The 144,179-nt window shown below is 37.4% G+C and overlaps 1 protein-coding gene across 3 annotated transcripts; it reads right to left on the reverse strand.

Moving 5' to 3' along the window:
* Positions 1 to 6,572: 6,572 nt before the first annotated feature.
* On the reverse strand, positions 6,573 to 118,457 carry ZBBX (zinc finger B-box domain containing). 3 transcript variants are annotated; one of them, XM_043996218.1, is made up of 20 exons: positions 118,356 to 118,457; positions 112,012 to 112,145; positions 106,998 to 107,111; positions 102,624 to 102,714; positions 98,409 to 98,457; positions 94,972 to 95,081; positions 87,840 to 87,935; positions 62,185 to 62,340; positions 59,831 to 60,011; positions 57,420 to 57,540; positions 53,557 to 53,693; positions 52,409 to 52,506; positions 51,020 to 51,099; positions 49,110 to 49,282; positions 45,179 to 45,465; positions 36,879 to 37,038; positions 35,048 to 35,164; positions 25,400 to 25,657; positions 8,149 to 8,287; positions 6,573 to 6,839 (listed from the first exon to the last, which is right to left on the reverse strand). In XM_043996218.1, the coding sequence occupies exons 2-20, from the start codon at positions 112,077 to 112,079 to the stop codon at positions 6,737 to 6,739; spliced, it is 2,538 nt and encodes an 845-aa protein (XP_043852153.1). In that variant the 5' UTR covers positions 112,080 to 112,145; positions 118,356 to 118,457; the 3' UTR covers positions 6,573 to 6,736. The 3 variants fall into 3 exon arrangements, with proteins under 3 accessions (XP_043852153.1, XP_043852152.1, XP_043852154.1); XM_043996217.1 differs by having other exon boundaries at positions 118,258 to 118,358; XM_043996219.1 differs by lacking the exons at positions 53,557 to 53,693; positions 57,420 to 57,540 and having other exon boundaries at positions 118,258 to 118,358.
* Positions 118,458 to 144,179: the final 25,722 nt, after the last annotated feature.

Consider the following 144,179-nt stretch of genomic DNA (forward strand, 5'->3'; position numbering starts at 1 on the left):
ATTTGTACACATATATAGTATCTAGAACAGAAATTAGAAAATGACAGCATTCAAAAAATGTACCTTAACATATGCATACTGAAAAAAAATATTGAGCAAATAAGATTTTTTAATAAGAAAAATTAGAGGAGACATTATCATAGTCTCTCAAAGAACACTTTTCAACTGTAGTATTTTTTTTTTTGCAGGGCAATGAGGGTTAAGTGACTTGCCCAGGGTCACACAGCTAGTATGTGTCAAGTGTCTGAGGCCGTATTTGAACTCAGGACCTCCTGATAACAAGGCCAATGCTTTATCCACTGCACCACCTTGCTTCCCCAACTGCACTATTCTTAATGTAATTATTAAATACCATAAACTTCTGTTAAATAGGCTCTTAAAGTCGTTTATGCCATAAACCCCTATTCTAATCTGGTATGGCCAGTAGGACTTTTTCTCAGAATAATTATTTTAAATACATAAAACATATGGGATTACAAAGGAACCTAATTATACTAAAATAGTTGTCAAAATATTTTTTTTAAATTCATGAAATTTGGGGCAGTTAGGTGGCACAGTGGATACAGCACCCACCCTGGATTCAGGAGGACCTGAGTTCAAATCTGGCCTCAGACATTTGACACCTACTAGCTATGTGACCCTGGGCAAGTCACGTAACCCTATTTGCCTCAGTTTCCTCATCTGTAAAATGAGCTGGACAAGGAAATGGCAAACTATTCTAGTATTTCGGTCAAGAAAACCCCAAATGGGGTCAAAAAGTGTGGGGCACAACTGCACGACATCATTGTCACATAGTTCTTCATTGGGGCAGAAGGGAATAAGATGTTGACCTGATGTTCATGTCAAACTCAATGACAATTTGGTTATTTTACATAATGGATAAAATTTAAGGTCTGTGGGAGAAAAGGGTGGGGGTAGTATTCATTTATTTTTAGTCCTTGTAGCCCCAATGCCTTATATGAATTAGGTTCTTAATAAAATATTTTTTAGTTGAACTGTGGACATTTCAAGGACAGGAAAAATTGCACTTGTCAAAATAGGACTGTTCAAATCTTCAACCTGGTACTTCTTGGACGACTCTGCCTGTTTTCTCTTTTCCTTAACTATAAAAGGCATTTGCATGAAAAGAGGAGGATCATTATTTCTTCAGAGTTCATCTGCTCCTGCTGGTTATTCCCCAGCTCTAGTCATAATCCTGTTTGCAACATCATAATCATTTACACAGCAAACAATCAGGATGTGTCACAAACAAAGAATTATAACTTGAGATGGGGGAGGGGGTGATGAACTGCAGGAGCAGATGAACTCTATGGAAATAAAGATTGCTTCCAAGCAAATGTGACTAGCAATAAATATGTGAGAGATAGAGAATGAGACGGACAGAGACAAAGGGGAAAAGGCAACAAAATAGAATGTTCTATAATAATTTTTTTAATCATTCCACAAAAATCAAGTGTTTAATATGTGCCTAGGCACTGTGCCTAGTCTTAGGAATGGATATATAAAAATGAAGCAATTTCTGCCCTTAAGGACATAGACCCTATTTGATGGAAACATCTATGTCTTAATAAATGCAAAATATGTGCTGAGTCAAGGGGAAGTTATTTCTAGTTGCGGGGGGATACCAGGAGCTGGAGTGGTTGGGGAGATGTTTCATGTAAGGATGACACACTTAAGCTTTATAGGGAGCTAAGGATCCTAAGAGTCAGAAGGGAGGAAGAAGAGCATTCTATTCAGAGAAAGTCTGGACAAAGGCATGGAGACAGGAAATACAATGCAATGCATAGTTAACAGAAAGGAGGAGCTGAGGAATGTTTCATAAATCTAGTGGAAAAAAAGGCTTGAAAGGCTTGAAACAGATGGGCTTGTATTTTATCACAGAGGTAACAGGGAAGTAATGGAGTTTTGATTTAATTTTTTTAAAGTTAGTGTGATATGATCACCAAATAGACCTGTGCTTTGGGAATATCATTTTTGGCAGCTTAGTGGAAGCTGAATTGGAGAGAGGGACTTGAGGTAAGGAATGGAATGAGGAGGCTGTTGCAATGATAGAGGTGAGAGGTGATGGCATGTTCGGATGAGGGCATCTGATGGATGCGTGAGTCAAATGAAAGGGGCAGAAATGAGAAATGTCATAAAGATAGAATCTAGAAATTTGGCAAATGGGGCATCTAGGTGGCACAGTGGATAGAGCACCGGCCCTGGATTCAGGAAGACCTGAGTTCAAATCTGGCCTCAGACACTAGCTGTGTGACCCTGGGCAAGTCAACCCCCAATCGCAGAAGAAGAAGAAGAAGAAGAAGAAGAAGAAGAAGAAGAAGAAGAAGAAGAAGAAGAAGAAGAAGAAGAAGAAGAAGAAGAAGAAGAAGAAGAAGAAGAAGAAGAAGAAGAAGAAGAAGAAGAAGAAGAAGAAGAAGAAGAAGAAAAGTTTGGCAAATGATTTGCTATGATGAGTGAGGAAAATGAATTTCTGATGGGTAGTTAGAAGTGTGGTGATGCAGATACAGGGAAATTAAGTGAAGGGAGAGGTTTGGAGGAAAGATAATGAGTTGGACATGTTAAATTTTAGATGCCTACAGCACATCATGTTGGAAATGCCCAATAGACATTTGGTGATATGAGATGAGCTCAGAGTGAGTCATGCTGGATATCTAGATCTGAGAAATGATAATGGAATACAAGGGGGTGATAATGATGTCACCAAAGGACAGAGATTGTCAAGAGAAAAGAGAACCCAGGATAGGGCCAAGAGGATTACAACTAGAGAGTCCATTTTTTGTTTGTTGTTGTTTATTTTCCAAAATTTCCAGGGAATTTAATATAGAAAATTCCTTTACATATTACATACTATCTACATCCAAATTCCAAGCAAGTATGGAAGCAAAAGTTACCTAGTAACTGCTTCAAAAGCAATGGCACAGTAGTCACAGAAGCCAGTACAATAGAAAGCCTCTGGATTCTCACAATCTAAGGTTCTTTGATGAAATCATCATCCTTGACTTCCACAGCAATTGATACTACTGAGTAACTTCTCCTCCCTAGGTTTCTATGACCCTTTCTTCAATATCCACCTACCTGTCTGACTTCTTGTTTGACTGAAAATATCTACCTTTGTGTGTGGGGGGGAGGGGTAATGGGGGTTAAGTGACTTGCCCAGGGTCACACAGCTAGTAAGTGTCAAGTGTCTGAGGCCGGATTTGAACTCAGGTCCTCCTGAATCCAGGGCCAGTTCTTTATCCACTGCGCCACCTAGCTGCCCCTTATACTCTCTCTCTTGGTGAACAGGTTCCCATGGGTAGAATTATCACCTTTTTGCCCAGATGTATATGTCCAGCCTTTGTCTGTCTCCTGAGCTACTCATGCATCATCAACTGCCGTTTGGGTATCTTGTGGGCCTCTGAAACTTGACATGCCCAAATAGAACGCATAAACTTCCTACCCCCACCCAACCTTCTCTTCTTCTGAACTTGCTACTAATGGGGACACCAACAACTTTCCAGTTACCCAGCCTCAATGTCACTGTTATCTCTAACTCCTCATTTCCACTTTACCCCATGATCCCTCCATTTTCAAATAATAAGGTTTCTACCTTTACAATAACTCTTGTATATGTTCCCTTTTCTTCACTCCACAGTCACAAATGTAGTATACGTTCTCATTACATTTTACCTATATTATTGTAATAGTCTTCTAATTGGTCTCCCTGCCTCAATTCTCTCTGCACACCAATCCACCTCCATTTATCAGCCAATATTATTTTGGAAAGTATAGAAATCTACTACTCAATAAGCTCCAATGTCTCCCCATTACATCTGATGTCAGATAGATAGATAGATAGATAGATAGATAGATAGATAGATAGATAGATAGATAATGTGTGTATGTATCTGTTTATTTCCATTTGCCTCTTTATCTATTTACTTATTTATTCATTCATTTACTCATTTATTTATTTATTGTTTATTCATTCATTCATTTGTTGGTTTATTTATTTAATCGTATGTTTGGAATTTAAAAATCTCCATACCCTGTCCATTTCCTACCTTAAAATTCTTTTGCACATACTCTCTTTGATCTAGCTCTACTGGCCTACTTCCTATTCCTCAGATATAATATTCCATCTCCTATCTCCAGGTCTTAGAATGGCTGTTTCCATACCTGGAGTATGTCCTCCTTCCTCAACTCTACCTCTTACTTTGCCTGACTTCCTTCAAGACTTGGTTCAAATCCCATTTTTTAGTCTCTTCCTTTCTGAGACAGGACACTCCATTTTTTAGTTTATAAGAATTTAATTATCAGTTGTAGAATACAAAATATGTGCTACTATATATCATATAATTATCAGTGACTTTGAATAAATGCATAGGAGCTGTGCTTATCAAATTTTGAAATAGTTCAATTCATGAATATAACTTAAGTATTTTAAAAAAACTTTATGGCTCAAGGAGGGAGTAACATACACACAAAATTGGGAGGAGTAATCTATCTAACTCTACAAGAAAGTAGGAGGGGAAGCAGATAATGAGGGAAGGGTGAAAGAAGGGAAAGCAGAGCAGGGGAGGAGAGAGTCAGAAGCAAAACAGGTTTGAGGAGGAATAGGGTAAAAGAAGATAGAAAATAGAGTAAATATCATGGGAAGGGAATAGGATGGAGGGAAACAGTTATGATTGATTATAATGGCAAAATGTATGGTACCTATTTTGCTGGGCTATTGTGAAGAAAATCCTTTGTCAAGTTTAAGGTACTATATAAAAGTTATGATGAACAGGATGCTATCAGAAAAGCCTGGAAAGACCTACATGAACTGAAGCAAAGTGCAATGTACTGTATACAAAAGAATAGCAATAGTGTAAGATGATCTGCTGGGAAGCACGTGATTATTTTCAGAAAATCAATGATCCAATATAACTCTGAAGGACTTATGAAAATTTCAGTCCATCTACAGAGAAAGAACTGATGGTATCTGAAAATAGATTGAAGCATATTTTTTGACAGTTCCTTAATCTGAAGTCTTGTTTTTATCTGTTTTCTCTCACAACCTAGCTAATGTGGAGATGTTTTCCATGACTACTCATGTATAACTTATATAGAATTGCTTGAGTTCTTGGGGGTGGGGGTGGGAAGGCAGGGAGGAAGAGAAGTTGTAACACAAAGTTTTAAAAAATTGATGTCAAAATTTGTTTTTACATGTAATTTGGAAAATAAAATTCTGAACAGAAAAAAGCACTTTACAAAATGTCATTGTTATAAGTGTCAAGTACTATGTTAGAGGGAATTTAAATACCAAAATTGATGAACATTTGCTGTGACAAATGAGAACAATCTGAAAGTACTTTGTTAAGTACACAGCACTGTAGAAATGTATTAAGGGTAAGGGAATGTGTGCCATATGCCCATCTCAAGATGAAAAATAAATTTAAATAGCTTTGGGCAAAGCATAGATCTATAGGACTTATGGAGGTCTATTTATAAACTGACATATAATATTAATGATTATTCAGTGGATCTGGCCATTCAAAAAACTATAAATACACCAAATTGTACTATCATTTAGTCCATACTCTTATATTGTTCTCACAAAAAAAATATTAAAAGAAACTTAGTTAAGTGCTCTAAAATCTAAGGAAGATAAATCTTCAGCATCCCTCTAACCCATCAGTTTAGCAACTCTATTAAAAAGAAAATAAAAGGAAACACATTAGTCTGGCATAACCTGATCTTGATGGAACCATATTGGAGCTGTGTGATCACTGCTTACTTTTCTAGAGCTTAACTGTTCCTTTAATAATACTCTCAAGTATTTCTTTTAGAAATTGAAGCCAAGATCATTATCTTATTCTTTGCAGATTTGAATTTTTACCACGTAAAAAATATCAGGACAAAAAATTTAAAGTGCTATGTATCATGTGAACTTCAAAGCAATGTTTTGGGGTCTTCTTTGTTCCCCTAACAGTGAGAATAAGCACTGAATTTGGAGCCAGATGACCCAGACTTTAATTTCAGTTCTATTACTTTCTACTGTATGATCACATTCCATGACCTCAGCCTCCTTAGTTATAAGATTAGGGGTTTGTACTAGAAGCCTCATATAACAACAAATCAAAGATCTCTCTAAAACTACAAGAACTCCTAAAAAAGCCAAGTCAATTTTTTTATCAATAGAAAGACATAGGTCAAAGTACTTTTAGACATTAGCTTCTCTTCATTAACAATGAATTCAACTGAATTGAAGTTGGCGAAGTGCTGTGCTTGAGTCAAATCAGTCTCTTCTGAAGTGACAATGTCACTCAATGCTTAAAAATGTCTTTCAGCAATAAATTATTTATTGAAATATTCCCTTCTGTTTTGACATACTATAGTTTCCTTGGGCACTCAACTTATAACCATTTTTTTTTCTCTAATCTAGGTCTTGTTAATGAGTACTGAGAAATATGGTCTATTTGGACACATTTCTTTGCAAAAATTTAAAGTGCTATGTCGATGTGCCATTATTGCCACTACTACTATTCCTAGTGATCTTTCATCATTCAAAAGAAATATATCTTAAACTTATAACAATTTCAGCAATTTTTATTAGTAGGCAGGCTTCGAAATGAGACAGCAATAATCCATTGTTTTATTAGCTAATACCAGTATTTAGGTTCATTTGGTTAAATCTTGTCTCATATTTGCTTTAATCTGTGAGTGAACACACAAGTCAAAAATAAGGACATTCTGATCAGTCACTTCGTCTTGGTCAGTGGAGGGCAACGACTTGTAGCCTTTCCAGAGAGTTCTCTTCTTCTTCATCTATGCTGCTTTCTGATGATGATAGCAGACCATGAACTTCAGCATCCAAGCTGGGGGATTCAAAGCACATCAAAAATCAACACACAGAAGAGAAAATCTGGGTGTGAAGGGGCTTTGAGGATCAGCACAACACACAATTAGTAGAGGGCATGGAGCTGGTCTTGGATCACTGGGAGTTTCTACTGTTAGCTAAGAGCTTTCAGAAGGAATGTACTTGGAGGATTCTTGTTTCATCAAGGAAACTGACTCCATCCATGCAGATCATCAACTCCTCTGGAACATATAGACTTATGAGTCTTGGGGAAGCTCAGTGACTTCCCTCTGGTCACACAGGTAGGATATATCAGAGAGAGGGCTTTACAGAAGGTCTCCCTCACTTCTAAGACCTATTCTCTATCCAGTTTCATACTGCCATTCATGGTACACACACAACCTAATATGTTGTATAGTAAGCTACCTTGGGTGAAGAAGTTATTCATGAGCATTCTGAAAAATTCAGAGTCCCTATCTACTGGTGCCTATCCTTGAACTGGTATCTTTAGTCTACTTGATGAATTGTTATAGTAGTGACACTATGGGCAGTGGGTAGGTGGTGCAGTGCATAGAGTGCCAGGCCTGAAATCAAGATTTGTCTTCCTGGCTTCAATTCTGGCCTCAGATGTTTACTAGCTGTGTGAACCTGGACAAGACACTGAACAATGTCTACCTCATCTGTGAAGCAAGCTGAAGAAGAAAATAGCAAATCACTCTAGTATCTCTGCCAAGAAAACCCCAAATGGGGTCATATAGTGTCAGCCATACTGAAATGACTGGAAAACAAATTAAAATTCAAATCTCTGAACACATTAGCTTCAACTTTCAAATGGAGAAGCTCACTGCAGTTGGAAATAATCACAATTATTAATATAACTTAGATATAATTATTTTTATTACTTAGATATAATTATATTGATCATAGAGAAAACAGTACTGAAGAGCTTGGGATATACGAGGGTAATTTATCAAATAGTTAACCATATTTACATATATATTACTTTTGGTCAATGCAGGGAGATTCCTAGAGAGTTCCCCCTTCAACACTTTCCTCTTGTTCTAGTATATTAGGTGTGTCACAGAACCATTTACCTCTCTGAATTAAAATAGTGCAATATAATTTTATAAAATGTGACATAGCACAACTTCAAGAATTGTTAGCTGTTTTTTTCTAAATGTACCCTAGTGTAATTAGCCAGTGACCTCAACTATATTACAAATAATAGCCATAGGCAGTACACATTTATAGGCTATGTATTTCATTATGTAGCTCAGGAAAGGAATTTGGCATGTCAACAATTTTATCATGCTCCATTTGTTACTTACCTTGAAATGTCAAGTCTACTGGAGTCCCTTAGTCCTGGTGTCTTTGGAACATCTGTCATGGTGTTACTTATCTTCTCTGAATATCTGCTGATGCTTGATAACTTTTCATAGTTTAAGCTGTAAAGTCTTTCTGGAGCATCTGAAATATTTTATTTGAGACATTGTTACTCTTCTAAAAAAGACTGAGCATGTTGTGCTGAAAATTTGCCTAGAATTGTAAAGAGTGTGGTATATCGGTTCTTGTATATAACTATCCATTCTCTGCACCAAAGAGCAATAAGGAGGTCAGTGATACAAACCTGTAAAATGGCGAGTGATCAAAAAATCAGCTTGTGGATACTTTTATCATTACATTTGGGAAGGATTGTTTCAGAGTCATAAAATTCACCAAGTTTAATGGAAAATGATAACGCTTGTCAATGAAGCTCAAATGTTATTACATTGCTCTGTAATGACCCTATATTCAACTCTTCCTAGCTGTCCTCTTCATAATTAGAAATTATAGCAACTGTACCTAGATTCCCTAATTAACACTGGACTAGATGACCTCTAAAATCCATTTCGACCCTAATATCAATGATTTTAAACAAAGTGCTTCCTTAGCCAAGCTGCCCTTTCTAGTTAAGGTGCCTTGTTCTATAGTTCAAATATTTTCCTTGGGATTCAAGAGGCAATTAAAATTCTGAGTTTTAAAGGATTGAACCTCAATTGTCCTTTGCTTTCAGAGTCTGTTGGCCATAAATCAATGAAAGACTGAACACCTGTGTGGTGATATCAAGAAATTAAACAATCCAGAAGAAATCACAGTGAAAAAAGCAAGTCCAAAATAAAATGTCATCAATAATCATCATAATTAAAACTGAAATTCATATTCCACTTTAAGGCTTGAAAAGCACTTTACATATATCATCTCCTTTGATCTTAACAATGACCTTGAGAGGTAAGTATCATCTTCACTTTGCTAAGTCAATGGTCAATAGAGATAACCATATGTAGGAAATAGGATCTGTTGTACTTCCACGTGAAGTTTAGATAAACTTACTATTTTATAGATGTAGATCTTCCTTCCAACTTTGAAAAAAGCAGCTTATCAGTACCTTCTTAACCTATGGAATTCTCATCCTAATCCTTCCATAAATGCTCCATAGAACACCTAGCTGACTACCCAATGGCCTTCACATAGGTGTCATTTAATGTTGCAGAAATGTCATGTGCACTTTGTCCCTCTGAAATCTCTCCCTCTCACTGCATGATTGACTCTTCTAGTTTCTGTCCATACATGTTCATACTAGCTGCAGTCGTGACAAAGGGGCTACATGTGAGCCCTGTTTACTGACATGGGTGAGGCCACTTTAGAATAACCTCCCTTTTTGTATAAATGGAAAGCCACTTCTACTCCCTGTGTTTTGGTTTGTCTCTACCCCAGCCAATGCCAAAAATCAAAAAGACAGACAAACAGTCCTGCCCTGAATCACTAAGGATTATAACAGACCGGCAAAATAGGACGCTGTTTCCCCTTCTCTTAGAACATAGTAAATTAAGTCCAAGACCAGATGGGGTGTGAACCCAGCATGAAGATATGTTTTCTATGGATAGTAAGGATCCATGGGAAATGACTTCTGTTCAGAAGTCCATTTGTCCCCAAGAGAACTTCACCTCTCTCTGGGCTCCTTTACTTGCTAGCTTGTAACCCTGAATAATATGAAACTTTTTACTGACTCAATCCCTAGATTTTAAGCATTGTCTTCTTTCCACAGCAGTTCTGTTAGTGATTCCTAAGCATGGAGGATTGAGGAGAAATTGCTTCTTCCATTCCCCTCCTCTTTTTTTTCTTTTCTTCTTCCTTCCTTCCTTCCTTCCTTCCTTCCTTCCTTCCTTCCTTCCTTCCTTCCTTCCTTCCTTCCTTCCTTCCTTCCTTCCTTCCTTCTTTCTTTCTTTCTTTCTTTCTTTCTTTCTTTCTTTCTTTCTTTCTTTCTTTCTTTCTTTCTTTCTTTCTGTTGCAGGGCAATGAGGATTAAGTGACTTGCCCAGGGTCACACGGCTAGCAAGTGTCAAGCATCTGAGGCTGGACCTGGACTCAGGTCCTCCTGAACATAGGGTCAGTGCTTTATCCACTGTGCCACCTAGCTGCCCCACTATTCTCCTCTCAATGTCATATTTGAGGCAAGAGAGCTAATTCTTTTTTTTTTTTATCTGACATTATCATCACCCTAGCACAGGCCCTTATTACGTCACACCTGGACTGCTACAATAACCTGTAGTTGGGTCGGCCTGCCTCCGGTCCCTCCCCACACCAGCCTATCCTCCACTCAGCTGACAAAGTGATCTTCCTCAAGTGCAGGTTTGACCATATCACTCACCCCCACCAATCACCTAAGTTCTACTGGCTCCACATTAGCTCCAAGAAAAAACATAAAATCTTGTGTTTGGATTTTAAAGCCCATCAACCCGGCCTACTTTTACCTTTCCTATCTTAAACTTGCTCCCTCCTCCATGATCTGCAATGCAAAGACATTGGCACGCTTGCTGTTCCTTGCACATAAGACACTTCATAAATTTTCACTGGCTTTCCTCCATGTCTCTCCCTCCTTATCTACACTTCCTGCCTCCCCTGATTTCCTTTAAGTCTCAACTGAAATACTACCTTTCCCAAGAAGCCTTCCTGGTCCCTCCTATTGCTAGTGCCTTCTCTCTGTACTGATCTCCAATCTATCCCATCTCTATTTTGTTTGAACATAGCTGTTTGCTAGTTATTTCCCCCATTATAATGTGAGCTCCTTGAGATGGGGGATTGTTTTGCCTTTCTTTATGTCTCTAACACTAAGCACAGTGCCTGGCACATAGTATATGCTTAGTAAATTGATTGTTTGACATCTCCAGATAGGGAATGTGTGTGTGCACACATTTTAGGTTTAAGGGTGATAGAAATTTTCTATTGAGAGAATGAATGGGTTTATTATTTGTCTATTCCCAGTTCCCACCCACCCAAATTGTGTATTTCTGGCTTTATGTTAGTCTACAAATTTCTTTCTTTTTGGCTCAGCTGAGTTTCCTGACTCTATGGCATTTGAACTCCCTTGGAAATGTGGGTGTAAGCTAATAGCTTCTCATTGCTTTCCCCATGTGTCTTAATCTGTTTGAGGAAGTTGCAGTAAGGAAGGATCACCAGTATCTCTATGATTTAAATATCCCTAGATATTCAGTTGATATGATAGGGCAATGAAGAAGTAAAAAACATTTCTAGATGGGAATCTTTATCTTTTTCTAAGATGTTTAAGTGCATGAGAATGTGGGAAAATACTTGGTTTGATTGGTGTCCCTGAATTGAATTGTTGCCCTAGCTGGGCAGTGACTTTTCTCCTCCTGGCTTGCTTAACCTGGAGGAGGAAGTATGTTGTTGTGCCTGCTTGTGTTGGTGACACTTGTAAATGTCACTTCATTTAGCAGCAGTGTCTAAGTCTCTTTTAAACAAAATCAAGGCTTTTCAGTAAAGATATTCTAAGCTTCCTAACTACCTGTATATTAAGCTTAAGTAATGGTGATTGTCATATTTGCAAAGGTGCTCTGACTATATGTCCTCACCCCAGACAGGCTGGGGTGCCTGCTTTCATTGATGTTATCAGGACTCTCCATCAACCTGGTGCCTCAGCCTGACCCATCTGGGGTGATAGCAATGCAACCAAAGGGATTCTGGGCCTAATTCCCAAGTAGCTATTAATCTTTCATTTCCATTTTGAATTTGCCCATTTGCTGTGAAAAGGGTAAGAAACCAGAAGAATGGGGTAAAGGACAGGTTTTTCCTCTTTGTCCATTCTTCTTAAATATTTTTGCCATGAAAAATATTCCAGGAGGATTGCCTGTTCTAGGAGAAGGGGAAAATAACCTCTCTCCCTCAAGCAAATTAAATATTTGAAGTTAAGTTTACAAATATAATCAAATTTTGACGACTTTACATAGATTATATGTCCTAATTTTCTTATCATGTAAGGTTTAATATATATAAGAGAAAAAAAAGAAGTTTGAATATCTGTAATTCATTTCTGGATACTCTCTTATGTCACTTGACCATCAGAGAAGGATGAATCATTTCTCTACTTACACCTATGTAATAGACACATATCTACAGTGTTCCTACAGACTGGCAAAGTATTTTATTTTCAAAGTAGAACTGTGAACTCTTTTTAATTGTGCTAAAACAATTCCTAAACAGAAGACAGTAACTGTCACTTATTTTGTTATGATCAAGTGATTATTAGAAGCAAGTAAATCCAATTTATTCTCCCTCATTTTGGGGATGCTAGGATTTGTATGTTGAAGCTAACATTTCCCTAAAATGACAGAGATGTATTTCATTTCTAAAGAAAAAAAAATCATTGTATTTTGGGTCCTAAAAATGTATGTATTGTAGTGTGATATTTCAAATGTCCTTGAAAAAAAGTTCTATTTGGAAAGTTTTGTTTTGTTTCTTTAAAAATATCATACTGAATGTGCCTTAGATTTTGAATGCTATAGAGAGAAATGTTATTCAGTCATTTAGTCATTAGTCCTTTAGCTTTCTAGGCAAAGATTCTTCAATGGTTTGCCATTTCCTTCTCCAGTGGATTAGGCAAACAGAGGTTAAAGTGATTTGCCCAGAGTCACACGGCTAGTATGTATGAGGTTGGATTGGAACTCAGGTCTTCCTGACTCTAGGACCAGCACTCTATTCACTAAGCCACCTAGCTGTCTCCATAAAGAGAAATATTAAAGCTAAATTTTTGAAATTGGGAACTATGTAGGGTTAAATTAATTTGAGACTCTAATAATATTTTAAAATGCAGTTCATATCAAACAACAGAATAGGAAAATTTGGAATCCTGCCACTGTAAAAAGCCCTTCTGGATTTAGAATAAAATAACAGAAGGAAAATACACACCTAATTTTGAAAAGACAACAGTTTTTAGACTTAAGACTTTAGCCTCATTGAATATCTATACCAGATGTCTTCTAACTTTTAAGATACTGTCACAATATGTTAACATTTTGTTCTGAATTACTGAAAAGTCTTTTTTCTTTAATTAGAAACCTATGTTTTTTATGACAATCATAGAACTCTCAGAGCCCTCAGGTATCAAAACACAAGCCCTTCCCCTTGAGAATGTTTTATTAAAATGGTGTCAGACCTTGAGTTGTTAACTATATTAGTGAGAAAGTTTACAAAATAAAAGAATAAATGTTTTGGAAATGTCTCCCTACATTGTTAAAAGGATAAAAGTCCCTACAAAATCAGAGACATTAAGCCATTCTGGCCAACATAAATGAGTTCACTGCTGACCTAAAAAAAGTCCAATCATTTCTCTGTTTACTCTCATGTATTTTTTTTTGGTAAAATTTCACATCATAATCTTATTTTTGTGAATCTTAATTTCTACCAGTGATGTTGGCTTTGAACCACATTGTGAATGGGATGTTACATGTCATATGAATACACCTGGACCTAGCAGTACAAAAAGAAAAGGAGTTCAATACCTCATATAAACTCTGTGAGTATAAGACATGCTTTCCATGCTATATAACCACCTCCCCTTTGCTCCCTTCATTATTTTGCATCTCTCTGAACAGGGAAGCATCCCAGATGTGAAATCATGGATCTGGTGATTATATCCCTTGAGGAACATGTAGTTAGGCATCACGAATTGGTTGTTCTAAATCGTTTTTTGTCTTAATCTAAGATCAAACAGAGATGAAAAAATTTTGCATCAACTTGCCTAGTGAAAGGCCAGTCTGCAATTTCCAGAGCCACATGACAACACTGCAATACTATTGGTATTAAAAGATGGGCTTATGCAGCAGGAAGTAGCATATGTTCACTGAAAGTGTTGCACATGTTCCCAGATTTCTTGATCTGTTGCAAAATCCTCCTCTTCAATGAAGGCAGGCAAGCTGATTTCCTGTTTGCAGCAGTAGTTCTGGACAGATGCACATTACTGACTCAACAGGTTACCTATTTAGCTGCATGCCATACTTTTGGGCAATGCTCATTCTTTAGTCATTCGGCTCTTTCTCTAAGCATTCTGAAACTTGGAAAAGTGTGGGCCCCCAAATGAGGAATGCGACCACTGAAAATACCTCCTTGTGAGACCATGGGCAAGTCGGCTAATCTATCTGAAGTTCCCTTATCTACAAAATGCAGATGATTACTGCAGCACCTATTTCACATGGTAACAAAATCACAAATGTTCAGAGCTGGAAAGGATATGAGCTATGACTTAGTGTCACCCATACCTGTGCAAGAGTTCCCTTTATAACAAAGGTGTCAAACACACCGACTAGGGTCCAGGGCACCAGGATCAGATTAAAACATAATTGGAAAGTAGTAAACAAAATAAATAAAAATACAACAGACCACAGCATGTGGTTTTCTAGGTCAATATGCAGCCTTTAGTGGCCCCCATTTTGGGGGGGGTTTAACACTACTAGTGTATAATTTATCAGGCCTAAAGACCCCTCGTGAGGGGGAATCTACTACTGTTGCTGCTGCTGCTGCTGCTGCTGCTACTACCACCACTACCACCACCACTACCACCACCACCCTCCCCTTCTACCTGGGGCTAGCAGTAGTTTTTAGGAAGTTTTTTTTAATGTCTTCAATCCTCAATTTATCTGTTTGTACCTTTTACCCATTGTTCCAAATTCTTCCCAGTGAAGCCAAGGTGGAGAGAAGGAGTAAATTCCTTTTCTTCCATATGGAACCATTGAAATAAATGGAAAGTTATCATATTCCCTTAAATATTCCAAAAACTAAATATTACCAGATATTTCAACTGATTGAGGCCCCTTATTATCCTATTTGCTCTTTTTAGATGCACTCCAGTTCATTGATATTGTTCCTAAGTTTTCAAGAAGAGGTGGTATGCCACTCTTGGGAGAGCTCAGGCAGCAGACATGAGAGTTCCTTGGAAAATGAAATCTCACAAAACAAAGATATAAATATAATTTCAAAAGACATAGACAGACAGACAGAAACAAACAGAGACAGAGAGGGAAGAGAGATTTCATGTGGACTATAAAACATATCCACTATCAAGGAAAATTATTAGCTCAATAATGAAAGTATAAAAAAGCAAATCTAATGCATGTTTATAGCTCTTAGGCATATGCACCATCAGATGAAATGCCTACATCACTGCAAATGTACAGTTATCAAAAATGCCACCAATAAGTGAATATACAATCTTTAACAGTAATCATAAAAATATGAGAAACTCATTCATTCATGAAAAGAAGACAGTGATGAATTAAACATTTATACCTGCACTAGGCTCACTAGAACCTGTATGAACACAAGGCCACAGGTTTCCCAACTCCTAGTGGGGAGAAAAGAAAAAAATGGAAAAATAAAGGAAAGAAACAAACCACCAGTTATCCATCTGCCTCCATCAGAGTATTACATTCTCTACCTCTGATTGCAGTAAAAGGTGAGTAGCCTCCACATACTCCACTACTCCATCTTACAGAAGGGACAGTCAACAGAATGAAAAAGGCGAGAGCAGAGGTAAGAGGGAGTCATTGCTCTGACAACAAGAAGAGTCCAACTGAAGACACAAAAGGCCTATGAAAATTCTAGTCATACTTAGCCACACGTTCCTAGTCAGAGACTTTTCAAGGTCCCTTTCCCCTTTCAAGGACCCAACCTTGTTACCTATCTCCTGCCATCCCTCCAGACTGAGGAAGAAGTGCCACCTTCTAGGGAAAGGCTGTATCTTAACCTCTGCCAACAGAGGAGTCAGTTTTCAATCTAAAGGATCCACTAGTGGTCATAACAAAAAGCCACCTCTTCAGTCTACCTTGAATGACTTAGGAACACATTCGAATAACGGTGACCATACATATTCATGATAAAAAGATACTTCCCCCCATTGCCAAAACACTGGGGGCTACCCCTGTGCCTTCTAGAGTCAAGTGAAGGAGGGGACACTCCTGCCCACAGACATCTGGGTCAGTGACCAGCTATGATGCAGCCATGATGAGAGGCCAGAGGAGGCCTTGTTCCCATTCCCTTTCTAAAAGGAGGAATCCAGAACTCAACAAACTATTTTGGGGGCAGCCTGACTTAGGGGAGAGTACAATTGAACAATGGTCTCTCGAATCCAGGACACTGTTGCCCCCCCCTCGGGACAATGAGGGTTAAGAGACTTGCCCAGGGTCACACAGCTAGTAAGTGTCAAGTGCCTGAAGTCATATTGGAACTCAGGTCCTCCTGGCTCCAGGGCTGGTGCTTTATCCACTGAGCCATCCAGCTGCCCCCCACTGTCACTCTTACTGGGGCCTAAGTCTGACTGCTTTTAAGAGATCAGAGGAAGCAAGGAAGATGAGGTGCTTTGTAAGTCCTGAAAGCCTGGGTCAGTGTCAGCTCTCAGCTGCAAACGACTGCTCCCTTGGGAGGGGCCTCTTCTACTTCAGGATGATGCTCATTAGAATCACCTTGCTTTTGTGAACTATGCTATGCCTCTCTCTCATTTCTGGCTGCTGGTCTTAGTTCTCTCCCAGCCCAAAAGAGCAAATTTAACCCTTATTTTCTTTTAACCTCAAACACGTTCAGACAGCTATTTTGTCCATCCATCCTCTGTTTTCTTTCAGAAGAAAAATGCCTAATTCTCTCACTGAGGCCACAACATGTCCTCTAGGCCCTCGGCCTGGCCCATCTGGGTGGCACTATTGACAGGTGTCCTTTCAAAAGTCTAGAAAAGAACCCAATCCTGAATAATGGCTCTGATGATAGCTCAGGACAAAGAGCAGAGCAATCCTAGCAGATGTCAATGTAATCACACTAATCTAGAGAGTATCTTTTTTTTTTTTTTTTTTTTGCAGGGCAATGGGGGTTAAGTGACTTGCCCAGGGTCACACAGCTAGTAAGTGTCAAGTGTCTAAGGCCGGATTTGAACTCAGGTCCTCCTGATTCCAGGGCTGGTGCTTTATCCCCTGTGCCACCTAGCTGCCCATCTAGAGAGAATCTTAAAGGTTTGCAAAGCATTCTGCATATCTCGTTTCAGCCTCATTGTAACCATGCCGAGTAATATTCTTTTTTTTCAAATAAGCAAACTGATGTTGTCAGTTTTAGTGACTTGCCTAGGGTCACACAGCCTGGGAAGTGGACCTAGGGCTTCCTGACTTGCTGCTAGCCCCCAAACCTCCCAATTTTATGTTGTCCTGTAAAAAGGAAACTGCTGATTTAGCTCTAAAAAAGGTAATTAATCCACAGACACCAACATTTTTATGTCAGCATAATTTGCAAGTTTCCTCCAGTCAATGACAGTTTAGCTTAGACAGAAAATAAGAACTGTTTGAGGATAGGTGAAAACCAAAGTGTGTTGCTTAGCAAGTAGACACAACTCAGGGTCATGGAGCATATTAGAAAGAACACTGTGGGGCTAGAAGACCGAAGTCTGTGTTCCAGACCAGACATTTGCTATTTGTGTCATCCTATTAGAGTATCTTAATGTTTCTGAGATGATGCCCCTACTGCCTGGCCCTCCCAAGGTTGCAGTAAGGAGGTTCAAATTACCTTCTAATCACAATAGACCTAATAGTTTTCTATTACCTCTAGGATAAACTAGAAAGTCTTCTTCTTAACTTTAAAAAGTCCTTTAAGGCCAGGCTCCACGGTCTGCCTTCCCAGACTTCATGGTCTGCCTTCTCAGACTTATTGTCTCTTAGTTCCTTCCTCACTCTTCAATGCCACCATATTCACCTTCTGTCTCTTCTTAACACATAATAAATCCTGGCTCTGTGGCCTTGTGTTGGCCATTGGTCCCACTCGCCCCTCACTTCTGCTTCAAAGATTCCCTCATTCTTCACTTCTTCCATGGGAAGCTTGTCCTGACCTCCCAAATGCATGTGCCCTCCCTCTTTTCCTCCTTCATTAGTTTGTGTTTATCTTGCATGTATACCATGCCTCTTCTGCCTAATCCACCTTATTTACCACCTTCAGTATTTTCACTTACTTGCATAGCACAACATATATGGAGTTGGGACATGATGATGGTGTAGTAGAAGAGTAGATCATGATGGAGAAGGTGGACAATTAGCTCCACTTCATACCCATCCATGACTTCTTGCCTGGGAACCATTGAAAATTATTTGTCTCCCTGTTTCTCTTCTCTGTTTTCAAATGTAGGTCTCTCTGCTCCTCTCTCTCTCCTTTGCTTTCTTCTTACTCCTTCTATTTTCTCCCTTTCTTTTTTTTTTTTTTTACAAATCTTGTCTCCTTCCCTTAATTGGCTATAATAGTGAATTATATGGACTACTTCTGCTCAACCTGAGGTAGTGTTCAGAGTTCATATTGATTGGTCAGTTCAGCCAAAATTGGATCAATGTACATTGACTCTGACAAAGTGGTGTCATTTTGGTCCTCTTTGAGAATGAAAGACACCAACCAATCAACCAACCAACTAACCAATAATAGGGAATGATTATAGTGCAAGGAAAAGAAGACTTGAAATCAAAGAACATGGGCTCAAGTCTTGTTCCATTTAACCATGAAACCCTGAGTAGTGACTCAACCTTTCTATCACTTTGAAATTGGGCATAATCATCTCCTCTATGCCTTCCTGGAAGAATGGTTGTAAAGGTCAAAGTAGTTGTTTGTAAATACTTTGTAAAGTTGAAAGTTCTATAAACCATCTAGTATTTGCTGTTGTACTGTTTCACTTTTCCTGTTTTTAATTTCCAAGAGAGTTAAGCATAGTTGACATTTCTTAATTTTTAGGGATGCATTTAAACCAAATTAAGTTTTCTTCTTTTAATGTCAAAGGATACAGAGGAAGTTCTCAAGTGTGCTAGGAAGCTCATTAATAGCAGCATGAATGAGAAGATATAAAGGACTTACTAATGCCACAGTTTGATACACATACACACACACACACACACACACACACACACACACAAATGAAAACTACAACCACAGTGATCCCAGAACCTGAAAGATCTCCTACCCATAATCTTGGGAAAAATCCAAAAGGTGCATGTCAGTAAAAAGACAAGGTTGTACAAAGGGACATGGACAAAGCCAGCCCCTTTTTTCAACTCCAAGGACATTCCCCTTGTGGAATGCAAACTCTTTGAGGACAGGGACCTTCTGGCTTTTCTCTTTTAAAAACTTTCACTCCATAGCCTTCTAGAGCAAAAAGAGTCATCCACTCTGGTCATTGAAGTGTTTGACTAACTTAGTAGAATGGCCATTTAAATTTTTATATATTGCTTATGATTAATATTAACTTATGAAATAGAATTCAATCCCTGATGAAAATATGGTTTTAATGCTTTATTTCCTAAACAAAATAGCTAAATTTATCTATATTCATGAATTTTCTATTCATTTTATTATAGAAAAAATACTTTCCTCCATTTATTTAGCTCATTTAACTATATGGTAACCTTTTACAGGCTTTCATTCTCAATAGGGGTTTACAGCCCCTATCAATATCTCCTTGGCTTCAAACAGAGTCTCTGAAATTGAAAAACACAATCGGTTTAAGGGGAAAAAAACTATTTTTTTCTGCATAATTAACAAAAAGGGGAATCCTTGAAAGTATATGGTTTGTAATGTTCAGTGTATTATGCTCCCTTCAACGCTCTGAATCTCTCCAGGTCATGATGACAGAAGAGAACTGATGACTTTAGGCATCTTTCAGTAAAAGGAAAGTTGTTCTTCTTGGGATGTCCTTTCCCCCGATCTCCTCTATGCATAGAAAGGCTAATACAGCTCATTTCTAAACTTCCTAATGTGTAGGTTGGGGCAGTGAAGAAAAGGCAGAGGAGGGAAGGGAGACAACAGTGAGGTGTGTTTACAGAGCACTCTTCTGGGTGGTTCCTTGCCTATCTGTGGGAAGTGCCTGCAGTTGTGTGTGCACCTGAATACTTGTGTGCATTGTGTATGTGTGCATGAATAATGCATGCTTGTATGCATCGTGTGCATGTTTGTCATGATAATGGAGAATCCACTCCAGGCTGCAGCTTTTCTTCAGCCTGGGTCTCTTTGAAATGACACTTTTAAAGGAGCCTTATTCCCTTAGACAAGAGGGGAGGGGAAGGATGGTGGCATTTAATATCCAGACGCTACAGCATTCCTTCTCTGATCTCCTGAGTCTGGCTTTTTCATATGAGATCCACATGGGGAGGAAGAAGATTTAGCCTAGGGCTAACAGAAAATGAGACGATAAAAGCTGCTGACAGAAATGTTCTCCATGAAAGAGAAATGGGTTTATGTTGGCACAGGAAAGTTACATATTTGGTCTACCTCCAAGGAGGAATTATTATGGGAAAATGTGTCCGATCCAATCTGCTATGGACCAGAAACTGGGACTTTGAATTACTATCATAAAAAAGGAGGTGAGGAGAGGGAACCAAATCATTCAAGGGGTCATGAACCTGGAAGTAATCTTTGAGAGTCCAACTTTTTCATTTTACAAATTAAGGAAACCGATGCCCAGAGATGTTAAACTGACTTGCTCAAGGTATCCCAAAAACATTGTCTTCTTCAAGGATACTGTATAGATACACACACATACACATAAGTACATACACACATGTATATATGTACAAATACATGTATGTACCTATATACACAATCATATAGGACACTACCTATACATACATGTATGTCTATATATGCATGTGAGTAAAAATCTTTGCTATTATCTAGACAAAGCCCTGGCTTTCAGACCAAGATCAATGAATGGATTTGGAGGGGCTTGTTTTTAGACTGACTTAGCACAGCCTCAAACCTAAGGACAGCCTCCAGAGAAGGTTATCAGCCCTGGTGAACTTTCCCCAGGTTTCTAATAAATAACAAACACACTGATTAGATGCAGAGCAATGAGCGGCCTTTCTTGCTTGTCTTTGTTGGGGGTTCTGTTGTTCGTGAGCTCTGGCAGTCCATAACTGGGACTTTCTTGAGTACATTTGTTGCTCTATGTGCATGCACAATAATTTGGCTGTTTAACCGAATTCATGTGTGAATTACAAGTGCAATTAATAAATGGAACTTAGACTCTAAAAAAAATAGCTGTCACCAAAAAGTCTTGGCATAGGAAAGTACAACTCCTTTGAAAACTCCTGAATTTCATGAATCCAGGCAATAAATGAACTTATCGAATATTAAGTTCCCTGAAGACAGGGTATGTGAGTAATTCTCAGAGCCTAGGATGGTTGTCTGGATATAGTAAGAGATTTATTACATGTTTATTAAATAGAATTGACTTCAAAGTACCTATATTTCACAAGGTTACTGTCAGGAAAGCATTAAGTAAACCTAAGAATGGGGATATAAATATAGGCTGTTAATGATTTAATAGGGAACTTACCAAGTTCCCAAGCAGAAAATTGATAGCTGTACATTACCATAAACAATGCTGGTGAAGGATAACTTAGAAGGCAGAGATAGTCATCTATTTCTTCAGGACCATTATCCTCATTATTGAGGACTGCATGGACATGTGAAAAGAATATTCTGATCATTCCCTAATTAATGGATTGCAAAAAGAGGCCCTTTTCTAGCTTGGCATATCATATTTTTCCATACATACGTACATAGGTATTTCCTATGCACACCAGATGGTTTTTCCTTTGTATAATATTTACCACCTGGCCTCTGAGATGCTGATTACTACAAAAATTGCTTTTAGAGTGTTTTAATATGGGAATTTATTTAACATTAGGGGACTGTGAACTTGAACTATCAGGTAAGTGGAGGTACACAGACTCAAGAAGCAAGGGGCTTGGGGGCTTCTTCTGTATATGCAGATTGCTTCTAAGCATTATAGGGTATAGTAAAGGATATTCAAACTTCATAGGAAAAGAAAAAACTTCCCCTGGGCTCCTTTTTGTTTAATTGCTTTGTTACAGAACAGGAATGTGTTTATACATACATATATACATACACACACATATACACATATATGTGTGTGTGTGTGTGTATGGTTTACTGGACTGTATTCATGAACTTTGGGAAAGCAGAATGCCCTAAGTTCAAATACTCAAAATAAATAGTGCAATACACAAGCAAATGCATGCCAGCATAGGCTTCCCTAAAAGGTAAAGAAGGTAATAACATGATCATCACAGCATTAAAGCTTGAAGGGACCTCAGAGATCATCTAAGCCAATGTATCCTTACCAAGGATGCTCATCATGGCACTACCAACAAACTGATATTCATCCATAGCTCCAGGACATCTGAGCTAAGGGAACCAATCACTTCCATACCTTTTGGGGACAATTTTAATTGTTGGGAATGTTCTGTTTAGATGGAAGTAACATATACCTTTCTGAAATGGCTACCAATGTTCTTAATTCTGCCCTCTTATGCCAAAAGGAAAAGGTGTGACCTCTTTTCCATGAGAAATGGAAGAAATTTGGTTCAGCCCCTACCCTGAAGGGGCTTACAATCCAGTCAGGAGAGACAATGTATACAGTATACAGGTATATGTAAAAAATAGATAGAAGAGAATTGTATGGGGGATGATAGAAGTTGAAAAGATCAGGAAAGGCTTCATTTAGAAAATGGCTGCTTGAGGTGAGTCTTTAAGGAAAGGAGGGATTCTAAAAGGTAGAAGTGCAGTGGGAATGTATTTCAGGCAAGAGGGACAACAATATAAAGGTACTGATAATAGGCTATGGTGGACCACATCTGAGGAATAGGAAGGAGGTCAGTTTGGACAGACCATAGCTGATAGGTGGAGGAATGTGTGATAAGGATGGAAAGGTTGTTTGGTGGAGAGGGACTTAAATAACAGAGGAGGTTACTGTTGCACAGAAAAGGAAGAGGAAACCAACAGTTAATTGAAAAGGAGAGTGATTTGGGGTATACTTATGCTTTTAGGAAGATGACTTTGGCAGTCTTGTGGCAGATGGATAAGAATGGAGGAGATGGCTGAGGCTGTCCAAATGCAACAGGACATTACTTCAGTAGTCGAGGCAAGAGTTGATTAGGGGCTGAACTTGTATGGCTGGCTCTCTCAGTGGAAAGGAGATGGACTCAAGAGATGTTATGACAATAGAAATGACAAGATGTGGCGATGCGTTTGGATATGTCTTGAGAGGAAGAAGGAAGAGTCAAGGGTTATACTAAGGGGGAGAAGCTGGGAGTTGGAAAGGTTTGCAATAGCCTCAGAAGTAAGGAGGAAGTTTAAGAAAAGAGGTGGATTGGTGTAAAGAACAATAAATTCTGTTTAGCCATGTTGAACTTGGTATACCTTTGGGGCATCCAGTTCAAAAGGAAGAATATAGGAAGTATATAATGCACAGCTAGAATTCAGGAAAAAGGCTAAGAATGGATATAGAAATTTAGGAGTCATCAGTATAGAAAGAGTAAAGGAACTGATGAGGCCACTAAGAGTGGAGAGGGAGAAAAGAAGAGGGCCTAGGTCAGAGCTACATGTGGCACATTCTTCACATCCTTCAGGAAACATTTTTGAATGTTCTTCACCTTCAGAATGTTATGCCTAGGGGCAGCTAGGTGGTGAATTGGATAAAGCACCAGCCCTAGATTGAGGAGGACCTGAGTTCAAATTTGGCCTCAGACACTTGACACTTACTAGCTGTGTGACCCTGGGCAAGTCACTTAACCTTCATTGCCCAGGAAACAACAACAAAAAAAAAACAAGCAAAAAAACCACATAATGTTATGCCTAAAACATGGGAACTAGGACTGAATACATAACCTATATTCTCTAACCAGGGCAGAGTCCAGAGACCCTTCAAACTACTCAGTTACCTTTTCTGTGATACCATGTCTCTTTTAATGTATTCTACAATTACACTATGTTTTTATTACTATTAACTCACATTGATCTTGCAGGATCCAACTTTTTTTAGATGAACTCCCATATAACTATATCTTTCCCACATTATACTTATGAATTTAACTTCTGGAGCCCAAGAATATTATGTTAAATTTATTTTTATTAAACTTTATCTCATTAGAAATGACATTCTAATCTCTTGAATTCTTATTGGGTCCTACCATTTAGGATGCTAGTTATCCCTCCTAAATTTTTCATCTGAGAGTCTCATAAACATGTGATTTATTCTTTCAAATAATTCATAAAAAATGTTGAATAGCACAAGGGCAGGGAGAGATCCTTGGTTCTTTCTCTTTAAAAGATCTTATTCCAAGTTAACACTGGCTCACTGATAACTGGTCTTTTGGTCTTAACATTTAAGCAGTTCAAAATCTCTGTGTCCTCGAGTCCCTACTTTTCCACCCTTGTCATAAGAAAAGCTTGAGACTCTGTCCAATGCTATCCTGAAGTTTTGATAAAATACATTGTAAGTATTCCCTGTCAAAGGAGAAAATAATCTGTAGATGGCATGTCAAGAAAATAAGGTCTAGCTGGCTTGATAGAGTCACTGCGCTCTTGGCAAAGTCCACTTCCTTTTCTGGATATTGATAAACCATTCCTTCGTCAAGTCCTTTAATTCTGCCAGGAGATTAAGTCAAAATTACTGATCTATACATTCAAACTATTCCCTTCTCTTCCCCCCTTTTAAGGTCCATAAGCCTTAAGGTTTATTAAATAGTGAAATCATGGTTTCTCCTACATCAATCAGAAGAGAGTAGCTTAACACAATCCTTTCACTTCATAGTTCATTCTGATGGCATCTTCCTTATGGGGTATAAATGGCAGCTCTATTACTTCCCAACATAGTTCAAAATTACCTCTCTAGTCATATAGGAAAGTAACAGATAGAAGAGCCATATAATCAGGTGATTTAAGTGTTTTAGGACATTAACAGGACTCCCTACCCTGCTGAATGTCAGAAGGATATAATCATACAGAATGTAATATAATATTTGTTTTAAAAAAATATAATAGTTACCTGCAAGAGTTTTGCAGATTGGCCCTCTTCCCTTTTTAGAATGATAAACTGTAGAGGATTATGGGAAGGGAAAGAATATTTTCTCATTTTTCCATCAAAGGAGTGGATTTCAGTGCAATTCTTTCACTATGCACTATGTGGACTATGCAGATTCAGTGATGGCACAGTTCAATTATCAGCTTTTGTGTCAATAGCACAAGAAGGGAAACTCTGTTACTACTTTTATATCTCCTACTACCACCAAGAGCTTAGAAGAATTCTTCAGAGAGAAGAACAAATTTGGCTGGTGGCTCAAAATGTAGAAAGGCCAAAGGAAGAATTTCCCCCCATCTTGGAGGAAGGTTGAAATCAGAATGAATGCACTTTATAATCTTAAAAAGAATTCAAATTACCTGAGAGATTTTTTAATGTATTTAATTCTCTTTCCAAATTCTCTAAGGTTTGATGATCAGCAGCATCTTCAAGGAATGGTTCATCTTGGTCAGTTACATCAAGGTATTCAATTTCTGAAATTTCTGAAGTAGCTCTGGATATTGGCCGAGAAGCTGCACTTCTTGGTCTTTGGTGCAGAGATGTATAGCTTCGAGAACCATTAAGAATCGTTTTACATATTGGTATGTTTGCTGATGATGGTCTCTTGGAAATGTACCCTAAAATGCAATGCGAAGAATTTGAGTGTTATTGCTATTATTATTATCAATAAACTTCAGAGGATGCAAATAAATAAATGTACAATGTGTCTAAGCAATCGACAACAATTAAATTTGGACAATAGAGTTCACCAGACAATCACCTCTTAATGACCAACTTGTGGCTTACTACAGTACATATTTCATGTGGATTCTTCCTATCATGAAGCAGACTTCTAGCCTATATATTTTTTCCTCGTTGTTAGATCGTATGAGTTCACAGAAATCAAACATTTTACTGTGTTATTTTTTAATATGAGTTAATTTTAAAAAATTCTCACACTTCTCCAGCAAAAAATACTGTCTTGGACAATTACTTGGGATCTTAAATGCTCAAGCAGAGGAATAAAAACTGTGACACCTGTTGCCAAACTACAATTCTTCCCCCCATATTTCTCATGCAACAACCACTTATCTACATTTGGAAAGGCTCATTGGCTGTTGGTCTCAGGGTGATTAATCTTCAGACCAAAGCTCATCTGTGATAGTCAGGCAGTGGGGAGATCTACCAGCATTGGTAGCAGTCACCCCCATTCATCTCAGCTGGTTGCCAGATTGTTGGGCTTAGATGAGATGGAAGTCAACAACTCCATTCCTTATGATAAAGAACTATCACTACACCTTACTATCTACCCTGCCACTGTGCCTGCAACTGCCCATCATTGTCATCTGATTATGTAACATGAAGTTCCCTGGACTTGATCATCTAGCCCACTGCTGAACTCTCACAATCTCTGGGCCTCTCCACTGGCCTCCACCTGAACTTTCCTCAATGTGCCATTTCTCCTAATTGGAGAGTGAGGTCCTTGAGAGCAGGGACTATCTGACTTTTTCTGTTTGTGTCCCTGTTGCTTAGCACAGTGCTTGGTACATGTTGTTGTTGCTGTCCAGTCATTTTCAGTCATGCCTGACTCTTTGTGACCCCATCTGGGGTTTTCTCAGCAAAGATACCAGAGTGGTTTGCCATTCCCTTCGCCAGCTCATTTGACAGATGAGGAAACTGAGGTAAACAGAGTTCAGTGACTTGCCCAGGGTCACAAAGCTGATAAAGGTCTGAACCCAGCTTTGAGTTCAGGCCCTCTTTACTGCAGCCCCAGCTCTCTATCCACTCTATCACCTAGCTGCTCCATATAGTCACTGCCCAAAGAAGAATGGACAAGGAGTAATCATATACACAATGAATGATTTGAATGACTTCCAAGGAGTCCTAATTCTGATGATGTTTCAGAACTTGGTTTTCAAAACAATGTTTATGAAGATGCAGTTGTATATATAAGGTATTTTGCAAAATTTAAATGTCAGCTATTATTTTCCTATTAGTAAATGAGACAAGTCTTTCTGGAGGTGGCATCAATATTTATACTAACAGAGAACACTTACTGAACCTAACTGGAAAGCAAATCCTTGTCATATTGAAATATTATTTGAATTGTCAGAGTTTGGTAAAGGTTAGAACTTCCTTGGTCATTTGTAAAGAACTTAGAACGTTCTTGAAATATACCTAAATTCTAGTTAATAAACAATTAAAAGGGAAAAATAGTAAAGAAAAATTCTCAACTGGGAATAGGTTATAGATCTTTCTTCTTTGTATGAACTCAGAAATATATTTCCAGAGAAATTTCACTTAATATTGTTATTTTTGATATGGAGTTTAATATAGAGTTAATTTGCAATGAAGAAAAAAACAAAGAAAAAAATTGGACATGGAATTATCATAATATTTCTGGAGTCATTAATTATTGGGTTAAAAAAAGAAGGAATCAGTCTGAATGGTTCATGATATCAAAAAAGGAAATATTACCATCTAGTGGCTAAGATTTGAAAAGCAGATGATCAACCAAAAGTGTACAAATGTCTCTGAAAAGACATGGAAAACTAGATCTGTGTTGGCTTTACCATTGTCGGCGGCTCATGTCAAAAAATCAAGGTTAGAAGTCAAATGGTATCTCCTCGTGCTTTAGTATGAATCACTGTGTCTAAAATAAGCACCCCTGAAGGTAAGACTTCCAAGCCAAGTTCTGCAGGCAAAGCATTTCAGAAACCAGGGTCACCTCCAAACCCGAATAAAGCACTAGAGGAAGACTTCAGTGAAATCTAATAGAATCAGGATAAGAAAGTATAAATAATAATAACAGGAAATCATACATAAGATCAGTGTTAATTTAAAAAATATATTTATCACTTAACACCGGAACTGAAGAAATTTGGCAACACACCAAAACAGCAAGAAATGAGTATATTAATAGCAAAGACCTGTTTTGGCCATGGATTACAAAAATGGGCAACTACTTTCACAGCAAGCTAGACTCCATTTACCAGTATTCATTATGGGTCAAGTACTGAGAATATTAACCCAAGAGAAAGACAAAAATATTAAACAATAAGTACAGACTTAAAAAGGAACAAAAAAGAGCTGTGGGACATGTATTAATGCTAATTCAGCCAAAACTATAATTAATCTTAATCTTAATTAATACTTAATCTGAGGTTAAGTATGTCAGTAACCTGGAAAAGTTTGTTACAGGGATTGAGGAAAATTTTCCTGTGTATTAATACAAAACACTATGAAGGAAATTTCCGGTTCAGATGTTGTATGACAACTAACAAGATCATGAGAAATAGAACTACAAGCTATGCTATACCCTGATTCTTGTGCATTATATCACTGAGCATAATCATTTTGCTAAATAATAGGAAAACCTCAATCTCAACTGAATGAATGGAATATACAATACTCTCTAACTGAAAACTCATCATGATGATAAAAATGTATTAATGCTACTAATATGGATGTTAAGTGTACTCGTTTCATATTTGCCAATTAAAGAGCATGAGGTTGCAGAACATACACTGGGCTTAGAGTCTAGACATCTGGGGTCAAGTGGGATAAAGTTTGGTGTAGCAGAGAGAGCACTAGACTTGGAGTCAGGAAGACCTGAGTACAAATCCTGCCTCAGACACTAGAGGCAAGTACAGATGATAGCAGGACAGAATTCAGATTTCTGGTACTATGTTATACAGGATCAATCCATTCACAGCTGTGTGACTCTGGACATGTCACAGCCTCTCAGTATTGAGGGGGTTTGGGAGTAGATGTCCTCTAGGAATCAAATGAGATAATATTTGTAAAGTGCTTCATGCAGCTTAGCATATGATAGATTTTTCATAAATATCTATGTTCTTCCTTTTCCTAAGGTCCCTCCCAACTCTAAATATATGATCCCATAATGTCTTAGCTAATATTCTTGTGATATAATAAGGGGATTTTCTTGAAAATATTTAATTAGCTTAACTAGTATGTAGAGTAGATTAAGAAAATGAGATATATAATGAAAAAATATTATTAGTTTGTGTGGTGTGGATAGTAGATGAAGAAAATAGAATACACAATGATTAAAATTCGTTTTCTAGAGTCAAATGACTCAAGAGGTACTTTTCTAAATGATTTAGGAGGGGGACAAAGATTTAAACTGGAAGCTGATGTAAGTCAGAATGCTTTGTTTCTTAATTTGAACCCATCATTTCATGTGAAATGGATACTCCTTGGTGGAGAGACTCCTTCTGCAGGTGCAGAACTTCAAAGCATTTCTGATTCAGTGTTAGAGATTTCCTTGAAAAAGGGGCAAGCCAAATAAATTCTTTTCTGGGTGCTTACAAATGTGAGACAACAATATATATTCAGAAGACTATGGAGAAAAAAATTAAAGTAAAGCAGTCAGGGAAGAGAGCAAAAGGCCCCAGTAGATCTGCCAGACAATTATCACTCAGAGATGGTAAATTCTGACATGGAATTTTATATTTAGTTTATATTAAATTATGTTTACATTTGACAAATACTCCACTTTATCAAGTCATCACTTTGATTCAGTTTATTAGATAGTACATGTATTCTGGAGTCTCATGATACAAAAATGCAATATATGGGAGGTTGGATTTATGACTAGATATACAAAATGTTCTTTTATAAAGAATAATTATATAATAGAGTTTTACCTCTAATGCAGTTATGAGTATGGATAGGTTCCAGTGTATTAATGATTGAGAAGTATGCTCTTGTAGGTCTATCTAACATTAATTTGGTTTGAACATGAACCGAAGGGTCTAAGGTTACCAACTGGAGAAATACAAAGTAGAGATCATTGCAACAGAACAATCTTTTTGATGGGCAGAGGCCCTCAAGTCAATCATGTCCCCCAATGTGTATGTGATGATTCATAAGAGGCTAGGAGTTGGTCAGCACAATATCAGCCACATATGCAGAAAACAACTCAGAGCTTCCAAGAGTAAGTCAGTGGAGGGGCAGCTAAGTGGCACAGTGGATAAGGCACCGGCCCTGGATTCAGAAGGACCCGAGTTCAAATCTGGCCTCAGACACTTGACACTTACTAGCTGTGTGACCCTGGGCAAGTCACTTAACCCCAATTGCCTCACCAAAAAAAAGAGTAAGTCAATGGCATCATCTTCAGAAATAAAAGACAACACAATGGCACACCAACATTGCAGCTACTTTCGTGTGAAGGGTTCTCAATGGTTACCATACAAAGACAGCTGTGCTTTTGAAGTTCTTGCGTCTATCTTATTTTTAATTTCTTCTTCTTCATCGTCAGGGTGCCTGCTATTCTTTATAACTAAAATCACTGTCCCTGTCTATGGTACTCCTCCCTTCTGATCTGCTGTTTCTGCTCTGCTTCAAGCTTAGACATGTAAAAGTCACAACTGTGAGGATCAAAGCTAAAGTAAGAATAAGGAAATATTGAGTGAGCGCCTCACTGGTTGCCCTCGAGACAGAGGTACAATCATAGTCAATCAGCGTTTATTAAGAGCTTACTATGATCTAGGTACTGTGCTAAGAGATGGGATTACAATGAAAGGAAAACAACTGCCAACAGCAGGAACAGAATTCCTGGTTTAAAGAAACTCAGACTCTAATGGGGGAGACAACATGCAAACCACTATGTACAAGTAAGCAAGTTAAACTGAGGCTGATCTCAGAGGGAAGGCTCTAAGATCAAAGAGACACAGCTAAGATTTCTTGCAGAAGGGAAGGAGGTGCCTGAGACTTGAAGGGAACTCAGAGAGAGAATTTTCCTGAACAAAAAGGAGGCAATGTCACTGGATTACCAAGTACTCTGCACGCTAGTGACACTGACCTCCATGCTGTTCTTCACAAGTACAGATAAAGTGAGGAAAAATAAGGTCCAAGGAAGTTAAGGCATTTCACAAGGAATTTAGTAGCAGAACTGGAACCACATCTCAGATTTCCTGTCTCCTATCAAACAAGTGCTCAACCTAACTCAGTAATAAAATTTGATTCCACAAATCTGTATTAATCACATGGTATATGCAAGGCATCATTGTATATGAAATGCAAAAAAAGAGAGACAAAACTCCTCAAGTAGTTTACACCTAATCCCAGAGAATTATAGTATGTAAAAAAATGAGTATAATAGAGAGTGGAATTTTGTATTAAAATAAAGGGGAAAAGGATGAAAATTTCAAGATGGAGACCATCACATTCAACTATAGGTAAGAGGAAATGTTCCACAGAGGAAATGGAGTCTGAGTTGGGTTTTAAAGAAAAAGACCCAATTGAAGAGGCAGAAATAGCAGAGTGTGTTCCAAGCCTGGAGAATGGTGTGTAAAGGCACTGACTTAGAGTGTAAGATAAATCTGGGTAAGAACTAGTTGTCACATTTTACTACAAAACAGACTGCATAAAGGAGAGAATGCAATGGTAAGATATGGATGCTGTTTGGGGAAGGCAAGGTATTTGGGGCAATGGAGCCTGTATTTTGCCCACAGCATTATCATTCAGTTATGTGTATTTGTTTTCAAGCAACGAGCAGAGTTGAACTTGTATATTGGGGATATTATCTTGTTTGAAGGAAAAATTGAAAAAAGGCAACAGTGGAGGCATAGAAACAAGTTACTACTGCCATTAAAGTAGTCCAGGAGAAAGGCAGTGATGAATTACCATTGCAGCTATGGGAGTAGATGAAATCACCAAAGGAGAGAAAGCTGAGAGAAAAATCGCTAGCTGAGGGCAGAAGTTTGATGGGTTGGGAAGAATACGAGCCAGTAAAGGAGACTGAGCAGGTCTCAGGAGAATGAAGAATCATCAATGTCCCCAAATTCAAAGGATGGTTGAGGACCCAGAAAGAGGATGTTGCCAAGAGAATATAATGTTTCAAAGTAGAAGAACATTGAAAAGAAGCCACTAGATTGGGCAAGTAAGAGGACAGTGACTGCTATTTCAGAAAGTATGAAGTCAAAATTCATACTTCTAAAAGCTAAGAATTGTGCAAGGCATAAAGAAGTGGAAGACTTTAAACTATTCTTTCTAGAAATTTAGCAGTGAAAGGAAAGAGAGATAGAGAATAATATTCTAAAGAAATAGCTTTCAGGATATGAAGACTTGAATGTGAGTGTAAATTGTAATTAGGTGGGATGGGGAGGTAAAGAGGAGAGAGAGTAAGAGAGAGATTAAAGGCCAGAGAGCAATTTCTTTATGGATCAAGAAACTGGCTTGAAAAGGCAAGAAGTCACTTTCATCCTCTGAAAGTAAAGCTAATATGGATAGCATAGGTGAGGACACAGACGTCCTAAGGTGGAGAGGACAGGAGATGAAGGCAGTCACAGGAATAATCTTAATTTTTTCAGTAAAGCAATCTGCTGACACACAATGTAATCAGCTGACAGGCCTGAGTAAAGAGTTGAGAAATTCTGTCTCATCAGCTACAAGGGGAAGTGATATGATAGATTTGGAAATTAATAAGAGGAATGCTTTGTACCAGTGAGACCCAACTGAGATTGAGAAAAAAGATTTATAATAAGTCTAGTCAGCACAGTTGCTTGGCATTCTCCATAAGAACTCTATTACGAAGGAGAAGGAGTCTTAATGTAGATGATATGAGAGGATGAGGAGGGAGGAAGGGGAAAAGAATAACCACGTTTACAGATTAACAAGAAAGAAAAGTCAAGCCAAGTGAGTATAGGAGTCAGTCCTTAAGTGTGAATGGCCTGCTGAAATGGTTACCATAAAGAAAAGGCTATGAAGAAATTTAATCCAAAAGTAACCAGATATTGGGATGAGCCATAACAGCAGATTCAAAAGGAATAAGGCAGTTGGAGAGGACAAACGTCAGAAGATAATGATCAGAAAGAGGAATTTCAGAGTTCAGAATTTTGGAGACTGAATTAAGATGCTGGCAGTGCCTAAGGTATGACTAACCTATAGGTGGCTGAGGTAGGATGGAGAGGGAGAACATGGGACTTAAAGAAATTAATCAACTAGAAAGCCATTGTGTTATAAGGGTTGTCAATGTGAATATACTGAAGTCACCAAGCATAATGTTAGGGTCTAGGATAAAAGAGAAGACTTAGAATCAAATACAGATCTCATTGAGGAAGAGAGAAAATGACCTATAGGACAATAAGAGGGAACTGAAAAGGATATGCAATGGTGCAAACTTCAAGAGGAGAGGGTGCTTCATTCTGGTAACAGTGTGGAGATTCATAAATACACTTAGGCTTGCTCTGGGAATGAGACTAAAAGAAGCAGTCAGCATCAAAGAGGTAGCCTAGAAAATGCTGGCCCACAATTACAGAGTTTCATCATATGGGATATATTTCAGTATGAGTATAGATTTATGAGTGTTTTTAAAAAATGAATGCAATAGTCTTTCATGGAAATTTTATTTTTTTACCTGAAAAGGATACCACATAAATAAAAGGAGAATTATCATAAAATGAAAGTACATAAAGGCATTACTCTGAATTAATTAAATCATTGACCAAATCAGAAATAACAAATTTCAATAAGGTTGATGCTAAAGTTAGTCAGTCTTTGCTTGCCATATGCCCTATTAAATACTAAAATATGTAACAATTTTAAAAGTGTGGCTTAAATTAGAACCAATCAATGGCTTATATGGGATCAGCATTGGGCTAAAGAAAGGTTATTGGAAATAATAGAGAACAAAAAGCAAATTAAATTAAATCTAATTATTAATATAAAAACAAAACAAAGTTATAATCAAAGTTTTTAACTATAAAAATAAATAATATAAAAATGATAAAACAAGTCTTATTTCAATGCAATATCAAAAAATAATCTAAATCCTGATTTAAGTAGTTATTGCAATGAGTAGATATTTACTAAGTGCTCACCCAATGACCTGTAATAAACACTTACAAAATTTAAGGAATAGTAAACATTCACAAGTTTAAAAAAGATTCAAAACTATTCTCTCATTATATTTTAGTTGTTGTGGGTCTATTTTTTTTTGTTTTATTTTGTTTCCAATACTGTAAATATAAGAATTTCCAACTAAGAAAAGTTCATATGGTCAGTGAACAGAAAAGATCAGGGCTACTGGAAAGATTGTTTACAAAAGGCATATTTAAGTAATATTTCCACACTTTATTCAGAGATAGCTAATTCTTGCTTTAATTTAAAAAACAAATATAAAACATCCTAACACAAAGCAATGAACAGTAAGAACAAAATTCTCACTTGATCCATCTATCCCTGCTATCTAGCATCCTATAACTAACTCTCTTCCTTTCCGTGGTCAAATTCCTTGAGAAAACTGTTCTCAATAAACTATAGTGGTTCCTTATTATGCACAGGATCAAACATAAAGTATTCAATTTGACTTTTAAAACCCTTTGTAACCTGACCCTTCCTCGCTTCCTGATCTTCTTATACATAACTCACTTCCTCACACTCTGCACGCTAGTGACACTGACCTCCATGCTGTTCTTCACAAATGATACTCCATCTCTTCATTGTGCATTTTCACTCATGCCTGGAATTCTCTCTGTCCTCCCCATATACCCTGGCTTCCCTAAGTTTCTTTCAATCTCAGATAAGATCCCATCTTCTACAAGAAGCCTTTCTTTATCCCCTTAGTGCTAGTGCCTTCCTTCTGAGAATCCAATTTGTTTGCCTATTGTCTTCCCCATTAGTATCTAAGGAATTTGAAGGCAGGGACTCTTTTGCCCTTTCTTTATATCTATGGAACTTAACACAGTACCTGACACATAGTTGGTATATAATAATAAATTTTGTTGGGGCAGCTGGGTGGCACAGTGGATAGAGCATCGGCCCTGGAGTCAGGAGTACCTGAGTTCAAATCCAGCCTCAGACACTTAACACTTACTAGTTCTTTGACCTTGGCAAGTCACTTAACCCCAATTGCCTCACTAATAAATAAATAAATAAAAATAAATTTTGTTGACTTGACTTGAATAATTCTAAAATAGGCAAAAGAAAAGTTTCCATATACAAATCATTCAACCCTATTTCAACACCAATAGATACCATTTATATCTTAGGAAAATCCTTACCCCTTTTAGGTTGTAGCACACCTGATACTTTTTTCTGGTTATTCCAAACAACATCCTGAACTATTGAATCATCAGCATGTTCACTTAAACTACTCTCATATATCCACTGTTGATTTCCTGAAACCAAAAAGGACAAAAAAAGAATTCTAACATTAAACATAGAAAAAAGTCCATTCTTTTGATATTTACTCTGAGTTGTACTTTAAATGCAATATGTACCATTGACTTAGCTGTAATTTTTTGGGGGGGGTGGGGGGCAGGGCAATGAGGGTTAATTGACTTGCCCAGGGTCGAAGAGCTAGTGTCAAGTGTCTGAGGCCAGATTAGAACTGTAACAATTGGAATGACGCCACCTGCTGGAGACTTACTGTAGAAAAGCTCTGCCATGAAGTGAAGGTCTTTGAGGGCAAGACCATGTGTCTTTTCTTTGGCATCAGGAAGTGACATTGGCTTGTGGGAGGAAGAAGGGGTAGCCTGGCGCTCTGACTCTGGCTCTTTCCTGTGGACGCTGGTGGAGAGCGGAGCTAGAAATGCGCTCTCCCTTTAATAGATAGATGAAAATGTAGGCCTTTCTCTCTCTCTTTACCAAATTCTTATTCTTAATAAATGCTTAAAAGCCTAGCTCTTGCTAAAGCTTATAATTTATTGGCAACTACTCATTAGATATTTTAGACAGTTTAGCTAGAATTTTAGCCTTAACAGAACTCAGGTCCTCCTGTATCCAGGGCCAGTGCTTTATCTACTGCACCACCTAGCTGCCCCTTGTAAACAAATTTTAATAGCTGAAATTATTATTTGCTTAAACATAAAATGACACAAGTATATACTAATAAGAAAAATTAAAATAATATTTTACACAGTAGGTGCTCCTTAAATATTTGCTGAATTAAAATGGAGAATAAAAAGGTGATTGTTAAAAAGTCATTTAATATTTTAGAAATTATTGGTGATAAGCATTTCAAAGATAGGTATATATGTGTGTGTATATATATATATATATATATCAAGGTAGTTGTATAGATAGTATAATAGTAGTGTAATAGATAAAAGGGTAGTATAATAGATAACAGATGAAGACATATATCCATATTCTTAGTACATGGAAAATTCAATATGCAAACTGCATATGGATGTATCTGAATCAAAACTTTTACATTGTAGCTTATAACGGCACATCTTAAATCATGGCAGAGAGGTAGGGGGCAGGCAGGACAGAATAGTTTATACATTGCTGTATAAGGTCAGAGTATCTTGATTTAATTGTTTTTCTTTGTCACAAGGGAGGACTCAATCTGGGGGAGAGGAGGGAAATGGCTATCATGTAAAGACAAAAGCCGGCAACATGTTTTATGTCATTCTGTGTTGTTTTTAAAGAGAACCTGTAAAAGTTTCTCAAGTTTCAGAGATTCTTAAACTCATTTTTGGAGGTCACCTGAGGAAAGTGGAGTCTTTGGTTCATTAATCAAATTAATTAATATAAAACTTTTCTCTTTTTAAGACCCGTGAAATAATACTGCATGAAAATACTCTGAGATTCCAATGTTTCTGTTAATTTACAAATAAAATAGGCCCTGAGTTAAAATGTTCCTTTTACTTTTCTCACAGAAAAATTACCCATATTCAATGAACATATGAATCATCCCATAGTTCTTTGCATAAAAATATTTTTAAATTTTGACAGGCAAATAGAAAAGAATGACTTTATTCATTGCCCAATGCTACCATAGTCTCTTTAATAGGGAAACTGTGTTAAGGGTGGGGGGAGGGATAACAAATGATATAAAACTTATAATATTCAAATGCAAACTGATTTGACATACTCCAACCTTACCTGTGAGTGTAATCCTGCTATTGGAAGGGCTGATCCCTGATCTCATTGCCAGGTTTAATCCGAACCTTTCCTTAAAAGGGTTTTTACCAAAGACAAAGAATTTCTCAAGTCCTTGATATTGTTCAGTGATGGGTTTGCTTCTGAGAGCAATTTTTTGTAACTGGAAAACAAAACATTTAACTAAACTAAATTGGACTCTTATCAACATGAAGAGATAGATGTGAATCAGAAATCATAAAAAAGGCATAATCCATTAATAACAATTATTTGGGAATAACCATGAGATAACCCAACCTTATCTGTATGGGGATATGAAGAGTTCAGAGAAAAGAATATCCAATTATTTTCTTTTTTTTCCTCTTATGTCTTTTTTCCCTAACCAATTACCCAGGAATTGTGGGAAATTACCTACAGGTTATATACGCCTACTCAGAAAAGTATTTTGTAGATTTTCTAAGATTACTAGTAAGGACAGAGCTTCTCCTGCAGCTATTGTTCTGCTTAGTTTCAACTCCCTGGAAAAAGATGCCCTTCCCAATGTTGAGTTTATCACTTCTAATTTCATCACCATGCCTCTCACTCAAGGCTCTGATTGGAGAGCTGGAGGGTGGAGTATCAAACTCCTCCCAATGCCTTCCTTTATAGAGAGCAGAAGCTAGACCCAGCTCTTTCCATTCTGCATATGCCATGCCTGCTTTCAACTCCATGGAACAAGATAACCCTTCCCCTCCCCAGGGACTCTCTGGTCTCTTCTCCTCCCCTTTCCTGCCTCATTTTGTATGTTGTCTCCCCCTGATCATTAGATAGTAAGCACCTTAATGGAGGGGATCCCCATCCATTGAGGAATGACTGGACAAATTGTGGTATGTGATTGTGATGGAATAATATTGTGCTATAAGAAATTATAAGCAAGATGCTCTCAGAAAAACCTGGAAAAGCTTAAGGTGCAAAGTGAAATGCATTGTGTACAAAGTAACAGCAATCTTGTAAGATGATCAGCTGTGAATAACTTAGCTATTCTCAGCAATACAATGATCCAAGAGAGTTCTGAAGAACTTAATGATGAAAAATGGTATCCATCCCAGGAGAAAGAACTGATGGTGTCTGAATACAGATTGAAGCAGACTTTTTAAACATTATTTTCTTGAGGGGTTTTTTGTCTATGTTTTCTTTCACAACATGATTAATATGGAAATGTTTTTTGCATGAATACACATGTATAGCCTATACAGAATTGCTTACCTTTTCAATGGAGGTGGGGAGGAAGGAAAGGAGAGAATTTGGAATTCAAAGTTTTAAAAACAAATGGTAAGGGGGTGGCTAGGTGGCACAATGGATAAAGCACCAGACCTGGATTCAGGAGTACCTGAGTTCAAATCCGGCCTCAGACACTTGACACTTACTAGCTGTGTGAGCCTGGGCAAGTCATTTAACCCCCATTGCCCCGCAAAAAAAAAAAAAAAGGTAAAATTGGTTTTGCATGTAACTGGGGGGAAGATAAAATACTAAACATAGATTATAAACTCCTTGAAAGCTGAGACTTTCTTTTTAGTAACTGTATCAGCAGGCCTTAGTATAGTGCTTGGTACATAGCAGGCACTTAACATGTTCATTGGACTGAATTGGATTGGATTATTACCACATATACATGAGATAAAAGTGAAAGGAATGTGAGGCATGAAGCAAATGTTCTTGGATATTAGGATTAATTCCTTTATGCTATAATTAAGGATCTAGTATATGTAAAGCACTGTTCACACAGTGTATGAGAATACAGTGACAGCTAACCCACTTCCAGAGGCAGTTACGTGGCACAGTGGATAGAGCACTGGCACTGAAGTTGGGAGGACCAGAGTTTAAATTTGATCTCAGACACTTACTAGCTGTGTGATTCTGGGCAAATCACTTAAGCCCAATTGCCTTAAACATCCAGGGCCATCTCTAGTCATCCTGATGTATATCTTGTGACTGGACCCAGATGGTTCTGGAGGAGAGAGTGAGTCTGGTGACTTTGCACAGCCCTTTCTCACTTAGATCCAATTTACTGCAAGTCATAAGACCACCCTGATATCACAACAACAACCCATTTTCAAGAAGAAGAGAAGAGAGGACAGGTGGGCAATTAACTATGATGCAAAGATCCAGGTTTTATGCTCTGAGAAATTTGAGGGAGAAGACTGGGGAGGGTCTAAGAAGGCTTCCTGGAGAAGATGGTTCCTGAGGTTGGCCTTGAGGGCAGAGAGGGACTTTAGCAGCCATTCTAAACATGGTGCTAAGCCTCATCAAAAGCACAGATACAAGAGACTAAAATGGTAGATAAAAGAATGGGGGCTTTGGTCTTTAACAAACACTTGAAAATAATCTTTAGGGGGAAGCTAGGTGGCACAGTGGATAAATTACTGGCCTTGGATTCAGGAGGACCTGAGTTCAAATGTGATCTGACCTCAGACACTTGACACTTACTAGCTGTGTGACCCTAGGCAAGTCACTTAACCCTCATTACCTCACTAAAAAAAAGAATCTTTAGAGGAAAATTAACAAAAAGATAAAGTAATCTCTAATTTTAAAAGTCAATGTTCAAATTTAAAAATGTATGATCATCCAGAGGCTGAAAAAATTCAATTTTAGCCACATTCGCTACCTGTAGTTTTAATCACATTCACTACCTGTAGTTTGAAAGGAAAGTTTTAATTGCGTTTTGATTACACTCTTAGACAAACATTTCTCACTACATTTTTCTCCCCATTGGCCTCAGGATTATTTATTTATTAACTGGTGACTAAATTCCACTGGCAGATGGCAATGCAAAAGCTAAACAAAACCCACTATGGCAGCACTTTGTCAACCTAATTAGGTCTTATGTAAATTTACTGCTTGTGCCAACCACTGAAGGCTTCAGTTTAAGCATGTCCAATGTTCATAGCTCACTCAGAGTCCAAATGGAAAAAATCACTGGTTCTGTACAAAGGTTCATTTTCAAAAATGGTTGCCTCTTAAAATATCACTCTTATTTCTAGAAAAATGTAAAATAAAGATACACATTAACAAAAGATGTTTGAGGCTTTTCATAGATGCAGTCTTGCTCTTACCTAAAAATAATTTATTCCAAACAAGTTTAGAACTTCAGAAATCAAAGTTTCAAATAACCTTAAGAGTCCATAAAAATGATGTCAGGATTTAGTGAATTTAATTAGTAGTTACTTAATAATTACAGCTTTAATGGTCTATATCCTATAATATATGTAATCAGAAATTCAGAGGGACTTGAGAGGTCATTAACCATGATACCAATGATTCTTCCCTTCCTTCCTCTTCTTTCCTTTCAAGTCCAATCATTCATCTGTGCACTATGAGTGCAAAAGTAATACAAAAGCAAAATTAATAAAATACCATTCTGAAGGATGTTCAGTAGGGCCTTTGTCCATACTAGACTTTTATTGTAGATGAAGCTCATGAAACTTAGAAATATTTTAGTCTCCAAATACCTTTGTCTCCATCAAATATAAAGCCATGATTAAGAGACTTGCTGAAATCCCAAAGTCAAAGATGAATTGGAAGGACTTTATTAAAGCAATTAACACCTGCAGAAGAATTCATGTGAGGCATACAAAATTCAACTCTAGCCCTTTATTTTAGCTCACTGTGAATCTTTATGTTTCAAGTATGATCCTTAAAAATAATATATTGTTGGGTTTCATAGTGAATAAGCATTTATCTTTAACTTTTTCTAATACTGTATACCGATACCACCTCTCCTTCAAAATAGTAGCTTTCAAATCTTCTGTGATATTTATAGTACCTTTGTACTTGACCGTTTTTTTTCTTTAAGCTGCCTACTATATTTCTATTCGACCTTGAACTTCTGGATTCTGGTTATGCCATTTGATGGAACCTTTTACTTTGGAGTTTCTTTTAGCATATAGTTGATGGATTATTTCCATTTTTACTTTGACCTCTTGTTTTAATAGATGAAAGGAAATTTTCATTTATAATATTTTGAAATATTATATGAAAGGGTTTTTTAATGTTTTCAGATAATCAGATCAGACTCCAATGATCACTTGTGGGCCTGTATTTCAGGCCATTTCTCTGTTTTGTTTTCTTTTTATAAAGATACTTGAAATTTTAATATTTTGTTTTTGTTCTAATATTCCATCTTGTATCATGGAATCATTTATTTCTGTTTGGACCATTCTAATTTTCAGAAAATCCATTTTTCAGGAAAGGTTTGCCACCTTTTACTTAAAGCTTTTAATTCTCCTGTTTCCTTCTTGGCAGGACTATCTTCTCATTTATACTCTCTGGCTTCATGTTCTAGGTACTTTATTGTTCAAGACATTTTCTTCTCTTAGACTCTGCTTCTAGCTATGGACTTATTTTCTTTTGGTTTTCCACTTAAATAATTCTTGGTTGGCCCATAATATTTTTTCATATTGTTTAGCACCTTCCTTTATTGATTAACATCAAGTGAGGCAGAAAATAGAGAGATATACACTCATCAATGGTGTTTGCCATCACTGTAATAGAGAATATCCTATCTGTAGTCTACATGGTAGAACAATTCCTTACAGATACTGTGTTCCTCCAGATCTTCCTAGATGGGAATGGCATTGTAATGACTTTATCAAGATATGAAAGGACTTTCTCAATGAGACCCACCATTACTTAGCCTAATAATCCACATATGACAAACTAAAAGGATGCAAAAAAGCTTTGACATTTAGGTGGACGCCAACACATTCTAGCTAGCTAGCTAGCTAATCTATCTATGACAGGCATTAAAGATGGAGTTGATCTGGTCGAGAGTTGAAAAGAAGAAAACAGGCTGGATTTCATTTGGAAAATCATGCAAAACTTTTTATTTATTCCAAGCTACAATTTACTTTTTGTCATATCAATGTTCTTCCAGTGATGCTATGTAGTTGCCAATCTTAGAATAATCTAGAGTGCATCAAAATTGCCCAGAAAGCAATAGAGAGATAGTCATGATGAACTAAGTAAGCTGTAGCACATTTCAAATGGTGAATTAAGTGTGAGAAGTGGTTTAAAGGATTGCTATTCAGGAAATTATCAGAAAGGAGGATGGCTTGTCATTTAGTGGAAATGACCAAAAACATATGGGCAGTCCAAATACTATATCATTACCTGTGAAAAGTAAAAAGACTTAGAGCAGAACAACTAACTCATGGATGGAGTGTTCTTTGGAGGGTCTGTGGAAGAACATGAATAAGAATATCACCCAGGATGAAAAGGAAAAAGAAGAGGAATAGGTATATATGGTTTATAATCTGCCCTATGGAAGGAGATATTTACATCAATGCAGCCATTGACCCAATGATGGATAGAAGCCAATTTAGCTTTAGTCAATAATTTAGAACCCTCAGCAAGAGTAGAAAGAGTGCTGAGTGTGGAGTTAGAAGACCTGGATTAAAATCTTTCCTCCACTACTGACTCTGTGGATGATTTTAGGCAAGTCTTATTACTTCTCTTCTTCTCTCTCAGGCTTAGCCTCCCAACCCTTAAAATGATTGGGGTTGACCTGTTCCCTTTGAGGTTCCCCTTCCTGCTCAGAATCTAATTCTAATTCTGTTCTGTGATAGTATAATCCTGTCGTGGAGTCTCCCTGGCTTAAGGACACATAGGACATGGATGGCCAATGCTGGAGGGAGTTGGTGATGGAGGCTAGAAGCCCATTATAATCAGGCTTCAGGCTATTCATGCACAATGCTCCTTCTCATGTATTAGACACTCCCACCCCTACACCTTGTACAGGCTTTCTTTCCCCTGTGTCTAAAATATTCTTATTCCTCGTGTCGATCTCTTGGAACCTTTAGTTTCTTTGAGGTTCAGATCAAGTACATTTTTCCAGAGGCCTTTCCTGATAACCCTCAGTTGGTAGTGCCCCTCGTATTATTTGCAGTTCCTTTTGGATAGATACTACCCTGATTTGTTTGTGTTCAGTATAACCCTCACTGTACAGTATGAGTTCCTTGAGAGTACGACCTGGAGTGTTCTTGTCCTTGTACTCCTAATGCCTAGCACAGTACCTAGCACATGACAGGTTCTCAATGAATGCTTTTTCAATTAAAGTATGGATATTTATCAGGCAGCATCAAATGAGCAGAACTGGGAAAAGAAAAATGGTGAAAATAGTAAATGTCATATTACTAATGTATTGTTTACTGATACTTCACCTACTTATCTCTACAGCTACATTGAAAATTAACTAAAATAGAGCACCGGCCCTGGAGTCAGGAGTACCTGAGTTCAAATCCGGCCTCAGACACTTAACACACACTTACAAGCTGTGTGACCCTGGGCAAGTCACTTAACCCCAATTGCCTCACTAAAAAAAAAAAAAAAGTTAACTAAAAGCAGGAAACATTACTTATACTTCTGCATCTCCCTGAGTATCTGGTAAAAATTAAATCTAGAGCTAAAAGAGACTCTAAAGATCATTGGTACAACCCCCCCCCATATGAAGAAAATAAGGCTCAAAGGGATTCATTGATTTTCCCAAAGTCACATCAGGAGCAAGTGACGGAGCTGGGTTTTGAACCCAAATCCTTTGATACCAAATTCAACATTCTTTCTACTCTACCATGGATAACATATTTCCATAAATTAATTTATTCAGCAAGTAGCTGATTTTCTGCTACTTATAGCATCTCCACTTTTATAATGAATGATTAAAAATGCATCTCTTTTTCCTGAAACAATATCATAGAAGTTTAAGGCTGTTACCTAGATTAAGCACAGATGAAATAAGTGGAACCGAGAAAATAATTACTAAGACATGCAAAATAAAAGAACAGTAACTACAAGGAAGCTGAACCCTGCATAACGGTAATGACCAACTTTAGCCCAAAGAAGAAAAATGAAAAATTCACCTTCTTCCCTCTTTGCACTGGTGGGAGAAAATAGAGAAGATGGAGAGGAAGCATTTATACAGCACCTAATATGTGCTAAACACTGTGGGAAGCACTTTACAAACACTAGTTTTTATTTCATTTGATCATCACAACAACTCTGTGAGGTAAGTATTGCTGTTATCTGCATTTTACAGTTCAGGAAACTGAAGGCAGATAGAGGTTGGGGTCACACAGTGAGTGTCTGAGGCCAGATTTGAACTCAGGTCTTCATGACTCCAAGCCCATGGCTTTATCCAGTACACCACCTAACTGCCTCATTGCTATTGGGCCCCATATAATGTTGGTTATCCAATATAATGTTAGATGTGATTGAAGTTATTAGTTTTGCTCAATTTATTCTCATTCTTTTTTTAAGCTTTGTCATGAAGGATACCTCTCTAGATAGAAAAGGGGGAAAGTATGTATTGATAAATGAAGGTAATATAAAAATTAAAGATAATTTTAAATGAATTGATGTTATTCAAAGTCAAATATAACAATAATACATCTTACATTCTTTGATTTTTATATTAACTTATTCACTATGCCAACTTGTAAACTAGCTATAGCAATTTTAAGCATATGCATGATAATGGATGATAACCAATACTTTGTGAGTCATTTTTTTCTGCTAGAATGTCTTATTCAATCACTGTTTTCCTCTCCCCTTCAAAAAAAAAAAAACAACTTATGATTTTCTGTGTTACCCTGGGCAAATCACTTAACCTTCATTGCCTCACAAAAAAAAAAAAACAAACAAAAAAAACTTATGGTTTTTTCATTTATTTCCTTGTTCCACTGAAAAATTTATTTTTTGCCATGATTAGATAATGCATTTGTGTTCCTACTTAAACCTGCATGGGCCACAGATTCAAATGCAACATATCATATCATATCATATCATATCATATCATATCATATCATATCATATATCATATCATATCTAATATATAACATAATATAATATACGCATATATAAATATGTATATTATTAAATTTATGTATACAAAATATATGTATATATCTCTTTATAACAAGTAACTTATTGAGTAACAACTAGATAAAGGGCTTTTTGTACTGAATTATTATTCACAATACTGAATTTTATCATTCAGAATGCATAATACATTATAACAATGTATTAGTTATCATTTTCTGATAGAGACCTTCTTGCCCTGGTGGTTATCAGTGTAACAGGATCTGACTTTTAATTCTTTATCACTCACTCCCAGATGAGTTAGTTACTAAGCTGCTATTAGATCAAAATGCTGTCTCTCTATAATAAATATTAATCCTCTCTCTATCAATGTGAAATTCACTGGTCAAATTACAGAGTATAATTAGATTGAGAGAACGATTTTAAATCATTAAAAAAACCTATTGCTTTACCTTTGAAGACTTCATAGATCTAGGTCCCTGTGAGTTACTGTTTTCATGAAGATTGTTCCCTTCCAGGAAATCTTTGCGATTGTGTCTTAATCTTTCACCATGGGAGTCCCCTGAATCCACATTACAGTGGTAAGGGGTCCTTTGATGTGAAGAATAGATTTTCTCATCAGGTTTTTTATTTTCCAATAAAAAGCTTTTCTTTTTTGTTACATTTTTTTCAATAGAAACAGTTGACACATTTTCTGTTATTGGAGGAGAATCTGAAGTGGAGCTTCTTGATAATGAAACTACAATAAAAAGAAACAAGAGATCATTTGTCCATATTCTTTGAAAGTTAAATAGGGCATGCATCTATAAATAAACATTCTATAATGGACTTTTTTGGGGGGTGGGGCAATGAAGGTTAAATGTCACACAGCTAATAAATGTCAAGTGTCTGAGGCCATATTTGAACTCAGGTCCTCCTGAATCCAGGGCCTGTGCTTTATCCACTTATAATGGACTTTTATCAAACTATTTAAAAGTGTTTTGGTGTGAATGTATTGTGGCATGTATTCCAAATGTGAGACATGTGTAGACACATCTCTTTAAAGATCATGTTAATATAACAGATAAAATGCACCCAGAAGGGAATTGGGAAATCAGGAGCCCTTGACTCTAGCCCAATTTCTGACATCAACTACTTAAAAAACAAGGGGAGGCTATGCTTCTCTGTATGTACTTCCTTATCTACACAGCATGACGGGTGTGGTTTAGGTCATTTCTAAGTTCCCTTTTTCCATTTTAATATCCTAAGTATGGAAAATTCGATCTGAATTTTCCTTATGACTGATTCAGCCAGATAATTTTTCCCCTACTCAACCTTTATGAGAGTACTATTAATGAACAGCAAAACTGAAGCAATTTGAGTTTTACTCTTCTATAACTGCCCATTGACAAAAGGCAGCCAACAGGCCAGACAACAAAAGGGGAAAGACTGGAGTAAAGCCACAAGGTTCAGTGAGTGGGCAAAACCGCCTCTAGGCAACCCAAGTTAAGTAAACAAATACAAAGTCGGAAGCCCCAAAGAATTACCACTGCATTTGGTTTCAGCATTCTTAGTACATTTTTGGGGAAAATAAAATTCTTTCTGATGGCCTTTTTGTGTGTGTGTGTGTGGGGGGGGTTTCTTGGCAATGAAATGATCGAATTTCTCTGATCTGAATGGAACATTCAGATGACTGTCAATTACACTAAAAGTGTCATAACTTGGAAGTCACTAAGATGCCTGTAAATAGTGGCAAGTCACTTAACCCTCATTGCTCCGCAAAAAAAAAAAAAAAAAAGACAAGTTAAAATTAGGCCACAATTTAAGTTCAAAAAAGGGATGGCCAAGTGTCTATGTTATTAATAATAGAGTTCTCTCCATGAAAGAAACTTTACTGAGGGTAATCAGATTTATAAAACTCTTGGGAGGTTATACTGATTCCAAATCACTGTGACGATCTGGGTCCTCATAGCCTCCAAACATGAAGAAATGGCTACCAATTAAGAATGCTTTTGACTACAACACTCAGTACGGGGCAGCAGGCATCCACTACCACCAGGTGCAACCTGGTTTTGGCCAGCTCTAATTGTTAGGAAGTTTTTTCCTGACAAGAAGCCTCAATTTCCCACGTTTTACCTTCCACTCCCTGCTCCTAATTCTATCCTCTGAGGATAAGTAGAACAAATCAAATCTTGCATCCTCATAACAGACCTGACACAACCTTGTCTTTATTCAATACTTTAATCCTGAGGTTGCTATTGTCAATGAACCCCAGATTCCCTAGCTAAAAGTAGTTTTACAGGACATGTATGTTATAAATATACATAAATATGTAAATATAAAACAAAAATGCTCTGATTTCATTCTGTTCATGGGCTGTTTGCTTAAGAGAATTATTAGGTCCTGAAAACTAAGCATCTCATACAATCACAGGCTAAGTACCTATGCAGACATAAAAATATGAGCATATTTCAGAAGAGAATTACAGATGAATTCCTTGACCAATCCAAGGACGAGGGCCATTTTCTTTTCCAGGTCCTGAGGCCTGAAGAGTAGATGAGGCCAAGAGTACAATGAGTCCAATGGAAGGCTTTCATGGCACGAAAGGTGATAATGGTCAGGTTCAGAAGGTTTCTAAAGCTATAGACCATTTCCTCTGCTTTCTACTTACTGGAGGCATACTGTTCATTCTCACTAGTGACATTAAATAGCATACCAATGAAACCTTTCTCTTCTGTCTTCAAAAGGGAAAGTGAGTTTAAAAGATTTTCTATAAAATAAGATTCTAGAACTTTAGGCCTTAAAGAGACCTCAGTGTTCTTTTCAGGTGTATTTCCTTGCTTTTTATAATTGAAGAAACTAACAAACAGCTTAAGTAGAACTGAAAATCACAGGATATATTAGTGACCAAGAGTGAGAGAATCAGGGGTGAGAAGTGTCAAGTACCAAGAGAAAAATGATAGAGTTCAGTTCTCCAGGACAACTGCCATGATAAAGAATGAAACCTGCACCTGAACTAAGTCATACCATCAGATAGGAAAATTGGCAATAAAAAACTTAAGTCACAGAGATTGACTTTTTTTCTCTGACCATGGCACTTTGTATCTTACCTGGATACAGACTTGAGAGAAAGGAAAAGCAGATAGTATGATGGTGATTAAGTTCCAATGGAACTGAGGCACTGACTCACTTGGCTTGACATAAGTTTCTGATAGTCTAAACAAAAGCTGAACTAATGATTGACACAGACCATAATGTGGGAAGAGAGAATAATAGTATTTACAGAGGCTCTCTTTGTTGGCTTTGTCTCACAGAAGGAAAGATTGTTGAAGTTTTTGATTGTTTGCTTTTTTGTTTGTTTATTTTTGGGGGCAATGAAAGCTAAGTGACTTGACCAGGGTCACACAGCTAGTAAGTGTCAAGTGTCTGAGGTCAAATTTGAACTCAGGTCCTCTTGAATCCAGGGCCAGTGCTTTATCCACTGCTCCACCTAGCTGCCCCAAGATTTTTGAAGTTAATGGAAATTCTGTTAAAGCTAAAATTCTAGCTGGTCTGTCTAAAATATCTAATGAGTGGTTGCCAATAAATTATAAGCTTTAGCAAGAGTTAGGCTTTTAAGCATTTATTAAGGAGAATACGAATTTGGTAAAGAGAGAAAGTCCTACATTCATCTATCTATTAAAGGGAGAGAGCATTTCTAGCTCTGCTCTCCACCAGCATCCCCAGGAAAAAGAGCCCCAGTCAGAGCGCCAGGTTCCTCCCTCCTTCCCCCCACAAGCAGACGTCACTTCCTGACGCCAAAGAAAAGACTCCTGGTCTTGCCCTCAAAGACCTTCACGTCATGGCAGAGCTTTTCTACAGTAAGTCTCCAGCAGGTGGCATCATTCCAATCATTACAATTCATTGAAATGATTATTTACTAAAAGATTTTATATGTTTCATTGTCTTGTTAGCATTATATTTTTCTATTATTTTAATTTGATATGAATGTCAATATAGACATGGATGAGACCTTAGAGGCAATTTAATCCAACATTCTCACCTTACAGATGTGGAAACTGAGACTTAGGGAGTTTAAGTTACTTTTCTAATGCCACAAAGTTTTAGAGGTATATTTGAACCTGAGTAATCCCATAGCAAGGGATCTTTCCACTATACCTTGTCTCTTTTTTCCTTTCTTTGTCATTAGTTTTTATTTTAACAAATCCAGTGCTAGGAATTATATTTTAATTATATTTATATTTTTATATATTTATTTTACAATTGGTTGATTAGAATTAGAATAGTAACATAATTGTGATTTGAAAATTTATTATAGAATATTAAAATTTTCATAGATGTAAAGTGGTATTAGTTTAAATTATATCAACATTTATAATGAAAGTTTTTTTTTTTTAATCACACCTTTCAAAGTCTCTTTGGAGGCTGAAGAGATTGTTCTGCTGCACTGAGAAAACAGGTCTTTCTCCTTAGTTGAAAACCCATGCTGCTGCATGGCATCGATGGCCTTCATCAGTGAAAAGGGTAAGTCTTTTACAAAGTGAAAATCATTTTTCCGATATTGATGAACTGCCCAACTTCAGTTTGGAAATACATAAAAAATGTGGAAAAAAATTATCATCAAAGAATTTTAAAAAACTTCAGTTTGTCAAAATAAACACAGAACCTCAATTTGCTGTAATACTTAGAAAACAAAGCATTATGGTTAATATTCTGGATAAGTTGTTTTGTTTCACCCTTACAATTGGAAAATTTTTAATTTTTTAAAATATTTGTCTCCTGCCCAATCTAATTCTCCTAATTAAAAAAAAAATCAAGAAGAAAACCATAGCAAGAAAAGTGAAAAATAATCAATCACTTATAAATTATTAGACTCTGCCAGTAAAACACACACAACAAACATATTCATCAGTACACATGAGTATATAACATTACCAATTATCACAGCTAGATTTTTTTCATTTTAAGAAATCAAAATTATATAATTTTCATAAATTGAAATATTTATGTTAATATATTGATCATAAGTAAATTGGTGTAGAACCTCACTTGCATTTTTTTGTTTTCTTTAGCAACAAATAGGCTTCAAGACTACTTAATTTTTTCACAACAAGCAATTAGGAAACTGTGATGCTTGTATTACCATGTAATTCAATATCTATTCACTTACACAACAAAAATTCATTAAACATAGACTGTGTGCCAGGCATGATATAAGACAGAGGAGTCAAACATGCAGCCCACAGACCACACTAAGGACCATAACACTCCCACGTTTCTCCTGACCCAGATTAAAATGTAATAGGTAAATACTTTTTAAAATAAGTAAAAATACAACAGAACTTTGTTAATATTAATATGTGATTTTCTAAGTCAGTATGTGTTCCTCACAGATTCTTATGTAAGGTTCAGTAGCCCCCATTTCTCTTCTGTTTGACACTCTTGATATAAGGTACTACAGATACAGACAAAAATAAAAGTTTATGGCCTCAAATTCATCCTGTCAGCACAACATTAAGAAAAAGAATGAACTCCACTGAGATGATCCCTTTGTGAAACCAAACAAAAAGATAACAACTTGATAAAGTTTTAGGAGTCACTTTGATTTAGCCATGTCAATGTCGGCACAGTTCACTGACTACTCCTTTTTGATGGGGCAACCAGGTGGATGGAGCTTAGAAGTGACTTAGAGTCAGGAAGATTTGAGTGGAAATCCTACCTTGGATGGCATGATGATATGCCATGAAAACTAAAAAACTCTGAAACCATACCTTCAACATAATTAAAACAGTAGAAGATTATAGGTAGAGAAGAAATATTCAGGGTTCATAATAAGCAGACCAAACCTTAAGAGCAAACAATTTCTAAGAGGTCGCCATAGGTGTTCTCTCCTTCTTCTGCAGAAAAGTAATCTGATTAGTGCTCCATAGGTGGCATAGGGAAGATGGTGCCCATTGATTAGAAAATGGATGAAAAAATTATGGTATGTGATTGCAATGGAAAATTAGCACACCAAAACAGCAATTAATATGAGGAATTCTGAGAAACCCTGGAAGAAACTTGGGAAATGAAAGTGATGCAAATTAGAAGCCAAAACTGATCTTGGTCATAACCCTAACCCTTCTCCATAGAGAGGCATACACTGACACATATGGGAAGATGCATGATAAGCTGAAAGACAAAGGAACCAAGACAGCCAGTCTTGACTGTTCTGTGGAGTGAATGGTATATTTGGGAAATGCATGTGGCATGAAAGCAAAGGGAATATATAACAATGTCAAATTCAATCCATCTTATCAATGACCAAGTCTTACCTTTGTTGACTATCAGTGTCAGCTAATTCAATTTTGTAAGGCACAAAATCTCCTGATTCTCCAGGTTCCTCTTCATAATTCTTATCAAAAATAGGTTGTGAAATATTAATATAGCTCAATACACTTACCATAAATAAAGCAATTAACTTGTGGAATATACAGAGTGAATTTTCATCCCAATACTGACCCCAGGAATTCTGAATCTTGGGAGTTGTAAAATGTATCATGAATTCTGCATGAACCAAACATGAATTTAAGTTTCTTACTAACTGAATATTCCAGCTTCCATCCCATAATAAAAAAATCAATAAATGAATTCTATTCAATAGAAATCAAATGAAAAAATGAGACAAAGAAAATCTATACAGATAACAAATCACATGGCTTTCAAAACTGAACTATGCTATGGGAGAACAGGGAGGCGTCTACAAAGGGAGGTGGCTAAAATCATTAAATACATAAAGTACATTAAAATGTACTTTCTCCATTCTAGTGAAAGCTTTCCTGCACATGCTGGTGTTTTTGTTTGTTTGTTTTGGGTTTTTTTGAAGATTGCTTGTTTGTTTGGTTGGTTTGGGGAGGGTGGGGCAATGAAGGTTAAGTGACTTGCCCAGGATCACACAGCTAGTAAGTGTCAAGTGTCTGAGGCCGAATTTAAACTCAGGTCCTCCTGAATTCAGGGCTGGTGTTTTATCCACTGAGCCACCTAGCTGCCCCAGCACATACTGTTAATAGAAATATTTAAGGTAGAAAGAATACATTCTCACTGAACACAGCCAGCTTACCAAAATGTTTAAAATATTTCTTTTAAAAATCAATTTACATATAACTTCTCAAGAGCACATTCTTTTTTGTAACATTAAAGGGGTGGGGGGGCAGCTAGGTGGTGCAGTGGATGGAGCACTGGCCCTAGATTCAGCAGTGCCTGGGTTCAAATCCGGCCTCAGACACTTAACACTTACTAGCTGTGTGACCCTGGGCAAGTCACTTGGCCCCAATTGCCTCACTAAGAAAAAAAAAAACATTAAAGTAGGGGATCCATATTATACTATCGTAAATGAATGACAATTCTAAGATAGGATAAAAATTATTACATAATAAGAATTCGCTTTTCTGTATACACATTATGGCATAAATACTGTTGACTATATCTACAAATAGGCATTCAAACTCCTGAAAAGTTGAGCCTCACTCCAGTTGGCAGATATTTCCTTTTGCTCTTTAGAAATGCATCAAATGGGTTTTTATTCTACAAGTATATTAAATTCCTTCAGTTCTACCTTTCTTCCTTAATAACTTCAAATTTTTAATTCTTGAAAATTTGTTTCTGTACTTTATTATCTATTACTATTTATGGATAAGTAATGTGATTCTTCATGAGACACTCACATCATCAAGCTCCACTATCTTCACTGATGACTCAAGGTTCTCTAATTCAGGTTGTTCTGGTTGGAAAGGATCTGGATAACTTTCTTTCAGCTCTTCAACTAGGAAGAAAAACAAGAAGAAAGCATAACTCAGCAAAGGAGATTTATTATCTGTTGATTTATTTTCTTCAAAATAGTATAACCATCAGCACACAGATGGTGTTCTCCTTTACATTCATGTGAGGATAGAAATGCTGTCAGTTTCCACAAGTGAAATATAAATTTTAATTATCGAATTAAAACTATTTTTTGTGAATGTAAGAGGGTCTGGTTTTCACAAAAGCTCACAAGCAAAATATAAACTTTAAGTATATAATCAAAATATTTAATTAATGCAAGATTATTTGTTATCTTCTCACAAAAGCCCAAAACAGAAGTGAAATAATTTTAGGTTTTCAAGTTTAAAAAGAGAGGGATTGTGAGGAAGCAGATAGAGAATTGGTCTTGAAATCAGGAAATCATGGATAGAGTTTCAGCCTCTGCCACAGACTGGTTGTGTGACCCTGAGCAATCATTTAACCTCTTAGTGCACTAGAGTAGAGGTGCCAAACATGCTGCCATGGGCCACATGTGGCTCATATGAGATTCAAATATAATTCAGTACCACCTAGCTGCCCCCTTAATTCAAAAATATTTAACAAAATAATTTCAAACATATGTTACATTTTAAAACAAAATCACTATGTAGCCTGAAGGGAATCTTATGTATGGGTCATGGTCTCCATTTCTAACTGGGTTTGACATCAGTGTTCTTAGACAACTCAGATTAACCATGAATTACAGAGAAGATGCCAATCTGTATTGGCATCTTCACTTGAGTTTCTTCACTTGAAAGCTCCATAAGACAGTAAAATAACAGGTCCATTTTCTATCATTCATCCTTACTTTTTAAAAAATGCACTTTAATGCAAGTGGGTTTTTTTTTAATCCCATAGAAAACTAATGATCTTTAAAAAAAAAAAAAGAATGTTTGAGGGATCTGGTTATCTCTGACTAGCCATTCTAATTGAGAGTAATTTATATTCAAGAAAAACCAAATGTCTCTGGTGGATGCTTAACACATTAAGAATAAAATCATATTTATTAATATGTTATCAAATGTCAATGCACCTTCAATATTATCATCTTTTTCGTTTAGTGTTATATCTTCAGTCAAAGCTGCTAAAGGACTGGGTAGTTCACAGATGGGTATAGATGGACTTAGTTCTTTCTCCAGTGACACATTCTTTGTGCAATGAAGTAGGGTCCTAAGAAACAAAAGAGCAATGGAAGTTTTGAAAGGTGATAAAAACTTTCCTATAAGCAATTGTGACTTATTTATTTCATAATACATTACAAAGAATTATGAGAGATTAGGCCTAATTAGATTGAAGAGTATGGTCCTCGAAGATGACATCAGGCTACTGATAAAATGTTAAAGTTCACAAAATAACCTTGCACTGAATAACAATCTTAATATTAAGAAAAACACTATAATTTCTTTACAGATATGTCCTATGAGAAACTGGCTGAATTTCTGTTTAACTAATAGAGTCACTGGGCCAGTTCTCCAAACAAATCACTCATTGTGCCATGACACTAAAATTTTCATCTTGGCAAGTTTAGACTAATAAGAATTTCTTAGCACTTAGATTTACTGAAAAATCAGAAATATCTGCATCTAGTTTGGGATTCCCATGATAAGAATGTGATAGGTTTTCTCACAGTCATATAATTTTAGGCCAGGAGGAATCTTACAGGTCATGTAGTCCAAGTTCTTCATTTTAACAAATCTGTAAACTGAGGCATCCAAATGCTAAATAGCTTGCCCTAATTCCGGCTGTTAATCAGGAGTAGAGAACAGACAGTCTCTTGTGATTAGTGACTTATAATCAATCCTCTGTAATCTCTCCTCCATTGCTACCATTCCTATAATAGGAAGAAACTCAAATCTGCAGGAAAGAGTGACTACCAAATATAGCTGGTTTTCAAGTTATTGGCAGCAACTGTTCCAAAGGGACAAAAGCTCAACATGAATCAGGGGTGCAATGTTCAGCAGCTTTAAGAGCCCTCGTGTCCTCCATGGAGAAGGTCACAAACTCCTTATGCTCTAGTCTAACCATGACACTTCCAGACCACCTCTGTTCTGGGTTGCCTTTTAGGGAGGACATTATTAATATGGAATTTATTCAGAGAAGGGAAAATGAGATGAATAGCCACTGAATGAGCATGGGGTGTTTAGCTTAAAAAAAGATATGAAAAGACCAGGAATGATAGCTGTCTTTAAGAATATGACAGGTCTTTGATGGACCAGGGATTAAACTTGTTTTACTCTCCCCTGCCACTCCCCCCACCCCATCCCCATCTCACCAAGGAACAATAGGTGGAAGCTGCAGAGAATTAGATCTACCTCAGAATTAGAAGGCAACAGCTAGGTGGCTCAGTGGATAGAGAGTGGGGCCTATACTAGTCACTTAGAATTGTTTGGTTAAACCATGGGGAAGGAAATGGCAAACCACTCCAGTATCTTTGCCGAGAAAACCCCACAGACAGTATTAGTGTGCTTTAGTCTATGCGGTCATGAAGAGTGGGACAAAACTGAACAACTGAACAATAACGAGAAAAATAGAATATCTCAAGAAAGAATAGATTCCCCTTGACCAACGGACTTTAACTATAAAACAAAAACAACTGCATTAACACTTTTGTGTAGCAGATTTGTAAAGGGACCTCTCAGGGAGATGTTAAATTAGATGGCCTCTGAGGCTCTTTCAAATGCTGATTTGCACCATGAATGAAACCCACTCAACACTAATATAGGACTAAAAGTCGGTCTCTGAAAAGTGATATTATGGGGCAGCTAGGTGGCACAGTGGATAGAGCACTGGCCCTGGATTCAGGAGGACCAGAGTTCAAATCCAGCCTCAGGCACTTGATACTTACTAGCTGTGTGACCCTGGGCAAGTCACTTAACCCCAATTGCCTCACCAAATAATAATAATAATAATAATAAAAATAAATACAAGGTGTATGTATATATACACTGTGTATAAAAATATTTTAAAAAGAAATGTTATGCAATATCTGTTAAGGAAGAGAAAGACTAGGACTTTATAACTTAATTACTGGTCTTTAATATTGATATATAAATATAACTGAATAGTGAAATGATATGAATATAAAAGCATATATATATATATATATATATATATATATATTTATCTTTTTTGTGGGAGAGTGAGGGTTAAGTGACTTGCCCAGGGTCACACAGCTAGTAGGTATCAAGAGTATGAGGCTGAATTTGAACTTAAGTCCTCCTGAATCCAGGGCCCATGCTTTATCCACTGTTCCACCTAGCTGCCCCCCAAAAGAATATATATCATAAAATATACACATGTATATACGATAAATAATAGAGATTTGTCCATAGATTCTGATCTTACTTTGAACTATATCTCTAATGGTAAAAACAAGGTCTACTGAGCTCTCAACAGTCTTACCAGTTCATCTTTGCAATTAATGGAACACATTTTTGAGGCAACTCACTACAGTTTGGGTAGTCTCTGTTACTGCAAGGTAGATTTTTCTCCATTTAAAAAAAAATCTAACAATCATTATATAAGGATCGAAATATTGGCCTTTGCATAGGTATTTGCTCTAACTGAGCTAACTGAAGCCTAATAGGGAAACTTTATTTAAATTTTGTATTTGGAGTGGAAAAAAAAAAAGATCCTAGATAACAGAAGGCTCAAACTGAAAGTCTGCAAATACTTCAGGTGACTCCTCATATGGCATAATCTTGTGGCCACAGGGTTAACAAGTGAAATAAGCAGAATGAAAGTATAGCTCCTCACATTGCTAGCCTCGTGTTGTTTAGTTTTGTTAGTCCATTATGAATAATAATTACGGTGATGTGGCAAATTGTAATGATTTAAGAGAAATCATTTGACCAATAATATAATAAAATATAGAGAGCTGTAGCTTTTGAAATTATTATTGCAAGTATTCTGCATAGCACCAGAAGAAGGCATAATAACCAACGGGCGAAAGTTACAGGGATTCAGATAGCATGCAGAATTCACAAGCACAATGAAGTGCTTTGTAAGGCTGTAAACTCCCTAGCTCTGGAAGTGTTCAATCAAAAGCTAGTTGACAATTTATGATGCATGGATGGCCCACCTAACCACAAAGATGTCTTACAACTCTGATTAAAACATCCAAAGGCATTGCCTTTACATGTTGGGAAAAGATGAGTTTTTGTTAAGGCTGGGCCTAAGGAGCTTATCTAGTTCTATCTCTAAACCATAAAAATTTCAAGAATGATTCTAGATCTAACTTTTGGTCCAATTGATAGGTCTGGCTAATCAGCCCAAGGCTACAGCTGTAGAGACCTGTAACTATATACACAAAAGATTGTAGGCCAGTTTGACCAAAGTTATAATTGACATATTCTCAAGAATGTTTTGCTTTTGAGTCCATATGTCTCAGCTCTGCATAGAAATGCTGAGTTAAATGGAAAATTTAATGCAGTATTATTTAAATGATCCTAGAATTTCTTGGGTTTAAAGTTTCAAACACTATATATGAAATTGAGGTAAAAAATAATGGTTGAAATAACTAAGTTTCATTCAAAGTTTATTTCAAGTGAATGAACCTTTAGACTATTTCTAACTTACTGATTTTCTGACCTCTTATGTTAGATTTGTATATTTTCTATATAAAAATGTTATTTTCTAACATCAGGCCAAAAATAATGATCTGTCATATTAACCAAAGGGCTGCTCAGCAGGAAACAAACAGTAGTTTCATAGTTATTTCAATTATTATTTTTGTTATTACTATTATTATTTATTCAATTATGAAGAGAATAGACAAATTATTATTTATTCAGTTATGGAGAGAATAGATAAATTCGTTATAGAGGTACTTTACACAATATAAAATATTAATAGCTTTTCTGTTGCTTATTACTATTGTATAAATTTGTTAAATACCTTCTATGCTTCTTAAGCCATAATCTTTCCACATAAGTCAGGCTGTCTTCTTTAAATTCAATTTGAAGTGGTTCTCTCCAAATTTTAAGATTTGTCTGTACCTCTGATGCTTCTGTTTGTTCTAAAAATATAAATTGTTTATCTATCATTCAAAGCTAATTTAATAATTATCACATCTCATCAAATGCTGCTAGATTCAGAGTATGTATTCACTTTGTCTGTCATGATCAACAGGCTTAGACTTTTAAAAAAATCTTAAAAGATTCTACTAAGTATATGAAATTTTAGAATCCAAATCCAAATTCAATTTGCATTGCGACATAAACAAAATCAACAAGTTTGAGATACATACATTATTTTCTTCAATTATTTCTTGACTTGAAACCATATAACAATTCCTAGACTTGCCTTTTTGAGCAAACTGATTACTTTGAAGGAGAAAGATAAATTAAACAGATGTACTGCCTATCCATCAGCCATAAAATATTAACATTATAGGGCATGGAGAGAAGAAATATTCAACAATGACACTAGCAGGAGACAACTGCCTGCCTGAATTTATATCTTTATGAGACTCTCCAAGATGATGCTTAGATATCATTAAAGGAAAAACTTTACTTTAAGCTGATGCACTGATGATTTCACAAATCTAAGCACTTTTTCACTATAATTTTTGGCATCAGAAGTAACAATTAAGAACAATAATAATAGTAATAGCTAACATTTATATAGCACTGACTATGTGCCAGGCTCTGGGCTAAGTGCTTTACATATCTATTAAAAAATTATATTTGACCATCAAAACCCACATTTATTGTCAATAGGAGCACAATCACATTTTTGGATGTTAGGAAGTATTCATCAATCTATTTAAAATTGTTGTCTACTTAATCATATGAGAACATGTCAAAGAGGCAAGATGAACAATCCTAAAAGAAAAGCATTAAGAAGAACTGATAGGGGAAGCTAGGTAGCACAATCAATAGAGCACAGGCCCCTGATTCAGGAGGACCTGAGTTCAAATCCAACCTCAAACACTAGACACTTACTAGCTGTGTGACCCTGGGCAAGTCATTTAACCCTCATTGCCGAAGAAGAAGAAGAAGAAGAAGAAGAGGAAGAAGAAGAGGAAGAGGAAGAAGAAGAAGAAGAAGAAGAAGAAGAAGAAGAAGAAGAAGAAGAAGAAGAAGAAGAAGAAGAAGAAGAAGAAGAAGTGATATTTGTGTAGCTACAATCTTGGCTGATCCACACAAAACACTCTAAGGTGAACACGGAGGGTATTATCATCCCTATTTGTCAGATGATGAACCTGAAGCTTGGAGAGATTAAATGACTAGTGCTCATGGTCACACTGTTATTCTCTTTCTTCTAGACTCTACTCTTTAAATGATTATGCCACAATAGGAAGGCAAAGCTACACATATAAAACTATAAATGAAACACAAATATACAATGGACAATGAGAAGTTTAGAGAAATCCACCCCTTAACAGGCCTGAGTATAATTGTAATGTCAACACCGATGGTACTACTACTCTTCGACTATTACTTATTTAATGCTGATTATGTGTGAGGAATTTGTGGGAAATACAAGGATTACTAAAATATAATCCCTAGGTTGATAGTCATTCAACTGATATCTTGGGCTTCTTCATGAAACGTATTTGTCTTTAGAAAATCTGGTGTATAGGGGAAAAAAAGACTTGGTGGCAATGTCAACAAAGGGGAAGTGGCATCTAGAATACATTAAGAACAGAAAAACTTATTTTAGAAATCAGAAAGGGAGATGGTAAACAAGTTTCTTTGGCCAAAAAAGAATAAAGTGGGAAAGTAATAGCTTCAAAAGGTATAAAACAATGACATTCATGATCAAAAATATGACTGATATTAGATCGGCAGGCACTGAAGGGTTCTGAAAAAAGGGAGATAAAATTGAGCAAAGGATGTTGGAAAAACAATAGCCCTTTATAATAACACAGTACTTGACATTCAACAGTGCACTTTACAAATAGTTTACCCTTGTCACAACCTGGGAGGAAGGTGTTTTTATTATTCCTATTTTACAAATGAGGGAATGGCAGCAGGGAGAAGTTAAATTTCCTTCCCAGGGTCACACAACTAAGAAATGCCTGAGATTGTATGTGAATTCCGATCTTCCTGACTCCAGGTCTACCACTCTACTCATTGTGCCATCTAGATAACTCATGTTTATGTGTTTATCTTCCTAATATACTTGAGATACAGTGGGATTTGTGATAAAGGATGAGTAATGATTGGAAAAATATTATTTCAAATATTAACTAAAATAACCACACTTTCTTTTAAAAAAATCACATGCATAAATAATCATGCTTTCTTAAAAAAAACAAACAAACAAAAATAACCCTGATTTTTGTGAAAACGAATCTATACCTGGGGAAGTTTCGGCATTCTTTTGAATATGTTTCACTTTGTTTTCAGGATTGCCATTTCTCCATTGAGTCAAAATTTCTTGAAATGATCTAGCAGACTCTTCCTCATCAAATGAACCTTGAAGCAGGAGCCCGCCAGTCTGATTAGTTGATTCAACCTTTTTTGATGGTATAGAATCTACCTAATTCAATATAAAGTATTAATCAAAGATTTGATACAAAGTTTTATAATCTCTTAAAATTAAAATCCACATTTTTTAACTGCCAACTATGAACATAGTAGTGAAATTTTCATTTAAAATGTTCCTTTTGGGGAAGCTAGGTGGCACAGTGGATAAAGCACCAGCCCTGGATTCAGGATGACCTGAGTTCAAATTTGACCTCAGGCACTTGACATTTACCAGCTGTGTGGCCCTGGGCAAGTCACTTAACCCTCATTGCCCCACCAAGGGAAAAAAAATGTTAAAGTTTCTACACTTTTCAATATTCTCTATAATTATTCAGTATGGTGAACATTCAAATCAGAGTTTGTAAATATATGAATAATCATACTAGATAAGATGAAACAACCTAACATGTTATCCTACACTTATCTTAAAGTTCAGTGACAAAAGTCTAAATAGATTCACTATAGATCTATCAAGATTTTTGCCTCCACCTACGTTGAGAGCAAAATAAAGGAGAGATTAAACAATCATTCTGTGAAGGAAATCATGGTGTCAAACTGGATACTTCAAGTAAAAATAACAACACCACCACCACAACTCCTTACTGAGGCCTGAATTGTTCAACAAGGCTATATACAGCAATCAAATACATTGAATAGCTGTCAAATCTCAACACTGTAAATTGTTGACAATGGAACAGACTCTTATTGTACCTTTGTATGCATGACTTAATTCATTATCCTCAGTTTTCTAATTACAGGGATACTATAACTTTTAAAAATTAATTATAGCATATAATTATTAGGATTAAGCTTTCTTATTATTTTGATTAATTGAGGAAACCCATTTTTTGGTCTGGCCAAACTGAAAGACAGATATTAAATGTCATCGAAAACCGTGTTGGCCTATACTATGGGAAGAACAACAAGTACAAGTAACACGGTCCAAACTGTCGTGTGTTCATGACAGTTCTTTGAGCCTGCTATATTGAAATGTAGTAAAATAGAGCGCCATTCAGTTGGTTCATCATTGCAAATATTTCGAATAAAAGCTGTGAATATAATGAGAATTGGGACTAAAAATAAAGAGTAGAAAGAGAATGGGCCATTTTGCATTAGGGAAACTGCATTACACTTTTAACAACCCTAAATTATATTCTGAAAGAAAGGCCTGCATTGTCATTGCAAATTTTCCCAATTATTATAGTCTGTGAATAAATCATTCAATCAGGAAGCATGAACTTATTAAGCACCTACTATCTGCCAAGTGCTGAGCTAGGCAATGAGGGGAAAATGATAAAAATTTTTAAAAAGCAGCCTTTAAGGAACATACATTCTCTTGGTGAGACAATAGGTGCATATATCATATGCAGGAATTGACAACAGAAGAGATGGGATCCAAATCCCATTTCTTCTCGCTCCTCAAAACTAACACCAAGTATGGAAACCCTCCAACAAAAAGTCTACTTTTCAGTGGCACTTCTGGTGGGGAGGGGAAGGCAGGGTTACCTAATAAACATTTAATAAGTGCTTATGGGGCAGCTAGGTGGCAAAGTGGATAGAGCACCGGCCCTGGAGTCAGGAGGACCTGAGTTCAAATCCGGCATCAGACACTTGACACTTACTAGCTGTGTGACTCTGGGCAAGTCACTTAACCCCAATTGCCTCACCAAAAAAAAAAATAAATAAGTGCTTACTATGGGCTGGGTTCTGTGCTAAGCGTTGGGGATACAAATATGGGCAAATTGAAAGGCAGTTCCTGCCCACAAGGAGCTTAAATTCTATTGGAGAAAGGCAACGCATAAAAGGGAATTGAAAATCAATTGGGAGGAGAGTTAATCAGTTCAGGGCATGGTGGCCAATTCTAGAAAATAAAATATGGTTGGTCTGGACCTTTCTCAAAATGGAAGCTCTGGGAGGAACTCACCAAGAAGAGAAGGGAACTATAAGGAAAGGGGGAGAAGACAAACGAAGCATGGGTCAAAGTTCAAGGGGTGAAGCATGACTAATCTGGGACCCTCCTTTTTGTTGTGCTTAATTAGGCTTGTTTCACAAATAAGGACAAATTTGCTTTGGAAAAAAGAAACACTAAATTGTAAAAAATAGCTCCTAAACAACCATAGGGATTTAGATGAAAATGAATCATAGTTCCCATAACACAAAGTTTGGATTTGTTTCCTTCCCCTTACCTCAGGGTCACTGATCTGCAGAGATCGAGTTTTTGAGGCATTTCCATCTTTGCTAATCTCTTTTTTCAAATTCTGTTCCTCTCGAGATTCATCAGGATAAATTTCTTTTAAAAATCGATGGGCAATATCCAATCTAGATAAAACTTGGGCTCTCGTCTATAAAAGAAGAGAAGCATATAACTATAAAGTCAAAAGTATAAGCTATACATATATTGCAACTACAATATGTCTATGACTTGATTTTTGAACTTTGTTTTAATGTATATGCACAGCTATGTGAATTTGTTTACTATCTGTATACCCTACCATAAAATTCCTACTGTGAGACCTCTTCTCGGTGAAGAGATAAACCAAGCTTTCCAAAGGCCTGAAACTGGTGGATGACAATATCTGACAGACTTACCAAGCTGGAAGGGAATTGAGTACAACAAAAACAAAGAGTATATCTGTCACTCAAACAACAGCCTACCTCCAGTTATAGCTGGTTGGTCAAATGTAAGTAATGATTTGATTTGGGGTCAAAACTATTCATTAAAGTGTCTGTGCCTATGTATTGTGAGATATGTGTAGTGACAGGGGACAGGGGAGGAGTTTTAAATCTAAATTAAGGAAGGAAGTACATATAGAAATCCTTTCGTTATATTATTAAGATATTACTTTGTACTGATATATTTAAGGAAAAACCCCTGATATCTATATAATCCCTGCATTTTACTAAACCCAATTAGTAGCTAATATTTATCTGCATCAGAGGAAAAAGATTGCAAATTTATTCAATTCAAGAATCCAATTCAGCAAGACTCAGTGAAAAATATACCAGCGCTAATTCTTTCTTCAATTAAGACTTTATGGGACAGCTAGGTGGCGCAGTGGATAAAGCAATAGCCCTGGAGTCAGGAGGACCTGAGTTTGAATGTGACTTCAGACACTTGACACTTACTAGCTGTGTGACCCTGGGCAAGTCAATGAACCCACAAAACAAAACAAAACAAAAAAGAGTTTATGGATGATTATAGGGATCTAGCAACCATTAAAATTAAATGCTGTTTAAATTTCTTATTATATATTGACAAATATATTCAAATATTAAAAATCTTACATGTATTTCACAGAATGAAAACATATTCAAGCAATATTTTCATGTAGTAATATTAATCGAGGCATAGGTATTGATTTAAATTAACCTCTTTTTTCAAAAGTTGCACTTCCAATTGACATGCGAATAGAGGGGTAATTCATGAACTGCGATTGTTCTTTGGTGCTGGCATTAGCCAATTTTTAGCCACAATATATGGAAGTAGTAAAAGCTCATTTATTTACTAATTCAATCAATCAGCACATATTTATTAAGTATTTATTAGGTCCAAAGCACTTAGCACAACTCAAAGAAAGTCAATATAACATAGAAAAAACATCCTCTGGTTACTACTACTTGCTTCCAAGTTCTCAGAAAATTCAACTTTAGTGGAAAATTTTAATGTAGGAAACTGCCAAGAAATCTTACCTCGGAGTTATTTGCAGCCTGCTTGACAGGGGTGCTCACAAAAGACATAATGAAACCTCGGTAACAGTGCAAAGCCCTGCCAGACCACAAACTGGACTATTATATACCATACATGGCATAAAAATATATATATACCACAGGAATTGAAAATTCTGCAATCATATTTTAAACAAGATTAAAACAGCATGAGAATATAGGCCCAGAAAACAACTCTGCCGAGGCCATAATTACCAGAACACAATATATAGGAGTTTATCAGAGATATTCTCCATCTCATTCTGAAGAAAGCAAGTCTAGTTCTTAAAAAAAAAAAAAAAAGGTAAATTCCTCCAGAGATACCATAGGATGAAAGTACTGAATTTTCTGTCAGAAAGATCAGAGTTTGAATCCTACCTCAGACACTAAGCTCTTGTGTGACTCTGTGCGAGGCATTTATCCTCTTGATCTCAGTTTGCTCATCAGTAAAATGGGGATAATAATAGTACCTACCTTGTAGGGCAGTTGTGAGCATCAAATAAAAAAAAACCACCTTTCAAAGCTTAACACACTACATAAATGCTGGCTTGTAGTAGAAGTAACATTTAGGAAAGAAAGAAAGAGAAAGAAGGAAGGAAGGATAGAAAGAAAGAAAGAAAGAAAGAAAGAAAGAAAGAAAGAAAGAAAGAAAGAAAGAAAGAAAGAAAGAAAGAAAGAAAGAAAGAAAGAAAGAAATATCTGCAAGACTAAAAATGAAGTATAAAAAGATGGGCTACAAAAAAACATTTATATTATATGTGTGTTTATGTAACAAGTCTATATTTTAGGGAAAAAATGTTTAAATGATATCTGTCTCCCCAATATGGGAGAGTAGGAGATGACATAGATGTATTTGACATTTGAAATTAACACACACATATGAACACCCAAACACATACACTCACACACAAATACACACTTGCACACAAACATATAGAAGCAGATTTTTTTAGAGCAGGATTGGCTTTTCTTCCTCACACTCTGTCTTTTGCTGCTAATTTGTGTTTTGAAAAGAGTAATTTCAAGTTATGTGTCCTTTATTGCTCTTCCTCCCTTCCCAAAAGTACCTTTACTATAGGTTGCAGCCTCCACTTCTGCTCCCAATATTCTGTGTGTGTGTGTGTCTTCTCCCTCACATGAAGCTCACACCAACTCTTCTCTTCTCTAGGTGTCTTCTCTGAGTAACCATGAGATTTTTGTTGTTGTATGTCCTTCATTCTCAAAGAGGAACATGGCATTGGGGTGATGACATAACTTGCAGTGAATTGGATTCAAGCAAGTCACCAACCTCACTCTCTCCTCCAGAGCCTTCTGGGTCCAGTCACAAGATATACATCAGGATGACTGGACATGGTCCCAGATGTTTAAGGCAATTGGGGTTTTTAACTTGCCCAGAGTCACACAGCTAATAAGTATCTGAGGTAACATTTGAACTCAGGTCCTCCCAACCTCAGGACCAGTGCTCTATCCACTGTACCACCTACTGTGGGATGTATTTATTGGAAGAAGTTTCTAATTGCAAAGTAATTTGATTGTTTATTCTTATTTCGATGAGCAATGATCACTTACTTGTCTGTGGGCTATTTTAATGTGATCAGTGAGCATTTTAATTCTGAATGCTTAATAATTATAATTCTGAGACAGATAATGAAACATACCTCCTTTCTCAAAACAGATTGAAGAAAAACCACAAGAGAAGAATAGCATATGCAACATCATATACAATACCTTTATCAAATATTTTTGCTTAACTACTATACTTTTTCACAAGAGAGAGCTGAATCTACAGGAAAGGGTTGGAAATGATCTGATATAAAACCAAAATGTTTCACTATAACATATTAAGATAACAAATTTACACTTCTTTTAGTGAAAAATGCAAAAGATGGTAACTCTCCATGTGCAAGATACCAAGAACCAAACAAATATCCCAAGTTCATGCCAGTGGTGTAACATGTCAAAGATCTGTCCATTTTACTGCTCAGTTGGCAGGACAACATAGCACAGGAAGAAGCATATGTTTCTGGAGGAAAGTGGCGTAACAGTGCCAGATGGGTTCAGTGTCTGCTCAAGCATTACAGGAGACCAAAGTGTCATTGTTGGAACCAAGAAGAGTGTGGTAGAAGTCCACCCACCTAAAATAAGGTTCTTAGAACTGGGTGAACAAAATTTGCCCTCTAACACTAGATTAACAGTGTATATTCTATACAAAGTGCAATTTGTAAACTAAATTTCAAAATATTTAAATAAAATATTTAATCCCACTACAAAAATAGTGGGATTTTGAATAAATCTGGATATCTAATATTCAGAGGCAGGCAATTCACATATTCCTTCAGGATTCTCTCAAAGAAGCAGGAGCCAACGTGCCCTGTGGTGGCTCCAATAGCTATTAAGGTCTAGCAGGAAGCCTAAAATGCTAGTCAGTTGGGTGGTAGTGATCCCATAGATTAAGTTAGCACCCCATCCAATGGGATGTAGCTGCTCTTAAGAATCTAAGAGATGAATATAAGGTGGCCCTTCACAGAACAATCATAATGATAAGATTGGCAAGGAGAACAGAGGAGCAAGTAGCATTCCATACTGTCTTTGTATAGTAGAACAAATAAAAAATACTAATACCCCACAGGGCAGAAATCCTTTAGTACACAGGGCACTGACCAGTCAAGCAGGCAAACCCTGGGTGCACATAAAATACACTGAGGATGCACATGCTTTTATTATGCATCCATGCTACATTATAACAAAACTGGGAAGGGACTGCACCAGTTACAGGCAAGGATGCCATCTTGCTTCTTCTCAATGATATCCTTAGTTCTAAGTTCCACAACAATGTAGTCCAATTTGTATTATAAATCATGTAATGCAGAAGAATCATATGAATAGCCTCCTCCCTTAGCCAAAATTATAACAAAGAGCAGAAATCAAAGGTGGCACACTTTTAATATAAGGAATGAAAAGTTATATTAAGAGGTGATTGAGCCTTGTCCTTCTCTTCAAAACTGAAAGTAACAAGCCAAAATAATAATAATGATTAAAATAACAACTAACGTGTATATAGTTCTTACTACCTGCTGGACAGTGTGCTAAGAAATTTACAATGATCTCATTTGATCTTCACAACAACCCATTTTAAAGATGAGGAAACTGAGCTAGAGTTAAAATGATTTGTCCAGAATCATAGAGATAAATAGGTCTTCTTGACTCTGCTGTGTGGTGGTATGTGATAAAATAGCAGAGCACTTTACCAGCTTCTACTCTAATGCAAACCAGATCCCTTTCTTATACAAAAGATGTAACACATGGATCACTGCAAGATGAGAATGCTGGTGACCCTTCAAATACAGAGACTATTGATGAGTTTATATGCTTTATATAAATCATTCCGAGCTTATGTCAACTTTATAAAAATCCATAAGCCAATTTGTTGCCTGAGGAACAAAAAGCATAAGTGAAAAAGACCCAAATATATAAAAGTAACTTTGATTTGATGATTATTGAACAAGAAATCTGGGATCTCCATAACATTTATATTGTCTTTGGTAATTATCACAGTTTTTGACATAGTATTAAAAGCTACTAAGAGTGGAATGAAGGGACTGCTAGGTGGCTTGATAGATAAAGCACTGGCCATGGATTCAGGAGGACCTGAGTTCAAATCCAGTCTCAGACACTTGATACTTACTAGCTGTGTGACCCTGGGCAAGTTACTTAACCCTCACTGCCCCAAGTGACTTGTCCAGGGTCACACAGCTAGTAAATGTCAAGTGTCTGAGGTCGGATTTGAACTCAGGTCCTCCTGAATCTAGGGCTGGTGCTTTATCCACTGTGCCACCTGGCTTCCCCCAGTATAAAAAGGTTTAAACACACATCCCCAATAAGTATATATTTACTCATTTTAAAATTAATATGCATATGACTATTCCAATAATTATTGTCATTACAAAGCAAGCAAGAATAGAAGTGAAAAGGTTGAAAAAATTAAAATTATATTTGATTCTTAGATTCAATGGAGAAACACTTGAATATATTTAATGAGGAAGGGGGTAAGAGGAGAGAGACAATTGTCAGACCAACGCATTAGGGAGAACACTGGCCGCAGCGTGGAGGATGACAGGGAGGTGGGAAAGACTTGAGGCAAAAAGTCAATGAGGCTATTACAATAGTCTTGGCAAAAGCTAATAAGGACCTAAAGGAGGGTGGTAGCTCTGTGTGTAAGTGCAGAGAAGGGGATAAATATAAAAGGTGTAGAGGTAAAACTGAAAAGATTTGGCAGCTAATTGAATGTGTGGATATGGAATGACTGAAAGTGAGGAGTCAGTGATGATGCCAAAGTCCTGAGCACCTGAGAGACTGGGAGGATATGGTGCCCTTAGGCTTCAGGAAGCCTGAAAGTGTGGGATTGGGGAAAAGAATAAAATGCTATCTGTTGTTCCAGAATTCAATCTATTTGTACCAGTGTATCTTGTGTGATTCTGTCCCAGATCCCTTAAAATAAAAGAGGTTTAGAAAGCAGGATGCTTTCTCACTGCCCTTACCACAAAGCCCATGGTTCAAGGGGTGTGTACTGTAACCACAAGGTAACCCAGAGGACAGGGAGTAGGAAGAGAATCTTACTGCTGGTACCTGAACATCGGTGGTGGGTAGCATTCACAGTCAATGCTCAATGTTCATGGAAGTAACATTCCTAGAAAATGATGTGAAAGTCAAAAAAATGAATGTCGATATATTGAATCTATGGGAAATACGGGGTTAGGTTCCTATGACCACCAAAAACTATAAGCTTTCACTAGAGATTGCTGAAAATACACTTTTCTGCATATAATTCTTCATAACAGAACATTCATTTTAATAATATGCACTTTTCCTAACACAATAACTATGAAATAACCCATAAAATACCGAGGAGAGGAACGGCAAAACACCAGACAGGATGGGGAGGGTCAGGGGCAATGAGGTCTGGAGAACCGGAAGTAACAAAGGGAAAGGGGCAACAGCTGCTATCATTAATCTCCCTTTCCACTTGATGGTTGAACTGTTCCCTTATGAAAATCACATTTGCTGGGGTGAGTCCCAAGCCTTCCAAGCTTATAGCTCCCTCACTGCACTGGGTAGCTCAGCTTGGCTGGCCTGTGTAGCTTTTGGCTCCCCACAGCCTGAAGAGCTGCTCCTTCCTCACTCAGCCCCAGTACCATGGAGAGGGCAGAGGAAAACCATCTCCTTTACCCACAAACTTGGCTGCTTTTCCATTTTTTTTAATTCCCTCGTGGTGCACTTGAGAAGTCACTTTAGCACTTTCTGCAGCAGATTCACAAACATTTAAAATATGTTCTTCCTTTTTGTGTATATAAACGTGCACATCACACCTCTCCTTTTTGCTTTACTACACGTAGCCACGTATGTATGTAGCTGCCAATGAGAAAGTGAAAATTAAGTAAAACACACAAATGCTGGAAGTCGTGAAAGTTTGTTCAACTTAAAATTCTGCTGATGAAATGACAAGTCTAAGAAAGAGGAAAGGAGTTATCTTTCACAGAAAAGGTGAGGGGGTATGTTGGAAATACTAGTAGTTTTACACTATGAAGTAGGTACTATTATTATTATCCTCTTTTACAAATGAGGAAATTGAGATTAAGTGACTTGCCCAGGGTCACACAGGTAGCAAAGGCTGAGGCTGGATTTGAATTCAGGTCTTCCTGACTACAAGCCTGGCGTTCTGTCTCCTGAACCACTTTCCTGAAAGCCCTGCAAAACTTGTGTTGCCTTCATTGATTTTTACAAAGCTTTTGACTTGTTTCTCAACCAATGGCTTAGTCATATACTGTAAATACATAACTGCTCCAGATAAAGTGAGAATGCTTGACTATCTGGATGTCCACATGGAATACGACTCTGTATGTGAAGCTTGCCAGCAACACAGTCTCAATAAGAAAAAGTGATATAAAATGTGATCTTTTTCAGGGAGAAAGTTGAAGTCCATTATGACACTTGCCTAGCCTTAAATCTATTATTATCTTTCAAAAAATAAAATTATACATGGCTTCCTAATTAAAGAGAGACAGGGAAGCAAACAGTATTAAGCACTGGATGTATATAAATGGCATCATGCTATATGGTTCCACAAAAAATAAATAAATAAACACATCAAGCATTCCCTTCATCTCATAGAATCTTTTGCCAATGACATAAAAATGTCATTTGGACTGAATAAGTCAAAAATTCTTAATATATATCGAGGAAAAGTAGAGACTGACAGCTTTGAACTTGAATGCAAGGTTACATAAAGCCAATGGGTAAATGCAATAGTGATACATATATTGGTCTCCTTGAGATAGTATACATCAAGCATAAGACTGGGTACATACATTAAGAAGCTTATTTGAATTATGATCTCAAAGTGGAATAAGTAGATGTTAAAATCAACCAATACCTATGCAATAACTATTTTAATATACACTTACAGAACAGTAAAAATGATCAAAACAGATTTGGAACATAGCCAAACAAAAACCCATAAAATCTTAACCAAACACAGAGTCCATTACCCTAAGGATACAATGAAAAAAAAAATTAATGCTTCAATGCCAGAAAGAAGGAATAGAATTGATAGACATTCTTAAATAGATTACATGATGAACAGGTCCAGAATTTATGAGAATATTTTTGGAATAAGCAGACACAATATCCCTGAGCAATAATAAAGGCTAATAATAGGTACAACCACTGGATTTCTCAAACATAAGAGTACTTTACCACCAGATAGAGTCTATAAAATGGCTAACATCCAAAATCAGAATCAATAAGCCCTCCCCATGGGTGACATCTACATGAATTCTGGCAACAACACGTAGACAAAGATGGGTAGAACAAATGTCTGACATGCTGCTATGTCTTTGGGAAATGAAGGTGTTTGTGATCAGAATTCAGGACCAGGTCCTCCTTGTCAACATAAATTACAGAAGGGTTATCCTTACAAACACCAGACTTATTGATTGCTGTAAAAAATGCATAAACTGCATGCTACAAAAATTTTGAACCTACCTAATACCTAGCAAAACATTGTTTAGAGGTTAGAATTCAGGTCACTACATTGCAAGAACAGAGAGGTTTCTGTAATTCATACACATTTAGATTTTCCTCTTGAAGGAAAGCTCTATTAAATTTACTTTTTGCCAAAAGATAATATATTCCTACATTCCTAATATTTCATCATGACATTAAGATAGCTTTGGGACTACAGCTTCTGGCATAGGAACTCAGTATTTGACAAAAACTTCTGGGAAAACTAGAAGATAGTATGGCAGAACCTAGGCACAGACCAACATCTTATACCATATACCAAAATAAGGTCAAAATGGGTACATGATTTAGACATAAAGGATGATACCAGACATAACTTAGGAGAGGAAGGTGTAGTTTACCTCTCAGATCTATGGAGAGGTAAACAATTTGCGTCCAAACAAGAGATAGAGAATATTATAAAATGCAAAATGGATGATTTTGATTACATTAAATTAAAAAGGGTTTGTACAAACAGAAGTGATGCAGCCAAAATTAGAAGGGAGGCAGAAATCTGGGAAACAATTTTTATAGCCAGTATTTCTGATAAAGGCCTCATTTCTAAAGTATATAGGGAACTAATCAAATTTATAAGAATGTAAGTCATTCCCCAATTGAGAAATGGTGAAAGGATATGAACAGGCAGGTTTCTGATGAAGAAATCAAAGCTATCTATTTTCATATGGAAAAATGCTCTAAATCACTATTGATTAGAGAAATGCAAATTAAAACAACTCTGAGGTACCACCTCACACCTATCAGATTAGCTAAAATGACAAAAAAGGAACATAATAAATGTTGGAGAAGCTGTGGAAAAATTGGAACACTAATGCATTATTGGTAGAGCTTTGAACTGATCCAAGCATTCAGGAGAGCAATTTGAAATTATGCCCAAAGGGCTATGGGGCTGTGCATACCCTTTGATCCATTAATACCACTACTAGGTATGTATCTCAAAGAGATCATAGAAGAGGGAAAAGACCCACATGTACAAAAATATTTTAGCTTCTCTCTTTGTGGTAGCAAAGAATTGGAAATTGAGGGAATGCCCATTAATTGGGAAATGGCTAAACAAGTTGTGGTATATGAATGAATGGAATACTATTGTTCTGTAAGAAATGATGAGCAGGAGGATTTCAGAGAAACATGGAAGGACTTACATGAACTGCTGCTGAGCGAGATGAGCAGAACCAGAAGAACATTATACAAAAAAATAGCAACATTGTATGACGATCAACTGTTATACACTTGGCTTTTCTCAGCAATGCCATGATCCAAAACAATTTCAAAGAAGTCATGATAGAAAATGTTCTCTACATCCAGAACAAAGAACTGTGGATTCAGAATGCAGATTGAACCATACTGTTTCTACTTCTTGGTTGTTGTTTTTTCTCTTTTATGAGGTTTGTCCCTTGTGTTCTGTTTCTTCTTTCATAATTATGACTAACACTGAAATGTGTTTAATACGAGTGTACATATATAACCTATATCAGATTGTTTTCTGTCTTGGGGGGGAAGGGGAGGGAAGGGAGGGTGAGAGAAAAAATTTGGAAACAAAAATCCTTTGAAAACTATCTACACATGTAACTGTAAAATAAAATACTTTTATGATTAAAAAAAATTTTAATTTAAAAAGGTAGCTTTGGGTGCTTTAAAGCTCACAAAGGTCCTACTAACATTCAAAAGCTTTGGATCTGGACATAGTAACATGCTTGGATTGTTAAATAGGAGCAACAAGAAATAAATTAGAAACTGTAATGTAAGAAGGTAAATTTAATTTCATAGATAAGTCTTTGAACTGGCAGGGTGAATAAATGAATAAAATATAATTCTGGAAGAGTCTACCATATTGAAAATAAAAAATGAAAGGTAAATAGGGCAAAAAAGAGAGGGTAATGTTATTATATATTCAGAAGATAGGTTCATGTGTGAAAGTTCAGGAAGCAGTAAGAAGAAACATAAAGGAGAGCATTAAGCATTACATCAGAATCAACATAGGCAAAAAAAGAAGGGATGCTGTCACTGTAATACTGCTACAAAACAATTAGATGGAAAAAATAAATGGATAACTGTGATACAGAGCACAAGGTTGATATAAGGGCATGGGAGACTTCGATTTTAGGTATTTTTAGGTCTGCTAGACCTTGTTCTCCTGCCAAGGCATTACAGCTAATAATTCCTTTACTTGTCTTAATGATATTTTAGCCTTCAAAAAGAGAAGGAAACAACGAGAGGAAAGTCTATTCTTGGAAGAAGAAATTCCAATATATTACAGTATAATGGACCCCAATAAGGATGAACAGGATTTGTTCCAGGGCTGAAAATGAGGGAATGTTGGGACAAGGGGAGAGGGAGTGAGGTGAATTCATTTGAAAATTTGAAGGAGAAAAAAGGAACTAAAGTTAGTCTCAATCTGACAGCTGTTTTAGATTTTAGGAGAGAATTCAAAGGGTTCAGAGAAAGAATAGGGGGACAATAGGTACCATGGAGTAAACTCTATGTACTAATTTTCATATCCAATTTTAGCCTGATCACATTATCCATTTTTTTACAAGATTCAGAGTACTATAAAAATTTACAATGGGAAAGTGAATAGTAGGGTCAGGCACCAAGAAATGTTCACTCATGGTCTGGGTTTGTCTCTCCCATCTCTCTCCAGGCTTGCATGTAGCCCAGGCTGCTATATCTCCAGGAAACATAGTGAGGAACTCAAATGCATACCGCAGGGCCTCTCATGAGATTCACTGAGTGACTGCAGTCCACTCCATAACTCTTCAGGGCACAGAGTAATCCAGGAATGGGCCCTCAGTTTTAACCTGAGCACCACCTGATTTCGAGCATTAGTCACTAGGGAAGTCCATCTATTGGGGTAACAGGTAGTATCCAAATTTAGTGTTGCCCCTTGCAATAAGTAATGGGTTATTTTTTTCCAAAACATTTAATGTTTTAAATCCTGTCTTTATTGAATTCGTACACTGGTCCTTCTTTTTTCTTTTCTCATGTGAAGTAGACAGTCTGCTGGGTTCTTCCTTGTCAGGCTCAGCACTAGTAGCATGCTTCCTTGGCAACAAAAGTAAAAGTATCCAGACTGGATATGGGGAGTGAGTATGAGAGAGGAGTCACAAATGAAACCTGTCAGCACAATGCTTATGAATGCATTGTCTGGCACATGATAGGTGCTTAATAATGCTTGTCTGTTTGACAACATCAAACTTGGGAAGCTGGTTGACTAGAAGCTGGTGATAGAAGCAATGGGGAAATCTGGAAGGGATGGTTTTAGGGAAAAGCTAATGATTCCCACTGTAGAAATTCTGAGTTTGAAATGCCTGTGGGAAATCCAATTCCAGATGTTCAAATGGCAATTGGTGATATGAGAGTGGAACTCAGGACAAGGCTGAGAGTTGAAAACATGCATCTGTGAATCACCTAATATAGATTACGACTGAACACACAAGAGCTGATGGGATAACAATGGGGGAGGTAAAGGTGAAGGCCCTAGCCAAACACCTACATAAGAAACACCTACATAAAAGGGTATGACCTGGATGAAGATCCATCAAAGGAAACTGAGGAGTAGTTAGACGCTTTCTGTGCAACACCCTGGTAAACCAGGTCAAATATTATTTTTGTCATTATTTGCTTTATGACAAAATCACAGAGATGGTGTCAAATATTACTGTGATTTCAGGAAACCATCTTGATTTTCAATATCTTGCTTTTGAAATTCATGATTATGTATAATAAAGATAAATGATGAAATAATAAAGAAAACAAGAGGTGATTAAACTTTTTTCCATTTTATCTTAAAAAAACAAATTACCTAATATTTCATCTATATTATTTTTAAACAGCTACTATTTCTGTTTAGCAACTCAATGATTTATACTATGCTGGCAAGTAGGTGCTATCATGATCCCAATTTTACAAATGAGGAAACTAAGACAGATAGAGATTAAGTGATTTGCCCAAGGTCACAGGGCTAGTAAGTGCCTGAGGTATGATTTGAACTCAGGTTTTCCTGACTCCAGGCCCAGCACTGTATCTACTGTACCACTATTCTTTTTACAACTGCAAAACACTTGATAGAGATTCTGTTCACTTATATGATTGCTCTCTAGTGTCTGAAAATACTTTAAAATCCAGCAGCCTTCAGGACATGCAGTATATCATAAACTTCATTGTAGGACACTAGCTCGAACTAGGAAGGACCAAACACGGTGATTTATTGCTACTGTTTCTGAAATCCTTAACATTCTTCACTACACTGAGATGGTAGGATTTCATCCAGTAACAGTTTTAAATTCTCACCTGAACTTTTTTTCCCCTAGAATGATATTATCTTTCAAATTACCCACCAGAAGAATTCATCACTCTGACAATGTACCATTAATCAGGACAAACAGGTTTGATATTTTATAGCATTCCGAGACAGATGACACCTTTCAGAAAATGAGATCCTATAACAGAAGTTTCAGGTTAGTTAGAAAAACATTATCTTTTGTGGTTGTGTCAGTGTCCATAACATATAAATTGCTACTATTATGCCAAATGCAAACTTACTCATTGAGGAAGTTTTAACGATTATCAGTAATTCCACAAAGAGTTTTGGAAAGCTTGATCTCCCTACACCCAAGAGAATTTCAACAACTAAAACATCAGGGGAACTCAGATCCATTTCAAATAAACAGGCTTCAGAACTCAAACTGGCTGAGTCCACTGACTCTCAATGCTGACTATCTTTCCATTTTCCAAATGTAAAAGAAAAGACCTCTTTTTCTCTATTCCCAAAATTTTTCAAGAAACATAGATAGCATTTTAAATCATGTATTTCCTAAATAAAATTAAATAACCCTCCTAAAAAAGTATACAAGTCAAATGTTATTATAAGAAAAAATACTAAATTGATTGTTCCATCATTTTATTAAATAGGGCAGCTAGATGTCACAATACATAGAGTGAAAGGCTTGGAGTCAGAAAGACCTGAGTTCAAATCCTGCCTCAGACACTTATTAATTGTGTGACCATGTGTCACACTTACCCCTGTTTGCCTCAGTTTCCTCATTTGTAAAATGAGCCGAAGAAGGAAACAGCTAACCACTCCAGTATCTTTGCCCCAAGAAAACCCCAAATGGGGTCATGAATAGTTGAGCACACTGAAATGACTGAACAACAAATTTTATTAAATTGAATTCTTCATGAGATAAGGTAATAATTGGCTGAAACACCAAAATCCTAAGGTTTTGTTATTCTCACTAGTATTTGAACTATATTCTAAGTATAGTCATTTTCTTTCCTGGTTGTTGTTAGTAGAGTTTCTCAAACATTTTTCCCCTCATATATCCAGGATACTTTAAAAAAAAAAAAAATTGGGGGGGGGGGAGGAAGCAGGGCAATGAAGGTTAAGTGACTTGCCCAGGGTCACACAAGCTAGTAAGTGTCAAGTGTCTGAGGTCATATTTGAACTCAGGTCCTACTGAATCCAGGGCTGGTGCTTTATCCACTGCGCCACCTAGCTGCCCCTCCAGGATACTTTGATAAGTGCCCTAAGACATTTTTCTCTTATTTAAACTAAGCTCATTTTCCTAGAATTGGTAAAAATGCCTTATTGGCCCTGGATTTATCTATTCAAGAGACATCCAAGGGCCATTTCCTAGGTGTCAAGAGTAGAACATTTTTCAGACTGTATTCCAGTGGAGTCTGTGGATGGGGCTCTGGAGGTGGCCTCTGATGGCAAAAAGCAACATAGAGAAATTGTGTTGGTGATTTTAGATTGGCTACAACTACACAGCTCCTCAACCAAAAATGTTGACGTAGAATGGAAAGGAACATAGTGAAAAAATTAACTAAGATGTTAGTGATTTGCTGTGTATTGATATGTTTTCAATGTATTAAATAACCAGTGATCATACATACATTTTAACTGTTTTGTGTTGTTTCAAGCTCAGGGCACTGTCTGTTCTTTAATAAGAAATGCAAAGGATTATGGCTGTGACACATGGCACAGGCTAATGCAGTTGGTAAAGTTTTGATCTAAATGTTTATAACAAGAAAGGCTTCATCTTGTAGGAAGGGCTAAAGGGAAATTACTGATATAAAACAATAACAAGAATAATAATGATAAAATCAGTAAAATCAGATTAAGATTAAATTATGTGTGCTTCATAAAAAATGAAGAGATTTTAACTACACCGTCCATGTTCCCCAAATTATCTCATTCTTCTTGGAAGGTAAAATATACCATTCAGATCTAAAATCAAGATATGTTTAATGCAAAGGAGCATTTTGCTCTCTTTGTGCAGCCATATTCCAAATGCTTTCATTAGAGGTGGCTGGCTGGGGATGAAGAGAAAAGAGTGTTAGGCCTCAAATCAAGAAGACCTAAATTCACATCTGGCTTCCAACACTTAACAGATGTGTAACCATGGACAAGTTACTTAACCTCTACCTGCCTCAACTAGAAAATGAGATATTAATGGCCTCCACCTTACAGGATTGTTGAGAGGATCACAAAAAAATTACATTTGTAAAAAGCATTTAAAACAGTACCTAACAGAGGAACTACTATATACTTATCTCTCCCCTCCCCCATATTCAGTAATAAAGAACAGGAAAAATTAACATTCCTCTTTCAGAATTATTAAATGTCTTCATATGTAACTTTTCATATAAAACACACAAGGTAAATTTCTAATTTCTGAAAAGAACATTTTTAAAGAATTATGCAAGTCCAGAGTCATTCCCCTCCAAATAGAATTTTACTCTAGACTGCAGGGATTCTTCACCTGGAAATTTGTGAATTTTTACTTTATATTATTATTATTATTATTATTATTATTATTATTATTATTATTATTATTATTATTATTCGGGGCAATGAAGGTTAAGTGACTTGCCCAGGATTACACAGCTAGTAAATGTCAACTGTCTGAGATCAAATTTGAACTCCAGTCCTCTTGAATCCAGGGTCAGTGCTTATCCACTGTGCAACCTAGCTGTCCCTGTGAATTTTTTTCCACAAATATGTTCCTAACTTTCTTTCAATATAATTGATTTCCTTTATAACCCAATGTATTTTATTTTATGCATTTGTCCATATTATTCTGAGAAGAGGTTCTCAGGCTTTCCCAAACTGCCAAAGGGGTGCATAATACAAAAATAAACAAATGAATGAATGAATGGCAATTACTTATAAGTAACTCTTAATAAACAGAAACAATGAACACACAAGGAAAACAGTTCTCCAGAGGAGGTCCTGGAAAGAACAATAAATTAATGAAGAATGAAATTCTGGTTCAGGCTTCTCACCAACATAGAAGAACTGATTGTTACAGTGGAAATAATGGAAACCTTAGGAGAAGTGACCACCACATCTTACAAACTGTGAAGGCCAAATTGGGAAAATCCAGGCATGGTCCAACAGGTATTCTAGATCGGGCCTTCTTAAACTGTTTCCACTCATGAACCCTTTCTGCCTGAGAAATTTTTATGCAAACCTGGGCATATGGATATATATAAAATAGCTGTAAACAACCTTTTTTTTCTTTTTTTTTTATGGGGCAATGAGGGTTAAGTGACTTGCCCAGGGTCACACAGCTAGTAAGGGTCACATTTGAACTCGGGTCCTCCTAAATACAGGGCTGGTGCTTTATCCACTGCACCACCTAGTTGTCCCGTATAACCTTTTACTGTTGCCAAATTTTTGTGACCCTCCCCCCATATTCATGACCCCTTATGGTATCCTGACCCACAGTTTAAGAAGCTTTGTCATAGATGTTAGAAATACAGAGGAAGGAAGCATGGACCATTTGTGGAAACCATCAGGGGGAGGGTGCAGAGGAAGTCAATGGAATCACACAATGGGTGGGCTTCAGTAGTCAAAAAAATTTGATAGGTATTTTTTCACAAAATAGGAAAGTGAATTCCCACTGAACTATCCCCTAATCAGAGAAGGGCTTATTATTCTCTTCATTGTGAGAAACACAGTTTAAGAAGTATATTGAAAAGTTCTAGAATATCAAAAAAGCACAATCAGTGTGGTAAATAGGCTGGAATTCATACCATGTGAAGAACGACCAAAGGAACTGGCACGGTTTGCCCTGTAGACAGAATCTGTCTTCAAGTATGCGAAGGAATGGTTTATCAGACATGGATTTGAGTTCTTCTGCAGCTGGAAAATGAGTGCTGTCCAAGATCAGAATCACATGCCTTAGTAGGTATCAGGCAAAGGTCAGAGGACCACATTTGGTATACTACAGATGGCATTCTTGTTCAGGTACAATAAGACTAGGTTAGACTAGTGGGCCCCCAGAGGTTCATTATAGCCATGGCAATTCTATATTTCTGCTATTCTGGATTTCAAAAGTCTTATTTCAGCAAAGGATTACAGCTCCTCCTTTTCCAAAAATCTTTAGCTAAAGCTGTTTCATAAGCCCCCTGAAAAACATAAAGGGCCATTTAAAGATGATCTATTTGTGAGAAAATAATGGGTTTTGGGACACCCAGAGGCCCCTGCTCAAGAGGATAATACTGAGGCTTATTGGGTTGACTTTGCTGATTAACTCACTTGAAGTTGACTTGGTTGAAATCACACCTACCTGAGGGCCTGGGCCTCAGAGGGTGTGCTCTCTGAGCTCTGACCTTGGCACGTTCTGCTCATGTACCACCCTCAGGTCCAGTGAATCATTGGATTTGGGTGATGCTGGCTAATTAGCTAGGAGCGGTGTGTAGGGACCGCCTCTCCTCTGGTCCCGCAGGAAATTTCCATTCACAGAGGCAGAGGGACTTCCTCTTTTGGGCCTAAGACTCCTAGGTGACGCACCTTTTTTTCCTTTCCTCCTCTATCCTACCTAGGCTTTCCTAGCTTTCTGAGCCATGTGCTATCTCTCTTTACTGATATCTAATATACTTTAATAAATGCTTAATGCCCCCAAACTGGTGCTAAAGCTTGTAATTTATAAGTAGCAATATATTAGAAACCCCAGCTAATTTTCCCCAAACTTGGGACAGAAGTATGGTGACCACATATAATTTTTTTTTTTTGGCAGGGCAATGAGGGTTAAGTGACTTGCCCAGGGTCACACAGCTATTAAGTGTCAAGTGTCTAAGGCTGGATTTGAACTCAGGTCCTCCTGAATCCAGGGCTGGTGCTTTATTCACTGCACCACCTAGCTGCCCCCCGACCACATATAATTTTAAATGCCACATATTATTACTATTACTAATACCTACTACTATCAATGAGAGAACATTGACATTCCAATATAAAGCCTCAATCATTTTGTTACCTTCTAACAAAGAGGCCAAAAGCAGGTTAGTAGCAGGGAAAGGAGAAGCAAAAAAGGCAATGGATAATCACAAAATAAATCATTAATTCCAAATAATATGCCAACTACTAGCTATGGTTTCATGGGCCAGGCTTAAAGGTGTTAAAATTGGGGAACTTAAAACAGTATCTGATTCCAGAACTCATGACATTTAAGGTTAAGGCTTCTAATCATCTTTTTTTTTTTTTTTTTTTTTTTTTTTTTGCGGGGCAATTGGGGTTAAGTGACTTGCCCAGGGTCACACAGCTAGTAAGTGTTAAGTGTCTGAGGCCGGATTTGAACTCAGGTACTTCTGAATCCAGGGCCGGTGCTCTATCCACTGCGCCATCTAGCTGCCCCTCTAATCATCTTTTTTTAAAAATGACAGAATTTGCATAAGTGGAAGAAATTAATGATATATAAATCGAATGATAATTGCAAATTATGTAATATTGAGTATATTAAAGAGATGAACTCACATGCCTCCAAATTCTGTAACTTCTGTAGTGACTTGTTGCTGCACAAGGTAAACTCCATGTCTACATGAACAGAAGATGCTGATTCTATAAAATGTCATCTCTCCAAACATCCAAAGTAAAGCAAAGACTTTCTTAAACAACTCTAAGTTATGTTTTCTTCTGCATAAACAAAAACTAGAAGAACCCCAAAACATTTTCCATGGCTTCAAGTTTGCAGAGCAAATCTTTCTGTATTGTTTTATCCATATACAAGCCAAATAGCAGAGTGAATATTCACAGGATTTTCACTAAAGTCGTTAAAATTATTTGACTCATAGAAATAATTTTTTTTCAAAAATATTTTTATTTAACCTGCCTAGTCTATACATGTGACTCAGAAAAAAAGACTATCAAAATAATATCTATAACCTACAACCAATGATGAGCTTTTAAGAAGAACAAAGTTTTGAGATATTATCAGGGAATTATACAATAGGAAGAGAAGATGGGCTAATTGGGTGTCAAGAGGGAGGGTGGAAAATCTTGTCACCAAAAAAAGGTAAGAAATATTTCCAGCAGGCTCAGCAGAGTCCCTACTTCATTCACAAGATATGAACAGAAGTCATGGTGCAGGATGGTCAGGAATGGAGGGAGGTTGGTTGGGAGTTCCTATCTGTGTGCTCATCATCATTGGAAGCAACATATAAACCAATGAGATCATGGAGTTCTTGGAGTTGTTTTAATCAAAATAATATTTTTTTTTTAAAAATCAATAGCTAAGCATAGTCATTGTAATTAATTTTTTAGTATTGAAGAGGAAATACAAATTAGATTTGGACCTAAAAAAATGAAAATTTATTTCTTAAAAATTATCCTTCAAATTGGCAGCACTACTCTAAAAACAAAATTTAAAAAACCTAAAAATTACACTTTACTGTGATCCCCCAAAAAGAAAACCTTGGGAAATTCAGACCTGTCTTCATTTCCATTTGCTAATTTAATGCCATATAATTTTATAATATGTTAATATCTTTAAAAGGTTTATTATTGTTTTGAGTGACAGTTTATATATAATACATCCAGATTAGCTGCTTTTAGTATTTACTCATATTTTATTTACATGAAGAAAAATGGTTTGATTTGCTTCACTTTGAATGGAAGGTTTTTAGGCAGAGCAGAAGCGAACATAAGGACAAAACCTTTCAGCAATTTCCCTTTTTTTTTTTTTTACATTTCTAAGCAATTACTATTATTTCAAATTGGGACAATATTGTCCCATAAAGAGAAAAGAAAAAAGAATATAAAGTTGATTAGATTAAGCAGTACCATAAAATTTTTCAAACCATATGATAGAATCAGGAAGTTAATCTGCCAAATATAAATTACAATGGCACCTCAGTAACCCAGATTGGTTGAAGGAAGAGATGGTATGAACAGAATTTTCTATTTAACCAAAGGTGGTCACTTGGAGCATTAAAACATCTACTTTTTTCTTCCTCTATATTTTTATGAAGCTCTCTTAAAAATAGATTACAACAGGGGGCAGCTAGGTGGTGCAGTGGATAAAGCACTGGCCCTGGATTCAGGAGGACCTGAGTTCAAATCCAGCCTCAGACGCTTAACACTTACTAGCTGTGTGACCCTGGGCAAGTCACTTAATACTCATTGCCCTGCAAAAAAAAAAAAAAATAGATTATAACAAACAAAAATAGATTACATATGTCACTACCGTAATTCAATCTATGAGTTATAGGCATGTCTTGGTCATCATTATGGCCCTGCCACTTTAAAATATGCATTAAAATAGCTTTCATGGTCACCATAAACAAATGGGAGTGTCCCTTCGGATTTTGATGTGAATTACCCAAAATGCAGACGATTTAAGCTTTTTACAGTTTTAGTTTTTAACAGGTTTCCTTGACCTATAATTCTTTAGTGACCTTCAGGTTTCCTACTTTGCTGCTTGTCTAAATTCAGGATAACAAAGGTTAAAAATGAGAAGGCAATGCTAACAATTACAATAGCAACAGCCTGCCCATTTCAAATGAGCCAGAGATTGGGAAATTGAACAAAGGTGATATTGACCTTGATGATCACTTTTCCTGGGGGACAGCTACATTTGCCAGGGCTGGAGTTAGGAAAACCTGAGTTCAAATCTGACCTCAAACACTTTTACTAGCTGTATGACCCTGAGCAAGTCACTTAACCCTGTTTGCCTCAGCTGCTCATCTATAAAACGAGCTGGAGAAAGACAGAGCAGACTACTCTAGCATCTTTGCCTAGAAGAATCAGACACAACTGAAACAATTCAACAACAAAATCAACCTTCCCTCCAGAAGTTTTGCCCAGTATGAAGTCACCAGATGAAGAGCCCTACCAAACCCAGAAAACAAGTTAGTCAGCAAACATTTGATCTCCTCATCAAGTTGGAGAAAGAGATGATTGCCAAAGATGGCACCAGCTCAGGTAAAACGAAATCTCATTTGTGAAATAGGATAGACAAAAATTACAAAGATTATGAGAAATATCACCTTTCAAAACAGTGAAAAGCAGTAGAAACAAAGACGAACCTAACAAAAATCTTGGCCTGGAACCCAACTGAGCTACAAAACCCCAAGAATATCATGGATGAAACTAGAAGGACAATAAATATATATAACATGAAGGAAACATATCAAAGTAGCCATGTTCTTTCATTTTTGCACTTGTTTCCCAGTACTAGCCAAAGTATCTAGATCAGGGCAGCTAGGTGGTGCAATGGATAGAGCACCAGCCCTGGAGTCAGGAGGACCTGAGTTCAAATTTGACCTCAGACACTTGACACTTACTACCTGTGTGACCCTGGGCAAGTCACTTAACCCCAATTAACTCACCAAAAACAGAAAAACAAACAAAAACAAAGTATCTAGATCACAGTAAGTACTTAGTAAATGTTTGCTGATTGATGTTTTCATCTGCAGTGAAAGATGTGCCTCTGGATGAAAAGGTAACACAATTCCCAGTGCCCTATACAAAATAATAGAACTGGAACTTGGAAAGACAACTTTGGGACAATATGCTGACCAGTACAACTATATCCTAAGGAAATTCAGACTGGAGATGACAAAGTTTTTAAAGTACTGAGTGATCACATTTTTAAAGATATGGCAGAAAAAGTCAAAGATAAATATTAATACCCCAGAAAGAAAATCAGAAGACTATCCTAATTTATGTCCATAATGAGTGTTTCAATAAAAATAGGAAGAGGTGAGATTTTTAAAGTAATTCTCTATAGTAAACATCATATTTGCTGTAATAATTGAACAAAAGGTGAAGAATAAAAGAGCCCACAGGGGGACAGCTAGGTGGTGCAGTGGATAAAGCACAGGCCCTGGATTCAGGAGGACCTGAGTTCAAATCTGGCCTCAGACACTTGACCCTTACAGGCTATTTGATCCTGGGCAAGTCATTTAACCCTCATATTTCCCTGTAAAAAAAAAAAAAAGAGCCCACTGGTTTACTGTGCATTGACCACAAACAAATCATGTGTTTGTCTTGGCAGAGTACAACTCAGTCTTTAAGATTCTCTTCTCTAAAAGGCATTTCTCATCCTTATGGCAAGGTCATACAAGATTATTTGATAAAAGCAAGCAAAGATAACTTCCTTCAATGACATCAGATTATTAATACCAAGAAAGGCAAAAAATATCTAAGAGATACACACCTATCAAAGGTGTTTCACGACTTTGATGGGAAATATCTTGGATTGCTTAAAATGGAAGGAGACCCTAAAGATGTTAATGTCCTCCAGATGGTCCTACTTGTAGGTGATAGTGTTCTAATTACATCAATCCCAGGAACACCTAAGGGCCTCTTCTAGAAAAATATGGTATTTTTCTAAAGTGATCAGCTAAAAATTTTATAGGAAAAACTAAATGGTTGGAAAATACCCATTGTCAGGCTAGGACATGCAGCTGGAGGACCGGCGCATTGAGTTAGTACATCAGTACATATATTTAGGGAAAGCACTGCAGATGGGCTTTAGTTGGAGCCAAAGTGGAATAGAAGGAAGATAGTACATTGGATTGGATTTGAAGTTTTGTTTAGTGCTTTCTAATGATCCCAAGCTGTTTCATGTGCAAAGACCCATCTTTCAATGACAATGTTTCTGCAGTAATACTCTATGATTATCAATACTGAAATTTCACAATCTCTGAGGAATCAAAATCAGGGTTATTCAGAGGGCAATGGAGAAATGGTTGGTAGGTAGAAACAGCCTAGACCATATTTCCAATTATGATTCAAGATATTATCAAGAATTTGTGGGACAGAAAAAGGCTGGTGATGTGGAAAGATTGAGGGTTAAGAGGGAGCTCCACTGGTATCTTCACTATGGGTAGATACTCTACCCACAGAAAGAATAAGAAATGGATGAGCATCCCATAGGATAAGAGCAGGGCTGAGGTGCAACTTGCACTTATGAAGAGAGCATTCATATCAAGAAGGTTGCAGCTCTACTGGAGTACTAAATTAATGTAATCCTTCATATTTACATAATATTTTCATGTTTACCTGGAACCCTGGTGGTGCAAGTATCATTATGCCCATTTTAAATGTAAGTAAACTGAATCCAAGATAAGTTATTTGCCTATGGCCATATGATTGGAAAATATGAAAAGTCATGATACAAAGCCATTTCCTGAAACTGGATTGAGCATTCTTTCCACTAGCTCACCCTGAATCTTAATAAGTTAACTCTTTTCAACTTGAAAATTTGTCTAAAATTAACAGACCCTATTAGTTTGTTTTTTTTTTTACCTTAGTAGGTTCAGCATAATGGACACAATTTGGCATTTCTTTGATTTGTAATCTAAGAGTGCCTAGATTCATCACTCTGAATATCAACTGTCAATATATGGTACAGTACACTTATCAGAACTGGGTTAGGTATTCATTGACCACTGGACACATTCTAGAATTGTTATTTTGATAAGGTCTTTTTTATTTTGTTTTTGTATCTTTATCTTCAAGGCAGAGTGCTGGAAAAATAAAAGTTCAGTTCATTAAAGGTTCTGTCCTTATTGAGTCTACATCATTAAGATCTTAATGAAGTCTATTCATCTGTATACTCATACATTTTTCATGTGTGTATATCAATTTTTTCATGTGTACACACCACACATTTCCAACTAGGTTGTAAAATCTCTAAGGGCAGGGATTGTTGTCATTACCCCTGTGTCTTCTTTTACTTGCCTACAGAAGCAATGATAATTCTTAGTATCCAAAGGTCACTTGATAAACACTGTCGACTGATTGTTGATATTTTTGTCACTCTTAGAAACATAAGGACTCTCAGTGTAGGTCCCCATGGATGAAGCATAGCTGATGGCATGAAATGACTGCATTTATTACAGTTATTGTTAGGGTCATAGAATCTTTATCATGACTACCAAAGATTAAGTGTATGTATTTTGAAAATTATCAATTACATAAATCAGGGAAAAGAATAAGGAGAACATTTTACACCAACTATCTCTTATGAAAACCTGATATCTGGGGGAAGCTAGGTGGCACAGTGGATAAAGGAACAGCCTTGGATTCAGGAGGACCTGGGTTCAAATCCTGCCTCAGACACTTGACACTACTGGTGTAACCCCCATTGCCCTACACAAGAAAGAAAGAAAGAAAGAAAGAAAGAAAGAAAGAAAGAAAGAAAGAAAGAAAGAAAGAAAGAAAGAAAGAAAGAAAGAAAGAAAGAAAGAAAGAAAGAAAGAAAGAAAGAAAGAAAGAAAGAAAGAAAGAAAGAAAACCTGATATCTAAAACATGTAGGAAACTGACACAAATGTATAAGGCTAAAAGCAATTCAATAATAGATAAGTGGTCAAAATCCCAGACAGATCCCAGAAGAAATACATGATGGGCCAAAAGTCACAAATATTTAATAAGGCCTTAATTGTTTTGTTTTTAATTTACAATACCATATATAATATATATAGGAAATGAATTTGTATTATGTGTGAAAAGTTAAATCTTGTAAATGGTGAAAAATAAAGAAAAAAAATTTTCAAAATGTTATCAAAACATCAGATCCCTTTGTGACTTTTGGCCCAGTCTCTACAAATGGCATAGACTCTTGGATTCATTGTTATCAAGGAGACAAGATATATATTTTGTCCTTCACAGCATCATAGGGAAAATGTCCCAAATGATTAATATTAAGAGAACTGAATATAAAAATAACTATAAGGTTGCATATCACACCTGTGAAAATAGTGGTATTGATGAAAAATGGAAATCATTGTTGTGGGAGAGGCTATGGGAAGACTGAATGGTAAAACACTGCTGGAGTTGTGAATCAAGATAGTGATTCCCAAACACAACTTGAAATTCTTCAAGAAAGGTGACTAAACTGTTTATATCATTTAGCCCAGTAAAGCCACTGGTGCTTACACACCCCAAGGAAGTCAATTACAGCACCTTCTGTGGTAGCAAAAGAACAGAAAAAAAATGAATGCCCAAAATGTGTAACAGCTGAATAATTATAATACAGGAACATAATGGAATATTATCAGGCTGAAATAAATTACAGTTAAGAGTAATTAAGAGAAACATGGGGACACGTGTATGATGTGACACAGGAAAAATAAAGCAAAATTAAGAGAGTAAATAACACCAAGACTGCAATAATATGAATGAAAGCACTTGAAATCTGAATAACTGTAATTACCAAACTTGGTCCTAGAAAACAGAGGATTAAAGATCCATTTTTCCCCACAGTAACTGTGACACTAGCAAATACGGGATGCTTTGCCGCTTTGTTTTGCTTAAGTGTATTGGTTTTGTTTTTTATCCCAAGGAAGGGGGTTTGATGGCAGGGCAGTTATGGGCTTACAGGATGTTTAGATCAATGAATCTATTTTAAAAAGAATCAATTGGAAAAAGAGGAAGTTAAAAGTGGCAGTCAAATTATGATGAAAATCTGAATGGTGATTTTCAATAACTATTAATATAGAAAATGCATCAAAAATTAAATACAAACAAAACCATTATTAAGACTTTCTACATTTATTTGTAACCTCTATGGAATCAAACTATTGCCCATTTTTGCCTACATTTTCCAATCATTCCACCAAGAATGCAAAGCCTCGTCCTAAAACAAAAATTAACTGAAAAACAGTACTTTGCATCCAATGAAATCATCTTAGGAGATGCCTGCAGATTATCTGTGAGAGCTTTGGAAATTAATGAAAAATATCCTGTTTTCCAGATAATAGAGCATATGCTTTCAGATTTTTCACAAAGAAACAAAAACACATAAAGCTTTTCAAAAACCCAACCTGTAAAAGCGTGGTTCTATGGCGTTTTAGTGCCCCCTTCTGGTGGATTCTGGCAAAGCAGGCTGAACAATAATCTTCTCCGCATTCCAGGCAAACCTTGTAGGGAAAGATGAGTAAAAGATCATTTTAATGCCATGATTCCTAGTGAAATTCCACCAACTCACTCCATTCTCTTATTATTATTTCCCCAACGACACACTAAGGCGGCACTCGTGGATTACTTAACAGAAATAATGAAAAAAATCCATTTAAGGGTTTTCTTTCTTTTTTTGAAACCCTGTGTCAAGCTCTAGCTGCTGCTATTGCAGAAATAATTCCCAGGCCTCAGTGCGAACGGGTTACACATATGAATTCACCATGAAACCCACTAAGCGACCTATGATCTTTACTCAGGAGCAGGGCAATACACACTAGGCATGGAGCCTGTGAAAATGCACTGTTTGGACAAAGGTGCCTCACAGAACTTGAAAGGGATCTCTCTGAGCTTGAGCTATTGTTTTTCTGCAGGGCTTCTATCTCCTTGGCCAGCTTTCCATACTATAGCCTTTTCTTGATTGGACTGTAATTATTTGGACAGTCAACAAGCACTTATTAAAAGCCTACTGTGTGTTAAACACTGTGCTTAACTTTTTACTTTTACCAGTGGTCATAAAAGGATGGTCCAAAAATGTCTGAGAGAGACTCCCAAGCAGCAAGAGAACAAGGTGAACATGGGGTGAACAGTTTTATTCTAAGTATCTTTACTGTTTAAAGTTCATCTGGACAAAGAGAGCATGTGTTGCTGCCTCCACCACTTCAAAGACAAGCAATGCCAATCACATGATGCCGACCCTCTGTGCCTCAGACCTGATGTGGAAGTAAAGGGTGCTGACCATAGACATAAGGTGGGATCCAGAGGACAGAGTGGGAGGACTAAGACAGGGAGTCTAATCATAATCTCCTATTTCATGCTGTGGTTTTGCTCTGCCTCCTACTACTCACGACTCTGTAGTTCAACTACTTCCATTACCCCTCCCACAACATGGTGATACCAAGAGGCAAGTGGCCAAGAACTGAGTACATCAAAAAGCACTGGTTCAAGGTACTATTTTTTTGCAGTATCTGAGGTTTTTTGCTCTGAAAAAAAGGGGCTCACATACTAAATTGACAACAATCCATAACGTCATTGATTCAGAGCTAAAAAGGAGCTTCGAACTGCCATCTGGCCCAACTCCCTCATTTTATGGTGGAGAAAACCAGACCTCAGGGAGGTAGATTAGATAAATAACAAGTAGCAAAGCTCAGATTTGACCCCAAGTTTGCCAAATTAAACATAATGGGGTTTCTATTGGTATCTACATGAGGTCAAGAGAACCAGAGGAAGGAGGCCCAACATGTTGGGTAGACATCCTGGGAAAGGTTTATAGACTGATACAGAGAGGAGTAGCACAGAGTAAGAAAGCATCGATGCAGCTGATCTATATATCATCAGAAGACACAGAGAAATTCCCCCAGTCGGTTGACTGGCTTCTCCCATAGAGTATCCATGGAAAAACATGAATGAGAAGATGTGGGGAAAAGCCACCCAGGGGTGATTGATCCAGCAATACAAATTGACTTCCTATTGCTCACCTACAGTTCTCCATCTTCTGTCGCCCACGCCGAGCATGCTCCTCCTCTTCATCCTCCATTCTCAGTTGCCTTGGGTTCCTTCAAGCCTCAGCTCAAATCCCAGTTAGGACAGAAACTAATTCTCCCCACTTCTAATGACCTCCATCTCCTATTACTCTCCTTCCATATGTCTTGTCTGTGGCCAATCATTTATGTGTTGTCTCCCCCACTGGAATGTGAACTCTTTGAAGACTGGGAATGTTTTGACTTTCCTTTCTGTGTTGTCTTTAGTGCAGTGCCTGACACAAATAAACACTTGCTGAGTGACTTACAACCATGTTAGGTCAGACCCTCATGGTTTCTTGCCTGTGTTAATGGCACGGCCTCATCGTCTCTTGCTCTTTAGTCCATGCTGCTGGCAAAGTGATTTCCTTAAGCATCAAACTGAGCATGTGATGCTCCTACGCAATCAGCTACAGTGCCAACCTATTACCTCTAGGATCAAATGTCAACCCTCTGTTTAGCTTTTAAAGTTCTTCCTAATCTGGCCCAACCAATCTTTCCAGTATTTTACTCCTCTTTTACTCCTCTTCAAGTTGGCCTTCTCTCTTCCTCACTTACCACACTCTATCTCCCATCTCCCCCTCTCTTTCCAATGGCAGTCTCCTATATGCCTGAAAGGCATTTCCTACTTACCTCATTCTTCTGAAATCCCCTTATTCCTCCAAAATGGAGTTTAAGCACTCCTTCCTACAGGAAGCCTTCCCTGATCTCCCCAACTGCTGAGTGCTGACCCTCACAGACCACCTTATATTTAATTCGTTTCATGCATTTGTATTCAATGATTTTATATTTATTCTCTACATACTTCTGTACATCCTTGCTCTCTTCCCTATTAAAAAGTAAGGATGGGGCAGCTAGGTGGCGCAGTGGATAGAGCACTGGCTCTGGATTCAGGAGGACCTGAGTTCAAATCCAACCTCAGACACTTAACACTTACTAGCTGTGTGACCCTGGGCAAGTCACTTAACCCCAGTTGCCTCACTAAAAAAAAAAAAAAAAAAGTAAGGATGGTTTCCTTCTTTGTATCTTCCATTTGAAGGATGACTACCAGCTCAGCCAGGGGTTCATTCAGCTCCACTCCATGATGCATAGCAGCCTCTCTAGAAGTCCTCCAGCCTGCCCCAGAGGTCCTCCTCCTCAGCTTCCCTTCTGTGGCTTCATTTTATTCACCAATTCCCCAGCTACTTGAGGGCAGGAACTGTTTTTTATTCTTCCAGATAGTATTTGTTCCCTTAAGAGTTTAGCAGTGTCAGGCGCATAGTAAGCACTTATTAAATGCTTGTTATTGACTTGACATTTTGATTTTAATGACAAATAAGTTTATTCTGCCTATGAATGTGGGTAATAGGACTTAATGCATCAAGTCAAAAGAAGTTTCTTAAAAACAAGAGCTTTATCACAAAACAATCATTATGATGAAAGTCTCCTAATTATCCATTCACCAGAACTCCAAGAACACTCATACATATTTCACAACTGAGTCATTTACCTCCTTCATCAAGACTTCCTGTCTCATTATGATCTGTGTAGTTTGTTACTGGTTGTTTTATTATTTGTTAAGAAGAATTCTGATTTATACTTTCTTTGTGTAATATCACAAATCATCTTTGCCATGTACCAGTTCAGATCAAAGGATTCCTTCTTGTAAAAATAACTCAATGACAGCTACAAAAGTATGTCTGATAGCTAATTAAGGTTCCCTGCAACCACTTTAAAATCCTCTAACAAGACCTTGGACAGCTCCTTTTCCCTATCTGGTCTTATCTGTCCCCCTAGCCTGCCCCCTGCACCCCCTTTATATGTGGCATACCAACTGGTGGTTGTCTGAATATGCTTCAGGAAACATGCTCATTTCTTGCAACCCAACAGAAAAGTCATTTTCGCTAGGAAGAATGTCCTTCCACTTCAATTGTCCTTAGAAAAATGTCTTTCCAATGCTGGCCACATATTACAGAATATATCACAAATGAATGTTGATTGGCTGGCTTTTTTGATGATGATGCTGATAATGATGATAAAACATCAATGCAGTGCTCTAAGATTTACAAAATATGATACTTACAATTGTTCTATCATAATTTGCAGATGAAGGAACAGAAGCTCAGAGAGGTTAAATTACTTTCAAATGTAGATAAGCTTCTGATGGGATTTGTTCCCAATTCTTTGTGATTTCAGGTCCTGGGATCGAACCACTACACAATATCCTTCACAATACTGTACAGTTTGGTGGCTCAGTGGATACATCATTGCACCCGGAATTAGGCAGACTCATTTTTCTAAGTTCAAATCCAACCTCAGACACTTACTAGGTATGTCACCCTGGGCAAGTCCTTTAAACCAGTTTGCCTCACTTTCCTTATGTGCAAATGAGCTAAAAAAGGAAATGTGGCCTACTACCTCAGAAGCTACAGTCTCTTCCTTCGTTCCTGTTCCCATCAGCACCACCCACGTTTAAGTTGGAAGTACTTCATTTTCTGTCTGAGCACTGCAATAGCCTCTGAAATTGTCTCCCCATTCTAATCTCTTCTGACTCTAAATGATCCTGGCTTACTGGTGTTAAACATCTTAACACACCATTTTGCCTTAGTATCCCCTCTTCAAAAGAGCTTCAATGACCAATACTTCTTACAAACACGGGAAACTTCCAACTCTCACTAAGCTTCCATTTCAATCCCTCCAGGATGTAGTCCCACTTTATTTTTTCCAGTTATGGCCTACTACCTCTAAAAAGTAGACTGATGACAGGAGAATCTATTTACTGACTACAAAATGATTTTTTCTCTTTAATGTTATGTTCTGTCCCTCTTTCCCTTATCAAATAATCACCAAGATTTTATCAGTTACTCCCTAGGGGCCAGCCACTGTTATGCCCTCCATTTGCTCTGCCTATCTATATTCAACTAATCCTAATTTTTTTTTCCGGGTCAATGAGTGTTAAGTGACTTGCCCAGGGTCACACAAGTAGTAAGTGTCAAGTGTCTGAAGCTAGATTTGAACTCAGGTTCTCCTTAATCCAGGGCCAGTGCTTTGTTTACTGCCACCTAGCTACCCCCTAATCCTTCTAATTTTAATCCAATGGCTCCTTCTTCTTCAATTTCCCTTTATCACTGCAGTCCACAATAACCCTCCTACCAATAAGTTACTACAGAACTTTGTCTCATGCATCTGGCTCGAATCATAGCTTTGTATCATTACTTTTCAAATGTCGCTGTCTTTTCCCCAACTAAACTGCAAACTTCTTGAAGGCAGGAAACATTTCTTATAATTATTTTTACCCCTCTCCACATGAAGGTCTGAGAATACTTCTAAGCACATGGTAGGCATTCAATAGACACTATACCTGAAGAAAGAACTATAAAATTTACTGTAACCAGATCAATAAAACACTATTTCTATGAACTATCTCCTGGCATAAGGAAATAAACCCTTTTGAATATGTAGTGAGGGGAAGGAGACCTGGTTCCAACACAACCTACTTGACAACAGTGGTAACGTAATAATAAGTTAAAATCAAGTACAATATATGTCTGACCTCTCGCTAACATTTTTGGGGGCATAAAGGAGTAATTTCTGGCAGAATTAACAGTGCAGCTGTCCATCAGAAGGCTAAATATTGGCCTGACCTCCAGAGACCCCTGAAAAGATAGGTCAGCCAACCCTGAAGGCAGCTGAGGCAGGAAACAACATTCAGGAACTTGACAGCCAAGAAGACTAGGAATTCAAGAGAAGTGGAGAGGTGTGTTGTGGTGTGGAATAAGACCAAGGAGCCCAGCTCAAGGAAATGCTTAGCAGAGACCCAGTTTGCAAAGGGGAACGTGAGCATGGGGAGGAAAAGGACCCGGGAGCCCCACAGTACTGGAGGCCCGAGGGACCTCAGACACAAGCTTTCTTCCCAATGTGTGTCTCAATACCACTGGACTCAAGACCAAGTTCCTACCCATTCTGCAGGATGCCTATTCATTCTCTGGATTTTGCCACCATGCCTCCACTGCCTTGTCCCCCCAGTCCTGTGCCCCCCTTTTCCCATTGGTTCATTTCTCTTTTCATTTCATCCAAAAGGCCTTCCCTGCATTATCTGGACCTCAACACCAGGGCCCCACCATAAGCGCTCCTTACCTCCTCCCCTTTCACCCTGAGCCCTACAGGTTTTTCAGCTCCCTTTTACATATGGTCTTCCTTCCTTAGAATGAAGCTCTTCTGGGTCTGGAACTGTCTTCCTTTCTACTTTTCTAGTTGAATTCTTAGTGCCTATAACCATGCCTGACCCAGAAGAACTTCCTGTTTGTTGACATGACACGACTTGATGATTGCCATGGACAGTCTTTGCACTCAGGAGAGAATGAACCCCAGGTTTACAGAAGGGAATCTACCTTCTCTGTTCCTACTACACTATTAGAGTAAATGTCTTTTATTTGACCCAATTGTACTCCCTGGCTGATTATTAGGACACTAGATGGCACAGTGGATAGAGCACAAGGCCTGGAGTGAGGAAGATTGGAGTTCAAATATGGCCTCACTAGCTGTGAGACCCTGGGAAAGTCACACCCCTATTTGCCTCAGGTATCCATCTGTAAAATGAGCTGGAGAAGGAAATGGCAAACCACTCCAGTATCTTTACCAAGAAAATCCCAAATGGGGTTAGGAAGAGTCAGACATGGCTGAATTAACTAAACGGCAGTAGGCTGACTATGAAAGTAAAACTCACAAGCGGAAACTTGTGAATATGAGCTTTAGAAATAAGAGACATAGAAGATCCTTTCCACCTATGGGTGTGGTTGTCCCAGGCAGACCTACCCCACAAAGCCATGAATGCCAACCAAGTTGGAAAGGTTCAGGTAAAAGGGTTATCATATAATTGCAATAATACTTCACCAGTGCAGTGATAACTGCATATTCAACAGCATAGTTAGCTGTGATGCAAGGGATTCAAAGATTGCTATGGAGTCAGAGGACCTGGGTTCAAATCTCAGCTCTGTCACTTACTGCTTGTGTGTCCTAAAGCAAGTCATTAAATCTCTCAGAGTTACATTTTCCTCCTGTGGAAAATTGGAGGGAGAAGGTAGACTAAATGACCATTCAGCTCTAAATCTAAGAGGCCATAAATTGAACCGAAATAGAAATATTTTGAACTTTTGGCAATAAAAGTTAAAATTCTCCTCAGTAAGTTTAATGCACATTTTTTTTTTTTTTAGTGAGGCAATTGGGGTTAAGCGACTTGCCCAGGGTCACACAGCTAGTAAGTGTTAAGTGCTGAGGCTGAATTTAAACTCAGGTCCTCCTGACTCCAGGGCCGGTGCTCTATCCACTGTGCCACTTAGCTGCCCCATGCACATTTCTTAAATAAGATATATCATACTATTTGAATAAGAAATGTGTTTTAACTACTTTTAAACATTTAGCACTTTTCAAATGAACACTTCCACAGCATGTGTCTTACCATCCTAAATTCAAATAGAGAATTCTGCAGAAAAGTACTTACTAGTAATGCAAACTTGTTCTCGCACTGTCCACAAACCTTCCCCTTTCCTTTTATTTTCTCCTGGGCACAAATATTTGTCATTTTATGGTTAAGTTGTTGTTTTGGTGTTTCTAAAATAAAGACATTTTTTAAATGAATAAAATAATTGTGAATGCAATTTTTAAAATTTATTGATGAAGTAAATCAGATGGTATTTTATAATTCTGTAACAGTTATTATTTTTAACTTCAATTCATACAGTGTTATTATGCTTAATCTTATCTCCACCCACCAACCACACATATCTTTACATATTTATATACCCAAACCAGACATTCCCTCAACAGATCCAAAGGACCAATGGAGCCTATATTGGTCTTTTTTTCTTTTTCAGGGCAATGGGGGTTAAGTGACTTGTCCAGGGTCACACAGCTACTAAGTGTCAAGTTTCTGAGGTCGGATTTGAACTCATATCGTCCTGAAACCAGGGCCTGTGCTTTATCCACTGAACCACCTAACTGCCCCCAATGGAGCTGAAAAACATACTGAACCATAGATTCTTTTCCATTTTTGATATTTCATCAAAATCATCTCTATACTAAAACCAACATGAAATTTTAAAGTTTCAGCCTCCAAAATACCTCAATTATTACAAACAAAATAAAATGTTCATTTGTGAATACATGTATGTGTACATACATCTGTGATTTTGTATGTGTGTATGTGATGTATTAACTGATAGATCTATCTCTTCAGAAACATGCTATAGCTTTGTATGACATGTATCTGGAGAACGGCTGTTACCAACCTCAGATGGTAACATAGAAGGCCGCTGGGGGACAGGCAGCGCAACATATGGGATACCATATGAGACATGGTGTCCCAAGCAAAGACTGCCCAGGGAGGTATCTTAAATATCGGAGGGGCAAAACCTTCAAGGAAAACAGCAGCTCAGGAGGAGAGAGCAGAGGCAAAGGGAGTGGGAAGAAGCTTAGTCTCTACATAAAGAGGCAATGAAGGGGCAACTAGATGGCCCAATGAACAGAGCACTGGCCCTGAAGTCAGGAGAACCTGAGTTCAAATCCGGCCTCAAGCACTTAACACTTACTAGCTGTGTGACCCTGGGCAAGTCACTTAACCCCAATTGCCTCACCAAAAAAAACAAAACAAAACAAGAGGCAATGAAGCCTCACTGTGCCCTGAGGAACCCAGGGGTTCTAGCTGAAGGAAGCTCCCTGTTCTGCCATCTGAGAAACACAGGGATTCAGTCCATGACTCTCAATATAATGCCTGTGATTAAAAGTATCTAAACTTGGCGTCTCTGTAAGTTATATATGGGTTTTGCATTCAACTTTTTTTTAAACTGTAATACAGCCAAGTTTTCCTCAGTGTCAATGTGAATAATATGAAATAGTTGATTTATACATTTTATTATATTATATATACATTATAATAAATATATATTTATTAGCCAGAATGCTTGCATGTGAGATATTAGCACCAATCTTTCTACTAGTTTAATTAAAAAAAAAAAACTTCCCCAGATTAATGCATAAGAAATTGAACCAAGGAAACTGAAAATATTGGCCAAATGGAAATTTAGGAATTTTATTTCATTCAGAATCCTCACACAAGGGCTAGAAGTACACTTTAAAAAAATATGCTGAACTTAGAAAAAAATGGGATCAAAACTGATAATTTTCTGAGGAGTTTCTATAAACTCATAAAGATTTTTTTAATTTTCACTATTATTAAAAAGAAATTTGTTCATGTCCTTTTAGTTTCCATTAATTAAAGAATATGCTACATGTTTAGAATTGTAAACTAGCTTTCGATTATCCAAGATTTTTAAATGAATCTCAAGAATTTTGACATGAAAAAGTCTTGCTTTTATAAAGAGGGAGGAAAGTCATAATATTATTAATATACTCACCAAATAGGCAGATTCTAATCTTATAATATTTCTTATAAAATACTTGGAATAAATTGAATGAAACCTAATTTCAAATGCAATAAAAATATTTTTTTTCTTAAACATTATCATGTTATTGTTTTGGGTTTTGTTTTTAGTTTGAACCAGCAATGTGAAGCAATTCTGGCCATTTTCTGATCGATTTCAGAATAGAGTGTCATTAAAAGCCAGTGGGAGCAACATGTAGTAGAAAGATCATGTGAGGGGCAGTTAGGTGGCGCAGTGGATAGAGCACCGGCCCTGGAGTCAGGAGTACCTGAGTTCAAATCCGGCCTCAGACACTTAACACTTACTAGCTGTGTGACCCTGGGCAAGTCACTTAACCCCAAATGCCTCACTAAAAAATAAAATAAAATAAAAAAAGAAAGATCATGTGAACCCAAGTTCTGAATTACATTTCTAGCCATGTGATTTTATACTTACCACTTTACTAATCTGATCCTTTTTTTTTTTTGAATCTGTAAAATGAGACAGTATTATGTATTCTCTCCCACTGAATCCCTACTATAATCTCTCACTATGGTCTAGATAGTTCTTGAAGGTTTTGCTCTAATTTTGAAATCTCTGGGTGATCCCACCAAAGCAGCAGGAAGGGCTTTCCATGAACACAAACTGCATGACTGTGATTCAAAGACCAGTTTAGTCAAGTTTCAAGAGCCTCATCTCCAGAAGGTGATGAATTCTCTTGGCCTCAGCAACCAAGAAGACCATCCCCTAAGTCAGGCCCAGGAGGCTTGTGGAGGGATGTCCACACCAATGATATCCCAAGTCCTAAATGTAAAAAACATGTACGACCACCATTGCTGGATTAGAGGAGTACAAAACAGTGACTACGGCACACATCTGTATTACACAGGAATGTCTACAACATACTTTACCCACAGCACCCCTGTGATCAAAGTAGTTTAACTATTATTGTCCCCATATTAAAGATGAGGAAATTGAGTTTCAGAAAATATTGACTTGTCTATGGTTATACATCATGCTGCCTCTTGGTGAAGCACACAGCTTCTCTGTGGGTACATCAATCCTTCTCTGTGATTTGACAAGCAAGGTGTGTGTGTGTGTGTGTGTGTGTGTGTGTGTCTGTCTGTCTGTCTGTCTGACTTAGGATTATATCAGTGTCGTGAACACCTGTGATGGTAACTATCTTCATGATGCAAATCAGCAACTCGCCTACTCTTTATAATCTCAGAATGGCGCCTTGAGTTGTTGAGAAGTTAAGTAACTTGATCATGGTCACTCAATCAGGAGGTGGCCAGAAGAATTAATAGAATCCAGGCTTTCCTGACACCAAGGTCAACACTCATGGTCAGCCACTAAAGCATACTTCCTCCCTAGAAATATAAATATGTTAAGATATTATTATTGTTGGTCTTAATTAAGGACATCATTTAGGATCACCAGGGAATCATATGTGGAAATTTACAAGAAAAGATTTTATATTTTTTAAAAATTTCAAACAAAGTAATATTAAAATATTTACCTTGAACCTGATCCTTCAGGATTTTAAATTTCACTTTTCCTGGAGATATCTGTATTAATGAAGCATGTGCTCTGAACATATTAGTAAATAATACATAGGGCTTATTTAAAGAAAAGTAATATTAATGTTATTACTAAAAACAAGCATTCAAGATATATAATGTTTTGGAATAGTTTGGAAAGTTTTCCTGTTAAAACACAGTAATAGAAAAACAAATGTTAATACAGGTAGAAATTCTAATCAAAAGGAAGATATATAAAAAAAAAAAGCTTTTGGAAATAATGTTTAAGAATCACTGCTTAGGTTTCTAACAACAAAAATATGAAACTGTTTCCTATTTTAAAAAGTTTTTGGTAAATATTCAAATGCTATATCCATTATTTTATTTATTAATTTTTTTTCTCGTGGGGCAATGAGGGTTAAGTGACTTGCCCAGGGTCACACAACTAGTAAGTGTCAAGTGTCTGAGGTCAGATTTGAACTCGGGTCCTCCTGAATCCAGGACCGGTGATTTATCCACTGTGCCACCTAGCTGCCCCTATCCATTATTTTTTAATCTCAATTTAGGTCACGCTCCATGGTATAATGACTTGGGAATTAAGGTCACTAGACATGGGTTCTATGTAACCTTGAAAAAGTCTCTTTTCTTTGGTTTCTTTATGTATAAAATAAGGAGGTTCGACTAGATGATCTACTAGATCCATTCCAGCTCTAAAAAATCCATGATTCTATGATTCTGCATTTCTGAATTGAGTTACTCTACATATACTCTATGTCTATAGAGTTTACAGGCTCCCAACTCTCTTACCCCAATGACAGGTGTCCTATTGGACTGAGACCTGTAATTACATATAAATAAGAATGATCTGTATGTATATGTACAAGTACATTATAGCTTTGTCTGTATATGTGCATATACATATAGATATAAAACTAAAGAAAATAGTTTTTGACAATCTGGTGTCTAAGTGCAGTAAACTTGCACATTTCCTAACACACTTTTTGGGGATCTCAAATGTCTCTCCCAAAGTTTGGCCACTGCAACTTTCCAAATTCTTTCATTTTGTTTGGGAAAAAGATGTAAAGTTAGGGAAAAAACATTTTTAAAAGAGGAGACTTCAGAATGAGCCTAGGGAGTATGTAAGAGTCAAAGTACCCAGAATATTAATGAATAAGAGAATTGCATAGGTGATGACCCAGCAGAACTGCCTGCACATGAAGTCATCTTATTTAAATTCACTTCTGAAGAAAACACAGAAGCACACTGGATAATCTACCCACAAATTTATGTCTAATGATCAATTTGCAATGTGCATGCACGCTGGCTCAATTTATACATATACATATAAAAATAATGGATGACTTTGTTTCTACATATTTATCGATCTTGGTCTCCTTCTCTGCAAATATAACCCTAATCTTTTTTCTCAATGAGGCAGCAATTTTTCTTCAGAAATGGAATTCAATGGTCATCATTCCTGAAGTTACGATTGCTGAGATTCTATGAAGTCATGTCAAGACCCCAGGAGCAGCCGACCCATCCAGGTAAACAAAGGCACCCAAGGGAAACTGGACAATCTCCTGAATCAGCCTGTCAGAGGAAGAGCGGCAGGAATGGCCCAAAGCCTCTTTGCTGTTGACAGAGGGTATGAATATAAAACTAGCCACCAGTTCCCCAAGAGCCTTCCCTTCCCCCAATCTCCTGACTCAGAACCAGTCCCCAGGCTCTGAAATTCCTTCCCCCAATGCCTAGTGTCCTGCTAGACCCAGGCAATAACCTTTAAAAACCCACCAGACTGGTTAAAGGGTAGGGGTGGAGAGGGATGTTGATGCATCCCCTCTGAGACCCTAGCAGAATTCCAATCAGGATCAATTCCACCTAGGATCTCAGAGGACCTGACCTGTTTCCACCATCGCCCCTGACTGACCTTCTTATTTTAAGTACAGCCCCTCAATAAAACTGTCTGCTTTTTTGTCTTCTTGTGGCTTTAATATTTCCTTGTGCTAGACTCTGATATCCCAAACCTTTCTAAGGGTGCATTAAAGCAACCCATCACGCAAAGGCAAAAAAAAGGATAAAAACACCAGTCCTGCAAATCACATTTTGATTTAAAAACTACTACTGGTGATATAATCTCATAATAGGTAGATAGATGGAGTTAATACACCTAACTGGGGTGTGGCCAAATCTTTTGATTTGGACATCTCAATGCTGGGTTAGAACATCTGGACAGACTGAGTAAACAGATAAAAATAGAGATAAATTATTGTTTCTACAATGCTACAGTTCATTTTTTGTACCATATAACAATAGTCAAGAGTTTCTTCAAGGTATACAAAAAGCAGAGAAAACAACCAAAAATGAAAATTTTTTACTGTTTTTTTTTTCAAGAAATACACATGAACTTCAGTTTGATTTTCATCCTAATCTCTACATCAGCATTTTCCTTTAATATAGAGAGTCAGCACAGTGCCACAGGGAATGTTCACCTTAGCAGGCCATCACTCTTGTCAGGCCAGCAGTACATTCACCCTAGAAATGTTGACAGGATTCCCTCCCACCCAGCCCCATCAGAGCATAACCAGAGGCACAAATGCAAGGGCCCCTCTCACAGGGACATTCCAACAAGAATTTGTTGTTGTTTAGTCACATCTGACTCCTCATGACCCCATTTGGTGTCTTCTTAGCAAAGATATTGCAGTGGTTTGCCATTTCCTTCTCGAGCTCATTTTACAAATGAGGAAACTGAGGCAAACAGGGTTAAGTGACTTGCTCATACAGCTAGTAAGTTCCTGAGGCCAGATTTGAACTCAGATTCTAGGCCCAGCACTCTATCCACTGTACCACACAGCTGCCCTCCAACAAGAATCCTGGTTTACATAACCTTGATACTTCTCTTAACAGAACTGTTGTCTATCTATCATTCTCCCTTCCTCTGTGTTTTACATGTTTCCGTCAGTAAACCCATTTTTTTATTAAGCTCCTACTATGTTCTAGGCATAGTGCTAAGTGCTAGGAATACAGAAAATGAGGCAAAAGATAGTTCCTTTTCTCAAGGAGTTTACAATCCAACGGTTTCTATAATTTACGTCTCAACCTATTGTTTTCTGTTCCAGTGACCCTCTAAGATACACATTCCCACTGATCAGTGAGAATTTCTCTCACCTTCGCTCTTCCCCCTTCCTCTCTACTTTCCCCATAACTCAATCTTTTGTATCCCAACTCTCCCTGACTAACAACTTCCTCGTACCATATGCCATAGAACCCTCGTCCTAATGGGAGAAAACTGCCCAACAATGAGTGTTATCCTAAATCTGGGCCTGCTCTCTGAAGGAGCAGTGAGTTACCTCTCAAGGAAGAGAAAGGTTTTTGAACAAAGACTAGATGAGCGCTTGAATTCTATAATCTAGAGAAGGTTCCCATTTAGGGAGAAGTTGGGCTAGGAAACCTTTGAGGTCTCTTCTGATATTCTGGCTTTGTGAAAGGAGTCGTTTTCCCACAAGTCCTTCTTCTTACTTCCTTTATTTCTAAGGGGCTACCATTCTCACCTCATTTACTTAGGCTTGAAACTTATAAGCAACATTCAATTCCGTCCTCTTCATTAAACACCACCTCCCGAATTCTGGTCCACAGTCTTATCAATTCCTGATTCCCAATGACACAATGTTATTGGGAATCAGGAACTGATCAAATTAATCTTGAGTTTATTTAAAATTATTTGTGCTATGATAATTAAATGGAAAAACAACATAATAATTAGAGAAATCCACAAAATATTTCTTTCATTTTCTTCACACACAAAAGCAAAATACTTATTATTCCAATAGAATTTAAACTCATGTAGAAAATTTAACCTGAAGAGAAGGTTGAAAATGTGCAACATTCATCATACCAATAGCAAAAGCTTTGTCCTTTATATACAACATCTAATAAAACATGATTTCACTTGCTTTAATCCAGGGCTGAACCTTCCCCACACTAAATGAAATGAAAAATCATCAACTCTTAGCTGCCAGATTTAAGTCCTATTTAAAGAAAGAAAGGTGTTTATTGAGATAAAAGGAGGGGCAATTGAAGACCTAACATTGTATAACACCATACTATTATTTCAAAAACATCAGTTCTCAACTCTATGAATGAATACAAGCTGCCAGAACAAGTTAGAAATTATATTGCTTAGCAAATTACCTGAAAATTAAATGAAATATTCCTACCTTAACATTTTCTTTATTTTGTGACATCACTTGTGATTGATTACCCAATTTGTGCGACTGTCCAGATTTCCAGTGATAGCCACTTGACCTTCTGTATACACAAGGAACAACAAAAATGTAATTACTACATATATTTCTCTTGCTAATGAATATAAATATAATTTCCTTTTCCAGGAAATGGAAATCTCCTTTAGGGCATAGAATACACTCATAAAATGAAAATGATTAATGATATATCTCTAAAGTCATTATACCCTCCATAATTCTGAAAATATAACCCCTCCAATAATGGTCATCTTAAAGTACAAATGACAAGCCAAATACAGATAAGAATTTCAATTGTGGAACATTTTGCCATCCCATAGATACTCTGTCTTATAGAAAACCCTGGGGATCATCACACAGTTTCCCAAACTTACTGACCAGGATCCAAAATTATAAATATTCTGGGAAGCAAATGAGATTTTTTTTTTAATGCAACATTTTGGCACCATAAGGCAACACAAGTTTCTCAGAAGGCATAATGATATCAGTTTTTAAGAACATCTGAAAAATTTTCCAAGCAGAGAATCCAACAATCTATTCTCCTGAGGATGAATTGCAGATCCTTTCATCCAAACCAATGAAGAAGAGCAAAAGCTTTCCATTGAATATTCAAAGGTAACTAAAGTAACTGGGGAACTGCATAGAAGAAGACTTCTCATTTAATCAAATAAATCTTTATTAAATTGCTCCTATGGGAAGAGTACCTCCCTAGAATGGGAAATCAATCAAGTTAAGATAGGATATGATCTTAACCCACATGGAACTAATAGTCTAATATTGAATATGATACCCTCCTCTGATAATTATATTGTAAAATGCTATATAATGACACTTTAAATAGCTCACAGAAAGTTTGTTTGGGAAAGTGGTATTTGAGTTAGGTTTCGAAGGTCAGATAGGAATTTAACAAGCAAAGAAAAAAGGGACAGGATTTATAGAGCCTGGAGTCCAGGAACTTTAAAAAATAAATATTTTGATGACTGTAATTTTTGCTCAACTTATTAGTTCCTTTTTATTTCTTATTTTTCATTTTTTGTGTTCCTTATAAATATTTCTTTATTTTCCAGTTATATTTACAGATGGTTTTAAACATTTGTTTTTATAAGATTTCTAGTTTCAAATTTTTCTCACTCCCCTCCCTCTTCCCTCCCCAAGACAGCAAGTAATCTGATATAGGTTATATATGTACAATCACATTAAACATATTTCTGATTAGTGTTGTTATGAGAGAAGAATCAGAGCAAAAAAGGAAAAACCTCAAAAAAGAAAAACAACAACAACAACAAATAGAAATAGTATGGTTCAATTTACATCTAGATTCCACAGTTCTTTTTTTTTTTTCTGGATTTGGAGAGCATTTTCCATCATGAGTCCTTTGGAACCATCTTGGACCATTGTATTGCTGAGAAGAATCAAGTCTATCACAGTTGATCAACACATAATGTTGTTGATACTGTGTACAATGTTCTCCTGGTTCTGCTCATCTCACTCATCATCAGTTCATGCAAGTCTTTCCAGGTTTCTCTGAAATCTGCCTGCTCATCATTTCTTACAGCACAATGGTATTCCATTACATTCATATACTGCAACTTGTTCAGCCATTCCCCAATTGATGGGCAACCCCTTAATTTCCAATTCTTTGCCACCACAAAAAGAGCAGCTATGAATATTATTGTACATGTGGGTCCTTTTCCCTTTTTTATAATCTCTTTCAGAAAAAGACCTAATAGTAGTATTGCTGGGTTGAAGACTGCATTTGAACATAATTGATTTCTTTTTAAATACTATATATTTATGAATTTAAAAACATTTTTTCTGAGAAGTAGCCAATTGGCTTCATTAGTCTGTCAAAGGGGTCTATGATACAAGAAATAAGTATCTCAGTTCTACAGAGACATGATAAGGGGAACAAAGTCACGGACACAAGAAATCACTGGGCATGTTTGGTGAACAGACAGTAGCCCAAAGTGGCTGAATCATAGATGAGATGAAGAGGAGCTGAGGACATTAAAAAAAATGGTGGTCAAATGGAATCATGGATGCCAGACAAGGAGGCTTAAACTTAGGTTTTCAAGCAATCTGGAACCTCTGAAGTTTTGGAAACAGAGATACAATTAGAATAGATTTAAGTAAGGTAAATTAGTATGCATTGGTATGAGTGACAGATTGAAGGAGGAAGCAGATAGAGCTGAAAAGACTTGTTGGGAAAGCACTGCAATAATCCAGAGACAGTAATGAGGGCCATACTAAAGACAGACCAGCAAGAACAGAGGATGTATTATAGGGTTACTACAAGAGAGGTATTATAGAAACAGAATTGACAGAATTTTGTGATGGATAAACTACAAGACAGAAGAAGATGGAAGAACGTATTGTCAATGATGATGAGGCTTAAAACATGGAACCTGATTCAAATGATAGTGCTACTAAGAAAAGTACTGAATCCTAGGGAGAAGCAGGTTTCAAAGGCAAAAAAGAAACACATTTATTAAGCAACCTACTAACTGCTAGGAACTCTCCTGAACACTTTATGGATAATGAATTTGATCCTTACAAAAACCCTGCAAAGTTCTTTATAGTTGAGAAACTGAGATCAACAATGCTTAAATGACTTGTCCAGGGTCACATAGCTACTAAGTGTCTGAAGATGGGTTTGACTTCAGGTGACCTTGAGGGTCTGACAGCAGAAAAGAGATAGAGGGGAAATCCATAACTAAGCCAGAAAAAGCAGCAGCACAGGAACAACCAGTGAGAGGAAGAATATAAGGTAGGACTAAGTTATGGTAGAAAAGAGATTGAAGGGTGCCACTGGTCTTTTGGGGCAGCTAAGTGGTACAATGGATAGAGTGCCAGGCCTGGAGTCAGGAAAACTCATCTATCTGAGTTCAAATCTGTCTTCAGATACTTACTAGCTGTGTGACCCTGGGCAAGTCACTTAATCCTGTTTGCCTTATCTTTCTCACCTATAGAATGAGCTGGAGACGGAAATGGCAAAAAAAACCAAATAGTGTCAGGAAAAGTCAGATACAACTGAAACAACTAAACAACAACAACATCTTTTTGTTAAGCTCAGCACTCTATTCTGAACCACCTGGATGCCTACGTGATGAGCTTGGTTTAGGGCATCGTGAAATTAAGTGTGAGTGGGACATTCAATTGTCCCAGACACATTTGGTGACAAAGGTTAATAGCTCAAAAGGGAGGTCAAGGATGGAGATACAGAGAATGGGAGTTATCTGTGTAGAAGTGATCCTTGAAGATTATTAAGAAGAGAATAAAGAAGAAGGGGCAAGGGTAGGGCACTCGGGCTAAGAGTTTATCCCAGAATGTGAAACCAGTAAAGTGGTAGAGACCATTGGAAAGGTACAAGAAGAACACCGAGTCTGGTGCAAGGAGTTAGGATGGAATAGGAGATAATGTCTCCCTTATTAGAATGTTGGCTTACTATAAGGGGGAATATTTTCTTCTGGATAATTTCATCCCCAGAACCGTGTACAAAGTTGGCACTTAATAAATACTTGTTTATGACTTGATAAAGTGGAGGCATAAGTCTATAGACAACTTTTTCCAGAAGTTCTGCAGTAAAGTTGATAAAAGAGATAGGCTGATGGCTGAACTGCACAGAAGGGTAAAGGGGAAGCTCTTTGAGGACTAGAAGACTTATAGTCATATGGGGAGGTGTCAGTGATAAAGGAGAGACTGATTGCTTGAGCAAGGCCCAAGATAACAATTATTAAAAAATTATTTCTCATACCCTGTACTCAAGTAGATGCTGACTATTCCCCAATCCTGACCTCCCCCAGTAGAGGTAACCCAGGGTTCTCACTCCTCCCTTACCCTTTACCCCACTACACTCTTCCCAAGTCACTGGAGGGGGAACCAATTGCACTGCTATTGTTACTAAGGAAGGCCTTGCCATCTGACTCATGAACTTTGTCTACCAATCCCTAATTTCCACATGGCCTTTCCAGGTGCCATAAATTAAAGTGTCCTTTCTGCTCTTCTCCATTAGAACGTGAGCCCCTTGAAAACAAGGGCTGGCTAACTTTTCCGTGTGCATCTCCAGTAATTAGCACAGAGGCTGACACCTAGAAAGGCTTTAAAAATGCTTTTCTATTGAAGAAAGAAATGGAAAAGTCACTGTGAAAAAATATGAGGCAGATTGGATCATACAAAGAAATCAAACCAAATCTTTATTCATCAGCATGTTCAGGGAGGAGAGTTCACCAGATAAGCCAGAAATTACTCGTTTTCCTAAGGAAAATATTTTGATAGAGTGGCATTAGCATATAAAATACTTATCATGAGAATTCCAGAACTTTCACCTACTCTCTTTCTTCTTTCTCACGGCTCATGCTTGATTGTAATTGTTGAAGTTTCTTCTCCATCTCTTGGGTTTCCAGTTCTAACTGTACTTTCTCCACCCGCAATTCTCGTACATTCCTGGAGAAACAGTATTGAAATGTATGGTGATGACTTATCTTGTAAAAAAATACTATAGGGGGGTGCAGGAAGGCAGGATGAATAGTGAAAGGGCCACTATTAGCTTAAACTTTTTTTTTCTTTTAAACTAATTTTGCAAGTAAGTAGGAAATTTCAAGGTAATACAATGACTCTATTTTTACTTTCCCTAAAAAATGTTCCCAAAGGTACCATTCAATCTTTACGGTGCTGCCTCTATTAATATTTCTTTACATTCTATGCTTGTTTAAATCTTAAACGTTTTTGTTGCCGCTTATCAAAGTGGAAATTATAAACCATTTTCTTTTATACATGAATTGTGCCCAGAAAATTCAAATACACTAGCAAAATAATGTGAGAATTAAATCTGAATTTATTTGACAGTTTCAAATATTGCTTTTCCTCCAACAAGTTTTTATAGTTATAATTGCTTTTAATCACAATTCTTATCATTTCAAGTAATTCTTCAATGTAGACAATATCACAATGTAGACAATATTGAAGACAGGATTTGAATTATGCCAGTAGCTGAAACCTTAATTTAGTTGTTCAAAACATTAGTAGTTTTTACCTTAAGTTCATATATGTGTGTGTGTATGTGTGTGTGTATGCATATATGCTTAAATTAAAAAACACATATCCAAAAAAAACAAAAATATGTCATGTTATAGACCAAAATAAGATTAATTATGTCATTATCGTGACTTATATGACTAAAAACATGAGTAAAAATTCTCAAATTCAGCTTTATTTAATCCTATTTTTAATGCATTTATTAGTTTAATTTCAACTCAGTACTTGATCACGATGTCAGTACTAGATAGGGTAGATGAATTAAGAGAAATTTCTTTCAGGACTTGGGAAAAACATGAGTGTTAAACCTGGCTGTCTTCTGTGAAATGCCAGACAAGGGAAAACTAAATACCCTTTGATTCCTGTCAATTAATATTAACTGTTGCAAACTGAGTAGAACATCTTACTTTAAATTAAGTACTCAGTCTAGAAAATAGAAATATAAACGAAACCACAGTTGATAAATTTGCTCATTTTTCTTTGTTGCTATTTACTATAGAAGTCATCATTTCATCTGTAGACATTCATAACTGCACATACATGCAAACAGGCATATTTCATACTCAAACAAATCTAAGACCTTATTGATGAGGCAATTCATCAAATCTACTTCATATCAGGCTATAGATAAAAATAGCCCACACGCCTTCCCATCATCTACACTATCTGAATTTCTCTCTTCTCTACAAATCTGCCTATTCCATATGTTCTTCTATGTTTACCTACTATTCTTCATCACAAAAATGGAAGGTGGGTAATTCAGTAGTATGGGGTACTAGAAGTGAGATCAGCTTAGAGTTGGAAGGACTATGGGTAAAAATTCTGTCTCCAATTCACCAATTATGTAAATATGAAAGTCATTTAACTACAGTGATTCTAATTCATCTGTTCAATGGGTATAATAAGGCCTATAACATGTTCCTCAAAGGGTATAAGAGATAATCTATTTAATGCATATGACATTTTTTCTAAATTATAAAGCAACACAAATATCTGCCATTATTTTAAGTGGCAGTTGGGGGATTTGTAATGATAACAAATTTCTCAAAAGAGCAAATGGTATCCAATGGGGTACAGATAAGAGCTGTAGCTCTTAAGAGTTCTAGAGCTCATAAAGCCTAGTGTCAGCTCCCCCACAAAATACTGGACAATCTATACGTTTTTCAGCAAAGAGTGTCAATTGGACAGGCGGATTCAAGACATGAGTTGTATCACACACACACAGCACACAAACATGTGTGTCTACATAAATACACATATCTTTCACGTGTGATGACACATGTATGTATTTGTGAGTACGTGTGTTTATCATATATTGGTATGTAGATATTTATGACTGTGTAGCCTATTCATGTGTGTGTTGCTTATGTCATAAGAAAACAGAGTTAGAGCTTCAATATTCCTTGGAAGTCATCTGTTGAACAGTTACTTGCCTAAGGTAATAGAGGAACTATATGTGGATAATGTCTGCATATGTACAATATGAACTTATGTATATGTTTCTATAGCTATGCATGCACATGCACATAATATATATGAATACATATATGCATAGATAGATGGAGTTTCTACACTGTTAAGAATATAAATACATGTAAATACATAATGGTGATGTGTATGTGTGTATACCAGTTTGACCTTTGGCAAGTCACTTATAGTCTCTCAGCATGAGTTTTCTCGTTTGCAACACTGCGAGGTAGATTTGGGGACCTCTAAGGTGTTTTCAGGGGCAGCACACCAAACTTGGAGTCAGGAAGACCCAATTTCAAATCTGGCCTCAGACACTTATGAGCTGTATGACCCTGAACAAATCACTTTACCTGTCTTTATCCACAAGAGAAGGAAATGGCAAATCAGTCCGCTATCTTTGCCAAGAAAACCCCTTGGACTGAATGGTCCATAGGGTCACAAAGAGTCAAACATGACTGAATAACTGAACTAGATCTCTCCAAGAGGCAGAGATGATATCATGTATATACATCAGTTTGTCATTGGAATAATATTCTCAACAATGCAGATTCCCTCCACTACTGCAGACAGGACACCATGCATTTGTCCTCATTCTAAGAGATGTGTCCATGTCTACCCATTAATCCCCAATAGAGGACCTACCCACAGTGATTGCTGAGGTCCCTCTTGTGTGTACCAGGATCCTTTGCTCTCATTCCAAAGCTGATCTTTGCTCATACCAATCTCAGAGGTGGCTAGAACTCCACTCTGGGGCTACTCCCCCAAGTCCTGCTCGCCTTGATAATTCAGATCCCCAGAGCATGACTGACTGATTACTGCTACTACAGGACTCTAGGTAATCCTGAAAGGCCTGACTTCAGCTTCTATTGCTTATTGCCAGACTTAATTAACAACAGAATTGAAATTAGAAAAGCATTACCTCCAAAATCAGGTGCACACTCACGCAAATACACACCTGGCTTAGGGGGACAGAGCAAACAGAGCACAGAGGTAATGAGACACACTACCTGTGGAGAGGAGTCACAGACCAACAAACCAGAGGACCCGATGTCTTCTCCAGGTCCCCAAACTCTCCCAAAACTTCCAACAAAGGAATTGGGGATCAGAAACAGCTACAGCACTGGGCTGGAAAGAATCCCATCAAAGTAACAGTCTTGGGAGCCCCTGGAGCTTCCTCCATAGCCCTTCTCCATAGCCTTACACTCTCCAGCAGGACCCACAAACTGACCTACAGGCTGGTGTTCTGGGACCCACTCAGAAATGTATTGGAACAGCAGCAAATTTCAACTGTGCCAAGCATGGGTAAAGGAGAGGCAGGTTCATGATGTGGGGTGGGTTATACTCTGCCTGGTATAGTCCCTAGGTTGGGGAATCCAACGTGTGTGTGTGTGTGTGTGTGTGTGTGTGTGTGTGTGTGTGTGTCTGTGTGTGCACTCATGCATGTGTGTAATGGTATTGCTGATTCAGAGAGTATGAATAGTTTAGGAACTTTTTGAGTATAAAAAGTATTTTTCTCCATAATGGTTTTATCAATGTTAGCTACACAATGTTAGCACATTAATGTGAATGTTTTTCCCATAGCCCGTCCCCTTCCAATAACAAACTATAAAGGTATGAATTGACTGGCAATCTAGAGAGACCACTAAATGCCTCAAAGTCTCACTAGGGCTACTAATATAGATAGTTTATTCCTAATTCTTCTGGCCTCAGACAATGACTAATTAATTGTGTGACCCTGGACAAGTCACTTAAGCTCTATTTGCCTTAATCCACTAGAAAAGGAAATGGCAAACTATTCCAGTATCTTTGGCATAAAGACACCCATCTGGGGTCACAAAGATTTGGACACAACAGGACAACTGAATGATAACAATGCTACTCCTAATTCAGGCTGCATAATAATGTAAGGAATCTTGAAAAGATGGGATGTTGGTGGGGGGCAGTGAAGACCTTTGATGGCTTAAAACTATTTTAGGGAAGTTGCAGAGGGTAACAATATTTAGTCTGGGTCACCAGATTTAAATGGAACTTGGAATATGTCAGAAAGCTTTGAACGTGTAAGGCCTTAACACAGTTTATTTTCCTGCCAGCTTCTTCCTGAGGACATCCCTGCAACACATTCAAGTTAGAGTTTCTGCTGCTACGATGTATGAGGGTAAGAGGTACACTCTACTATTTCTTTGAAACTCATTTGACATGTTAAGAAGAGCCTATATCTGTATTTTACATGAACATTTCCCTTAGAACAACATGGTGACCTAGATACTAGAAGCATTATTATTCCCATTTCACAGATGAGGAAATCAAGCCTTGGAGAGGTGAAATAATTTGCCCTCTGTCAAACTACTAATCAGGACTGGGGTTTGAACGTGGATGTTCTAATGATATGCTTAACGGTCCTTCCAGTATAACACACAGCTTAGAGGTCTCCCCAAATCTCTAGTTCTCCCTAAAGTAATTTTTACACTCTGAATGAGAAAGCATTACTGTGAGTCATAAAAAACATCATTGTGGCTTTGTCTCATCTCTGGTAGGGATTACTGGCTAAGCACTCTTGTCTATATCCAACTTTCTCCTTCAGTTATTTTAGTGCCCAAACACTCTTTCTCCCTGCTAGTTTTTGCAAATATAGACAAATTAGGTATGAGATATTCATATTTATATCTTGAAATACTTAGCTAGAAAGTGAAGGATGAGAAAAATGAAATTATGGATACATAACATTTGAGTTACATTGAACATCTGAATTTGAAAGTTATATGTAAACACTTTTAAATTCCGACACCTACAAATTGTTCATAATTGTTTCAATTACAGTTAATGGAACACATGTACTTACTTGGTTTTTAGTTTTACAGAGTTTCCAGGTTTTCCCCATGGAAGAACTATAAAATCATTGGTGTTCATGATTTATGATGTGATAATATCTTCTCCAACGTATTCTGATTTGTGAACTCTTTTATGCCGTAGACCCTGGTCATCAAATGGAATAAAAAGGTTTTAACCAAAAAAAAAAAAAAAAAAAAGATGAAATGCAAGTCAAAACTATGCATGTATGCAAATACATATATATGTGTATATTTGCATATATATGCAAAACATATGCAATGAGAAATTTCAAAACAAAATAAAATTCATGATAACATAAGCCAACTCAAATTCTTCCATGGAACATGTGAGATTCTATGTTAATTTAAATAAAGTCACCACCAAGTAGAGGTCATACCTTTAATATTAGATCACTTTAAAAGGAAAATGCCTTCAGGTATACATTGAAAATTGCCAAGTGTAGCATCCCTTTTTAATACAAAGCATGTGGTTGGGGGAGTGGGCAGAGAAATGTGTGGCCTATTATTTACATAAATGTGGTATATAATCCACAGGACTGCTGACCGAGCTGGACTAATATTATAATTTTAGATTTTCAAAGCTATCTCCTTTACAACATTACAAAAAGTAAGTCATTCAAGTACCATTTACTGTAGATATTGTAACTCATTTTACAGATGAGGAAAGTGAGGCAGAAAGGCAGGGACCTGACTAAATGTCTAAAAAGGTGGAAGTCAAGCTTAAAGCCTGATTCCCCTGAACCTAAGGTCAGTCAGTATTCTTTCCACTAGAGCCCAGTCTCCCATCTAGAAAACTTCAAAGATCCCCTATTTGATCTCTTTAGAGCCTCCTTCCATTGACAGAGAATGCATAACCTCTTCGCTTTAGATGGTTTGATCCACGAGGAATTCATCATCTCAGCCATAAATCAATCAAAAGGCATTTACTAAATGCCTACTGTGTACTAAGTGAAGGGATACAAAGACGAACATGAAAAAATCCATGCGTCAAGGGCCCTTATGCTCTATTAGGGAAGAAATGTTCAAATATTAGGATATGTGGGACAAAAGTATAAAGACAAAGCAGTAGGGGCCAGTGGGTACTAGCGGCTGAGGGAAACAGGAAGGGTGCTAGGAAGAAGGTAGTGCTTGAATAGTGTTCTGAAGAAAGAGGAAACAGACTGTAAGCATTCAGTGGAATGAGGCCAGGAAAAACAAGGTCTGAAAAGCTGGGTGACTCCATCAGAACACACACTGTCACAACAAATCACCCTGACTTAGAGGAAAACTTCATCTGTCCATCCCTAATATCTATAATCTTATTGAAACCACTTAGGAGAAAATGAGGTTAAGGAAAGTACTTTATTCAAGTACATTAAAGTTTATAAATGGAAAGTTATGGGGGGAGGGGATGGTTCACTTTCAAGCCTTAGTACTTTTAAAACTGTAAGTCATTTTAGAATCCATTAAACATAAGAGTTTTTCTACCACGTACTTAAGTGAGTTAACATTGTCCAGCTGTTTGGTACTCTCATTAATTTATAGTGCAAATCATCACAGCAAGTCAAAGGTTTGGGGGCTGTTTTTGTTTTGTTTTGTTTTGTTTTTAAGTAAACTCAGCTTAAAAGTTTTCTATTTTTTAAAACTCTGTGTTCCAATTTCTCTTCCCCCCTTCATTCCTACCCCCCACCCACAAGAACTCAACAATTCAAAATAAGTTATACAAAAAAAGATTTTCTATTTTTAATCTTCTTAAATTTCACTTTAATATTTCTCCAACATTGGCTTGATATTGTGTAACTTGAAAGTTGGAAGAAACCTCAGAGGTCATCTAATCTAGCGTATCAAATTCAAATAGAAACTGGAGCCACTGATCTGTACATAAGGATCTCTGAGAGTCACATATTGATTTTATTTTAAAATGTAATATTATCTACTGTATTTTTTATTTATTTTTCTAAATGTTTCCCAATTACATTTTAATCTGGTTTAAGCTACCCTTAACAGTGGGCTCCATTTAGCCTCGCTGTGTATTTTATACCAGTGATTTCATCAACCTCCTCCTTTTACAGATAAGAAAAGTAAGGCCTAGGGAGGGTAAGTTACTAGAGCAACTTCACCCAGATGGTAACAGAGTTGAGCTTTGAACCCAGGTGCTGTGGACCCCAATGTAATGCTTCTTGGCATTCCACTTGCCATCCAACTTCTGGAGCCTTCTAACCCTGGACCATATATATCTGTTCTGGCCCTTTCTCCCACTGGGGATTTCTTTCTAGGACACCCATTTTGGAATGGATATAAGATGGCTATCCTTAATTCCTGTTGTCAGTTATACTTCTGACTCTCCACCCTCCATCTTCCATACCTTCAAGTTCTATTTTGTATTACCTTCTCCCATTAAAATATAAGAATAGAGGGCTAGCTTAGGAGCCTGAATTATCTGGGTTCAAATACTGCCTCTGACACATATTTGGGTGTGAGAATCATGGCAAGGCAGAAAGGACTAGAGAAGGTGTTGAGTGTTTTTCGTTCAAGAATTCCCTACATCTTTGAAATCACAGGTCCAATTCTTATCCTACCTTGTGTATACGAGGCTATACCATAGAAAAGGGGCATGATTACATCCAGCCAACAATTTGCATATGAAGATACCTTACCAATAATGATCATTTTCCCAATACAAAAACTAGATCTAAAACTAGACTCTAAATATAGCCTCTTTTATCTAGAAAAGATCTCTATTTCCTCATTTGCTGAGGAAGTGACAAGATTTCCAAAAGTCCCTTCCCTCTCCAAATTCTATGCCCACATAATCCCATAAATTGCATCCTACATCTTTACAAAGATTCCCCACATCATTTAAGCAAGCTGTTGATGAAGTATTCATTCCTCTATCACACTCCTTTTTAATCTGTAACAAATAAGAAAATTTGGAGGAGAATCTATTATGTTTTTGAAAGCCCTATTTGCTAAGTTTTACAACAATGTTTTTAATAGCTTAAACAGCTTTTGCATTTCAAATATCAGACCACTTATTATAGTCTTTAAATGGCTTCCCCCTCCCTACAGAAACAAGTTCAGTGTCCTTACTCCCAGGACTGACTCCTCATTCTAAGATCTTACTCCACCCTTCCTCCTGACCTTCTCTCCCCAGAGGCTACACATGTTTCAACTAAAATACCCTACTCCATATCCCTGAATATGCCCTACTCATCACTTTTGTTTATGCTTTCAGAAATATTCTCTTTTCCTTCCTTCTCTCTTTAACTCAATAATTTGATGCTTCCTTTTTTTATGGGTCAGAGACTCAAGACTCAACTCCACTATGAAACTGTTCTTCTAAGGCATGATCTCTCCATCCCCCTTCTGAACAGGTGCCATTCATTTGAACATTACATTCTAACTTGCCTTGGGTTATGCCCAATCTTCCTAACTGGACCAAAAACCTAATATATCTCTTTGCATTGCCATCCTTACACATAATGCTTACTTAATGCATTTGTCTCTTGATAAGATTTCCTTAATGATCTAAACAACAGATTAAAAAAGCTCATAACATGCCCCTATTCCTGGATTCCTAATTCAGACTTAATGTGTCCCTTTATCTGGGGAGGCAAAGTGAGATAAAGGTGTTGGGAGAATCAAAACCCTGTAGAGAGGGGAGGGAAATGGAAATAGCAAACTCTTTCTACTACCATTACAATTTCAGTGTGCAACCCCTCTAAACTTTTGTAAATGGTTTTAACTAGTGACCAAAATGTTCATAGCCTGAGGCCAATCTGGTCTTGACTCTAGTCCAGATCTGAAATCTTCCAGCCTGTTAGGATCTGCAGTACCCCACAGGCATGGCCTTAGAGAACCTATAGTCATCTCCACAACAACGTGACATCTAGGTGAGAGTTTTGTAAAAAGCGGGCCTTATTTATTTTATTAAAAGTAATACTTGGGGGTAGCTAGGTAGCGCAGTGGATAAAACGCTGGCCCTGGATTCAAGAAGACCTGAGTTCAAATCCGACCTCAGACATTTGACACTTACTAGCTGTGTGACCCTGGGCAAGTCACTTAACCTCATTGCCCTGGGGGGGAAAAAGTGATACTTGGGGAGAATTCCCCAACTCAGTTCAATTTGTATTAAGTACCTCTTATTAAGTGTTTGCCTGACTTAGCAGAGAATGGGCCAGCCTTGAAATAAGGAACACTTGGCTTTAAGTCATGCCTATGACATAGAGATGGAGCAATTAGGTGACCCAATGGATAGAATGCCCAGCCCTGGAGTCTTTTCCCATTAGATTGTAAGCTCTTCCAGAGTAAGAACTGTCTTTCTTTTGGTTTCTATTTGTATGTCCAGTCCTTAGCATAGCGCCTGGCACATGCTTACTCAATATTTGCTATTGACACAAAAATTAACTTTAATATTGTTAATATCAAATGGTGTAAATATTCCCTTCTCTCTGTCAGAATGGCCTGTTGACAGTAAGACAGGCCCCTCCCTCTAAACAATCACAGGAATGTCTGTGCTTTCCAGCCCAGGAGGTAAGTTACCCTCAAATAGGTTGGGCTGGGCCCCACCCTAGGGAATCTTTGTTCTGTTTTTCCAGTAAACAGAGGTTGGTTTGAACTGGCCACAACTACCAAAATTGACTAAAGTGTTGTAGCCTCCTCATTAAAGTTTGCCACAAATTGAATCATGATGGGATAAAAACAACCACAATGAAGTGAGTCTGTTTGCGAAGGGTGGCTGGGGCCTCATAACCAGGCCTCACTCTACACCCCCTTTCTCCTCCTAAAAGTAAAAGCACTGACTCTTGTAACTCTTTGGGAAGCCTCATGATCAATTTGATCAATTAAATCCAAACCACATCACTCTGAAACTTACATTCTTAGAGAGTTGCTTAGAAAAACTGTGGGAGGTTAAATGTCTTTCCCCAAGAGAACATGGCCAGGAAATGTCAGAGGTGCAACTAAAACTCAGAGCTATCCTTGGTCCAAAGCTTGCTCTCTATCTTACTAAGCCATTCTGCCTCTGGTTGAGGCTTCAAAGGCAAAAAGGCCAATGATCCTTACCCACAAGGACTTTACACTCTACCCAAGGCAGCCACAGTGAGGACCGTGAAATGGGCAGAGCTACTTGGACAGACTTTGGGCGATCCATCCCTCCTACAAAGAGGACTTATGCCAAGCCTGCCTTCTGACCCTCTCTCAACTGAGGAGTTGAACTGGTGGCCCGTGATCAATGATCCCAATTAACTGTGTAACCTTGAGCAATTCACACACACACCCATTTCCACATCTGTAAAAAGTAGGAGTTGGACTTCATGCCTCTGATCCCTAGGATCCTTCTATAAGCCTAATTTTGCTTCAGTTGCCCCATCTATAAAAGGAAGAGGTTGGACTAAGGAAGGCATCTAGTGGCATATTTGGTGACACAGTCTTCTTTGGGTGAAAGTTTCCTCAAGTGTATAAGGGGAGAGTTTTGATTAACTGAACGCTAATCTATGACTCTTCTAGGAGCCAATTTGTTGGGGCCAGTCCCTTACCACACACCCCAGGCCTCAGTTTCACCATCTGTAAAAAGGAGAAGGTAGCCCAGGTGACCCCTTTATCAATACTCTTTCTGTTATGCTATAGCAGTGGTGTGAACAAGGATTGGCACCGAAGGTCTCTGATCTATGAGGCAGCTGGTGGCACAGTGTAAAGAGCCCTGCCTCCAGACACTTCATAGATGGATGACCCAGAACAAGTCACTGTTGTACCTACTCAGCTTCCTCAATTGTAAAAGGGTACCTACCTCTCAGGGTTGTTATGAAAACCAGATGATATATATGTAAAAGTGCTTAGCACAAAGACCCGTTATCATGGGTGCTATATAAATGTTTATTCCCTTCTCTATCATCCGGCCTCTGTGTGACCAAGTCCTTTCATCTCCCCCCTTGGGCCACAGTTTCTCCTTCGAGTCGGAGGAAGGGGGAGTTGACAACCTGAGCATGTGGTCAGTCCCTCAGGCTTCAGTCCTAGGGGTAGGGGCAAGAACAGGTGGAGAAGGGGTAGCAGGGACCTCGACCAAGGCCCAGGCGGGCAGGTAACAGCTCCCCACCCCGCCCCACCTCCAGTTCTCTGCCCCTCGGCGCTCCCTCCTCCCCCGCCCCACACAGCGATACGGTCCCCAGCAGGCCAGCGGCCCCCGCTCTTCCTGGGCCACCTCCGAGCTCAGATCGCCCGCCCGGAGCCCCGCGGCCCGCCTGGGACCCCCGACCCACCTGTGGCCCCCAGCACTTCCATCGTCAGCGCCGCCTGCCCCGGGCGGGCCGCCCCACCCAGCGCCGTAGGGCGCCTCCGCCTTTGTCTCCCTGGTTACCTGGCGACCCGCCGCGTCCATGGCAACCGCTGGCTGTCGGACTGTACCACTCCCCAGACCGGCCACAGGGAGAGCGCGCTGGCGCGTTCCAACGAGGCTAGGTGTCCCCCCCAACCCTGGCAACCAGGGCAAATGAAAGAGGAACATATAAGCTCTTTGAGTGAAGGAACCGCACAGTAATCATTTTAGTATTTCCATCGCCAGCGGCCATCACATCCTGTGTGGCTCAATAAATCACCACAACTAGCATTACTACAACAATCCAAGGTTTACAACACATACACTCACAACTCATCCTCAGGGCAACCCTGTGAGGCAGTTGCTATTACCCCGTTTTACAAATGAGGAAACCGTGGTCGAAAGAGTTAAATGACTGATCAAGGTCACACAGCTAAATTTCTGAGGCCCGATTTGAATGAAGGTCTTCCTTACTCCCAGTCAGGCACCCCACGCTAGACAAATGACTCTAACAGATGACCTAACTTTATGAGCCAATAAATTATAAGGATCATTTAGCCCCTGCCAGGGAACAAACACTAAAAGCCTTTTGAAACACAGTCTCATTTACATTTAGAAACCTCTCCAAGCATCTGTGGAACAGAGCAGGAGCCAGAAATTGTTATTAAGGTGATGCCTTATGAGAAAATATTCTGAAACAAAATCTAGAGCCCTTACTTCTCAAACCTATGATTAGTGACAAAGTGAAAAGCAAATGGAAGATAAAACAACAGCCTGAGAAAATAACATGCTGTCTGCAGAGGCATAATCAATTCCTTAAGGACATTTAGGATGATTCATCTGCTGTTTTTCAAATAATTTACTTTCTTTTTTGATGCCGGGTCTTTCTGTTACAGGAGTATGCTGGTAAATCGTTAACAACTGTCTCTTCCCCCAAAAAATGTACATAACATACTTTTAAGTTTAATTTTAATTATTAACATTTTTTCCATCTTTTTCTTCAGTCTAGACTATCAGCAAAAGAAATCAAGCCTTAAATTGTAGCTTTTTTCAATTCAAGGGGTAAATGCTCACACTGAAAATTTAACAATCAGCTCTTAGGAGCTACCTAGGCATACTCCTGGCTTCCTCCATTCACAGGAGAATCTCATTTATCAGCAAGGAAACTTTGCTTTTGTTTGTGACCTGTCTTAGCTCACCCATCCTCAGGAAGCCTAATGCCTACACTCATCTCACCTCATTCCCAGAAGCTCTCCATACTGGTACCACATTTAGTGCACCCATACAGTTGACTTAACCCAGTACAGCTCACAACTCTTAAGCTGAAGTCATCCATCCTCCCTAGCAGCAGGAATTGCAGAGGCTAGCCATCATGCCTGCTTCAAATAAATATTTTTTGTCTTTTCTGAATTTTGGTGGGTGGTGAATCAAACTAGTTTTTTTTTTTTTTTTGACATACTTGGATAATACCTGCCATCTTACTCATTTGCGTGTCCTTGTTTACATCTAGTAAGGAAATGGGCAAGTGAACCCAACCAAGTGTAATGGAGTTGGCAGGAAGAGATAACTGAGGCTTTCTAGCTGGATACATGCCCTAAGGAGATACCTTAATACCGCTGGGACAAAGGTTCTTCAACTTAAAAGAAAGTTAACAATCTTTCTACTTCCGCTCTCATAAGACCTAAAGCTCTATAGAGAGGTGATTTGTGGTGTTAGAATGAAATAGTCCATTCTTATTCTCATGTAGCATTTCCTTCATTCTCACATTCTTGGTTTCCACCTAGAACAGCTTATTCCATAGATCGGAAATAAACAATTGGGAAGGAGAATTTGGAACTGAGCATCCTACTTGTGACCTTGGGCAAGTGGTTTGATCTTTCTGGCCTTGTCTTCCTCACCAGTAGAACGAGGACATTGGAGAAAGACTAGATTGAGGACCCTTCCAGTTCTAGAGCTATGTCCCTATATGATGGGATTTGTTGAGAAATTATGTTAAAACAATAAGTTGAAAACCCAAGGGGTTAGCTTCTTGGTGGCACTACACCAGGAACAGTTGTACCCAGGTCATATACCAGCCCTGCCAGACAGGGATTCTGGAGAAAGACCAGGTGGGTCAATTACCCATTAGGTATAAAGGAATCTACTTGCTTTCTGCATCAGATATGGATCCATGGGTTGGAGCTAGAAACCAAGGAACTACTAGCCCATGTGGTACCATGCCCACCTGGATGGGAAATTCCATTTCATCTTAGATGTGGTAAAGACAGTGAGGTAACAGTATTAGTTCAGGAGTTGCTTGACTGTGAGAATCAGAGTATATTTGGATGAGATCATTAGCTTTCCTTTTTCTTTAAAACTTTGACTGCAGGACACAGGGAGCATTTCCCCAATAAAAGAATCCATATTCACCTGATTCAAGGTGTTGAAGGCTGAGATTGAGAGAGGACATGAGTTCAGATCACACAAAAAACCACAGGTCTCCAGATGACTGGCATTCTCATTGGAAAATGCAGTTATAAACTGAGGCAAGCACTGAGATAGAGTCAGAAGCAAAAGGGAACCAGTTGCTTAACACTCTCAATACTGCTTTTCTATTATCTTTCTATTCAAGCAAATTTAGTTTCCAGCGAATGTATTCTAAATTCTGATATGTGTGTTTTTCTTTTAGGTCATATAACATTGTGACGGAAATAATTGTAATGGGAAATGTGTCAATCACTATGACAACAACAATAATAATAAAGAACACATATAATATATTAAGGTTTGCAAAGCCCTTTACAAATATTATTTCATTTTATCATCATTACAACCCTAGATGCTATTGTTATCACTACTTTACAAATTTTTATTTATGCTTGATGGCAAGACAGCCTTGGACACTAGGGGAAAATTTTATTGACTACATGCTCCACAAGTCTATGCATTAAACTATAGTATGAGTATGTCATCAGATATAAAGTCTATTTGGATGAGAAGGCTCTCCAGCATAGAAGTTTGACAAACCATTACAGGAATCTAATGTGGAGTTGAGAGAGCTGGGAAGCTGATACAAGCAACAAAGATGTTTAGGGGGGAGAGACTTCCATACTAAGAGAAATCAACATTCACTAGATTGCTGTGCAGTGTTTCAAAGAGAAGTGGCTAGGCAGAGAATCTTTGGATCCCACTCTCTTGACACATAAGGAAGGGCCAGAAGCAATCTGCATTAGAGATGAAAAGAGTAGTTAGCTAAAACTCTACTAGGGGGATGTGAGGTGGCAGTCATTTGATATTGAAACAAAGTGCCATTTATTACTTGATTACATTTCTCATTTGCCCTGCTATTTATATTTCCTTAAATGTTGTTTGCTCTGAATTCAGTTTATCTGGTTTGGCCTGGCATAGAGATGTATTGTTGGGGGCTCAGAAATATGGATTTGAATAAATGATGACCCAAAGCAAGATATAGAACTTGAAAAGTAGTGTTTTCCATCATGTAAGAATCTATGGGGAAGGGAAGGAGAGGAGATGAGCCTGTCCTCCACATGTGTGGAGCAGGAAAAGCCTGACATTCACTTCCCTTCAGATACTCTCCTAAACTAGCCAGATTGTTGTTTTCCAAACTTCTGTCACTCTGTTCCATTGGCTAGCCCTGCCCCCAGCCTAGAATGCACTTCTTCAATCTTTCAGGATCCTTAGCTTCTGTTACAATTTAGCTCAGGTACCACCCTGTAGAAAGGCTTTTCTGATAAGCCCTCCAGTTTTTAGGGACCTCTCACTTCTCAGTTTATCTCACTTGCCTGTGCTCATTTTATATGCACTCACCCCGCCCGACCCCCCCCACACACACACACACAGAGTAGAATATAATCCCCTTGAGGGAAGAAGCTACTTCACACTTTTGTCTTTGTAATCCCACAATGCTTTGCACAGGATTCGTGTTTACCATGTTTGCTGAATTGAACTGTTGAATCAGAACTTTTATATTTGGGTGAGAGTGAGCTGCATAATAACCAAATGAACTCCATCCACAATGTCCCACATTTAGCAAGGATTGGGAAGAAGTTACTTTGATTCTAGAGAGGAATCCTTCTTATTTGAGACCATAAGAAACCAGATGCCTTTAGCCTAAAGGGAAAGAACCATTTTAGAGACCTAAGAATTAGGTCAAGATGTTTAGGTGCCACCTAATCTGAAAATGGAATTGTTTCTTTTATATGTGCTTCTGCTTAGCAGACTATGATGGATTACATCTCAATTTGGTTATAGTTTTCCCCTTCATGAGTAAATTCTAGAAAATTCATTTTTGCAAATTGTGGTGTATAGAGGACAGATTTGTTGAGTCATGCCCAATTCTTCATGACCCCATTTGGGATTTTTGTGGCAGACATACTGGAATGGTTTTCTATTTCCTTCTCCAGCTCATTTGAGAGATGTGGAAACTAAGGCAAATAGGGTTATAGAACTTACCCAGGGTCACACAGCTAATAATTATATTTCCTTAAATGTTGTTTGCTCTGAATTCAGTTTATCTGGTTTGGCCTGGCATAGAGATGTATTGTTGGGGGCTCAGAGATATGGATTTGAATAAATGATGACCCAAAGCAAGATATAGAACTTGAAAAGTAGTGTTTTCCATCATGTAGGAATCTATGTGTCAGGGAAGGAGATGAGATGAGCCCAAGAAGATGAGTCTTCCTTATTCCAGGCCAGGTGCTTTATCCACTACACCATCTACCCGAACCAGGGGGATAGATGGCAAAAGATCAAAGGGTAAACTATGACATCCAGGGATGAAGATGACAGTTGAAGACAATGGGAAATGGAATTAGAGACTGAGTGGAGGCAGATCTTTAAAATCAAGGAGAAAAGAAATGAGGTAAGAACCAAGGAGGTCCCCTGCAACTGTACCCCCAAAACCACTGGGTCTTTATATATGCCCCGTAACTTCAGATAGATAGATAAATAGATATAGATAGATTGATAGATAGATAGATAGATAGAGAGAGAGAGAGAGAGAGAGAGAGAGAGAGATAGATGATAGGGGAATGGATGGATGGATGGATGAATGAAAGATGGATAGATGATTGATTTATAGATAGATAAAAAGTGGTAGATAAACAGAGACAGATAAGTAGATAGATAATAGAGAGAGGTAGATAAACAAGTAGATGATACATACATACAAAGATAGATGATATATAGATGTCTCCTCCCTGCCACCCCACCCCTCATTAGAATATTAGTTCCTTGAGAACAACAACTTTCTTCTGGTTTATGGCCTAAGAACTTAGCACAAGGTTTGACACACAGTAAGCATTTAATATTGTTTTTATTTATTTCAGTTCTTTTTTCATTCATCCAGTAATTATGGAAATTTAACAAGCAGAGGAAGGACAAAGCCAAAAGTCTTCTGTCCCACTTCCAAAAGGAGGAGCCATTCAAGGATGCCTAAGGCCCGAGGATGTGGCTTTCATGATCCATATGAAGTACACAGTATTTTCTGAAATTTGCAAAATTATGTTTAACTTTGACTGTATAGAAACACAATTTGTGAACAAGCTTTACATTTTAGAAAGTTAAATTAAAGAGAAGAGCCATAATTCAGATGGTAGAAATTGGGAGCAGAACCTCAGACCTACTGACAGAAGAACAGACCTATGGAGTACTGCTTTGCCAGTATGTTTTGTTTGTTTTTATTGTTTCAAGAGCATTAACTAGAAATCCTGCCTCTGTGACACCTAGTGAGCAAAGGGAGGGCAGAAGATCACAGAGAAGCTGATACTGATACAGGCTGGGGTATCAGAAAGTATTCAGCTCCCAGTGTAAGGCATAGTAATCTTAACTGTCATGGTCCTGTCCAGCGTGCTGATTTGAGAATAGGATCAGACTCTCTGCATAAGAGTTTAGAGTGTGCCCCCACAGTACATATGATTAGGCAAAACTCGGGAGGAGATAAAGAGTGGGGGACATAGAAGCAGTCATCTCCATCAGGCATGAAATAGGTGGCACAGGGCTGGCAGAGAATGATGAAACTCAGAGATGGTAGACCAGAGGACTGCCAGTATGTCCACTGACATGCCCCTTCTAAATGTTGGCACCTTAAAAAAAAGCCCTTACTTCTCCATCCTAGTTATGGTCCAGTGGACCATATTAGTAGTGGTGGTGGAGCTGGCAGCAGAGGATTATCATCAAGCTTAGTCCTAGTCTTTGTCTTAACCTATCAGTTATATAGAGAGTTGGGGTGAGGCTCACCCCAAAATAATGAACTTTCACAACTGAAATTGGCTGGAGACAAGTAGATTTCAATTGACCTGAAGCCTTAACTGAAAGACAGCTTTAGCCCCATTCACCTCTAAGGCTCCACAAAGCTATTCTGTTCATGTCCCCAGACACCATAACTCCTTTCTGCAGCTTCATATGAAGCATTCTTAAGCAAATGCAGAAAAAATAAAGTTGATACCTCACAAGTAGAAGAAAGTAATCATTTTATAGGATCAATTTATATAGCAGCATATGAAAGATTCAATTTCTTTTCCAGTTAAAAACAGTAAATCCATATATTTTGGAGACAGAGGTCATTCTACTCAAAAAGATCTTCCTAGACCATTTTTTCTGCTTACAGTCTATCTTTAAAAGTTAATACTCTTGGTTTATCAAGGATCCTTTTCTTTAGAGATTTAGAGCTACTTAGAGGAACATAAGCCTCCACAAAATTGACAATGACCTAAATTGTCAGGATACAAACATATTGAACTGACCAGTAATAATTATATTTAGACTTAATAATTATTAACAAATCAACACAATTCTTTCTCCTTTCAAAATTAACAGGTTGACAGATCATGCTCCCTACAGAGAAAGTCAATATGTAAGTTTTGATACAGATGCTGATAGAAAGAGGTATAAAGTCAGCATACTCACTACCTCCTAGATGTACATCTGGCTAACCAAGTAACTTTCCTGCCCAAATGTCTTCAGCGACTCCCCATTCCTATCCATCCTCCTACCTCTTCAGACTTATTCTTAACCTGAGATACATTTCAAGTCATCTGTTAACTTGGAGAAAAAAAATGCATCTTTATTTTTAAAAACTCTTGGTTTCTTTTATAATCCTATCTATTAATTTTAAGCATAGTAACTATGATAACTATCATGTATATGGTGCATTAAGGTTTGCAAATTGCTTTATAAAATTAACTCATTTCATCCTCACAACTATCCTAAGAATCAGGTGCTATTATTATCCCCATTTTATAGATGAGAAAATAAAGGTCAAGAAAAGGTAAGTAGGGGGGCAGCTAAGTGGCACAGTGGATAAAGCACCGGCCCTGGATTCAGGAGGACCTGAGTGCAAATCTGGACTCAGATACTTGACACTTACTAACTGTGAGACCCTAGATAAGTCACTTAACCCTCATTACCCCCCAAAAAAAATAGAGAAAGAGAAAAGAAAAAAGGAGAAAAAAAAGATAAGTGACCTGCCCAGGGTAATATAGCTAGTAAGTTTCTGAGACAGGATTTGAACTCATGTCTTCCTGACTCAAGGTCCAACACAATCCACTGGGCCACATAGTTGTCTAGTTGCCTTCAAAAGTATTATTCTAAGAAGAGGACTATAGGCTTCAAAAGACTACCAAAGTTATGTCTAATACAAAAAAAGATTAAGAACCAATGAACACAACTATTACTTGTTATTCAAACTTATTATTCCATCTCTTTTTAGTGCCTTTACTCAGGCTATCCCTCTTATCCCTTGAGGTATGCTCCCTCCTCACTTTAGAATCAAAATGGCAAATGAGCAGACATTTCTGCCACAGAAAGATTGGTAGAAGGAGCCAGTACTAATTGACCTGGAAAAGAAAAGGCTAAAGGCCTCATAGGGTCATAGCATCATAGATTTAGAGTTTGAAGGGATATTAGAAATTATGTCCAACCCTTTCTTTTTACAAATTAAGAAACTGAGGCCCTGAGAGCCTAAGTGCACATAGCTACATTGGTTATCATTGTTCAGTCATTCAGTCATATCCAACTCTTCATGAACAGGTGGAACATAGCACACGAAGGCAGTCCATTGAGTTGTGTTGGCGAAGAACTAGAGTGGTTTGCCATTTCCTTCTTCAAGTCATATTGGTAGTAAATGGCAAATCTAAGATTTGAATTGAAGTCCAAAGACTCAAAATCCAACTCATCCCATCCAGGCTTAGTTCTAGTAGCACGTCCTTTAAAAATCCTTTCTTGTCACCATCCCAACCCGTTATCCCAGTTAGTGTTCTTTCTCTCCTTAACAAAGTATGTGACACATAGGAAGTGTCTACTAACCATTTCTTGTAGCCTGTTTGAAGTCACTCAGCAGAGTTTCCTAAATAACCACAAAGGTATCATAGTATCACTGAATGCCTAGAGGTGGATATAATCTGGAGGACCAAGACTGGATGATAGGATGAACCAGAGCTAACACTACTGGTTTCACAATCATCTACTCTGTGTGCATATCATCATCTTTCTTTCCTTCCTTTCTTTCTTTCTTTCTTTCTTTCTTTCTTTCTTTCTTTCTTTCTTTCTTTCTTTCTTTCTTTCTTTCTTTCTTTCTTTCTTTCTTTCTTTCTTCATTTCTTTTTTTTTGCAGGGCAATGAGGGTTAAGTGACTTGCCCGGGTCACACAGCTAGGAAGTGTCAAGTGTCTGAGGCCAGATTTGAACTCAGGTCCTCCTGAATCCAGGGCCGGTGCTTTATCCACTGTGCCACCCAGCTGCCCCATCATCTTTCTTTAAATAGGCAAATAATTGATCATTTGAAATTTCATATTTAGAAGATCACTGGCCCTGTATGCAAGTAACTCTGGTTCAGCTCCCCACCTTTGACACTACCTGTGTGATCTTAGGCAAGCTATTTAGCCTTCCTGAGGCTCGGTTACCTCATCTGGAAAATAAAGGAATCAGAGGAGATGGGGTCCAAAATCCCTTCAAGCTCTAGAGCTATGATACTCAAACCATAATTTCTATTCTAGCCTAAAAATACTAGTTTATAAAAGACGCATGGCAGACTGGACAGGTAGGACCTCTGCCATTTAGTACTCATGTGACTATGGGCAAATAACTACCTCTGTAGGCCTCATATCCTCATCAGTAAAATGGGGCATCTGGGCTGCATGACCTCTAAGCTTCTTTGAGCTCTAAATCTGTTCCCTAGATTTTGATTTGTCTCAGTTGTTGTTCAGTAGGTTTCCAGCTCATCATGACCCCATGAACCATAGCATGGCCATCCCTTCTATCCTCCACTCTCTTTTGAGGTCTCTCCAAGCTTATTTCTATTGTTCCCATGACACAGTCTGTCCATCTCATCCTTTGTCATCCCCCTTTCTTTTTGCCTTCTATCTTTCCCAACATCAGAGTATTTTCCAATGAGTCCATCTTCTCATTATGTGACCACAGTAGTGAAGCTTCAACTTCAGTATTTGACCTTGAAGTGAATAGCCTGAATTAATTTCTTTAATTTTTGACTGACTTGATCTCCTTACTGTACAAGGTACTCCCCAAGTCTTCTCCAGCACCACAATTCAAAAGTGTTAATTCTGTAGGCTTAGCTTTCCTTATAGTCCAACTTTCACAGCATACCTTACTACCTACCGAAAAAACAAAAAAACAAAACAAACAAAAAAAAATTTTAAAAACCAACATCACTGGGGCAGCCAGATGGCACAGTGGATAGAGCACCAGCCCTGGAGTCAGGAGTACCTGAGTTCAAATCTGGCCTCAGACACTTAACACTTACTACCTGTGTGACCCTGGGCAAGTCACTTAATCCCAATTGCCTCACGAAAAAACAAACAAAAAAAAAACATTGCTTTGACTCTATGGAACTTTGTTGGCAAGGTGATGTCTCTGCTTTTTCGTAAGCTTTCCTGATTTGCCATATATTTCTTTCCAAGAAGCAAGCATCTTTTAATTTCATGGCTGCAGGGGCAGCTAGGTAGCACAGTGGATAAAGCACTGGCCCTGGACTCAGGAAGACCTGAATGCAAATCCGACCTCAGATACTTGACAACTACTAGTTGTGTGACCCTGGGCAAGTCACTTAACCCTCATTTCCCCACCAAAAAAAGGAAAAAAATATATAATTTCATGGCTGCAGTTGCTGTCGGCAGTGATCTTTGAGTCCAAGAATCTAAAACCTGACACTGCTTCCATTTATTCTCCCTCCATTTGCCAGAAGTGATGGGACCAGTCACAAGGATCCTAGGTATTATTTTTGTTTTTGTTTTTATGTTAAGCTTCAAGCCAGCTTTTCCACTTTCCTCTTTTACTCTCATTAAGAGGTTTTGTGGTTCCTCTTCACTTTCTGCTATCAAAATGGTATCATCTGCATTGAGATTGTAGCACAGTGGATAAACCACCAGCCCTGGATTCAGGAAGATCTGAGATCAAATCTAGATTTAGACACTTGACACTTACTACCTGTGTGACCCTGGGTAAGTCACTTAACCTTCATTGCCCTGAAAAAAGAAAAAGACTTAGTTCAGAGAAGATATTCTGCAGGAGGATTTCCTGGCTCTCACCACTATTTAGTACCTTCTCTGCTAAGGCTACCTTCTCTCTAGCCATTATGCGTGTAGTGTATCTTATGTAAAGCCATTTATATGCATTAGAATACAAGTTCCTTGAAGACAAGGAATGTTTCATTTTTTTGTCTTTGTAACACAGGCACCTAATGCAGTTCCTAGAACAAAATAGACACTTGATAAATGACTATTGATTCATTGATTGTGGCAGCATAAATGGAGGGTTGTATATAAAGGAAAAGGATGGGCAGAGATAGAAGAAGGAGAGAATGAATGGGAAAAGATGAAAGGAAAGAGGGAGAGAAGAAAAAGAAGGAAAAAGGAAAAGCTGCCCAGAAGAATGGGTCCCCAAATTTGCTACAAAGATGCTATCTGCATCCAGAGAAAGAAATGATAACTAGAAGTATGTAGAACAGTTTTACATGTGTATATCTATATCTATTTATTTATCTACATATACATATATACATACACACATTTCCTCCTATTTGTGTCTAGTGTTCTCTGGGGGGGAGGAAGGAAGAAAAAAGGGAAAAAAGAAATCATGATAATTTTGCATATTTGAAAGGAATAGCAAGTTGTGCATAGTAGATTTGCAGTTTCATGTGCAACTGTTTGTTTTATTATGCTATGTTATAGAAATTTTAAAAAGTAATAATAGTAAAAAAGAAAATGTACTACACTCTACCCTGAAGTTCATGATATTTCTCCACTAATAAGTTGAGAATGGTTCCCAGCAAATTGACCCTTTCATATGTATGCAGTGTTTCCTGTCAGGGTCCCAAGGCAAAGTAGATTCTCCTCTGGCCCTTATCTGTAAAATAAAATTTGCTCATCTATAAAATAAGAAGTGTAACAATTGGAATGATGCCACCTGCTGGAGAGATACTGTAGGAAAGCTCCACCATGAGGAGAAGGTATCTGAGGGCAAGCCATGTGGTCAAGGTCCTTGGCATCAGGAAGTGATGTTTGCTCATGGGTACTGTCTATCAAGGCTACCAGTCAATCAACTTGAGGAGCCTCCCATTTCTGGGAAGAAGACACAAAGTAGGAAGTGGACGCTGGCAGAGGGCTTTTTCCTTTTTTGATTGCTGACCTCGCTGTGGCAGGTCAGATGATGGGGTCTCTTAGAAATAGTTAGATTTTTATCTTTCTCTCTGATCCTAATGCTCTTTAATAAATATTTCAACACTTAAATACTCTTGCTAAAGCTTATAATTTATTGGCGACCACTCATTAGATTTTAGATCGCATAGCTAGAATTTTAGCACCTTACAGAAGATTGAAGTAGAAGACTTTTAAAGTCCCTTCCATCTATAATTTATTGTAAGAAATAATTATTAATAATCAATATCTTAGGGAACCCATGGATCTCCCCCTCTTTCTAGTTCTTTCTCCTCCCGTGCTTCAAGACCTAGTAGCTTCCTCTGGGTGAAACCCAACCCAAGCATAGAAAGAATCTTGGGTTGAGACAGATCTTTTTGTCTGGATAGCAGAAGCACTGATAGATTAAACCACACCTAGGTGGAAGTTATTTTGGGTGAAGGGTCCACATTTCTTCTCTGATTTCAAGACTTGAGTGACCTGAGTCAAGTATCCCCAGACTTCACTTTAATATAACCTAATCATGTCAAATAATTAGATTTAATTATTGTTAACCAATTATATTTGATTGCTATATGATGGATGTCCTACATTTGGAAGGGCATATGAAATAAGGCCCTACCACCATTAGGTGTCTTTGATCTGGGAGATGGCCAATAGATTTCCTTTTATTAATAACCTATTGGGGGGCAGCTAGATGGTGCAGTGGATAGATCACTGGCCCTGGAGTCAGGAGTACCTGAGTTCAAATACGGCCTCAGACACTTAACACTTACTAGCTGTGTGACCCTGGGCAAGTCAGTTAATCCCAATTGCCTCACTAAAAAAATAAAAAAATAACCTATTGGCCTATTAATAAAATGATTGAATTACCTAGAAATTATGTCTCTATATTTTTTGTCATCATATTTTGATACTGCGATATTAAATGAAAGGAGAACATGATGCCCAGAGATTACAGCTAGCTTGTTCTCCCTTCTTTGGTTGTCTTGTAAAGGCTAAAATTCTAGCTAGTCTGTCTAAAATCTGAGTGGTCATCAATAAATTATAAGCTTTAGCAAGAGTTAGACTTTTAAGCATTTATTAAGGAGAATAAGAATTTGGTGAAGAGAAAGAGAAAGGCCTAGATTCATCTATCTATTAAAGGGAGAAAGCATTTCTAGCTCCACTCTCTGACAGAGTCCACATGAAAGAGAGAGAGTCAGAGCACCAGCCTCTCCCTTCTTCCTCCCACAAGCAAATGTCACTTCCTGACGCCAAAGAAAAGACACATGGTCTTGCCCTCAGAGACCTTCTCCTCATGGTGGAGTTTTTTCTACAGTAAGTCTCCAGCAGGTGGTGTCATTCTAATCATTAAAGTCTCATTAATCAAGTAATCATCAATAAACATTTATTAAGTTCCTACTATCTGCTAGGCATTGTGCTAAGCACTGGGGATACAAAAAGAGGCAAAACATAGTCTCTGCTCTCAAGGAGCTTAAAACCTAGTGGGAGAGACAACATACAAACAAATATATGCAAAGCAAACTATATGTTGGATAAATGGGAAATAATTTAATATAGGAAAGGCACTAGAATTGAGAGGGGTTGGGAGAAGGCTTCATGTATAAGCTAAGATTTGTGTTCAGACTTACAGGAAACCAGGGAGATTAGTAGGTGGAGTGGAGCAGGAGAATGTTCTAGGCATGAGGATAGCCAAAAAGAATGCTCATACCAGGGCATCCTAAATTTCATGCATGATACCAGAAAATAGCTGCATGGAAGTATTGATCTCCACTGTACAACAATTCTTGGTGCACATTGATAGAAGACCCTCCCTGTCCCCCTGCCCTTTTCATGAAGTAACACCCTCAAGAGCCAACAACTGTCCTGAGACTCCATTTTCCATGGTTTTCCAATCACAGCTGTGTTCTTCTTCTCTCATAACTTGCCACTGATATTCCAACACAGATATGAAAATAACTTGGAGCATGCTTTTCAAATCATCAAAAAATCACTAATATGTTTGTCACAATGTTGATTTTCAATCCATTTAATTTCTCGGCTTATTTGCTTTTAGGTTAGTGGTGCCAATTTTGTGAGGAAACCATTATTTATAATTGATGGAGCTCAGGGAAAAGCTCCTCTTGAAAAGAAGGAGGAAGAAAAAAGGAAGCTGGCATTTACAAAAGAAAAAGTCATTCATTTCTGATCCTTGCCAAGTTTTAATAAGTGTATCCTACTGTCTTCTTGAGATTTATGCACTGTTAGCTGCACTTCATTGGGAAGATTTGCATTTCTCACTTATGCACTCAAGCTGGGAAACAAAACAAGAGTTTCTAGGCTGGCTTGACTGGAATATATCTGACAGTAATTTTCCGTCATCAAATTGATTCTTCTTCGGCTTGGGTCCCCAAGGGCACATTTTTCATCAGATTGTGCAGAAACATATATTTGCCATTATAATAAACTTACCTTTTTCAGATGCTGCTCTAAAACATCCCCATAAGGCCACCACCACACGAAACTAGGATGCTAAACAAAATTAATGATTCTTGCATGGGCCCCAAGCTAGCAATATTATCCATGGACCTACTTTTGCCCTTAATCTTAATTCCTGAAGCCATAAGATGTCTCTTGTAAGTGGCTTCCCTCCAAGAAAACAGTGGTTTTCCTAACAGTTTTTAGCACCCCAGATGTGAGAATGGAAACAAATTCGCTTATTTCCCATCATCTCCTAAATAACTGCCACCTGTCTTCCTAATGTTTCCCCGCCATGGTATCTTGTTTATTGTTTTTTCCTAATGATTATCATTTGTGTTTATTTTTTTAAAAATATTGTCAATATGCCTATGTTTCCAAATTGCTCCAAGAAATGAAACAATTACTCAATACTCTCAAGGAGACTTTATGAAGCCCCTATTGTTTGCAGATCACTGTGCCCCTGACTATTGGAGGACCCTGAGGAAATTATTTCTGTTCCCTGAGACTGTTGCACAGACTCTTGGAACCATAGATTTAGATCTGGAAGGGACATCTTGTTTAAGAAATAAGAAAACTAAGTCCCCATCTGCAAACTGAGGACTTTGGAAGAGAATATCTCTAAAACTCCTCCCCTTTCTTAACATATGATTCAATGATCCTGGAGGAGATAAGCAATGATGATGTGTTGGACAATCAATCACTATTATCCAGTTGTTTCAGTCATGTGTGCCTCTTCCTGACCCCATTTGGGATTTTCTTGGCAAAAGTAGTGAAGTTGCTTTCCATTTCCTTCTCCAGCTCATTTGATGGAAGAGAAAACTGAGGCAAACAGGGTTAAGTGATTTGCCCATGTTTCCACAGCAAGTAATTATCTGAAACTGGATTTGAACTCGTCTTTCAACTCTAGGTCTATTACTCTATCCACTTTGTCACCTAGCTGTCCCAATAAAGAAGGTCACCCTTCTGATTCCACAAGGGCCAAACTAATCCATATTAAACCATAATTAGGAAAAGTATGACATAGTCAGACCACTCTGGAATTAATATGGAATTAAGCTAGAGACGAGACTAAAATGTCCAGAGTCTTTGACTCAGATTTCACATGGCTAGACTTATACCTCAAGGAAGTTAATGAAATCAAAATCCCATACATGAAACACTATTTATTTTAGCCCTTTTTATAGTAGCTAAGAACTGGGAAAAATAGAGGCAACAAACATTTGAGAAATGGCTAAACAAGTAACAGAACATTACAGAACCATTAAAAATAAAGAAGGGGAAGAATTCAATGAAGAAGAGGAAGGCTTATTTGAACTGATACAAGATGAAGTAAGTAGATCTTAGAAAACAAAATATATGTATGTGTATATATTATATATATATACACACACATATGTCTATATATGAAAGTACAAAATGACTATAAAAAATAAACTTAAGGGGGCAGCTAGGTTGCTCAGTGGATAGAGCACTGGCCCTGGAGTCAGGAGAACCTGAGTTCAAATCTCACCTTAGACACTTGACACTTACTAGCTGTGTGACCCTGGGCAAGTCACAACCCCAATGGCCTCACCAAAAAAAAAATTTTTTTTTAATTAAAAAATAAATAAATAAACTGAAGGAACCATAGGCAAATAAACATTGTGTGCTTAAAATGACCACATTTGGATCTAAAAGAGAAAATGTATTTCCCACCTCACTTTGAAGAGATGGACAACTATGGGTATGGAATGTTACATATACTTTTGAGGTATAATTGGGGGATTGGTTGATTTTGCTGAGGTATTTTTCCCTCTTTTTGAATCTTTGTTAGAAGGGATGGGCTACTTGGGGGGTGGGGGGGTTAGAGCATGTCATAGATGCATAAATTCAGAAACAGAATTCTATAAAACAAAGAAGATTGATAAAACAATAATCAAAAATAAAATTTAAAAATGTATTAATTAACACTGTACAAATCCTATACTTTTCATCATGATTTTAAAAACACTCCCATGTATCTATCTACTTAATTCTCAAAACCCAGAGTAAAGTAGACACATAAGGGCACTCATTTAACACATGCACAAATGGTTGCATAGACTCAATTTAATTCACCAAACCCACAGGGTTTATCATTATTTCTTTTTATTTTTATTTTTTGTGGGGCAATGGGGGTTAAGTGACTTGCCCAGGGTCACACAGCTAGTAAGTGTCAAGTGTCTGAGGCTGGATTTGAACTCAGGCCCTCCTGAATCCAGGGCCAGTGCTTCATCCACTGTGTTACCTAGCTGCCCCACCCACAGGGTTTAAGACCATCCTTGATCATGCAGCAAATGAAAGGCCCAGGTAGAAGAATGGGTTAAAGCATGAAAAACAAAACAAAACAAAACAAAAGATCTGTCAAAGTTATGAAGACTCAGATCATTGCTTATGAGTTTTGCTTTTACTGAAAATCTGAAAAAAATGAATTCTGAGTCATTTTACATATAAATTTTAATGGGTTACTGAATGTCTTAATACAAGTGAAATTCAGCAGAAATCCATTGGGTGGCATTCTCCTATAAGTTTGTGTGAATATGGGATCATAGACAGCCATTACTCTCCACCTCTCTCTCTCTCTTTCACACACACACACACACACACACACACACACACACACACACACACACACAAACACCTTTACACATAGTCATCAGAAAAACTTGGCTTCCTTGGAACCTTTTAAAATCTAAACTGGGAAGTGTTTTGAAAATTGGCACATCTTCCCAGTATCTAAGATGTAAACTCCAAAGACCTGATCTGTACTGAGTTCCTCAGAATCCTCTCCCATTTAGAGTTACTTCTTAGGCAAAAGTCTGCAGGTTGAAGAAATTAACTGGTAAATGAGCAAACCATTCCATCAAACAGTAGAGTTGTGTCACTTGTCTCAACCTCATGTTCTCCTAGCTGTCAAGGACAGGCAGCAATAAAAGGCACCTCTGAGAAGAAATGCTACAGGTCAGTCAGAACGAAAAGCAAAGACTACATTAATAATGATCCCTTCTGAGAAGTGCTCTGGGATATTGCCATGAAGCCAACATTCATACATTCATCTGGGTTAACTCTTTTAAGCAGGTGCACGTATCAGTATATACATTCTGTTTAATGAGGGAGAAAGAGAGAGAGAGACAGAGAGAGAGAGAGAGAGAGAGAGAGAGAGAGAGAGAGAGAGAGAGAAGGAAAAGAATCATTCCAATTGTAACAATTCCCAACCTTAGGAACATAGAAAACATTCCCTAGATATTTTTGCATCAGTGTTCTCTGTCATATCCTGGACATAAGCCACTGGAAAACAACAGATTTTTTCATTGTAAATATCAGGTCAACACATAGATTCCTTGGTACTTGTGAAGTGAAAGTCAGAGAATCTGATAGAATGACAGAGTTGGAATTTAGCTTTAAAAAATTCCTCTGTAAAAGTAGAGCTGGTAAATGCCACCTACCTTTTCTTTGAAAATGTTTAGCAAGGAAGAATTTACTCACTCCCAAGCTAAGCCATCCCACTTATGGCTAGGTCTACCAGATAGGAACTCTAGCTTTCTAGAAAGTATAAACCTGTCTCTTCAATTTCTACCCACAATTCCTAGTTCTTCCCTTTGGGTACACACAAAATATGTCCAATTCTTCTTCCATATGACAGCTTCTCAAATATTTCAAGATAGTTTGATGTCCCTGTAAAAATGTCCTTCACCAGGCTAAACATCACCAGTTTCTTCAGCTAATCATTGAGTGGCATGATCTCAGTTCCCTTACCAATGCTGGTTAATATCTTCTGGTTATTAGTTTGTCAGTGTCCCTCCTAAAAAGTTGGAGCCCAGAAATAGGGGTAATATTCTAGATGTGGTTGGAACAAGGCCTCCTAATCTGATAGGGCTAGAATTTCCCTATTCCTGGACACGGTCATACTCTTTACAGTCTGACTACATTAGCTTTCTTCATTGCCCCATCACCATCTTGACTCACATTAAGTATGGCATTCATCAGACCCTGTAGGTGTTTCTCAGATGAACTGCTACCTAGCCATACTTCCCCAGTTTGCACTTTTATAGTTGTTGGTGTTTTTTTTTAATTTGAAAATAATATTCTGAATTTGTTCTTGTCAACATTTCATTGTATTTGATTTGGGTCAGTGTTCCAGACTGACAAGATCTTTAATCTTTCCTGTGATCTGATATATTAGGTACCCCTCTCTGCTTTGTATCATATCTATGTTTCATATCTATTTCGCTTTGTTTTGTATCATCTATATATTTTATAAGCATGCAGTCTGTGTTACTGAAAGATATTAAATAACATAGGGCTAAGCACAGATACTCCTTTTAGGTTGGCATTGAACCATTAATGAAAACTCTTTGCATCCTGCAATTCATCCAGTTCTAAACACCATTTAATTGTCTAGCCATATCTCCATAATCCCAACAGCCATGTAATATATTTGATGTTTTCCTAAAATATATGCAAACTATATCTATAATATTACCCTGATCTACCAGTCTATTAACTTAAAGAAACATATATGTGTTTCTGTGAGTGTGTATAACAAAATGCTTTATATAGTATGTGTGTATATATGGATATTCATGTCCATATATCCATAAATATATGTATATATGCATGTATGTATGGTCTGTATATACACACATATATATGTCATGGTACAATGGATGGAATTCCTACCCTGGAGAGTTCTTATCTTGGAGTAGTGAGAATTTGAATTCAAATTCCACATCAGACATTTCCTAACTATGTGACCCTGTACAGGCCACTTAACTTCTGTCTGCCTCAGTTTCCTCTTCTGTAGAATGGCAATGACAATAGTACTTACCTCCCAAAATTGTCTTAAAGATTAAATGAGATATTTGTGAAGCACTTTATAAACTTGTAAGTGCTATATGAAGGGATGTTATTTTTCTATTATCTTGATAACCTATTATTAATTAGGATCCAGGCTTTTTATTTCCTCATCCAGGGGCCAACCCCTACAAGTCATTCAGCTAGTGTCTGAAGGACAAGGCTGATAAATGAGATTAGCCTAATCTTTGGGGTACATGCTCCTAGATCTTGGGTTGGACCATATTTCTGTTGAGTGTAAACAGAATCTAATCTAGGTACATTCCAACCCCAAAACACTAAGCCCAAATCCTTGTACCTCTCCATTGGAGATTAAGATAACCTATCCCATGAAGAAGAAAAACAACCAAAGTGATCTGGGTGGAGATGGATTCCTTTGTCTAGATCACTGTAGGTGGCTGAGTCTCATGATCAAGCCACATTCTCAGCAAGAGGAGCTGAAGGCTTTCAGCCCACCTTCTCATTTAAATGTCCACACCCTCATTAATTATTCACAGAGTTGATTTCTCCTGTAAGGACCATTCCCTTTTTTTGGGGGGGGGGGGAGGCAATTGGGGTTAAGTGACTTGCCTAGGGTCACACAGCTAGTAAGTGTAAAGTATCTGAGACTGGATTTGAACTTAGGTCCTCCTGAATCCAGGGCCAGTGCCCTATATACTGCACCACCTAGCTGCCCCAGGCCATTCCCTTTCAAAAAAATATTTAAGGCATTGAGTATCTCTATTAGGTGTCTGGTTACAGAGAGAAACCACCAACCATGGATTTATTGCTTATCAGATAGCCTAATTAATAAATTGACTATTAATTATCCATAAACTTTCTCACATTTTTCATTTATTTCACTGGCTAATACATACATACATACATACATGAGAAGCAGAGAGAAAAAAAAGAAGCAATGTAGTGTTTGTGTATGTATCCTCTACCAACTAGTCTAACTGTATAGTTAATCTTAATCCAACAAGATGTGTATTTAAGTCCTACCTTTGACACATATTTTCTGTGTTACTCATATCATTACTAAACTCAGGACTCTAAGCAAAATTACATACTTTCCTCGTTTGTGTTTGTATGTATATGTGTATATGTGTGTAAAATTCCCTGTTCATGAAAGTTATCTTTACCTTCCTCACATCTAAATGGACCATTTAATGCCTTTTAATCTGGTCATATTTGAAGAAAAAATTCCCATAAATTTAAATCAATCAATAAACATTAAGTCTTGGTTATATGTTAGGTACTGTACTAGGAGCTAGAGACAAAAGTGATTGAGTCTCTGTTTCTACAAGCATTCTTCAGTCCAAATCCCTCTGTAATGACCTTCAAAGAACTGCTCAAATTCCTTCTTCATGCTGGGATTTTACTAAATAGAATGTGTCTTAAACTAAGCAGGCAACTGGAGAAAACTTGGAATAGGTTTGTTGTTCGCTTTTTTTTTTTAACTGAAATTCTTGTTATATTTTTATAACTGGTTTTGACCTGCATTCAGAAAAAAAACAGTATGGAGATGGTTCTGGCTGTTATTGTTGAAACTGAATGTTAATGAATGTCTTGACATTTCAGAAATATTTAAATTGAGATGAGAAAATGTAAGTGACAAAAAAAAAAAGCTTTGTAAAATAAACACATGATCATAATCTACTAATGCTTTTCAAAGCTTTGGTGATAAAATTTGATGGAAGAAAATTACATTATCTTTTTTTCCCTCTCCAAACTAAGGGTGAGAGTAAAAAGAAGGCAATAAATGGGAATGTCAAAAGAGAAAATTTTAACCATTACCTTGACCTAAGGCTTACATTTAGTCAAATATCCTTGGGTCTCCAATCGGGTACCACTTTATTTATTGACTTTGAGAAAGGGGTAATAGGGAAAAAGAATGACAGAAAAGGCCATTGAGAAAAAACAATCATGGAATTGCCTTAAGAAAGCACAAGGCCCTGGGTTTTCTTTTTCTTACCATTAAATTGAAAATCTTCAATAAAAAAAATTAGGAAGAGTTTGTCTATTTGGTTGTGTGTGTGTGTGTGTGTGTGTGTGTGTGTGTGTGTGTGTTAACGAAATGTTAACTAAGAACAAGAAAATGTGGACAAAAAAAATCCTGACCTTTCATATAAAAGCCCCTGCTTGTAATTTCCATCTGATTCCTCGGGATTTTACCTGACTTTTATGCCTACCCAATTCAGATGTTAACTGCTGTCTCTATAAGGGTTGCTTAGAAACAAGGACGACATAGTGCATGTGGCAGCATCTTCATTTTGTGATATTGGGCCATGTCCAATTTTCCTATACTCTTTTTTTCTCATGTTTGTTTTATGCGTACATTTCTCCCATCCATCTCCCAAACTAGGCTAAATGTAAAGGGACAGGGGAGATAAAAAATAGAATTCTGGACTTGGTGTCAGGAAGACCCAGTTTCAAATAACACTTCTGAAAGTAGCTAGCTATGCGATTGTGGGGAAGTCAAGGAAGAACTATTTTTAAGTAGTTTGTGATCTCTATTTGTTAAAAGAGTTCTCCACATTGAGAAAATGACCTATACTTGACTTACTGATAGAAAACAAATATCAAAGCATAATTTTTAAAATATATGACATGTATTTAATATTTCTACCTTTTCTAGTACAAATTAGTCTCAATCACATCCATAATAGAGGCACTCTTCATTAATTCTTCTATCTGATGAAATTATCTGCTCTTTTTGTAATGGCTAAGAATTGGAAATGAAAGGAATGCCCATCAATTGGGGAATGACTGAACAAGTTTTAGTATATAAATGTGATGGAATACTATTGTCCTAAAAGAAATGACAAGCAGGACAATTTCAGCAAGGCATGGAAAGACTTAGATGAGCTGACGTATAGTGAAGCGAGCAGAACCAGAACACTGTACACAGTGACAGCAATATTGTTTGATGTATAACTGTGAATGACTTAACTATTCTCAGCAATACCACAACCCAAGACAATCCCAAAGGACAAATGATGAAGCATACTATCCACCTCAAAAAAAATAACTGATTTTGATTGAAGACAGGCTGAAGCAAGTTATTTTTCTTTTTTTTTCTTTTTTTTCTTTTATTCAAGTCTCCTCATACAAAATGATTAATAATTGCACATGTGTAACCTATATCTGATTACTTACCACCTCAGGGAAGGGGAAAGGGAAGAAGGGAATGAAGGATAGAAATTGGAACTCAAAATTTTAAAGAACAAATATTTATTATAAAATTTAAAAAAGAAATTATCTTCAATGCAATTCAAATCATCAGCTACCATATTTTTAGCAGAGAATGTAAACCCATCAAGAGCCAGGATTGCTTCATTTTTGTCTGTTTCCCTAGTATCTACTAGAGAATTTGGCACATACAAAGTATTTAATAAATGCTTGTTGAATTCAATTTAATTTTGAAATGTCTCAATATGTCTGGAGCATGAAAATGTCCTTAATTTGTGTTAACTTTTGATCTGTGTGAACAACTTATCCTCCATTTTCATCAGCTGGACCAATAGCCTGTAGTAGATTGCCTGAATGTCCTGCTTCTATTTCTTCTGACTTTGAACCTCACCAGAATGCAATCCATGATTTCTGCCCAAGGAAATTCTCAGATTTCCATACAGGTTAATTTATAGTCTGTATATACTTATGCCCCAATGTTGTGTCACCAGTAGAATGAAACCTCTTTGAGGTTAGGGGATGTTTCAACTTTGTTTCCATTTTCACAGCAGTTATCATGGGGCATAGGAGGTACTTAATAGATGCTCATTGATTGAATTGTGGTATAAAATTCTAATCAATCTTCCATTTGACTTAATCTCTGTCTTGATTTGTTGGAGTGCTGGTAGACAAGATTCATGATGTTTCTTGGGATTGGACTTGATGAGACACTTCCCAATCAGGGGATTCTATGAGTCTCTGATCTTTTCTGATTGGAATTCTCATAAAAGTGGAGAGTCTTTTTCATCAGCTTTAAGTAGCAGGGCAAAAAAAAATTAGTTCAAGGAAAACTGTTGCAAGTACAGAAGGTCATAAATAAAAGGAAAGGTGTGGGTGCTCCCTTTCTGGAAGGAAATGCAGACTATAAGAAAACTTACACAGTTAGGGAAAACAAATCATCTTTAGGGGAACTTTCACTGAAAAGAGCTTTAGCTTTCAAAAGAAAAATTGTGCTGCTGAGTCAGCAGCCTTGTCAGAGAAGCCATGTCTTTCTAGGAAGGGGTGTGTGTGTGTGTGTGTGTGTGTGTGTGTGTGTGTGTGTGTGTGTGTGTGTGTGTGTGAGAGAGAGAGAGACAGAGAGACAGAGAGACAGAGAGACAGAGAGACAGAGAGACAGAGAGAGAGAGACAGAGACAGAGACAGAGACAGAGAGAGACAGAGAGAAAGAGACAGAAACAGCGAGACAAAGAAAGACAGAAACAGAAGGACAGACACAGAAGGGGAGGAAACAGAAAGAGCTGGATGGACAGGCAGAGGAGACAAAGACAAACAGATTCAGAGATAGAGAGAGAAGAGAGAGAAATGAAGGGAGGAAAGAAAAAGGAAGGGAGACAGAGAGAATGTATGTTTATTTCCTTCCTCCAACCACTGCCAAAAAAGCAGAAAAAAAGCAATCACTAGAGAAATGCTTCTTGTCCCATCCTTCCCAACACCACTGAAAGTGACATGTGGCCTAGCTATATTTGAATCTTAATGTAGCTGCCCCAAATGTCTGATTTTGCATGCTCAAATGAGGATAGACTCAGTACAGCACAGACCTGGGAAAACTCAAGCAGTGATAAAAATAGTCAACCAACAGAGGAGGCTTGTTTGGGCTAGCAGCAAACAGAACTCCCTGGAGAAAGTACACACACTGGATAGTGTGCCCATTTTCACCCTGGCTCTTGATTTCCTAGTTAGTCAACAAGGCACTACTGAAAAATGAATAAGCTTTAATTCTTGTTCACTCATATAGCTGTTCAGTCAGGCAGGATAAGAGATAATGAATCGCTGCAATGGGAAATTGATTTGTGTGCCCACAAATTCCTCATTTTGTTTATATTTCAGAAATGTGTAGATGTGTCAAGATGTCTTACTGAGCATTTTTTTCAGCATCTTATCATAACAAAAGGGGATGTCTTGACTGCATCTGAGAAATGCAAATTTACTTTATCTTGAAGTACCAGATATCTTATTTCCAGGCTACAACTCTAATATGAAAAAAACATATTTTTGTCAGTCCAGATAACATAGCCAACAGCTGAAATATACAATGGGGGATCAAAACTATAAGCTTCTTGAGGATAGGAACTATATTGTTCATCATTATTGTACTCCCTAGTGTTTAGCACTGTGAATTCCATCAACCATGATATTGGTACCATGGACATTTCTCCTACTAATTCAAATTGAAACATTCCTGGTACTCAGTGGCAACAAGATTCTTTGTTCCTTCTGTGCTTTGTGTACACACAAGTACATGAAAGAGCTGAGATTTTATCACAGTAGAGGAGCTCCCAGTCTTGGAATTTCCTTAACTAACATAGCAACCCTCTACAATTTTGGATCAGTTGAAATATAATGTTTATTTATTAATTGATTGATTGATCTTGTCCAATCTCTTACTTAATATGGATGAAGAGACTTATTGAAAGTCACATGGGTAGTAAGTAATAAAGGCATGATAAAAACCTAGGGCTTTTGAGTTCAAAATCAGTGCTCTTGCCATTGGACTACAGTAGACATAGGGAATTTCTCAAGTGTAGGTAACTTGAATCACATCATACAATTAGTAAATGTCAAAGGCAGGATTTCAGTCCATATGTCATTGACTTCAAGTTCATCCCCCTATCCAAGTCATCATGCTTCTCCTATTGAGTTTTTGTTGTTGTTGTTGTTGTTGTTTTGTTTTTTAACAAGGTAATCAGGGTTAAGTGACTTGCCCATAGTCACACAGATAGTAAGTCTCAAGTGTCTGAGGCCAGCTTCTCCTACTTTGAATATAGTAAGTATATTATTTTTCATATATTCAATCAAATAATTGAAGTAGACCAAAATGAAGATTTAAGATTTTTGAGAGCTAGATACAGATTGTAATGCCAAAATATGCAGTCTTCACAGCTAATAGTCTAAATTATGTATAATTGTACTAGTTAAAATATTTAACAATCTTTTCATAATTGCTAGTTTCTTTGCATCCCTGTGAGTATGCAGCATAAGCATTAGTATGTCCATTTGCTAAAGGAAGAAAATTAAACACAGAGAGATTCTGACTTGCCCATGATCATTGTTAAGTGGCCATGTACTGTACTCCATTGATTATATCAACCTTTTTCATTCAACCAAAATCCATCTGTCCTGCCAGTCAAAAGAACCATCACATGTTTAAGGTAGACGTTGGCAACTAGAAATAAATTTGACTTTGGATTTTTAAATATTTGTAGACTTTAGACATGCCAATATGAATTAGTTTACTTTGGAACAATATTCTAGCATACCCTATGGTATATGATTCAAGATTACCCAAAAATTCTGACTTTTTTTTTCCCTGGAGCCTATGAAAAGTTGCAAATTATACAAAAGATCCAAGAAATGAATTACTGTCTTAACTGAATATAACATGGTCAGATAGACTATATTTAAAGCTATCAATTTCAAAAGAATAAGAAGCAAGTGTATTCAAACTTCTAGGTAGTTCAAGACATACAAAATTGGGAATAAGATAATATCTAAACAGTTTGACACTGAAGGCCAGGACCCAGAAAACCTCAATGTGGGGATTGAAGATACTATTTAATTAAATTCAACAAGTATATTTAAAGCAACTATTTGTGTAAAGAGAACTGCAATGGGAGATTGAAATCTTACATAAGACATCTTTATTATTCTTATAGAGATTATAGTCTGTTAAA

The sequence above is a fragment of the Dromiciops gliroides genome, chromosome 3, assembly GCF_019393635.1.
Source record: "Dromiciops gliroides isolate mDroGli1 chromosome 3, mDroGli1.pri, whole genome shotgun sequence".
Lineage (NCBI taxonomy): Eukaryota > Metazoa > Chordata > Mammalia > Microbiotheria > Microbiotheriidae > Dromiciops > Dromiciops gliroides.

Excerpts from the sequence above, each read along its gene's own strand:
- ZBBX (XM_043996218.1), bottom strand. The coding sequence starts at position 112,079 with ATGAACACCAATGATTTTATAGTTCTTCCATGGGGAAAACCTGGAAAC. Across the intron at positions 37,039-45,178 it reads GATCTATGAAGTCTTCAAAG|TTACAAAAAATTGCTCTCAG; the intron begins GTAAAGCAATAG and ends TTTGTTTTCCAG. Across the intron at positions 6,840-8,148 it reads AGTAGACTTGACATTTCAAG|CTTGGATGCTGAAGTTCATG; the intron begins GTAAGTAACAAA and ends TGAATCCCCCAG.